Source organism: Erpetoichthys calabaricus, chromosome 18 (genome assembly GCF_900747795.2).
Source record: "Erpetoichthys calabaricus chromosome 18, fErpCal1.3, whole genome shotgun sequence".
Taxonomy (NCBI): Eukaryota; Metazoa; Chordata; class Cladistia; order Polypteriformes; family Polypteridae; genus Erpetoichthys; species Erpetoichthys calabaricus.
Genome location: NC_041411.2, coordinates 12729080 through 12841941, shown reverse-complemented (window position 1 = coordinate 12841941; position 112862 = coordinate 12729080). Strand labels below are relative to the sequence as shown.

The window sequence follows — 112862 nt, the reverse complement described above, 5'->3', positions numbered from 1 at the left end:
ATTTCAGTCAGATTTTCAAACCAATCATGCACTGGTTAAAATAGAGAATGTTTTGTGGGTTAATGCGGAGTGAGGCCATATATCTGTTCTTGTGCATCTTAAATTGGTTTCAATCTTACTGTACATGTAGAAAATTCTTTAGTTCGTTTTGGGAATTGTACTTTAGAGATTCATGGTCTTGTATATGGTGTACCACAATGATCTATTCTGGGTTCCTTGCCTTATTCAGTCCATATATTTCCATTAGGTCAGATTATCTCAAAACACAAGGTGAGTTACACCACAGCTATGCAGGTGACACACAGCTTTATTTATCTATCGCTCTTGATGACCTTGGTACTCTTGGCTCTTTGATCAAATGTCTTAGCAGTATTTCCAACTGAATGAGTAGTAACGTTCTCAACCTAAATAAGGAAACAAAACAAAAAACATAAATCTTAGTGATTGGCAGACATGGGCATTCCCTGGGTTTAAAATTCAAATGGAGATAAAGAATTTAGGGGATATCTTTGACTCTGACCTAAACTTTAAATTGCACAGTAACTATATTACTAGGACTGCATTTTTTTTCAATTAAGGAATCTAGCAAAAGTTACACCTCTTATAACTTTATAATTGTACAGGATACTGAAAAAATAGTTAATGCTTTTGTTTTTAGTCAAGTTTTAGGTTTTAGTCTACTAGATTAATGTAATGCACTCCTAACTTGACTACCTATGAAAGACAATCGGCTGTAATCAGTGCAGAATGCAGCTGCCTGAATCTGAACTAGAAAAAGAAAATCTAAGCATGTCACCAGTTTTAGTGTCGTTACATTGGTTACCTATGCAATTCAGAATGATTTATAAAGCCTTAAATATTGTTGTTCCATCCTATATTTTGGAAAGCCCGTCTCTGTACACTCCCAAGTCGTAACCTTAGATGTTTGACAGGAGGTCTGCTTATAATTCCAAGAGGTAAACTTAAAAGAAGTGGTGAGGAGGCCTTTTACTGTTGTACACCTAAAATCTGGAATAGCTTACCGATAGAAATTTGTAAGGCTAATACTGTGGATCATTTTAAATAACTGATATAAAACCCATTATTTTAATTGGGATTTCCCATGGCTACATTTTAGTTGTACTGCTTGTAATAGACTATAATAGGTATAGAATTTTCATATTGGTGAGGTATTTACAAACTTTAATAATTTCTACTTTACTTTGCTGTCTTTTCCGGTTCTTCTGTCACCCAAACCTGATCAAGGAACCATGCAGCCACCTGAGATGATGGAAAGAAGTGGGGTGTCTCAGCTGTGTACAAGACCAACTTCATCAAATTCTACCAGATGAAGCCAGAAAACCAAGAGGACCGGTTTAAGAAAATTTTCTTAGTTAGAATGCCTAGTGGGAGCTGGCCATGAACCTCCCGGCCATCTGACTTTATCACCGGACTCATCTTCAGAGATATATGTTGTGTTATTGTATATAAGGATGCTCCTGTTCTACTGTATATTTGTTTGTTTTTTTTTGTTACTTATTCTTGAATATTATTGCCTAAATGTATTTGTTTTACTTTATCTTTGACATCTTGTAAAGCAGTTTGAGCTACATTGTTTGTATGAAAATGTGCCATGTAAATGTTATTGTTACCTTACTATGCTCCTATTCTTTGTCCCTCTCTACACTACTCCTCTTATTTTCTATCTCTCCCGTTCCTCTTCCCCTTTCCCTGTCTATCTCTCTCCCTTCCTCTCTATCTCCCCTCTTCTCTATCTCCCCTCTATATCTATCTTACCTTTACCTATCTCCCATTTCTCCTCCTCTCCCTATCTATCTATTCCTCCGTCACGTCTCTACCCCTCCTCCTCCTCCTCCTCCTATCTATCCCTCCTCTTCCCCTCTCCCTACCTGTCTCTATCCCTCCCTCCCTCTCTCTATCTCCCTACCTGTCTATCTCCTACCTCTCTCTCTCTATCCCTCCCTCCTTCCTCCATCTCCCTCCCTGTCTATCCCTATCTCCCTCCCTCTATCTCTCCCTCCTCTCCCCATCTCCCTCCCTGTCTATCTCTATCTATCCCTCCTCCCTCTATCTCCTCTCTATCTATCCCTCCTCCCTCTCCCCATCTGTCTATCTCTATCTATCCTACCTCCCTCTATCTCCCCTCCCGTCTCTCTATCCCTCCTCCCTCCCTATCTCCTTACCTGTCTATCCCTCCTCCATCTCCCTACCTGTCTATCTCCCTCTATCTCCTACCTCCCTCCCTATCCCTCCTCCCTCCCTCTCTCTCTCTCTCTATCTCCTTACCTGTCTCCCTCCTCCTCCTCTCCCTCCCTCCTCCTCCTCCTCCCTCCATCTCCCTACCTGTCTATCTCCTACCTCTCTCTCTATCCCTCCCTCCTCCCCCTACCTGTCTATCCCTATCTCCCCCCCTCTATCTCTCCCTCCTCTCCCCATCTCCCTACCTGTCTATCTCTATCTATCCCTCCTCCCTCTATCTCCCTACCTGTCTATCCCTATATCTCCCTACCTGTCTATCTCTATCCCTCCATCTCCCTACCTGTCTATCTCTATCCCTCCTCCCCCTCTCTCCCTCCCCCTATCTCTACCTATCCCTCCTCTCCCTACCTATCCCTCCTCCATCTCCCTACCAGTCTATCTCCTACCTCTCTCCCAACCTATCTCTCCCTTCTCCATCTCCCTACCTGTCTATCTATCCCCCCTCCTCCTCTGTCTATCTCTATCCCTCCTCCTCTCTATATCTCCCTACCTGTCTATCTCTATCTATCCCTGTCTGTCTATCTCTATCTATCCCTCCTCTTCTCCCTATCTCTATCTATCCTACCTCTCTCTCCCTCCCTCCTCCCTGTCTATCTATCTCTATCCCTCCTCCTCTCTTCCCTCTCTCCCTCCCTGTCTGTCTGTCTATCTCTATCCCTCCTCCTCTCTATCCTACCTCTCTCTCCCTACCTGTCTATCTCTATCCTACCTCTCTCTCCCCATCTGTCTATCTCTATCCTACCTCTCTCTCCCTACCTGTCTATCTCTATCCATCCCTCCTCCTCCCTATCTATCTCCCTACCTGTCTATCTCTCTCTCCCTCCTCCCTATCTCCCTGTATCCCTCCTCCTATCTGTCTCTATCTATCCCTCCTCCTACCTCCCTACCTGTCTATCCCTCCTCCTACCTGTCTATCTCTATCTATCTGTCTCTATCTATCCCTCCTCTCTATCCTACGTCTATCTCCTTACCTGTCTATCTCTATCCTTCCTCCTCCTCCCTATCCTACGTCTATCTCCTTACCTGTCTATCTCTATCCTTCCTCCTCCTCCCTATCCTACGTCTATCTCCTTACCTGTCTATCTCTATCCCTCCTCCTCCCTATCCTACGTCTATCTCCTTACCTGTCTATCTCTATCCTTCCTCCTCCTCCTCCCTCTCTCTATCTATCTCCCTACCTGTCTATCCCTCCTCCTACCTGTCTATCCCTCCTCCTACCTCTATCTCCCTACCTGTCTGTCTCTCTCCCTCCTCCTCCCTCCCTATCTATCTCTATCTATCCCTCCTCTCTGTCCTACGTCTATCTCCCTACCTGTCTATCTCTCTCCCTCCTCCCTCTCTCTATCTATCCCTATCTATCCCTCCTCCCTACCTGTCTGTCTCTATCTATCCCTCCTCACCTGTCTATCTCTATCCTTCCTCCCTCTCTCTATCTCCCTCCTTCCCCCTCTCTCTATCTATCTCCCTCCTTCCCCCTCTCTCTATCTATCTCCCTCCTTCCTCCTCCTCCCTCTCTCTATCTATCTCCCTATCTGTCTATCCCTCCTCCCTATCTGTCTAGATCTATCTATCCCTTCTCCCTATCTCTACCTATCCCTCCTCCCTACCTGTCTATCTCTATCCTTCCTCCTCCTCCCTATCCTACGTCTATCTCCTTACCTGTCTATCTCTATCCTTCCTCCTCCTCCCTCTCCCTCTATCCCTCCTCCTACCTCTCCCTCTATCTCCCTCCCTGTCTGTCTCTCTCCCTCCTCCTCCTCTATATCTCCCTACCTGTCTCTCTCTCCTCCCTCCCTATCTATCTATCTCTATCTATCCCTCCTCTCTGTCCTACGTCTATCTCCCTACCTGTCTATCTCTCTCCCTCCTCCCTCTCTCTATCTATCCCTCCTCCCTATCTCCCTACCTGTCTATCTCCCTCCTTCCTCCCTCTCTCTATCTATCTATCTCCCTCCTTCTCCTCCTCTCTCTATCTATCTTCCTCCTCCCTCTCTATCTATCTATCTCCCTATCTGTCTATCTCCCTCCTCCTCCTATCTGTCTCTATCTATCCCTTCTCCCTACCTGTCTGTCTCTATCTATCCCTCCTCCGTACCTGTCTATCCCTCCTCCCTGTCTATCTATCCCTCCTCCCTACCTGTCTGTCTCTATCTATCCCTTCTCCCTACCTGTCTATCTCTATCTATCCCTTCTCCCTATCTCTACCTATCCCTCCTCCCTACCTGTCTAGATCTATCTATCCCTCCTCCCTATCTGTCTATCTCTCTATCTATCCCTCCTCCCTACCTGTCTATCTCTACCTATCCCTCCTCCCTACCTGTCTATCTCTACCTATCCCTTCTCCCTATCTCTACCTATCCCTCCTCCCTACCTGTCTATCTCTATCTATCCCTTCTCCCTACCTGTCTATCTCTATCTATCCCTTCTCCCTATCTCTACCTATCCCTTCTCCCTACCTGTCTATCTCTATCTATCCCTTCTCCCTATCTCTACCTATCCCTCCTCCCTACCTGTCTGTCTCTATCTATCCCTTCTCCCTACCTGTCTATCTCTATCTATCCCTTCTCCCTATCTCTACCTATCCCTCCTCCCTACCTCTACCTATCCCTCCTCCCTACCTGTCTATCTCTATCTATCCCTCCTCCCTACCTGTCTATCCCTCCTCCCTACCTGTCTAGATCTATCTATCCCTCCTCCCTATCTGTCTATCTATCCCTCCTCCCTATCTGTCTAGATCTATCTATCCCTCCTCCCTATCTGTCTATCTCTCCCTCCTCCCTATCTGTCTAGATCTATCTATCCCTCCTCCCTACCTGTCTATCCCTTCTCCCTATCTCTACCTATCCCTCCTCCCTACCTGTCTGTCTCTATCTATCCCTTCTCCCTATCTCTACCTATCCCTCCTCCCTACCTGTCTAGATCTATCTATCCCTCCTCCCTATCTGTCTATCTCTCTATCTATCCCTCCTCCCTACCTGTCTATCTCTACCTATCCCTCCTCCCTACCTGTCTATCTCTACCTATCCCTTCTCCCTATCTCTACCTATCCCTCCTCCTACCTGTCTATCTCTATCTATCCCTTCTCCCTACCTGTCTATCTCTATCTATCCCTTCTCCCTATCTCTACCTATCCCTCCTCCCTACCTGTCTGTCTCTATCTATCCCTTCTCCCTACCTGTCTGTCTCTACCTATCCCTCCTCCCTACCTCTACCTATCCCTCCTCCCTACCTGTCTAGATCTATCTATCCCTCCTCCCTATCTGTCTATCTCTCCCTCCTCCCTATCTGTCTAGATCTATCTATCCCTCCTCCCTATCTGTCTAGATCTATCTATCCCTCCTCCCTACCTGTCTATCCCTTCTCCCTATCTCTACCTATCCCTCCTCCCTACCTGTCTGTCTCTATCTATCCCTTCTCCCTATCTCTACCTATCCCTCCTCCCTACCTGTCTAGATCTATCTATCCCTCCTCCCTATCTGTCTAGATCTCTATCTATCCCTCCTCCCTACCTGTCTATCTCTACCTATCCCTCCTCCCTACCTGTCTGTCTCTATCTATCCCTTCTCCCTACCTGTCTATCTCTATCTATCCCTTCTCCCTACCTGTCTATCTCTATCTATCCCTTCTCCCTACCTGTCTGTCTCTATCTATCCCTTCTCCCTATCTCTACCTATCTATCTCCCTACCTGTCTATCTCTATCTATCCCTCCTCCCTGTCTATCTATCCCTCCTCCCTGTCTATCTCTATCTATCCCTCCTCCTACCTCTCTATCTCCCTACCTGTCTATCTCTATCTATCTATCCCTACTCTCTATCCTACGTCTATCTCCTTACCTGTCTATCTCTATCCTTCCTCCTCCTCCCTATCCTACGTCTATCTCCTTACCTGTCTATCTCTATCCTTCCTCCTCCTCCTCCCTCTCTCTATCTATCTCCCTACCTGTCTATCTCTATCTATCCCTCCTCCTACCTGTCTATCCCTCCTCCTACCTCTATCTCCCTACCTGTCTGTCTCTCTCCCTCCTCCTCCCTCCCTATCTATCTCTATCTATCCCTCCTCTCTGTCCTACGTCTATCTCCCTACCTGTCTATCTCTCTCCCTCCTCCCTCTCTCTATCTATCCCTATCTATCCCTCCTCCCTATCTCCCTACCTGTCTGTCTCTATCTATCCCTCCTCCCTACCTGTCTATCTCTACCTATCCCTCTCCTACCTACCCTCCTCCCTACCTGTCTGTCTCTATCTATCCCTTCTCCCTACCTGTCTATCTCTATCTATCCCTTCTCCCTACCTGTCTATCTCTATCTATCCCTTCTCCCTACCTGTCTGTCTCTATCTATCCCTTCTCCCTATCCTACGTCTATCTCCTTACCTGTCTATCTCTATCTATCCCTCCTCCCTGTCTATCTATCCCTCCTCCCTGTCTATCTCTATCTATCCCTCCTCCTACCTCTCTATCTCCCTACCTGTCTATCTCTATCTATCTATCCCTACTCTCTATCCTACGTCTATCTCCTTACCTGTCTATCTCTATCCTTCCTCCTCCTCCCTATCCTACGTCTATCTCCTTACCTGTCTATCTCTATCCTTCCTCCTCCTCCTCCCTCTCTCTATCTATCTCCCTACCTGTCTATCTCTATCTATCCCTCCTCCTACCTGTCTATCCCTCCTCCTACCTCTATCTCCCTACCTGTCTGTCTCTCTCCCTCCTCCTCCCTCCCTATCTATCTCTATCTATCCCTCCTCTCTGTCCTACGTCTATCTCCCTACCTGTCTATCTCTCTCCCTCCTCCCTCTCTCTATCTATCCCTATCTATCCCTCCTCCCTATCTCCCTACCTGTCTGTCTCTATCTATCCCTCCTCACCTGTCTATCTCTATCCTTCCTCCCTCTCTCTATCTCCCTCCTTCCCCCTCTCTCTATCTATCTCCCTCCTTCCTCCTCCTCCCTCTCTCTATCTATCTCCCTATCTGTCTATCCCTCCTCCCTATCTGTCTAGATCTATCTATCCCTTCTCCCTATCTCTACCTATCCCTCCTCCCTACCTGTCTATCTCTATCCTTCCTCCTCCTCCCTATCCTACGTCTATCTCCTTACCTGTCTATCTCTATCCTTCCTCCTCCTCCCTCTCCCTCTATCCCTCCTCCTACCTCTCCCTCTATCTCCCTACCTGTCTGTCTCTCTCCCTCCTCCTCCTCTATATCTCCCTACCTGTCTCTCTCTCCTCCCTCCCTATCTATCTATCTCTATCTATCCCTCCTCTCTGTCCTACGTCTATCTCCCTACCTGTCTATCTCTCTCCCTCCTCCTACCTCTCTCTATCTATCCCTCCTCCCTATCTCCCTACCTGTCTATCTCTATCTATCCCTCCTCCCTACCTATCTATCTCCCTATCTGTCTATCTCCCTCCTCCTCCTATCTGTCTCTATCTATCCCTTCTCCCTACCTGTCTGTCTCTATCTATCCCTCCTCCGTACCTGTCTATCCCTCCTCCCTGTCTATCTATCCCTTCTCCCTACCTGTCTGTCTCTATCTATCCCTGTCTATCCCTCCTCCCTGTCTATCTATCCCTCCTCCCTACCTGTCTGTCTCTATCTATCCCTTCTCCCTACCTGTCTGTCTCTATCTATCCCTTCTCCCTATCTCTACCTATCCCTCTCCCTACCTGTCTGTCTCTACCTATCCCTCCTCCCTACCTCTACCTATCCCTCCTCCCTACCTCTACCTATCCCTCCTCCCTACCTGTCTAGATCTATCTATCCCTCCTCCCTATCTGTCTAGATCTATCTATCCCTCCTCCCTACCTGTCTATCCCTTCTCCCTATCTCTACCTATCCCTCCTCCCTACCTGTCCCTCCTCCCTACCTGTCTGTCTCTATCTATCCCTTCTCCCTATCTCTACCTATCCCTCCTCCCTACCTGTCTAGATCTATCTATCCCTCCTCCCTATCTACCTATCCCTCCTCCCTACCTGTCTATCTCTACCTATCCCTCCTCCCTACCTGTCTATCTCTACCTATCCCTTCTCCCTACCTGTCTATCTCTATCTATCCCTTCTCCCTATCTCTACCTATCCCTCCTCCCTACCTGTCTGTCTCTATCTATCCCTTCTCCTACCTGTCTATCTCTATCTATCCCTTCTCCCTACCTGTCTGTCTCTATCTATCCCTTCTCCCTACCTGTCTGTCTCTATCTATCCCTTCTCCCTACCTGTCTGTCTCTATCTATCCCTTCTCCCTACCTGTCTATCTCTATCTATCCCTTCTCCCTATCACTACCTATCCCTCCTCCCTACCTGTCTGTCTCTACCTATCCCTCCTCCCTACCTCTACCTATCCTCCTCCCTACCTGTCTAGATCTATCTATCCCTCCTCCATCTGTCTATCTCTCCCTCCTCCCTATCTGTCTAGATCTATCTATCCCTCCTCCCTATCTGTCTAGATCTATCTATCCCTCCTCCCTATCTGTCTAGATCTATCTATCCCTCCTCCCTACCTGTCTATCCCTTCTCCCTATCTCTACCTATCCCTCCTCCCTACCTGTCTGTCTCTATCTATCCCTTCTCCCTATCTCTACCTATCCCTCCTCCCTACCTGTCTAGATCTATCTATCCCTCCTCCCTATCTACCTATCCCTCCTCCCTACCTGTCTATCTCTACCTATCCCTCCTCCCTACCTGTCTATCTCTACCTATCCCTTCTCCCTACCTGTCTATCTCTATCTATCCCTCCTCCTCCTCTATCCTACCTCTCTCTCTCCCCCCCTATCTCTATCTATCCCTCCTCCATCCTACCTCTCTCTCTCTATCCCTTCCCCTATCTCTATCTATCCCTCCTCCCTACCTGTCTCTCTCTATCTATCCCTTCTCCCTATCTCTATCTCTCTATCTATCCCTCCTCCTCCTCCATCCTACCTCTCTCTCTCCCTCCCCCTATCTCTATCTATCCCTTCTCTCTCCCCCTATCTCTATCTATCCCTCCTCCCTCCCCCTATCTCTATCTATCCCTCCTCCTCCTCTCCCTCTCTCTCCCTCCCCCTATCTCTATCTATCCCTCCTCCTCCTCCTCTATCCTACCTCTCTCTCTCCCTCCCCCTATCTCTATCTATCCCTCCTCCTCCTCCTCCTCTATCCTACCTCTCTCTCTCTCCTCTCTATCTCTATCTATCCCTCCTCCTCCTCCTCTATCTCCCTACCTCTCTCTCTCCCTCCTCCTCTCTATCTCTATCTATCCTTCTCCCTATCTCTACCTATCCCTCCTCCCTACCTGTCTGTCTCTATCTATCCCTCCTCCCTACCTGTCTGTCTCTATCTATCCCTTCTCCCTATCTCTATCTCTCTATCTATCCCTCCTCCCTATCTGTCTAGATCGATCTATCCCTCCTCCCTATCTGTCTAGATCTATCTATCCCTTCTCCCTATCTCTACCTATCCCTCCTCCCTATCTATCTCTTCTCCCTATCTCTATCTCTCTATCTATCCCTCCTCCCTATCTGTCTATCTCTATCTATCCCTCCTCCTACCTGTCTATCTCCCTACCTGTCTATCTATCCCTCCTCCTACCTCCCTACCTGTCTGTCCCTCCTCCCTACCTGTCTGTCTCTATCTATCCCTTCTCCCTATCTCTACCTATCCCTCCTCCCTACCTGTCTGTCTCTATCTATCCCTTCTCCCTATCTCTACCTATCCCTCCTCCGTACCTGTCTATCCCTCCTCCCTACCTGTCTGTCTCTATCTATCCCTCCTCCCTATCTGTCTAGATCTATCTATCCCTCCTCCCTATCTGTCTAGATCTATCTATCCCTCCTCCCTATCTGTCTAGATCTCTATCTATCCCTCCTCCCTACCTGTCTAGATCTCTATCTATCCCTCCTCCCTACCTGTCTATCTCTATCTATCCCTTCTCCCTGTCTCTACCTATCCCTCCTCCCTACCTGTCTGTCTCTATCCCTTCTCCCTATCTCTACCTATCCCTTCTCCCTACCTGTCTATCTCTATCTATCCCTTCTCCCTATCTCTACCTATCCCTCCTCCCTACCTGTCTGTCTCTATCCCTTCTCCCTATCTCTACCTATCCCTCCTCCCTACCTGTCTAGATCTATCTATCCCTCCTCCCTATCTGTCTATCTCTCTATCTATCCCTCCTCCCTACCTGTCTATCTCTATCTATCCCTCCTCCCTGTCTATCTATCCCTCCTCCCTGTCTATCTCTATCTATCCCTCCTCCTACCTGTCTATCTCCCTCCTCCTGTCTATCTCTATCTATCCCTTCTCCCTATCTCTACCTATCCCTCCTCCCTACCTGTCTGTCTCTATCTATCCCTTCTCCCTATCTCTATCTCTCTATCTATCCCTCCTCCCTATCTGTCTAGATCGATCTATCCCTCCTCCCTATCTGTCTAGATCTATCTATCCCTTCTCCCTATCTATCCCTCCTCCCTATCTGTCTAGATCTATCTATCCCTTCTCCCTATCTATCCCTCCTCCCTATCTGTCTAGATCTATCTATCCCTTCTCCCTATCTCTACCTATCCCTCCTCCCTACCTGTCTATCTCTATCTATCCCTCCTCCCTGTCTATCTATCCCTCCTCCCTGTCTATCTCTATCTATCCCTCCTCCTACCTCTCTATCTCCCTACCTGTCTATCTCCCTCCTCCTGTCTATCTCTATCTATCCCTTCTCCCTATCTCTATCTATCCCTCCTCCCTATCTGTCTAGATCTATCTATCCCTCCTCCTATCTGTCTAGATCTATCTATCCCTTCTCCCTATCTATCCCTCCTCCCTATCTGTCTAGATCTATCTATCCCTCTCTCCCACCTCCCTATCTATCTCCCTCTCCCTTCTCCCTATCTATCCCTCCTCCCTATCTGTCTAGATCTATCTATCCCTTCTCCCTATCTATCCCTCCTCCCTATCTGTCTAGATCTATCTATCCCTTCTCCCTATCTATCCCTCCTCCCTATCTGTCTAGATCTATCTATCCCTCTCCTATCCCTCTATCTCCTACCCCTATCCCTCCTCCCTATCTGTCTATCTCTATCTATCCCTCCTCCTACCTCTCTATCTCCCTACCTGTCTATCTCCCCTCCCGTCTCTCTATCCCTCCTCCTACCTCTCTATCTCCCTACCTGTCTATCTCCCTCCTCCTATCTGTCTCTATCTATCCCTCCTCCTACCTCCTACCTGTCTGTCTGTCTATCTATCCCTTCTCCCTATCTCTATCTATCCCTCCTCTCCCCATCTCCCTACCTGTCTATCTCTATCTCTACCTCCCTCCCCCTATCTCTATCTATCCCTATCTATCCCTCCCTCTCCCTATCTATCCCTCATCCCTCCTCCCTACCTGTCTATCTCTCTCTATCCCCCCTCCCTATCTCTATCTATCCCTCCTCCTCCTCTCCCTACCTGTCTATCCTCCTCTCTATCTATCCCTCCTCCTCCTCCTCCCTACCTGTCTGTCTCTATCTATCTATCTCTATCTATCCTACCTCTCTCTCTCTCTCCCTACCTGTCTATCTCTATCTATCCCTCCTCTCCCCATCTGTCTATCTCTATCTATCCCTCCTCTCCCCATCTCCCTACCTGTCTATCCCTCCTCCTCCTCTCTATCCTACCTCTCTCTCCCTCCCTGTCTATCTATCCCTCCTCCTCCTCTCTATCTCTATCTATCCCTCCTCCTCCTCCTCCTCCTCTATCCCTCCTCCTGTCTATCTATCCCTCCTCCCTCTCTCCCTACCTGTCTATCTCTATCTATCCCTCCTCTCCCCATCTGTCTATCTCTGTCTGTCTATCTCTATATCTCCCTACCTGTCTATCTCTCTCTACCTGTCTATCTCTATCTATCCCTCCTCCTCCTCTATATCTCCCTACCTGTCTATCCCTCCTCCTCCTCCTCTCTATCTATCCCTCCTCCTCCTCCCTACCTGTCTGTCTCTCCTCCTCCTCTCCCCATCTATCCCTTCTCCCTATCTCTATCTATCCCTCCTCCCTATCTGTCTGTCTCTATCCCTCCTCCCTCTCCCCATCTGTCTGTCTCTATCTCCCCTCCCGTCTCTCTATCCCTCCTCATCTCCTTACCTGTCTATCTCTATCCCTCCCTCTACCTGTCTATCTCCTCTCTATCTATCCCTCCTCCCTATCCTCTCTACCTGTCTATCTCTATCCCTCCTCCTCCTCTCTATCCTACCTGTCTATCTCTATCCCTCCTCCTCCTCTCTATCTATCCTACCTCTCTCTGTCCTACCTGTCTATCTCTCTCTATCCCTCCTTCTCTCTATCCTACATCTCCCTACCTGTTTCTATCTATCCCTACCTGTCTATCTCTATCTATCCCTCCTCTCCCCATCTGTCTATCTCTATCTATCCCTCCTCCTCCTCTATCCTACCTGTCTATCTTTCTCCCTATCTATTCCTCCACCTGTCTATCTATCCCTTCTCCTCTCTATATCTTCTTACCCCCTCTATATTTTTTTTACTGCCCTGAGTGGGTTTTGAACCCACGGCCTCCGAGTTACAGAGAAGCCAGTTTAACTAGTAGAGCCACTGGGGCTCCACTTGCTGCTCAGCCTTAGCAAGCTGATAAGTTGGCCCTTTGTGGGCGGAGCCAGAGGCGGGCCCTCACCACTTATAGACCCAATTGGCCTCACCTGTCAAAGGGGATCCTCTGGTGGCTCCACTGGTTAAGCATGGTGCCTGCTAGCTCCAAGGTCCCTGGTTCAAATCCCACAGCAGGCCATTGGTTAAGGGAGGACCAAGCTGCCCTCAGCAAAGAAGTGGAGCAGGAATCTGACCAAGAGATATCCGTGTGTTTTATAATTCTGCTTCAGCACTGTAGCTGAGAAGTCATGTTCCTCTCCTCTTGTTCTGGGTTTGACTTATTGCCCCTTTTCTTTGTTATGAATTTCATATCTTCACCATTTGTTTTTAAGCCCCCTCTCTGACCACCCACACCCCAGGCACTTTCCTTGTTATAAAATTATTCCATTTCTTTTACTGTTGTCCTTCTCCCTTCTCTATAGGCACTGTGCTCTAGTGTACTTCATTACTCCCCTTTACCATGAGGATTGTGTAGCTCCATGTTCCACCATCATCTGCCAGACTTTGCTCTAGGTCAGCTTTAATGTTTATCAATATGTGATGTGAAGGAAACCAACATCTCGAACTGGATATCTTGTCATAGAGGAGCTGTGGCTTTTCACTACAATTAACTCTGCTTTAGCTAGCAACTTGGACTTGAACTTGTGCCTAACTCCACTCTTTTGGAATAAAGGTTACTAAATCAAAATAAATAATTCCCACTTGTTACAACTTAAGAGTTAACTGAAACAAAACTAAGCCAAGTGCAATCAAGTTACACACAGAAAACAGAGATGGGCTGAACATGGAAGGTGAGCTAAACAACAGGACATGGAGAGCAGTGTTTGTGACACTGGATCATAAAGCCAGTCCATACCTCTTCAGTGGTCTCCTTGCTCCTGTCCCAGGAATGAGGTGATGACAACATTTATTGCTGTAGCACATTTTAATACACAGTACGTTGCTCAAAGTCATTAATAAGATGCTAAGACTAATTGCAATCATTTGTTTTTTCAACCAACAAAGACGACACCATTGCGCCCCACTTCCCTCTTTGCTTCTTGTTTCTCACGCCAAAGGCAGAACATTAGAACATTAAAAGAGCAGATAGGGAAAGTTGTGTGGAAAAGTTACAACAAAGGAAAATCCCCAATGACCGACTCCTATAAGGCCCTGGCCGATCTCGTTGGTGGAGGACATGTTTGTCTGCTGCGGCTCCTGGCTCATCAAGTCCCTTGTGTTGATCAAAGTCAAGCCATTAACTGTCCCATTTGAACCGTACCTGAAAAGAATCACAACTGAATCTGACAAATACGCACTCCACTATTCTCCCTCCGCTTCATTCCTTGAGAATGGATAGATGTGGACGTTGCCATCTCCAGTACTGAGCCACTTCGGAAAGGACATGGTGTCAACTCCAGACTTCACAATGGCTCCAGGTTGTGTTTCTAACAAAATTAAACTTGTAACACTACTTTCAGCCTATGACCCATCTTTCTTTTTAAATGTCTTAACTTCATCCCCCCCCAAAGGCAAAACCAAAAGGTTTGTGCATCTCGCTGTAGTAACAGAGCCCTTTACCTCCTCGTCCCGGACAGACTCCACTCGTGTCGTCCACTGCGAAGTGCGGGTAGAAAAGTTAGCCAAAATAACATAAAATAAAGCAGCACAGCATTAGAGGGCTAGCACAACGAGAGTTTTATATTAACTGACAGTTGGAATTTTAAGTAAACGACATTGACCTCAGCGTTTACATTTGCAATGCATGTAATAAGAAGGTGCACTGCATCCGTCATTCCAACAGATGGCCTCTCATACATTTGTAATAATAAAATGATTGTGATGCCGCTTCTGTCGGAAGGACAACAGAGCAAGCTGATGGACACCCCGACACTTGTTGTTATTTAATTACTGCGGAGGGCTGTGGAGTTAACACACACTTCAGCTTCTTACTACCAGCACCCTATGAAAAACACGGGGAGCCGTGGGTTGCAGAGCAGCCAAGCACAGTGCGAGAAGTAAGAGGACGTCGCTGACGTCTGCACCGCTGTGCTGGATCAAGAGGAGCATGAGGAGCAGCGCCACTCCGCTTTATTAAACTTTATTTCTTCTACAGGTCAGAGGCAATTTCAGCAGTCCACTCCCACCTTCATTTTGGCAGACAGTTCATTGCAATACAAAGTTACAAGAAATGTTACGGGATTTTAAAGAAAGAAAAAAAAAACAACATTCTTAGTGTTTGACAGACCTTAATTCTAGTGTGACTAAACAAAATGGAGGAACGTCGTCACCTCTGCCGCCACTCCGCTCACCGACGAGCCCTTGTGCTTGCTAAGTGACACCAGTGGTGACTTCACCAGGAGCTCAGCGTTCAAAAGAGGCCACACTGTGTGAAGAGTGGAGTGCGTTTCAAAAGAGGACAACATCCAATAGTTAAACACTTTATAAGAAGAAAATGGAGAGAAAAGGAAGCAGTTGAGAAAATCATCCAGCCCTCCGATTGCCAGTCACACATGAGAGCACCATAACGCCCGTCTAATTAAAAAAACGCCAGCAGTACGGAAACAGAAGCACGTCACCCAAAAGTCAAAAAAAAAAAAAACCAAAAGGCGACACCTGAAAAGTTGTGCGTCCATCAAAAGGTTTGGTCCTTCCTCAAGATGGTCGCTCTAAACGACCCTCCTACGAGATAAGGCAGCAGCCGCCCTCTGTCACCTTCCTGAGACTACGCAGCCCATAAAGAGCCGGCGGAGACATCAAGCGAGGGCCCAGAAGGTGACGACGTGTGAAGTAAAAGCTGGCCTAGCGCGGCGTCCAGTCACCTCAGCACAGCAGGGTCCCAACTCCCATCAAGGCACTGGAGTGACAACGGTGGGCTACTCCGACACACGGCTGCCACTTGACACTCACGACGACATAAAAATAGTTTCTATATAAAAAGATGTGCCACATGATCTTACTAGAAGGCTGGGTCCATGGTGTAAGAGTTCAAACCTGGCCGGTGCTCCGCTGGTTGTCGCTGCTGCGTTTAAAGTTTTCTTTTTTTATTCCTAGTGACAATTGTGGAATTATAAAAAAAATTTACAAAATTACAAACCTGCCACAAAATTCACCCAAAACAAAGCGGACACGTTGGTAACAGGAGAGTGGGGTCTTTGGTCGCAGGTCTCACCTCATTCAGCCCCCCAGTGGCCGGGCTTCTTCCCGTCACGTCCCGCACCTTTTGTCAGGTTGGGTCTCCCTTGCCTGGTAAATCGCTAAGTAAATTGATAGAGCGGCTCATGGACACGCACGGTACTAGAGAAGGGGGGGGGGTATGGGGGGGCACATCAGTTCACTTGCCAAATTTCTTCTTCTCCCTAACAGACCAACAGGATAATGAAGTTACAAATAAAAAATAACTAATAGAACTCTCATCATACCTAATCCTATTTCTCCCCTTTTCCTCAATAATTTCTTGGCAATGATGCATCCCCCCCCCCCCCCAAAAAAGCCCAACAAATCGGCCTTAACGTCACCAAGTCTGCCCCCGCCAGTCTCCTGTCACTGTATGATGAAGCCAGGCTGTGACGGAAGGCGAGCGGGTCTCTGAGGTAAAGCTGGCGGGTACTGGGGCACAAATGGAGTGGGGTAACCCTGGGCCACGGCGTGACTGGGAAACACGTGTCCTGTTCGTGGTGGGATTGGGGGATAGGGTGGGCTGGGGTACGACATGTTGGGTGGACCTGCCACTGCTGCAGAACCAGCGGCCGCGATGAAGGGCGTGGGCTGACCACCACTGACCGCTGGAGGCGGAGGAGGTGCCCTCCTAGGCATAGGAACGGGTGGGGTGCTGCTGTCCACTTGCACAGCCGGGAGCCCAGGGGTCACAAAAGTCTTTTCTGGCACTTTAAGAACAGGCAGCTGTGGCAGACGAGGACCCTTCAAGACCACCTCCTGCAGCTTCTCGATTTTCACCCTCCGCAAGTGTGCCAGCTTTCTCTTGCTCTGGTACTCATCGATGAATGCGTCCAAAACGGTTTCGCCTTCCAGAAAGCATTCTGCCATGTTCTGTGGGAGAAAGAAAAAAAAAAAACGATTAACACTCAGCCTGGCACGTGGAACTCGATGTGCCCACAGAAGCCCTCGTTTCTTTTCAACATCGGTGCGAAGTTTTGCATTTGTGGGAGGAAAGCAGAGGAGCAGCCGAAGTGTGAAGAGTGCAGTCTGTGCGGCGCTGCTGGAGTTCATCAAGCAGACATCTCGACACACTTCATCTGCTCTGACGAGCCGAAGTGCCCACTCGTGCCAGGCTACATTTGTAGGAGAGGTTAAAGAAAAAGCACCAAGGTTTATGTGTGTGTGTGTGTGTGTTTTTAAATGGTGACCCTGCTGTTGTCGCTTGCCTGCCCCGTTGCCATCCACACTGCCTCTTTGTCCAACGCTCTGATCTCTCAAGGCAAGAAGTTGTTCTTTTTGGGTTCCTAGAATTGCGGAAGCTCCTCACTGGGCTCCAACCCTTAATGGCGTCACGTCTGACTTGTCCTTGTAGCTCATGGCGGGCAGTTCTGAGTGCTTCAACAACCAGCCTGTGATTCTCTGCACTTCCAATCTTGACCAAACCCCCCCCCCCCATTACAGTAGTCGGGGGACGCTCTGCTCATTCTCTCCGCTGGCTTGGCGTCAGTCTGTTCACTTGCTCTGAGCCAGCAGGTGGCACTGGTGCTCAAAACTGTCGCACCCCACAACAGAACTAACACCCCACCGAGACCCCGAGGGTCACAATTTTGGATTCCAAAGTGTACCTCGTATGTGTGGTCTTAGAGAGCAGCCACTTGGTCCAAATTAGCCAAAGGGTGAAGGACGGCTTAGGAAACGCACAGACAGCCAATGCGTATTTATTATTAATATAATTTACGTTTATCATTAATGATTACTCCTGATTCAAAGAAACAGATCAGTAATCAACAAGCTTCCCCTGGGGACATGCAGCTCTATGACGAGCCCCCCTTCTGAATTCAAGCAGAAGGCATGGGGGGCACACTGTTAGTCACACTTCACTAGACTCGTGCCAGTCTCTGAAGTCTGCCAAGCGACTGTGTTTGTCTAAGAAGCAGCTCAGAACACGCGAGATGCCAGTCAGCCAGTGGTCTCTGTGCCAGTGCAGAGGGAGGTTTCCATCACCAGCCAGCTTTGCACGTGTGCCCATCTTTAATAAGATGGCGTCCTTCTAGTGTGTTAGCCTGATTTGATTGATGCTGGACAGCAAAGTAAAGATGGCCGTGCAGAAAGAGGAGGCCGCACAAACCGAATGCTCGTGTCAGGCTGCCCAAAATGATGCCCACTTTAAACTAAAGACCTGTGGCTCCCACAAAAAGGGCCCGAATGCAAAAACCTGAAAGAACAGACATAACAGCATGAGGGATGCCCCCCACCCCCCAGGGCACTCACCTCCGTCTCCTCTTCAATTTTTGCTCCTTCCGTCTGCAGCAGTGCCAGGAGTGTGTCGATAGAAGTGGCGCAGGTCTGATTATCTGTAAAAGCAGAACAGAACATTTAGAAAGCCACTTGACCCGATTCTGAGCCTGCTGGGACGCCAGGCCATCGTATGACCCCCCTGACATACAGAAACCAACAGCAGGGATTGGACCCTGGACACGAGCTCAGGGAGGGGGCCACGCTAACCGCTGTGTCGCCATCCTGTAAAAAAACACGTGGAGTGATCTGGTGGCACAGCTGGCCTGTTAAAGGGCCGCTCGAGTCCTCCTCCTCCTCTGCCCATGGCACCCGAGTGACCCGTCTGAGCAGGAGTGGCAGGACTAATTACCACTAAATGGGGTCCTCGCAGCAAAGCCAACGGGTGCCAAGTATTCAAGCAGAGACTTGGCTGCGACAAGTGCAAAAAGTGCATGGTGCCCGCCAGAGACCCTCCTCGCTCACCTCAGTTAGTCATCACCTGCAGTCTGACCCTGCACTTTATTAAAAAGCCCCTCCATTAGTCAGTGTGATTAAGTCAAGTGAGACCACCACACTGGAGAGTACAATCCGAGTGGAGGTCCGCGCCCCGCATGTCTTCTCCAGGTCATTTGGATCTCTCTGTGCCAATGTGTGCGTTAGGCTGGCCTTCAACTCTGAACTGGCCCACCGTGAGAGCAAATGCACTTCAAGTGGGCTTCGAGATGGACTGGTGGTGTTCACTTCACCGTCTGTCTGGACCAGAAAATGGAGGATGGCAGGAGACGGAGAAAACCACAGCAGGAAGAGGCGCGAATCTCAGTGTGGTCTTTAAAGAGACCGTGAAGACCACCTGACGGCAGCATCTGAAGATGAACATTTAACGTACAGTGAGAGCAAAGACCCCCACTGCTGAAAACATAAGGGAGAATGAGAAATAAGAACAAAGTGACTCGGTGGGCACAAAACAGCGACCTCCACCAAAAGCCTCAGGCTGCATCACTGCAGACGTGACCCTGGGGACACAAAACGGCACTGTGCTGAGCCACGACAAGGCCTGGCGCGTCAAAACGGTTTTAAACTGCGGGTCGGTTACCATGGGCACCCGGCAGCCCACTCCTCGAGGAATCCAAGCAGACAAAGGTCACCCTTCAGGCTAAAACGAACGCCCACCCAGGTCACCACAAGTGGCCCGCACCCACACAGCTGTGCCTCACATAATGCATCATGGGAATCAGCAGGGCTCTAGTGTGTGCATGGGGGGCTGCATCTCTACAAACCTGAGCACAATGGACGATACGAGACACCCAAACGTGGAGGAAAATATGTGGTGGGGGACCTACAGATAAGGCCACCGATTAGTAGCTCGAGAAAGACAGCAAGTTAGTTAGACAGTCAGCAGTTGGCATCCATGAGCCTGCGTAACACGCCGTGAGGTGCGGCCTACCCAGCTAGTTGGCCAGGAGACACGACAACATGGCCGCAGCGTAAGAGACCTCGACCACTGGGTCACACTGCTGTCGCTCGCATCAGTAGGGGGCTGCTGCTCTAACAATCGCACTCCATTCACCTACCCTAACTCCCCCCAAAATAAACTTGGAACACTCTTGCTCATTTCACCAAGGGGGACCACAACATGACAATGGCGCTTGATTTGCCGGGGTGGGTCACAAAGACATTTAAAAGGGATACAGTGGGTGACAACGCCAAAAACAGTTGAGAAACACCTCAGTAGTGGACAGAGCTGGTCACCAAATGGCAACGGCCGCACCCAGGGAGGCCTGTAGGAGGGGGGACTGCTGGTGGTCCTCTCCCTGAAACCAAACTTTGGCTTTGCACAAACACACAGTGCGAGTGGGACATATGGAGACACATGCACACCACAGTCTACTAAATAATCCGCACGGCTCTGGCGCCAGTCCGACATATTGGTGTACACCGAGCTATTCAGGGGTCAGCTGTACACGTCCCCCCATCACAGGACTTGTTAACGCTCTGCTAGCGGGTACTGCACTGACAAAAAGACTAGCAGCATCCTCACGCACACCGCCAACAAGACTCGACTTTCTCCTGTCCCGTCGCCCCCTTTCAGACCAGCAGCTTTGAACACACGTACACCGTGTTACTGGCGAGTTGTGGTGGGCCGAGGCAGCAGTGACTCTCCAATCAGGCTTTTTGAGGGTAGTCTCACCTGTTTCTGCACACGTCCACACACAAAGACGTCACCCTGAGGACACACATACTTCAGCTGATAAATGTTTCCCACGGCGTGCCCAGTGTCAGCCATATTGCGACAGGACTCGTTATTCGTTAAAACGTTCACAAACTTCGATATCAATTTTAAAAAATCTCATCTGGCATGTGGGGAGCACTCAGGACGAGGATCAGTCGTAGGGAGCGTGACTTACAGTGCAGCATTTGAGACTGTTAACCACGAAATCCTCCTGTCACGTCTCTGCTGTAGGCATCTCTGGCTTAGCCCTTCTATGGCTCACATCTTATCTTTCTAATATGCAAACAGTTTGTGACACTCGGCCGACAGAAATCCTCCACCTCACCTGTGTGTCGCGTGGTGTCCATTACTTTTTCTACTTTATATCCTTCCTTTGGGTCCGATTATTCGCAGACATGGCCTTAACATCCACTGTTATGCAGACGATATCCAGTTATATCTTAGTACAGACTCTCCTCCCAGCACACTCACTGACTGACTGCATCACTGATCTTAAGCTATGGATGGAATATCACTTTCTCAAAGTTAATGCCAATAAAACTGAAGTGTCACTGGTAGGTCCAAAATCCCAGCTTTCTAAGGCATCCAATTTCTCGGTTTCTGTTGAAGGTCCAATCATCAAACCTGCTCCTGTTGTCAGAGATCTTGGTGTTTTGTTTGAGTTACACATCAGGTCTCTTTACAAAATTTCATTCTATCATCTCCATCACATTGCCCGCCTCCGTCCATTTCTGTCCTTGTCTGATGCTCTGCTTCATTGTTTCATAACGTCTCGTATTGATGACTGTCATCCCTCTTCACTGGCCTCCCTGCACAATCTACACAGAAGCTACAAGACATTCAGAACTCCACAGCCAGAGTCCTCACCCACACAAAGTGTTTTGCTCACATCTCCCCTGTTCTCTCCCAGCTTCACTGCTTACCGGTTCCATCAAGGATTAAATTCAAGATTCTGCTTCTCATCTTCAAAGCCCTCCATAACCTTTGCCCCCCCCCCTCTACGTCACTCAGCTCCTTACACTCCTTGTCGCTCTCTCAGGTCCTCGCGCAGTCATCTCCTGACTGTCCCACACACCAGACTCTCCACCTTGGGAGGACAGGCAGGTCCTTCAGTGCCATAGCCCCTCAACTCTGCAACTTTCTTCCTAAGTCTCCGAGTTTGCTCCTCTTTCTGCACTTCTGCACTGAAAACTTTCCTCTTTTACAAACTTTTGTCATCTGTGTAATTGTTTTTTGTTTTTTTTTTTTTTTACTCTGTATGTAAAGCGACCTTGGGTTTGTGAAAGGCGCTCAATAAATGTAACATTATTATTTTTATTATTATCATCAATTTTAAAAAATCTCATCTGGCATGTGGGGAGCACTCAGGACGACAATCAGTCGGAGGGAGCGTTAGACTGGAACTAAAACTCAGACTACCACCGTTTGGGCCCTCAATACCGCAACCAAAGCAAATGGCCGATAAACTCAGAAAACCCCCTCATTACTGATGGCCTGCACCCCTCATGAAGCCTCTGACATTTACTTATTTGGCCGACTCCTTTAGCCAAGGCGACTTACGACATTTAAATTTTGGTCCAACTGGTTTTCCAATTGGAGCACTAGGCCGGTCATGTGACTTGCTGAGAGTCACAGTGTCAGTAGCAGGACTTGAACCCAAAACCTCAGGCTGTGAAGTCCAAAGCCTAAACCCAACTGCACCCCACTGCATTTTAAGTCCTGGTCACGTCGAAGCAACAATACCCCAAGTAAAGTCTCACTCTCATCTTTGGGTGGGGGGGCTCCAACTTCCCTCACCTCCACAATGACCCAAATGCATCCCAGTTTTGGGAACTCTATGAAATGGCCGTTTTTACACCACTGCAATAGCGAGAGTCAAAAGAAGGGGTTGGGGGATTTGAGAGAAGAGCGGAGGTTTACTTCCGATACCAAAAACCTGGAAATGCTGGCACCACACCGTTTTTCAAGTTGGCTTCATTGATACTTTTCACACGTGCCACATAATCTTAGTCTGAGGTCGGGGTTCTCAGCTGGAAAAAAGTGGAGTGCCCTCTACACGGTGCTACCTCAGGAAATTACGGCGTCTCGGGAACTGCAGGTCTGACATTGTGGTCAGCAACACAGGAGCGCCGCAAGGGACTGTACTTTCTCCGGTCCTGTTCAGCCTATATACATCGGACTTCCAATACAACTCGGAGTCCTGCCACATGCAAAATTTGGTTGACGACACTGCTATCGTGGGCTGCATCAGGAGTGGGCAGGAGGAGGAGTATAGGAACCTCATCAAGGACTTTGTTAAATGGTGCGACTCAAACCACCTACACCTGAACACCAGCAAAACCAAGGAGCTGGTGGTGGATTTTAGGAGGCCCAGACCCCTCATGGACCCCGTGATCATCAGAGGTGACTGTGTGCAGATGGTGCAGACCTATAAATACCTGGGAGTGCAGCTGGATGATAAATTAGACTGGACTGCCAATACTGATGCGCTGTGTAAGAAAGGACAGAGCCGGTTATACTTCCTTAGAAGCCTGGCGTCCTTCAACATCTGCAATAAGATGCTGCAGATGTTCTATCAGACAGTTGTGGTGAGCGCCCTCTTCTACGCGGTGGTGTGCTGGGGAGGCAGCATAAAGAAGAAAGACGCCTCACGCCTGGACAAACTGGTGAGGAAGGCAGGCTCTATTGTAGGCACAGAGCTGGACAGTTTAACATCTGTGGCAGAGCGAAGGGCGCTCAGCAGGCTCCTATCAATTATGGAGAATCCACTGCATCCACTAAATAGTATCATCTCCAGACAGAAGAGCAGCTTCAGCGACAGACTGCTGTCACCGTCCTGCTCCACTGACAGACTGAGGAGATCGTTCCTCCCCCAAACTATGCGACTCTTCAATTCCACCCTTTTAAACGTTAACATTATTCAAAGTTATTGTCTGTTTTTACCTACATTTTTATTACTCTTTAATTTAATATTGTTTTTTTTGTATCAGTATGCTGCTGCTGGAGTATGTGAATTTCCCCTTGGGATTAATAAAGTATCTATCTATCTATCTATCTATCTGTCTACCTCAAGTGTAGGAGTGTTTAGTGAGGGGTAAATGGGACCACGAGATTGACAGGTGGATCGGACGTGCGTCAGTTGTGGTGAAGACAACGGAGCTGAAAGGCAAAACTCTCGATTTCCTGGTTGATGCACTTTGTGACCCTCACCTTTGGTCACGACTGAAAGGACTAGACCACGAGAACGAGCCTCCTTGGCAAAGGGTCCAGGCTCATGATGATTAGTGATGTCGGTGAGGAGCTCAGAGGGGGGCCGCTGCTTCTCTGCACTAAAAAGAGTCAGCTGAGGTGGTTTAACCAACTGGGAGGAGACCACCAGGCAGACCCAGGACACAATGGACAGATTATATTTCCCAGCTGGCCTGGAAATGCCTCTGTATCCCCCGCCCCCCTGAAGGAGATGCTGGAGCTGGTGAGGAAAAGGGACGCTTGGGGAACTTTGTGTAGACCGCTGCCTCTGCGACCTGGAGAAGCGATAGACGATGGATGGATATATCAACCACTTCAACATCCACTCCCACTGCACTGGTTTCCTCACTTGTAAAGATGGACACCTGGTTTGAGGAAACAGTGGCACGCTGGTCCTCTCCTACAACCCTGTGCTGCCCACCTCTGAAATGGAGCTCTAAAACAAGTGGGCTTCACCCAAAAAAATGAAATGAATAAAAGAGATCACCTCAGTTGGCCCGTCCCAGCACACAGATGGAGTAACAAATCTTAAAGTGTCAGCATCGGGACAAACAGCAGGAACAGACCTGGACATGCGGCCACCTCATCAAAGATTTAGAGTAATCATCATTAATAATCTTCACAGATCACAGACATCATCATCCAAGGGACTCCACAAATTTTGTTTCCAAGTTCCAGCGCAATGGCTACTCAAACCTCCTGCCCAACAAGAAAAACCAACAACAAAAAATGTGTGGAGAGGAATTCACGGCAGCCCAGGTGGGTAGGTGGAGTAGAGCCGAGCAAAGCACAGAAATACAAACAAAGTGCCTGGGCCTGAGAAAGGGGGCCGCGGACTGTGAAGCTGGAGGATACTCCTTCAAGCTCGACTGGGTGGGCTCTGCTAAGGTCACTGAGGGGGTCAGTACACGTAGAGCAGACTGAAGTGGACTTTGGTATTCATCGTCCCACCCACCAGACCTATAAATTATCTCAGGGTTTACCCCAACCCCCCCTGCAAGGTTTCAGGTAAAGGAAGTCGAGACAGGTGATCGGACTTGTGTGGTCTCTTAAATTCTTATCATGGGGGCACACCGCATGTTGGTCAGACCTGTGAGGAGTTCACGGTTCTCTGTACACAGCACGAGATGCGCAGTAGAAAACCGTCACCTTAATGCAAAGAACTAAGCGTGTACTAGAAAATGAAGACATCATCGGGGGGGGGGGATGAGACGGAGGGGGGGAGATTCGGGGGGGGAGAACTTCAGGTCTTGGTGCAGAAAGAAGGAAGGGACAACAACTGAACATCAGCAGAACCGAGGAAGTGCTCATCGACTTCAGTCGCACCAGTGTCTCCACAGCCGGCCGCTATTCAGAGAGTGGAGGTGTTGCTCTACTGCAAGTACTTGGGGGTCCACATCAGCGACAGGTTAGGGTGGTCTCAGAACACAGAGGAACTAGAGGAGAAAGGGCAGAGCCCTTAGGAGACTGTGCTCCTTTAATGTGGGTAGTGACATCCTTCACATCTTCTACAACTCTGTGCTGGTCTGGTACCATCACTTTAATGGAGGACCACTAAATCAACAAGTTAATTAAAAGGGCAGGCTCAGTTACGGGACACACTCTCTGGACCCCCAGGAGGTCATAGCATAGGAGGGAATGAAAACAAAACTGAGTGCCATGATGACCAACGTTGCTCATCCTCTCTGTGACCACCAACACTGAGGACTTCCAGCCAACCAATCACTCAGCAGAAGTGGGTCAAGAAACACAAGGGGGGCGTCTAGAAGGCCGACAGCAGGGCGTCTGTATAGCGCCTGACTGCGACTGCCAGGTCAGAAGTTTTCTTTCATCTTAGTCTTAGTTTCATACTGGTGTGTGTTCACAATCAGATAGATAGATAGATAGATAGATAGATAGATAGATAGATAGATAGATAGATAGATAGATAGATAGATAGAATGTGTGTGTGTGTGTATACATTTATTTATTTAAAGAGCTGCTGGCAAACAAAGCTCTATTGATCAATCAAATTCAAACCATTTCTGCCCTAAATGGCAAAGTAAACCTGGCACAAGCCCTCCTAGATTATCCCAAAGGCCAAAGTCCCTGGAAACATCAAGTCATAAATTGATTTGAACTCTGCACCGATACTCGCCTATTAATAACTAATGGCTGGCTGGTTAATGTTAACCCAGACCTCCACACCTCTTTTTTTGGGTGGGCTCACGTCATGTTTGTTCCGCAGAGTGCTTGCCTAGTGAGGCCTGTGCAGAGGGAGTTGTTTTAGTCTGTTCAAGCTGTGGCACCAACTGGCACTGCCCTCCTTAGCTCTGGCACAGCAAGTGAGAGGGGACACAAAACTAACTGTCCAGCGGCGTCGCAGCAAGAGCTACAGAAGCGCTGCACACAGGCACAAAGGTACCATCAGAAATATTACAACGTCAGATTTTTAGGAAAAAAACAAACTCGTCATGTGGCGTCACCAGTTTCTGCCATTCAAATGGGTCAAATTCTCTCGGGTTCACAGTCAGCCATTTGTCACCAGGTTTCTTCCCCACTCGCTCTGCTTGCCATCTCTCTATGCCACCCCAGCCAGCTTCGATGACACCGAGGACAGGGCTCTGTAGAGGACACGTGTTCTTTTGACTGAACGTGGCTCTTTAGGAGCTTGGCATCACCGTCCTGCTGCAGAATATGAGGTCAGGCCTGATCAGCCACCTCCCTGATGCGTGACGGATGAAAATCTGCTTGTACTTCTCAGCTGTGAGGTCTCCATTAATCCTCCAGACCTGTAAGGAGCCCCCGCTGTGCGTCACCCTTGGCTGCAGACCCTCATCCATGTCACTCTCGCCGCTCTTTTATGGGCAAACTGCCTACTGCCAGAGTTAAGAGAGTGGGACGTGCGCTTATTACTGCACACTTTTAATGCCTGCCACCTCCTGCTGACTCCCAGTCCAATCACATTAACAGTCATGCTGGTCAGGGCCCAGCTTCACAGTGCTGCACGTCCTTACCCATCATGCTTTGTGTCACTTACACGTCCTCATCCACATCTTGCTGCCTTTCAGCTCCCCATAGAGATTTGACTTCAACGTTCCATTCAGGGTTCACTGCTGGGCCTGAATGTGTAGCTCAGTTTAACATGTCCTCCAAAACGGCGTCACCATCTGGGCAACCTGCACCATCTGGTGGGCCATTCAGGCTCTCATGCACACTTTCTATACACTGCACTCATAATAATAATTCCATTACATTTCTATAGCGCTTTTCTTACTACTCAAAGGACCCGGGATGTGAATCTCCTTACTGTGAGGGGGAGGCGCTACCACTGCGCCACTAGGAGACACCCAGGGCATTTCAGGACCCTTCACTTGGCCATGACTTTTGTATTCACCATGGGACCCCCTTCCATCTTTGTATCTCCTCCCTCAATTTCTTCCTCCATTAGGACAAGACTAGCTGATATTTAGGCCAAGTCGCTCCTCGTGGTCCCCTCTCCGTATATCAGCCCGTCGTCACCCAGATGCTTCACATGGAGACACCCAAGCCATAAAAGTTTTTTTAAAAAGTGGTCAGACATCATTCTTCCCTTCAATGAACGTATGGAAGGGAAGGACACCACTAGAGACAGAGAGAGATCTCTGAACAACTGTGACCAGTAAGTCAAAATGGAGGTTTCTTCAAAACGTATCACTTTGATTCAAACCAAAGTATACAAACTCTGTACCACAAAGAGTATAGAAAGTAACTCAATATTGCAATTCTGTACGCATTAACATTTTTACATTAAAGAAAACAAAAGAAATTTTATCCATTAAAGTGCAGAATTAAACACCGCAGCAGTCACCTCGTGTTAGCCTTACAGCGCACTACGGCCCACCCCAAAAAACTACGCTTCCCATCCAACTGCACTCAGGATCTTGTGCTGCGGTCCGTTTACCTCACCAGCAGCTACAACAATAATAAGGCAAGACTGGAGTGGTTTACTGAGCATTGTTCAGATGAATATACTCTCAGATCGACCATTTATGGAAGGTAAGCACTACATGTGTGATATTTACCATCACGTTAAACTAAATCTCTCCATTATATAAAACAATCCCATGACGCGACGAGACTTTTTGGAAGATTTTTTCAAGTCCCGCGACTCGAGACTTTGGCCATGAGATTTTTTTAAATCACGACCTCCTCTCAAACATATTCAACCACACACACGGCCCTCTCACCTCTCATTCGTGTGAATGCTTTTGACAGACACAGTTCCTGCTCTCTTAGCTCTTATAAATTTTAACGTTTTCCTCACTTTAAGTTCACAATTAAAGAAAACGTATTATGTTCAAATCTTACTGAAGAATTTCATCACCAAGTGTTAACAACATAAAAAACGAGTACACGGGCAACCCTAGCACCAAGAACAAAGTCAAACGAATTAACGTGAAAATTGTTGATCGGTTACACGCCAAATTGGTTAAATGCGTATCAACAGACTCTGCTGAAACAGTTGGTGGTGATGGTGCGGAAGGTGAAAACATCAACTTACAATATCCCAAAGAATATCTACAACTGTTAACACCATCCGGTCTTCCTCCGCATGGAAGAAGGATGTATCCAAGAAAGGTAATGTGGTCCATCTTCAGGGGGATAACATGAGACACCAAAGGAGATCTTGAGATGCCATTCGTATTAAAACGTCTACAGCTTCCTATTAGAATAGCTTTTGCAAAGACAATTAACAAATCAGAGACACAAACATTTGAAAAAGTCGGTTTATTTATTAGAGAGAAAACAACGATATTCACTCACGCAATATGTTGCATTGTCACGAATCAAAATTCAAAGCGATATTGATGAAAAGTTAATTAAAAAAATTGTTTTTACTGAAGTTTTACAGTTAAAGTGAAAGTTTAAAAAGTATTTGTGTGTTAAATTTAAAAGCCAAACAGAACGAAATCGTATTACGCAACATGAAACAATGTACTTTCAATTATGTTTTACTATTTTTTAATATAGTTAATCACTCGCCGTAATGTAAAATACTTACTTCTATTATGCACATGTAACAATTCCCATGAAAATAATTTGTTTAAATTGTACATCCGCATCCACATACGTGAGCGGCAGAACCCCAAAGAGGCTAGTGTGTAGTGCCCGTCCAGGGGTTGGCGAGTGAAGCGCATGGGGCAAAGACCGCTAGTTATCGATGTAATTATCCAATCACTGGCATACACATCAAAACGTCAAATTCTTACTGGCTGGAGGTTGAGGTGGTGGTCACACAACATGAAGAAAATAAAGTAATCCATCGGATATCTCACGCTAGCACACCACCATTAAAATACGATCAACACGGCCTGCGAGAAACCAGAAAGAAGTCCTAGTTATGCAGCCAGCAAATGACCACACACTGACACAAAGTGAAATGTAAAAGTAAATAAATGAGAAGGGTCCCAACACTGCAGCACCACGATTCAGTACCGCCACTGGACAGCCAATCGAATGGCAGGTTTTTGTCACCTGGCTTGCTTAACTTGAGTCAGATGCTCCTCCCCAAACCCTAAACATAACCATAGAGTAACCAGATGTTATCACGAACATACAACGTAAAGCAACAACTTCCTCAAAGGGGAAGCCAGTGGAGGTCTGCCGCTGGACACTCTTGTAATTCACTGCTATTACTTTTTTAAGTGTGGTAGTTTCCTGCTGGCAGCACCCAGTATGTCATTCTGCCAGTCATATGCCAGACAGAAGCAGCCGAGACGAACGCACAGGCCTGGTGGGCCAAGTCAAGCCCTTACCTAGTGTCGCCTTCCTCATTTGGTAGGACTCGAAGAGCGTCTGCAGTTCCTGGTACCTCTTGACGAGTTGGATCTTCAGACAGTCCAGCTTGGGCTGGTGCTGGAGGTTTTCTTCTGCTAATCTGCGGTTTCCCACCAGGGTCATCTCTTTTGTCAGCTGTACATTTTGTACCTGAAAAAACAAAAACACCAAAGTCACCATTATGTCAGAAATAGCAGGCGCCATTTGGAAGCAGACATTTATTTATATGTGGTTTACTATTGATGCATGAAGGGTCGGGAAAAGTGAGCTTTGGCAGGCTTCTTATTGTTGAAGAGCTCTCTGAATGAAGATCTAATGTGTATAGAGCCGTCACATGACTTGCCTTTCTGTGAAAGCAAAGAGTGGAGGAGACACAAACAATGGGACAAAACTTGTGAGCTAAACTCCAAAAAACAGTACTCGCTGCAAACAGACACCAAAGAAATGGAATATTGGTTTTGTGGCTTCACAGCCAACGATCATGTTGACATCTTGAAGCCTTATGGGGGCTCCTCCACATCCGCACCACAGTCTGAATTCCATTTCCACTCTAAGTTGTTATTCTTTTAGAAATCCAGGAGGAGGAGGAGGAGGAGGAGGAGGAAGTGGGTGATGACCGGGGTAACGTTCTTAAGAGAATTCTGGCCAAGCAGAGCAGGATTATTTTGGAGAGACACACAGGGCATGTTTTCTATTGCACCACACCACCGATGAGAAGGCACTCAGGGTCCTAACCCTCTCCAGTTCACGGCCTCACATGGAGTACAGCTGCAATCAGAAAGGATTTACAAATACATGTTTTTTCCAAAGAGCTGGATTTTTCTTGGGATGACTTCTTTCTCAGTTGAATTCTATATATTTATAAAAAACAAATACCATTGACTCGCTCATCACAAAATCTCCCGGACCATGAGGACTTGACATTTGGAGTGTAGGTTGCCCTTTGCCCATAGGTGCTCGCTAAGTAACGGTTTTAAAAATTTCGTGGTCCAAGCACGTTCTTTCTGTATGTCTGTCCACTTTTCACGAGACAATTACTTAACGGATTTAGATCGGGTTGTTTTCTATAATTTGCTTGAACTTTCCGGTTGATTTTGCGACTTCTCTCATTGCGCTAAGTACCAGAGTTCGCTTGCGGTACCGACGTATTTATACAAATCCAACAGCGTGGCTGTGGGTCGAGAGCAGGGGGGCGGGGCCTTCCTCATTCACTCGCCAGCATCTGTTCGAGTTAGTCTACGTCTCGCCATGTGCTGGAGTGCACCTTGCCTCCGCTTAGCTAGCGATACTTGTTTGTTCAACAGACATTATCATCTACAGATTGTTAAGGGGTAACGTTTGACGTTTTTGAGAAAGAGATCAGAGCTTCATGTGTTTTAGAGGGTAGCTGCCGATTGCCACAGATATCACGGCCATGTGCTTTTCTCCCCACGCGGGGAACACTTCCCCGTCAGAGCTGAACACAATCAGATACAGTGCCAATGTCTATTGATTTTTTAAGTTTGTCCTGTTTCATTACTATGTGGGCAAAGCAATAGGGTACAGCTAGTTATACTGTACATAAAATAAAAAAAATATATGAAGTAGTAATTGCGAGTATCTGGATATTTTATTAATACAGCCAAGTCACAACTATTCATCTCCTATATAACGGGACCCAACAGAGCATGCCTGGTATGCCTTGTGGACACCCATGCGGTTGGCAGCCATCTAGTGTCCTGGGGGTAAGAGGTCTTCCCCTATCCTTTAAGGTTGAGAACATCATGGCCAGGTCAGACTCCATTCTCTCCCTCATACAAATAGGGGGGGGCTCAGGGTGCTTGGATGGGGGGGTGGATGGGCATTTCAGGAGTGGTCTCCCCTAAATGTTCTCGTATACTCAGATATGGGGATGGATATTTGAGGAGTGTTTTGTCTTGGTAGAGTAATATATTGCTCTCCTTTCCCCTTTGTATTATTAATAAGTAGCCTGTGTCAGAATGCCTAATCTCCCAGACTTACCACTGTTTATAAGGTATTATAGTATACAACTTATCCCCACCTTCCCTTCTATATCTGTAGGCAATTAGGTGTAGTAAAAAGGCAAGCAGGAATTAAGTTACACATAAAACAATGTATTATTGTTAATATTCATAAATAATAACAATATGCAAAGTACATTTGAATACTGGCAACCATACAACCTGATAAATGTTGATGTGTAGTTTCAGGCGGCACACAGACTTGTAGTTATTTAAAATGTCTCAGTTAAGGCATCATTGGTGCTCAGCTTTCTTCAGAACAGGCCGCATGCCTGTCTCAATATGGCTGCCGAGCTGTTGTCTCCATTGTGTTGTCCTTTCAGTTCATGGTGTGATGGTCTTCATCAGTTTGGTAAGAGAGATGCTTCTTTCAGATGTTAGTAAGAGAGAGAGAATGTGGTTGAACAAGCAGATTTATAGATTCTCTGTCCAACCCCTAGAGCCAATAGGACATCATGGTACTTAAAAGCTTCTGATCCAAGCCAATTCCAAACAGCCATACTTCAGACCAATGGGGGAATACAGCATCTTAAAACCTGCCACCCCCAAGACCATATGTTAAAGTAACCTGGCTTCCTTGCAGGGGGTTGAAAGACTTTAGCAGAGAAACACTCGCCAAACTGGTTTAAAGCACCCCCCCACCAACTCTGTCATAAAATTCAAAGAAACTCAGTCATTAAGGGGGGGGCAAACACGAATGCCTCTCACCAAAGTAACACTAAATTACATTGTTTTGCCTAAATTACAAATAAAGACATACAGAATATTTATCAAGCTATATGCAAAATCTCACATCACAACAAGGAGTAAACCAAGAGAATGATATTTATATTATATACATTAGAGAACCATCAACAACAACTGAAATCAAATTATTAATATATTGAACAATTATTATAAAAGTTGAATAAATCGGACTCTGCAGCTGCATGAATAAAAAAAGTACCACTTCCAGTTAACGAAAATCGCCCAAAAGTTGGTAGAAATCTACGTTTTGTACCAAATACTTGCACAAAAAACTTGGTTGACCCAAGTGAAAGCGCACTCAGGTTATCGTGTTTACATACACAGACGGATGCACAGACATAATTCCAAAAATTGGAGGTCTAAAACGTCAAGATTCATCAAAATCTCGAGGACAGATTTTTGGACGACTTTCCCTATACTTCATATACGAGAAAATAAAGTAAACAAGCAATGGAAAACGAACACAAAACGTAATCTCTATGAGGCAAAACTGCAGATTGGTATCGGAGTTTGGTATTTGTGATCAGAACTCCGTCAAGCAGGATCGTTACATCCTCAGTCTCACTCACCATGCTTCGGTGTTTTCACCAGCGAGCACAGATTCAGGCCGCCATCGGCCCGGAGCCGTCTAATTTTTCATGGTGGTTTCACAGGGTTATACAGACACGTCAAATCCTAAGTGGCAGGAGGCGGCTGTTGAAGAGTACAAGAACACATACGTGAATTATTAATATCAGGTTGAGGTTCACCTGAAGGCGCGGAACACATCACGTTAACTTAATGTCAGACTTCTTAACCATTAAGGTTTCTATCTGTAGTGGCGTCCTTAGCAGATAAACCTTGTGCTATGGGGTACAAAATCTGTACATTTTAGTTTATATTTCCACTAGCCATGTGCGCACAACTACGTTGCGCATGTTAAAGTTGTCTGTGAAGGGCTCCCTGTTTAAACGCGGCTGCCAGTCGTGAACTGGGCCCTTCGTCGCACAGCATTATGATTTTTTATAAGGGAAACAAAATTACAAAACAAAACCCTTGGACATTGATTCGATAGGAACGGCCTACTCGGAATCACTGTCCGAATAGTAATTATGTGGTGGTGGAGGAGCATTTCTGCTTCTCTCCGTTCACAGTCCGTCTCGTTTTCACGACCCTGTCGTTTCCTCTCACAATCTCTCCTCAACCTTTCTCCAATCTCGCAGGTTGCTTTGTGGCAATCCAAAGAGTAAGGAAGAACCAATGTTTCTTTCTTGAACTCCAAACGCCAACTGATGGAAAATCACAGAAGTGTGTCCGACTTATATACTCTGACTGCCGACTCCAAGAAGCGGGTGAACATTCGATTTGGACGAAGTGCTGCCAATGACGGTGAATAGAAACAGAAAAAACCACAGTCTCGACAACGAAGCAGGTGTCGACGGCAGATCTAAACACAAAGCACGGTGTCGACGCCAGATCTAAACACAGAGTGGTATCGACAGTGTTTGTGAAGAAAAGTAACAACCAAGGCAGTGTCAAGGGAACATGAATTCGTGGACAAACAAAGATCAAGATCCAAATAAAGATTATATTTTGTTCAAGACAAGACAACAGATGAACTACATTCAGGACAAATCAAAGTATTTCCTCTTCCCAGTTGTAGCTCACTTTTAAAACAGCTGTTCCAACAAAGAAAGGAAGACATGCTGGTGGCTCAATTATTTTATAACCTGAGAAAGGATGGACATAGTGACACCTCAGAGAACAAAGTTTTATTCTTTCGGAAAACGGGCAGTGAATTAATTCTTCACAGTGACAGCCACCCAATCAGAATATCTAACAATCACATCTTGCAAACCCCCCCCCCCAGTAGAATTTTAGAATAAATATGCCTCGTCTGAGGAGCGATATAGTGAGTAAGGAAGGAGGGAGGAAGAAGGGATGAAGACAGAGGAGAACAGAGCGACATCAACATGAAGTTGTTTCCATCTGGTCATCAGAAAAGCATCATGAACAACTACGAATGCCAGATCACAAGCCGCCTGTGACATTTATCCTTTACTTTAGCTTTTCCTAAAGATTATATATATCCAGACTTTTCTATCAGTCCTATTTTCTATTATTCTTTGTTCCAGTGGTATTATTATTATTCCTGTAATAAATACCACGCTGCTTTTAACTTTCTATGCTTTGTCTTAATGTCTATAGAGTGATGGAAGTAATAAGTTAGATTTCTTTGAGCACCTGGTGCGGCCGGAGGTTTGCCATACGCTCTGTGCTGCAAGGTTTATTAAGGCTGAGGGTGTGAGTTCCACCCAACAGTAGGGAACACGACGTAAAGTAAGGTATTCTTGGCTGATAAATGGCCTACAGTCAAGGGTGCTGAGTCTTTGTATGTTTAAATGTATTCTTGTAGACCAAAAGTAACATTTAAGTCTGAGATATCATTAAAACATAGTATGTTGTTCGTGCCGATAATAAGTAAGTCTCTTGAAGTGCTGAGAGAGTGACAGGCTGTGTTATTCCTAAAGCACTTGTGTGGTTTAAAGTGCTAGAAGTTAACCAGCTGTGTGTGTGTCATTCATGAGGCTCTGTTGAGGTTTTGCATGTGTTATGGTGTATAAAATCTGTACATTTTGGTTTCCATTATATTTTGTTCGAGACAAGACAACAGATGAACTAAGACAGATCAAAGCAGGTTTTGTCACACCTCACTTTCAAACAGCTGTTTCCTACATTGAAAGGAAGACATTCTGGGGCTCAATTATTTTACAACCTGGGAAAGGATGCTCTGCTGACACCCCAGGCTATTGATTACTTTATGGATGGACATCTGGGATTTATGGCCTGGGAAAGGGAAACAGGCAATATCAAAGAACTTTATTATCTGGGAAAGAGTTTGAGCAAAATTCATCAATCACATTGACAGCCAGCCAATCAGGTTCATGTGTTGTGTAACCAAGGCATGATATTTCATAATAAATATGCCTTGGTTTGGAAGAGGAGCAGGGGGAGAAGGAGGAGAAAGAGAACAGAAGGAGGAGAAGAAGAGGGACAGACAAAGACGACATTGGTCTGAGATATCATTAAAACATCGTATGTTGTTCGTGCCGATAATAAGTAAGTCTCTTGAAGTGCTGAGTGACAGGCTGATGTGTGGTATAAAGTGCAAAGGGTTAATCAGCGTGTGTGTGTCATTCATAGGGCACTGTTGTAGTTAGGGTCTGTGTGTGTGTTTATCTATGTGTGTGTGTGTTCATTTTAAAGTGCAACAGTAGACCAACCCGATAACGAACCTGACGAGTACACTTACCCTTGAAGAAAACAGGTAAAGGGCAAGTAGAGGGAAATACTATGATAATACACGTTGAAGGAGAGAATTCTGGACTCGCCAGGTCTGACTTCAATGCCACAATCATCTATGATGCAGGACACCGAGGCTCCCATCTCGACATACTTCTAATGAACCGAGACGGCCATCAGACTAGCGCAGCATCTCAAATCTGAGACAAACCACACAGATTTGCTCAAGAACCACAGGCCTAGGGAGTCTTTACAAGGGGCACAGCTCGGAAGATGACAGTGCACGGTCCAGACAGAAATATGTACAGATAAGACCCATTTTTCGAACGGAACACTGAGGCTTTAACACATGACTAGCAACTGCGGTTTTAAAATACATCACATTATTTTAGACAAGGAGGCAACAAAGCCAGAGGGAAAGAAACAAAATGCGTCAAATCCACCGCGCTATAATTAGCACGAAACTGAACCTGTTATCTGAACGCGTACAATGTCCCCATTGTGAAGACGGCAATGTCAGCTTTAAATTTTCATATGAATTTAATTAGAGATGTGCGACATGTGGTACCACACTTGACTTCTCTTACGCATGCAGCGTGAATGCCAGTTGATCAAAAGCTTCAATCTGCCGCGACTACATGGCTTTAGAACGCTGCTTACCGGCAAGAAATGTTTCAAGAAAAGCGCTGGACACGAAGGGCGATAAAAATAAAATGCCATCAATAAAATGTCGCATTATCACCTCCACGCAGCAGAGGAAATTGGCGGAGGACAGATGTCAGGCTGAATGCTGCATCGTGGCCACAAACCAACAGTTACACAAACGGATCTAATATGCAGCACAGCAAAACACACACATAATTCACTCTGAAGATTCCAGCCCAACCACTTCCATCTGCTTGGCTTTTCTCTCTGTGCTCGGTTACTCTCCAGCACCCCAAAGAGGTGCATCACAGACAATGGAGACCACAACTTGCATAACAGAATGGTGGACAGTCCTTTCAAGGATCCTCCTGCCATGCCCCAGATACTGCAACGGGAAGCGTTGGCTGCCAGAGTGTCCACATTTAAATAAACCAGGGGGTCCGCATCAATGACAGGCTGGCCTGATCTGAGCACAAAGGAACTAGAGAAGAAAGGGCAGAGCAGGCAGGCTAAAGCGGGTAGTGACATCCTTCATGTCTCCTCTACCTCTGTGATGGACTGTGTGGTGGGCTGGGCTGGTGACATCACTTCAATAGAGGACCACCAAATCAACAAGCTAGTAATTACTTCCCTTCGGGATTAATAAAGTTTATCTAATCAATAGGCCAAGCTCAGTTACAGGACACACTCTGGACCCCCTGAAAGTGGCAGCAAAGCACAGAATTCAAATAAAATGGAGTGCCATTATGACCAACGCCGCACATCCTCTCTGCGCCACAAGTGACATGTGACATCTTCAATAATCACCTCACGGAGGGCCAGGCGAACCACGTTTACAAAGCTTTTAGCAAAACTGGAAAATAACACAAATGTCAATGCCATCATGTCAAAATGGACCTGGCAAGTTCATAAAGGAAAAGGATGCCACAATCTGTGAAGACCAACAGACTGACCAAAGGATTGGGAAGGCTGGACAAAAAACAAACACTTGTTTGTAGAGATTTACACTAAATAAACAAGGGGGTGAACTAGGAGCTCAGAGATAAAAATCGGTCACAATAATCAAACATTGTGGTTGGCTCAGCAGATGGACTTCACGTGGCATTTCTTCCAGTTGCCAGGCGAAGGTCTTTGGCTAACAATTAAGAACGTTCCACCCCAAAACAGAAGATTATTGCAAACTTCAAATGTCAGATTCAGCGAACGCCAGCGATTTCTAACTCTCTCTGTTTTCACCCAAACTCCTATGCATAAAGACCTCTGGGACGCAAAAAAAAAGCCTTTAAAACGCAGTCAAGGATTCCGTTTACCTCGTAAACAAACTCTTCATGGATGGAGAGACGCCAACACCTTACCAAGTCCACGCCGGCCCTTTTACTTTTTGGCCAGTGTGTGTCATGCATGCCAGGGAACCCAAACACACACACACACTTTGAATACCCTTTAACACTGGGGACTTTTTAAATTTGAATTCTTTTTTTCATTATTTTGTGGATGGGCAGCACGGTGGCGCAGTGGTAGAAAGGAGACCTGGGTTCGCTTCCTGGGTCCTCCCTGCGTGGAGTTTGCATGTTGTCTCTGTGTCTGCGTGGTCCAAAGACATGCAGGTTAGGTGCAATGGCGACCCGTAATTGTCCCTTGTGTGTGTGTGCCCTGCGGTGGGCTGGCGCCCTGCCCGAGGTTTGTTCCTGCCTTGCGCCCTGTGTTGGCTGGGATTGGCTCCAGCAGACCCCATGACCCTGTGTTAGGATATAGCGGGTTGGACAATGACTGACTGACTGACTGACTAATTTGTGGACACTCAAGTATGCTGCCTTGATTTTCTACATTCACAATGCACAGAATATTGCACACATAAACCTGTTTAATTTGCTATGAATATTAAGAGCTCCACATACACACCATGTCACCAGTAAAATGTGCACTTGAGCACACCCCGTCACCAGCCACAAACACATCCAAATGTCATGGCCGGCAAAACAGAAACACAATACGGCCCATGCTTTGCAGAAGTAACAAAACGAGTTTCAAATTTGAATATTTAAATGTGTATGCAAATCAAGAAGAAAGTCAACATGCATGTGCCACCCTAGAGAGAGACACACACACTTCATAAAAGGGACAACCCCAATTCAAACACCCCAGAGAGTCACTTTTACAGGACAACTGTGACAATTTACAAAAAAGGCAGTGCAGCGAGGGGAAGAAAGGCACAGGGGGGATACCCTTCAAGTAGGCCCCCTGAAGGGCCGAGTCCACCGGGAGGGACACACTACAAGGACATCAAGTGAGAAAGAAGGAAAAGCCTCAGAATAAGTCCTTGCCTACAAAATAACGCAACGCTTACCCTGAATGCAGATGATTTGGGGCCGGAGACGAGCAACAGCTCAACTCACAGAAGTTTTAAAATTTTTTTTTTTGTTTTGGGGGGGGTTTGTATGATTCCTACTCTCAGTCTGTAATATTATACATGTTGAAGGGTCTACTTGTACTTTCCCAACAGATCCACCCATCGCTCAAGACCCCAGCGGCCCCTGCCACAGACACAAGGCGCTCCAGCAATCAAACAAAACGTCCAAATCACCAAAGTTTGACAACGTGTTTAAAAGTATCAAAGATGAGACACAGCTACAGGAAGGAGCTTGAGGGGTCACCTCTCGATGGTCAGGTTCCATACATCACTCTATCTGTGCGCGTGGATACGCCGACTGGACAGAAATCGCTGAATCGTTTAGCACAGTTAACAGAACTGCAGCATCTATTAAAAAATCAGTGTAAGTGTCAGGTCATGAACTCTAGTCAGAAAGTCATTTTGCTTTTACACACATTTCTGGTCCAAATGCACTTTAATATAATATCGCCCTCCACTGTTTTTTACTACTAAAAATCAAAGCCTCTTCTTTCCTGGTCCAGTTCAAAGCCGCAGTTTTTCATTTGATTTCAAATCTGAGTGAGTTAACATCGACTTCAGCCTCCTCGTGTAACTCTCAAATACAGTCAGGTCCCGAAGTATTTTTGGGCGCCCTGCCTGGGGTTTGTTTCCTGCCTTGCGCCCTGTGTTGGCTGGGATTGGCTCCAGCAGACCCCCCCGTGACCCTGTAGTTGGGATATAGCGGGTTGGATAATGGGTGGATGGATGGATGGATGGACACCATTTTCATAATTTCGGCTCTGTATGCCACCACAACGGACATGAAATGAAGAAATCGTTACGAGATTCAAGTGTAGACTTTCAGCTTTAATTCAAGGGGTTTACCAAAAATATCATATGAGCTGTTTAAAAAAAGACGGCCATTTTTACACATGGACCCCCCCACCCCCCCGTATTTTCAGGGACATTTGAGAAGCCGTTCCATAGCCAGGTGGGAGCAGGCCCCTCATTATTTCGATAACTATTAAGCAGGTCTGGAGTTGATTCCAAGTGTGGAATTTGCACTTGGAGGCCGTCACTGTGAATTCTCAACATGAGGTCCAAAGAGCCCATGCAAGTTAAAACAGGAGGACAAACGATACGAGAACAGGCCATTCAGCCCAACACACCTCACCACTCCTATCCTAAAAACAACATCAAGTCGCGTTTTGAAGGTCCCTAAAGTCCTACTGCCTACCACACTACTTGGTCACTTACTCCATTTGTCTGTGGTTCTCTATGCAAATAACAACTTCCTCATGTTTATAGTCCACCATTAGGCAGAAAAAAACAAAACAAACTCTTTAGAGAGATCACCGAAACACCAGGAGTGGTCAAATCAACCATCTGGTAGAATCGTAAAGAGAAAGAACACACCGGTGAGCTCAGCAACACCAGAAGGTCTAGAAAGCCACAGGAGACAACTGTGCTGGATGATTGCAGAATTCTGTCTTTGGTGACACAACATTTAGGTCTACCTCCTGGAGAGTATTCTTGGTTTGGCTATCATTGCCATAGCATACAGTCAAGAGGAGACTTCATGAAAGTAAAGACAGAGGGTTTACCACAAGGTGCAAACCACTGGTCAACCTGAAACATAGGAAGGTCAGATTAGACTTTGCCAGAAAACCTTTTCAGAGATCAAGATCAATATATACCAGAATGCTGGATTGAGAAGAGTATGGAGAAGAGAAGAAACGACTCATGACCCAATGAATACCACATCATCTGTGAAACATGGTGGAGGCAATGCATGGTTGTGAATGGTAGTCAGTCACTGATGTTTATTGATAATATGACTGCTAGCAGAAGAAGCAGGATGAATTCTGAAGTTTATAGGCTATACTGTTTGCTCAAATTCAGCCAAATGCTGCAAAACTGATAGGACAATGCTTAACAGTGCAGCCAGAACTTACCGTTTTTCAGCACAAAACAGTGGAATATTCTTCAATGGCCAACTCAGTCAACTGACCTCAACCCAGCTGGACATGCAGTTCACTTGCTGAAGACAAAACTGATGACAAAAAGTCCAATGAACAAGATGCACGTGAACACAGCTGCACTAAAGGCCTGGCAAAGCATCACTAAGCTGAAAACGCAGCCATTGGAGATGGCCATGGGTTCAGACATCAGGCAGTCATTGACTGGAAATGATTCTCAACCTAATTTTAAAAAGGATCATTATATTTATGGTTACGTTAGTTTGTCCAAATACTTCTGAGCCCCTGAAAATAGGGGCACCACATATAAAAATGTCTTTTCTGAAAAGCCCATTCAATATTTTTCGTTAAACCCCTCGAATCAAAGCTGAAAGTCTACACTTGAATCTCGTAACGATTTCTTCATTTCAAGTCCACTGTGGTGGCATACAGAGCCAAAATTATGAAAAATGGTGTCAATGTCCAAATACTTCTAGACCTGATTATATAGCCAAGGTGGTGTGAACACCCGCCCGGGTGCAAATGTCACCAGACTGTTGCTTTATTTGCATCAGTGCCAGCTCACTGCCAACTGGGTACGGGTGTAACACATCAAGGAAGCGCTGCTAATCTTACTCAGCAGTGAGCTAAAAAAGAATAAAAGACTTGTACTTGATAAACGCTGCGACTGCAAAGAGCAGAACTTGTTCAAAGGAGTAAAACGCGTACTGTGGGAGACTGAAGATCAACAGGCGGGACACGCTACGTAATTAACAGCATGGATGGACTTCTAATTAAGAAATCGTTTGGGAAGAAAACCACCAGAAAGAATGAGGCTGAAAACCACTGCCATAAATAACCATGCTGTGCATAAAGAAGTCCCCGGCAGTCACCAGTTTAGGCCCACGCCTTCGGTGGTGACCACAATGCCTCACCCGCAGACCCCTTGTCACAGCAGCATCCGGGGCACTGCCACAACTGGGATGAGCTCCCTCTAAGACACAAGGAAAGACGGACTGAAATTTGTAGCATTCGCCTGCCTACCTGGCCTCTGTTCTCCTTTAAAATCTAAAAACGCAGCCAAGGGTGAAGTCGACCCCTGGGGGGTACATGTAAATAAATAAAAAGAACCAAAAAAAGACAAAGAAATAAGCCTTGTGTATCCAGCAGGGGGCGCACCCTCCCTAGGAATATGTGTATTAGAGACTGCAGCTTTTACTCAACCAAAAGTCTCTGCTCAACTCTCTCTCTCTATTTTAATATAAAATCCAACGTCTGTCTGTATGTCTGTCCGCTTTCACGAGAGAACCACTTCACGGATTTTTTTCTGTAATTTGCTTGAACATTCCGTTGATCTTGCGACTTCTCTCATCGTGCTAAGAATCCTAGTTTGCTTGCAGGAGCGACATATTCACGCTAATCCGAGAGACAGAGGCTGCGGGCCGAGGGAAGCGTGACATCAGGAGTGGTGGGCCGGGCAGGGCTCTCCTCTCTGTCCTGTTTCACTGCTATATGGGCGGAGCCACGGGGAATGATTAGCACATTATAAAATAGTGCAGGGGGTGTCCAACTCCGGTCCTGGTGGGCCGCAGTGGCTGCAGGTTTTTATTCTAATTAGTGAGCCATTTTTGCTGTTAACTTGTTTTGCCTTCATTTTACTTGACGTGACTCAGACCCCTTAGTTGTTTCTTGAGACACCAAAACAAGCTGCCACATGACCAGCTAACCTGAAAAGAAAGAAAGGTGAAGGTCTCGGTCATGTTGGTCTGCTCAGGTCACCACAACATCTTGACGATGGTCTTAGCAAAAAACAGAAAATCAACAGTCTGCTGTGGCAAAATGTGAGCAGCAGCAAGTCCTGATATTCAATAACGGCTTTAATTAACAGCAGGAAGAGCTGTTCACTAAGAAACTGGCCAGAGTTTGACATTCCAGTTTAGATGGTCATCGGTCGGCTCGTTTCACGTCTCATTTCTGATTGGCTGCCATTTAATGAAGAAACAAATCATTTCAGAGGACAGAGTCCTTAAAAACAGGGCTATTAAAATGAAGGGAAAAGGAGTTAATTAGCAATGAAAACTGGTCACCGATTAGGAAAAGGGTTAGAATGAAAACCTGCAGCCACATCGGCCCACCAGGACGGGAGCTGGACACCTGTACTCTAGTGGTATGGCGGGGATTCCAAGATGAAGAAAGAAAAATACAACACTAAAGAAAGAACAGGCCTCATTTACTATCGACTGGACACTCACAATAATACAACATTCGAAGGAGAACTACGGGCGAAAAGCGTGATGCAGTCGGCTCTGGTCCACTTCGAGGGAGAGTGCAGGACGCAGGTTTCCAAGTTACAGGCTGCAGTGATGAATTACATCCGCCCTGTTGGTGTTCAAGGCAATTGCCAGAAGCTTTATACTTTTTAGGGCTGGGATATACTTGACGCTCTGCGAGGTGTACATTTGAGGACACCACTACTACACAAGCAATGTACGGACTACACTTGTAAATCTGGAGGATTCCACCAGGTGGCAGTGTGAGACGCTGTTACGAAAGTACAGCAGCGACACAGAAGATGGCGAGACCTTTAAACGTATCACGTCATTATGACGGGGAATATGCGACGCTTGTATTGCCTTTGTGAGAAATTGATGAAGAAAGGCACCACAAATACACTCGCATGTCAGCATTTAAGTTGGAGAACTTGCTTCACCGCATCAAACAGTTCATCAGACATCAGAACACGCACGTCAATCCTGTTGGAGCTGCAATGCGACTTGTCGTCACAACAGCTGAATCCTCACTTCTTTTCTCAGACACTTTCACGATTCACATGGACGTGTTTCTCGCAAATTTGTTTTACACGTTACCACATCCACCTTCAAAGAGGAGGCAATTTGATGCCAGCTGTCCTGACAGGCGTGTCCGTCACTGTAGAGATGCTTGAACACACGTGCCACCCAAATGCTTGCTGCCACTGCAACTTGCATTCATTTCCAATGACATGTCAAACAGGAAGGCGTGGCAGCCACGCTGCAGAAGTGTTCGGAGCGTCGAGTATAAACAGTCCAAGGCTCCCAAAATAAGAGCATGCAATTTCCAAACATGGCATTCATTCTCAACAGCAGAGAGTGGCCCCAGGCCATCGCCAAACATCAGCACTTTATTAGGCTCCACTGGGCTCTCCCCATTTCCCCGTCAGGCGGTAGTGTAATAGTATTTATTATGGCCTCAATTACCCGTTTTAAATCAAATAATGTGTATGGAATGAACATCACAGATCACAGTGGCACACTTCAAACCTTTGGCAACGCCTGGTTAGTCAAAATGAAACAAAGAGACAAGAAGGGGAAACACCATCTATAAAAAAATACTGGCCATGTGCTACATTTGGTCCTTCAGGCCCCGCTGATGAAGAGCGAGGAGGACGTGTGTGTTAAATATGCAGGTTTGTTTATCAGAAAAATAAAGAAAATCGCGCAATTCAACACATGCTCTGTGATGCTTTTGGAATGCATGACAAGTAAAACTCACAAATGAAGAAATCTGCCGTTACTTCTGTCAAGAGTTCTGCGGGTTGTTAACAACTAACCAGTTTCCTGAAACAACGCAGTTTAGGGGACGCCAGAAGGTGAAAGTGAAGTGCGCTCATCGCAGTTCCGTAAAAACAGCAGGCCCAGACCCCCTGGCACCAGTTTAACTGTGTGGTTGCAGGCAGAGGTGTGGCACCAAACCAACCAATGGCTTCTACCGCCCACAACATTTGTTTTGCACTAATTATGAAGTTGTCCGGCACCATGCCTGTAATTCACTAAGCCACGAGCACTGGCACCACATGCCCGAGTACAGTCAAAAGAGCAAGGATGACAAAGTGGCATCAGTGCAGCAAGGCCTAACAAAACAGACGAGCCCGATCTCTCTCTCTGTCTCTCCCACGTCAGAGAAGGGAGCAACTCAGCACGGAGGAGGTCACAGGCGAGGACCTGCATGACACCATAGTGAATCCAGTTCACGTGTGGGGATGTCACAAACTCCCTTAGAGGAAGGCATCAAGGCCAAGAGCCGAGATTTAGCTCAACTTGCTTGACTGCCAGCTCCATGCAGCACACTTCCTTCTACATATCACGTACTGTGATGGACAACAAGCGCCACGGTTATGTTCTTTGTAAACTCTGCTATATTAGGTTTCATTTGTGCAGGCAGCATGTGATGCACTGTGCTGGAGCAGAAACGGTGGAGTGAATGGTGTAAGTGATGGCACCGGGCGAGGGGCTTCTGTTCTCTAAGAGGCGGACAGGAGAAGTTAGGAGAAAATGGAAGGAAAGTTTGAGTAGGGAGTCAGGAGACAACGAGCAGGAGTGTTTGTGGTATGGAGAAAGGCAGAATAGGAGTGGCAGGAGATGAAAAGCTTTCTTATATTGTCTTAGAGGTGTGCTCCGTAACCCAGATAACACGGCGCACAAGACAGCACCCTCTGTTATGGAACACCAACTGCAAGTAAAACATGGAAAACTCCAGTACCTCTGTGTTGTATTTACTTATTGCGCTGGTTGTTACAATATTATATGAATCGATTTTGTTAATATGGCTTTGTTTTGTAAATAAATGACTATTCATTAAACGAATCTACTGCATATCAATTTTAAAGTATCTGTTCCGTTATCCATCTTTTCTCTTATCCATCATGGCCTCTGTCCCGACCCCTAACGGATAATTGATGTTTTACCGTATATTCAAGTTACTGTCTCCCCCCATACACTACCAGGCAGCGTCCCAGGACTATGTTATCCGCGGCCCGGACACTCGCTCAGTGAAGGGCTACAGCAAAATGGCTGCCCCCTTCAAAAAGGACACTTTTCAGAATGCTAGGTGGGCAGGTGGGGCTTTGCAGCTGCACAGAGAAAGGAGACCAAGCTGAGAGATATGAGCTGAGGAAAAAGAGACCAAGTTGAGAGACCGAGTTGAGAGAGATCGAGCCAAGGGAGACACGAGCTGAGGAGAGATATGAGCACATACTACAGGTATTTGCACTACAGGCATACAGGCACTATTGGGCACACTACCTTTACCCACTCTGCAGACTCAGTATACAGCCAGGCTGGAGGGGTGCTGGAGGAGCCTGAGGAGGAAAATCTGAGGCGGCAATGGAGCAGCAGCACACGAGGCACAAGATACCCGTTGTTCAAGTTGGTAGATAAAGTGGCTGCATTCAAAGCCAATTTAATTTATGGGGCCGACAAGTGAACATTAGGATTTTTGATATGTTTCAAACGTTAGCAGAGGTTGTTAAAGATACCAAACCAGGGCCTTCTTTCTCCCAGCTGGTGTATGATCACCTATCTCAGCTTTCAATAGAGTTTGAGCATTATTCCCAACCACAACAGACCCCCAAATGGGAAGGAATGGATCTGTGACCCATTTGTGAATGAGCCAGGTGAATCAACTTTGTCTGTGCTTGAAGAGGATCAACTGCTTGAGGTTGCAAATGATGGTGGCCTTAAAAGTATGTTTGAGACAACTTCAAATCTCCGTACGTTTTGAATTACAGTCAAGGCGGAATATCCTGAGGTTGCCACAAAGGCACTGAAAAGTCTGCTTCCATTTCCAACATCTTATCTTTGTCTGCAGTCACAGCTACCAAAACGAGATTACGGAGTAGACTGAACATAAGCAACACACTTCACATGTCACTGTCTTCCATCATCCCCAGATGGGATCGTCTCGTTGCAGGAAAACAAGCTCAGGGCTCCCACTGATTCTGCATTATGGTCAGATGTATAAATTTCTAATACGATATTATAACTTAACCAGTAACAGCACACTGCACGAATACACTCAACTTGAGCATTCATAGTTTTCGTCCTCTTTTTCTGTACGTTTACCATTCGTTTGCTCAGAGGTTGATGTGCTTGCTACTTCCTGAGCAGCTCTTCTTTACTCCACCCTAGCGGCCTGCTGCTTCTCTTTCATCGACATCTTTCTGCGTTAAAACTGATTAAGTTAGTTTTTGTGTTGTAATTACTTAGTACGTTTTCTTTAACCTTTCACTTAATCTGGCACTTAGGTCTTCACTCTGCCTCAAGAATGATTAGCGAAGGTGGTAGGGAATGAGAACGGCGCCCGTACACATGCGCCGCACGGTTGCCCTGCTGCACGCTGCTCAGAGTCGATTCTACAATAAAATAAAATAAAAATAAAAAGAGTAATAAAATCAACACCCCTAAAGCGGATAGTAGGTGTCACGTAGTATATGTGTACCAAATTTCAGGTCAATAGTTCAAACAGTTTGCGAGCTACAGGTGATTTAAAATCCTGGACAGACAAACGAACAGCCACGGTAGCGTATTATAGCAGAAGATAATAATAGAAATGTAAAGTATATTGTGTATAAAACTGCCCTATGAACCTTCCCCGTATCCCCCTCCCCACCAGTCCCTGGAAAAATTTGCTTGTATAAAAGCGGTCCTTGGTGTCAAAAAGGTTGGGAACCACTGCCATAGGGGGTGTTGAAGGGACTAGACAGCCCTACTTCAAACGTACCCAGAAGTGCTCCCAACTAAGGCTCAGTTTCAGGATACCAGAAGTGGTTCAGGGTCTGCCATAAAAGGGGTCGCATTGCCTTGTCCAGGAGAGAAGAGGGGCAAAACTCGCCTTGGAGAAGTAGCAGTGCAGTGCAGAGAAGAGTGGAGACAAACAGGTATACTGTATATATAACAGATTAGATACATAGATAGATATAGATAGATACTTTATTATACTAAGGGAGTACTTTGAAATGCATCTCTTTGTTTTGAACCCGGGAGTTAGGGTGGCACCCCCCTGTAAATCACAATACAAAATAAATGAAAATATTTTCAAAAGTGACTCTTGTCATGGCGACACGGTGGCACAGTGGTAGCGCTGCTGCCTCACAGGAGACCTGGGTTCACTTCCCGGGTCCTCCCTGCGATGAGTTTGCATGTTCTCACCGTGTCTGCGTGGGTTTCCTCCCACAGTCCAAAGACATGCAGGTCAGGTGCATTGGCGATCCTACATTGTCCCGTGTGTGTGTGTGCCCTGTGATGGGCTGGCACCCTGCCCGGGGTTTGTTTCCTGCCTTGCGCCCTGTGCTGGCTGGGACTGGCTCCAGCAGACCCCTGTGACCCTGTGTTAGGATAAAGCAGGTTAGATAATGGATGGATGGACTATTTTGTCATGCTTATACATTACTAATTTAAATGAGCAAGTTTGAATATAACAAGGTAAGGGCAGCTACTACCGAATTCCATTTTTCCACAGTTTATAAACTCGGTAACCAAACACAATCCCTCAGCTCAGCATTAACAGGCCAAACGCACGAGGAGTCAGATTTGAAACCAGACAGTTGGTCAAATGGGAATTGTGTAACTCCACAGTCTGGCCTCCCACGGTGCACAGGCAGACCCAATACGTCCCAATTTGACTTTTAACACACGCTCACGAAATACTGCGACAAAACAGCAACCCTCCTAAAAACGCCCGACTTGTCGAAAGATAAAAAGAATGGCCCCAGCCCCAGGCGCATTGCTAGAAGTATGAAGTAGGCCAAGTAGCATTTCTTGAAATTCTTTTTTTCTGAATAATTAACATAACATGTCGGCTTTTGTCTAGGAGTAACTGTTGGTGTAACCGACCTAATGGCGAGACTGTCACGCAGAGTGAGGTGCATTACAGGTCCTCTGGCTTTACTCTTAAGTATCCGCACCATCTCTAGTGAGCCGACCTCGATCCTGCTACTCATATTCAGGGCAGAGTGGTGGCTCTGAGGCTGGGGATCTGCACTGGCAATCAGAAGGTTGCCGGTTCGAATCCCGTAAATGCCAATAGGGACTCTGCTCTGTTGGGCCCTTGAGCAAGGAAGGCCCTTAACCTGCAATTGCTGAGCGCTTTGAGTAGTGAGAAAAGTGCTATATAAATGTAAATAATAATTATTATTATTCTAGAAAATGCCAGCCTTTGCTACTCATCTTCAAGTCACTTTTACACAGCACTCTTCAGCGAGTACAGGCACAAAGCGCTTACATAAATTAACAAATTTAATAGCCAAGCAGTAAATTATTACTGTGTACGGCGTTGACACCTAAATGAAGGCAAGCACATGGTGAAACTCAAAGACTCTCCAGAGAAGGAAAACGTGTTCAAAAAGCTAACAGTTCCAACCACTAGAGGGCACCGATCAGTCGCTGTGTCCTTATTGTCGTGGTGCTAATCAGAGAGCCACGTGCGGTCACTCTACTGCGCCATGATTAGGGAGTACTTTGTCTTTTCACATCACCTTTGGAGGTCTAAGTGCAGGGTCACTGTGCAGCACTCCTGGAGAAATTTTCAGGTTAAAGGGCCAAACGGAGCAGGAGAACAACCTTACCTTGAAACTTCTGTACTCCATACCTGCAAAATTCTCATAACAGTTTAAACAAACAATTATATCAAGTACAACAGTTTAGATTATTACTCCCCACCAACTGTACCCGTATTACGCAGGAGCTACAAAACAAGACATTAGTATGTTCTGCACTGCAGTCAGAGTGGTTGTCTTTTCACAGCATGGTGACCACAAGAGCTGCTCACTCAAAGCCTCCTCCTCCTCCTCCTCCTCCAGGTGCCCTGTTGTATAAAGAGCGCACAGGTGGTACAAAGGAAGGGCTGAAGGAGGAAGTGAGCACAGAAAACACCAACAGCAAACAGTAACCTCCGTCACTGAGCTTCGAGGACGGAACCTCATCAAGGTCAGTGCCCACCAGCGCCTACTGGCGTCAAATCACAGCAGGGCTGCCACACTGCTACGGTGCTGCCCGTCACATCAGTGGCACCAACAGTTTAAAGACAGCAGAAAGTGAGAGCAGGCTGGGCACGATTCCATTTCTTCAAGTACCTACTGAACTTATTCATCTGGTCATTCTCGACGTGTACCCAAGGCACGAGTCACAATCAGGGTGACCTGCTGACTCGCAATTACACAATCTTCATTTGTTTAAGAAAAAGAAAAGAAAAATGGCTACTACACATCAAACAAAGAACATCAATCCAAAACTTAGTACTTGTTCAAAAGGTTCCTACATCCACAAGAAGACTGACTGTTGTGGGGTACAAAATCTGTAAATTTTGAACTATATTTTCATTATAAGACAAAACAGATGAACTTAATACTAAATCACAGTACCATTTGTTTGAAAATGACCAGCAATTCAAGAGATGCCTCAGGCTATTGAGGACTTTAAAACCTGAGATCTGGGAAAGGAAGACATGCCAGTAGTACTACGCAACATCAGAAGTTTTATTGCTTGGGAAAACGGACAAGTGAATTCATTCATCACACTGACAGCCAGCCAATTGGAATATCTAATAATCACATCTTGCAAAACCCAGTAGAATTTTATAATAAATGTGCTTCGGCTGAAGAATGACATCAGCAGAAGCAGACAAAGACGTCGGGAGAAGAGAACAGAGCAACGTCAGAACAGAGCGCCAGCAAAGTGTGGCCATTTCCATCTGATTGTCAGAAAAGCATCCCATGAACAACGACGACTGAGACATCACAAACCATCCTTGTCATCGTTTAACTTTTCGTAAGCTTCTTCTTCTTTCGGCTGCTCCCGTTTGCAGTTGCCACAGCGGATCATCTTCTTCCATATCTTTTTGTCCTCATCATCTTGTTCTGTTACACCCATCACCTGCATGTCCTCTTTCAGCACATCCATAAACCTTCTCTTAGGCCTTCCTCTTCTCCTCTTGCCTGGCAGCTCTATCCTTAGCATCCTTCTCCCAATATACCCAGCATCTCTCCTCTGCACATGTCCAAACCAATGCAATCTCGCCTCTCTGACTTTGTCTCCCAACCGTCCAACTTGAGTTGACCCTCTAATGTCCTCATTTCTAATCCTCGTCACACCCAGTGCGAATCTTAGAGCTGGAGGTAGCAGAATTAAAGATGCTGTCTCCTGCTTTCTGGTCAGTGTCACCGTCTCCATCCCATATAACATAGCTGGTCTCACTACTGTCCTGTAGACCTTCCCTTTCACTCTTGCTGATACCCGTGTGTGTCAAATCACTCCTGACACTCTTCTCCACCCTGCCTGCACTCTCTTCTTCACCTCTCCTCCACAATCCCCATTATTCTGTACTGATGATCCTAAGTATTTAAACTCCTCCACCTTCACCAACTCTACTCCCTGCATCTTCACCATTCCACTGATCTTCCTCTCATTCACACACATGTAAAGATTAGATACATCCAGACTTTGCTATCCACATTTTCTTTTATGCTTTTCTCTTCTGGTACCATCGTTCTTTAATAAATACCTCGTTGCTTGTAACCTTCTATAATTTTGTCTTCATATTTAGAGTGATTGAAGTCAGTCAGTCAGTCATTCTCCAACCTGCTATATCCTAACACAGGGTCACGGGGGTCTGCTGGAACCGTAATAAGTTACATTTCTTAGAGCACCTGGAGCAGTAGGAAGTGCCAGATGATCTGAACTGCGAGGTTTATCAATCTGCGGACGAACAGCTCTGTCTATTAATGAACAGTGCGTTAAAGTAAGATATTCACTGGCTGATGGCCTCTACCCAAGGATGTTGAGTCTTTGTATGTTTGTATATATTCTTGTAGACCAAAAGTAATATTTAAGTCTGAGATACAATAAGACATTGAACGTTACTCGCGTCTATGAGAAGTACGTCTCTTGGAGTACTATGGTGAGCGGACACTGCACGTGTTATTCATGATGTATTTGTGTGAATAACATGCTGTGTATACGTCTTTCATACGGCACCTTTGTAGTTAGGGTCTGCGTGACTGCGTATATTTATGTATGTGTGTGTTAACCCTAAAGTACAACAGTAGACCAATCTGATAATGAACTTGACGAGTACACTCAACCCTAAAGAAAAGAGGTAAATGGAAATACCACGATAACACACGGACACTTTGAGCTCTGCAATAAAGCCAAAATTCTCCATTTCTTAAACAACAAATAAGTCAAATACATAATTTATAAAGAAAACATTTTTGGAAAAAATGCACTACCAGTGCCGACACATTTACTTAGGCCTAATTTTTAAACGTTTATGGCTAAGAGTGCATCTACAAAGCAGAGTTAACAGAAACCGAGCTCCACTATAAAGTATGATCTCATTTGGGTAATTCACCTCAAAACAAATAACAAAAAAAAAGAACAAAGACCATCGTTCTAAAGCAGAGTTCAATTTCTTGTGTGTGCCCCCCCCCGCCCTGCCCTGCTCACACAGTAGGCCAGCTATTGCAATTATTTCTAGCAACCAAAAGCTTAAAGGATTTTCCTGTCCCTACTGCGCAGGCCACAACAATCCCCTTAGCCAGACCCTTCCCAAATCTGGCTTTCATTAGCGTCTGTACCTTGACGCCAAATTGAAAACAGTTCAGAAACCGCAGGGTGCCTCCCCCTTTATAAAACGGAGAGACTCGCCAAGCAGAACGCGGGTTAATAATGCGTTTTACAGGGGCTTTATTTTACACACATCTGGAAGAAACTCCCTAAAACGCCCACACAGGTCAACAAAATCCCACTGTCTATTAGAGGAGCACATGGCCTGCTGGGTAAACCACAAAGAACTCCTTAAAGAACTGAATGATAAGAAATAAACAGCATGCCATATTATCTAGGATGTAGTCTGCAAGGGGGGAAAAAAAAAAGAGGGGTTTCCTAAAAGCAAGAGAATTTGTGCCGAGAGTGACCATCTGCCACTGAACATTGACGGCTCAACTGTGGAGGTCGTCAACAGCACCAAATTCCTGGGTGTCCACCTTGTAGAGAACCTCACCTGGTCCCACAACACCAGCTCTTTAGCCAAGTAAGCCCAGCAGCGGCTATACTTCCTGCGTAGGCTGAGGAAAGCCCATCTTCCACCAGCTACTCTAACAACATTCTATAGAGGAACCATAGAGAGCATCCTGAGCAACTGCATCACTGTCTGGTTTGGAAATTGCATGGTCTAGCCCTACAACAGATAGTGAAGACAGCTGAGAAGACCATCGGTGTCTCTCTTCCCTCCATCTTGGACATTCACACCACACGCTGCATCCGCAAAGCCACCAGCATTGTGAATGATCCAACACACCCCTCACATTCATACACTCCTGCCATTGGGAAAAAGGTAGCGAAGCATTCGGGCCCTCACCTCCAGAATGTGTCACAGTTTCTTCCCCCAAGCAGTCAGACTCCTGAACACTCATGGACCGGACTGATATCTGACATATGTGTTCAGTTCTGCAGTGTTGCACATTTGGCTCACATGCACCTTGTTATGTATTGTGTGTCGTGGATTCTTCATTGTCTTGTGTTTTATGTTGCATCATGGTCCTGGAGGAACGTTGTTTCGTTTCACTGTATGCTGTACTGCTGTATATGGATGAAATGACAATAAATACTCTTGACTTGAAATAACCGCCGTCATTTGAGATGCGATTCCGCGAGGGAACGAGCAAGCGAAAAGGTCGGGGAGGCTGTGTTCTGCTGCGAGCATTGACGTTTGTGCCTGAAGCATCGCCGAGGAAGGAAGAACAGGCTTAGGTAGATAAACGTGAATGAACAAGCGTGAGGAAGCAGTAAACGGGCCGATGTTGTCGTCTAGTTTATGTTGCTGGAATAGCCAATATCGGTGAAGCGGAAACATTTATGGATAGAACGCTTGTGTTTGAGTGGCTTTGGAGGAAGAACTCCGAGCTCTGGACTTGCAGTAAGGAGATCATGGGTTTGCATCCCGGGTCCTCCTGGAGGTGAGGAAAGTGCTACATTAATGTGAAGAATTATTATAAGGAATCACAAACAAAGGGGAAGGGTCACTGAAAGGTTATCCCCACATAGGGTAAAGTTGGAAGAAAACGTTTTCACAGAAAAAAAAGAAAAGGACGTCTTTATAGACGAGTTACAAGGGCGAGGAGGTGGAAGGAATGGGGAGCGGACTTCGGAAATCCAGAGGTGACGTCATGCATCGCTGGGCCACGACGGTCCACACCTGCAGACGGAAGGACAGGAGAGGCGTTAGGAGGCAGCGCCATCCCCTGACTCAGGGTGGCAGTGCAGGTGGTCAACCCTGAAGCAGGCGGGTGTGACAACGGTTTTTTTTTTTTGTTTTAATCTTTTAAGAATGACCTCACAACACTAATTATGGTTTTAATGACGGTATTTAAGAACATTTCTATAAACTGCACATTGTGTTTCAGAATTGATGCACTTTGTCTTAACAGCCAGAAACTGTTGTTAGTCCTCATTTGCTGCTCGTCCCGTCTCGGTCATGGACTACTAGGGGGTCTAGTCTACATCGGAGTGCTGGCTACGAGATGTGGCTTATTCATTTAATATTGAGAGAGAATGGCAGGTTAACGCTCCACACATACTTTACAGCAACAAATGCGCAGCCACAGACCATTCCAGTGCACGTGTGAATATATAGGAAACATTCAGATGTTTCACTTTAAAACAAACCGTGTCACTACGCAGACTTGTCTCAAGGTCTCCATGATGGCAAAGGTCACATTATGTACCAGTGTGTGTGTGTGTGTGTTCTTTCCCAGTCAATTCCCAGTCTTGCTGTGGAAATTGCCGAGTTAAACCAAAGAAAAGGACACTCCTATAACCAAACAGATTAAGCCACGGATTTCTCCAGTCAGGTGTAACACGTGGACAGCTTTGCCTACGGAGAATGGATTTTCAACTTTAGCCAGATGACACAAATGAGCAAACTGCCACTTATCACGGATCATTAATAACTGCGTACAACGTCAGAATTGAACTCCTCTACTGCAAGAATCATAACAATATTGCAATGTGGCGTCCCTAACACAAGAACAGGCAGGATTTTCCTGTTGGACGCCAAGCACCATGAGACCGGCAGTTCCCACCCCAGTGACAGACCTACAGTACGTACATGCGGAGTGTGCAGCCCTGGCACTGCCCACCACCACTTCTCCCCAGCATGCAGGCATGTGAATTTTCCTAAACACGGACTGTTCATCTGTATAAATTGGCCACATTTTCCATACGCCTTTAAGCTGTGTGGGTTTTGAGACTAGTTCTGTGCCGACTCTCCTTTTCTTGCGCTTTATTAAGCCTAACAGAACTTTAGTATTGTTGTCAAAACTAACATTCAACACGTCATGTCCTGGTGCCATGATAAACATGACTGCATTAAAACATCCGTCCATCCATTATCCAACCCGCTATATCCCAACACAGGGTCACAGGGGTCTGCTGGAGCCAATCCCAGCCAACACAGGGCGCAAGGCAGGAAACAAACCCTGGGCAGGGTGCCAGCCCACCGCAGGGCACACACACCCACACCAAGCACACACTAGGGACAATTTAGGATTGCCAATGCACCCAACCTGCATGGCACTGTGGGAGGAAAAGCAGATAGACACGGGGAGAACATGCAAACTCCACGCAGGGAGGACCCGGGAAGCTTATTGTGAGGCAGCAGCGTTACCCACTGCGCCACAGCGCTGCCCGCATTAAAACACGTACATTTATTTTTTAACAGAAAAAGCAAACTAATTTAAGTTGAGGATCTTCTATAAGTGGTTGGCACCATGCCTGGGATTGGTTCCTGCCTTGTGCCCTGTGTTGGCTGGGATTGGCTCCAGCAGACCCCCGTGACCCTGTGTTCGGATTCAGCGGGTTGGAAAATGGATGGAAGGATCTTCTATAAGTTACAAACCTGGACGGTCACAATACAAGAACGTCAGTTCTTCCCATTTACACGGCCATATTATGCTACCCGTGTGCCTGTAAGATAAACACAATTCTTTCAGGTCTTCTGTATTTATTTATTTATTTATTTATCTATCAGTGACTCATTGACGGCCCAAGTGTTTCATATTCCAAAAGCAAACATCTCTTCAATATGTAACCAAACGTGTTTTAACTACAGCTCTAGCAATTCCTTTTCAAATTTAAATCTCGTGTTAAGGACGTGCACCGGCTTTGGTGCCCTGGCTTGAGAATCGCGACTTCCACTTCTATGACAAAGCTCGTTTTTCTCCCCCCCACCCCACCTTATCTATTTTGCAGCAGCTCTGTTGAGTCATGCCAACTGGGGGGGTGGAGGGGAATAAATGAAAAGGCTGCACCTACAGTATGTCGACACTCGCCATTTGTCTGGAGGCAAAGAAACTCCACAGCTGGTGTTGACAAAATAAACACGGGTGGGAGCTCAGAGGCCGTGAGGACGCTCAAGTGCAGTCCCGCTGATCTGTAAGTCACAACGGACCTAAAAACTCTGAGTGTCACCCGCCTCGGGATCAAGGGGGACCAGTCGTTCAATTACAAACTAAAGCTTGAGAGAGGAACAGAAAACGGCAAAGCAGTGTAACTTACTATAAAACCAAATGACAGCTGAAGGAGGAGAGAAAAAACATGGAGTGGACAACGTCTGAGGTGTTCAGCACACAACCCACACAAGTTTAACAAGGAAAAACTGTAGGCCGATATCTGCATCTAATGGCATGTTTTTACTAAAATAAAATAAAATTGCCAAATTCTGATAATTTGATTTGAACTGACGGATTTGTTTTTGCGTTCTCACGATTAATATCCAAACCTTAAATTACGTCCCACTGCTGCTCCATTCGGTTTTTGTTCTGCCATATGCCAGCCTTATACTCTGAATATTGACCTTTAAAGAACAGCCTGGGAGGCCTTCTCCAAACTTCACGAAGAGATAAAGCGTTAATTACATTTGTAGCAGTTACCAGTTGCTGTGAAAGCAGCCTCGACAAAGTCAAAAGTAGACCACAAAAGTATCACCATGGCAATTCCACTAATGGAGAACAAAAACAGAAGTGCCGTCTTAATAAGGATTGAGGAAATAAGACCAGAGATCTCAAAATCTGGCGTGTTCAGGGAGCTCTCCTTACAAGTGTGTTTTATTTATTTTTGTTTTAAACTATGATATACGCAGTCCACACTTTTTTGAAATGCAAACATTAACAAATTTATAGTCTAAAAAACCCCCAGAACAAGTTCAAGATGAAATCGGAATCTCTTTTGAGATGGAATTAATTAAGGTTATCATCACAGTTGTCCAAAAATCCAAGACACAACACCAGAGCAAGACAACACGAGGAAATGTGTTTGTGTATTGCAAGTGCACTTACACCCACACACACAGTACATTTATTCATATTGTGACACGCGAGTCACCGTCCTGCACCTGAGAGAAGAGGCAAACGCTTCCAGAAAACACACTTTATTGTTAATCAAAACAAGAACAATCGGGGTAATTACTGAACTACCGCAATACACACAGACACAGCACACAAGCAGTGAGGGGGCCAGGTCAGCGACGGGTTAAAACGCTCCTCACATCAACCATCGGGTGACAGATGTGTTACGCGGGCAGGCTGCAAACTTGCGAAGGCCTCAGCAGTGCTGCGAACCTGTGGTCACCTCGGCGACAGACAAGCAACCCTTGAGAGACGCGTCCACCGTGTTTTGGTGTGCAGCACTGGTGGGGAGGGTCTGAGAAAATGTATGAGAAAATACAGTATGCATACACACATACACATATATAAACACACTAGGGGGCTTCAATCGCCCACCCCCATAACCCCCGGCCTGCGCTACGCCCCAGCCATTTCACATCTCTGTCACTCTTGTTGTGAAGAGGGGGGCTGAACGCACCTCTAGAAGACGTGGTCACTCCTCCAAAACCCCCTCTTAAAAACGGTGATACAATGGGAAACAAAGACCGTTTTTATTGACCTCCTCTTTGCTCGATCAGCTGCTGGCGCACTTCTGTCCTATCACCTGTGTCCATATATTTGATCTCTTTTCGCTTGTACCTTTTCGTCAATATCGCATTGAATTTTGATTCCGTGCTATGAATTACATCGTGACAAACAACGTATAACTGCCTGTGAGTGAATATCGTTTCTTTCTCTCTACACGAACTGTGTCAGACAATAGCATTCACACAAATGAGAGGTGACTGAACCGTGTGCGTGCTTGAAATTTCCTCTCGTGGGATTTCACTTTCACCAAACAACAAATCTTTTAATTCTCGTGGATATGCCTCTTCATTGGGAAGAAACACGACATTTCCCATCGGGATTAATAAAGTATCTATCTATCTATCTTCTCCCTGATGGCAACACAAATTAGACGATCTACAAGTCTCCGACTTAAACTTTAAATCCAAACAATATATTCAATCTCTTTTCGTCGTTATTTCACCAAGTAATAATTTCCGATTGTTTGCACTAATGCGATCTCTACTATCATTTTTTTTGAGGCTTTCGAATTTTCGTACTTTCATTATCTCTAACCTGCTCTGCATGTGTATCGCGCCAACGTTTGTGAATTCTTTACAACGTTCGACTTTGTCATCTACTCTTTGTCTTTTATTTCCGGTCCTGGTTGTGGTTAAATCTCTTGGCACAAAGTCTCGTCTCACAGCACGTGAAAGTGTCTTTCTAAGAAAGTCACGTCTCATCTCCTTCCAAAATTTTCTTTTATAATAGATTCCAGTTATGACCATTACGCGTAGAATTTCGAAATGAAACCTGCCTAACTTTTGTAAGTAAGCTGTAAGGAATGAGCCTGCCAAATTTCAGCCTTCCACCTACACGGGAAGTTGGAGAATTAGTGATGAGTCAGTCAGTCAGTCAGTGAGTGAGTGAATCAGTCAGTGAGGGCTTTGCCTTTTATTAGTATAGATATATACATACATATATACACACACACAAGTTTACAGCTGTTCATCTGGAAAAAGACATGGAAATTATGATTGGTATAATAAGCCAACAACAAATAAGACAAAGAATACAACCTTCTTCTATAATACGCTACCGTGGCTGTTCGTTTGTCTGTCAATGATTTTAAATCACCTGTAGCTCGCAAACCGTTTTACCTATTGACTTGAAATTTGGTACACATATACTATGTGACATCTACTATCGGCTTTTATTGTAGAATCAACTCTTGGCAGCGCGCAGCAGTGCGGTGCATGCGTACAGGCGCCGTTCTCACTCCCTACCACCTTCACTAATCATTCTTGAGGCAGATTGAAGACTTAAGTGCCAGATTAAGTGAAAGATTAAAGAAAACGTACTAAGTAACTGAAACACAAAAACAATCAGTTTTAATGCGAAAATATGCAGACGAAAGAGAAGCAGCGGGCCACTAGGGTGGAGTAAAGAAGAGCTGCTCAGGAAACAGCAAGCGCATCAACCTCTGAGCAAACGAATGGTAAACGTACAGAGAAAGAGGACGAATACTATGAATGCTCAAGTCAAGTGTATTCACTGTACGTTATCGTGCAGTGCGCCATTACTGGTAATTAATAAATACTAATACATTACTTATTAACTGTAAACCTACTTTTGTCCCCCCCTGTATATACACTCACATATAATGAGAAGGTGATACCATCGCCTAAGTGTCGCTTGCCACTCTGAACTTGGGACCTTTTGGTTTTCCTTTTTTGACGCTGAGCCCCTTGGCCAGAGTTGGTCTTAAGTAAGTGCGGGGGGCTTATGTGATACAATAACAAAGTTCAGCCCATACAACCCCTGGGGGGGTCACTCAAGCAGCCTGCACCAACATGCCCCACCTCACAGCTCCACGGCCAACTCATCCCTGCTGTGGGGTTTACGTGGTCCCCTTGTTTTTTGGGTTTCCTCCCCTAGCCCAGACATAGTGGGGTCTCACTCTCTACCTGAACATCAGCGGGTCCTCATTTGCTCTGCTGTGGACACTTAATGCAGTTCACCTGGACGAGGCACAGTTTGTTACAAAAGTACACGGATAACGATTATGTTTAATTCCATATTATAATTTTTCCCCACACTAAAGATCCAACTAAAAAGGTCCTACATAAAATAAAAATGCAAAAGGAACAAATAAATGTGTGTTTGTTGTGCCCTACACACTGTAATCAGCAATAAACAAAAAATCTACAACCTCGTTACACAAGCGGTTTGTAACGGCCTGACGCACAAAAGGCACTAAATAAACTGATCAACTCCACAAGGTTCAATATGCAGTCCATTACGTACGGCTGCTCTTCATACACATTTGATACAAAGCCACTGAACGAACACTCCTCGTCGCGTTTCCATGGCTACAGGAGTGAGGTGTCGGTGGTCTCGCAGCACACTTTCGTCAAATCACAGCATGACGGGTCCCAGCAAATTACTGAAGGCAGAGTCTTCCAACGCCGCCGCCAATTCAGATTTTGACACATCCGGGTGCGCGGCCCCGTTTTGGGAAGGCCAATGCGCCCCCCTCCCTCATTTTTAACCCTGGCCTCCAGTGCCCCCTGTCAACACTAAACTAGTAATGAATTGCAGCCGACTACAGGAATGTGTGTACAGGCCGAGAATCCAAACTCACAGACTTCCACACTTCCTTGCAATTCAGTCCAAGTTTAACGTTTCACCTTTCTTGGTCTTTGCAAGCAAAATTACAAACCGAGCACATTCTCAGTTACGTAAAGACCCTGGCAGACGAGGACCTTTAGAACTCGTGTGCCCATTTTAAGTTAAGACCAGCAAATGACAATATGGGTAAGCCCTGTTCAGCGCCCAGAGCTGCTAGGATATGCTCCAGTCCTCCACAAAGCAAATTTCGGCACGTTACGTTATCTTCCACATCTTCGATTCACCTGATGTTTTCTTCCAAACAAATGCCTCCATGGTGACAACACATTACGTGCAAATGCGTAACACATCATGCAGAACATCTGCTAAACAACCCTAAGGGAAAGCATGTGAGCCTGCCCTGCTGCTTGGACCAAACACATTGAAGACGACTTCACAACACCCCACCACAGGCACCCAGAGGATTACAAAACACAAATCAGAACTCTGGCAGAAGCCGTCCAGCTATCTGGTTTTTAACGTGGCCAGACTTAAACTCGACAACGGTCTCCGAATTGGATTTTCTGGCACTTTCCCTGCTCCCACCATAGCACAGGTGCGGCATTTAGAAGACCCAAGTGCATTTTAGGACTCTCCTGAAGAACACAACTTTGTGAGGAAACGTAAATGTGCGCTACCGAAATGGAGGTCGGAGCGAGCAGGGCTCAACAGGCAGCTTGGGCAGGGGCTCATGGAGAAGCTGTTCTCTCGCTCAGTGGCTAGGACCACCTTCAGAAAGGGGACAAAGTGACAAGCCCAGTTCACAACTGGCGTCAGCCTCTCATTCACACAGCATTCCCCAGTGCTGGAAAGTGAGGAACTCTGCACCTTAAAATTACTGACCAAGGTTACAGTAGGCCGCTGAACATGTATGGCCGAAGCAGAGCCAGTCATGACATTTGTTTTTGTGCCACTGCACAGTTTCGCTTCGGACTGACGCTTTTCAATTAGAAAACTGCAAATTGATGAAAAGCCCTTCTTGTTATTAAAGTCAAGTCTATTCAAAGACAACATAGGAGGCCTGACACACGCAAACACAAACGAGACAAAACCTACAGTTCGGGACGGGAGAAAACAAACAGATGGTTCTACACCAGGGGTGAGCTGCGTCGGTCCTGGAGGGCCGCAGTGGCTGCAGGTTTTTGTTCCAACCCAGTTCCTTAATTACAAGTCAATTATTGCTGATGAAGAAGCTCTTATTACTCAAGTGACATTTGATGCTTCATTTTAGTGGTCTCACCTGGTAAGGTTCCCCACCCTTAACTGCTTATTTAAGTCTGTACTCACTGTTATTAGCAATACGATACAAACGACAAAAGAGCCAGCAGTTCTCCAACTATTGTGTGGATTCATCATGCTCTATTTGGTTAATAAAACACTTGAGAGAAAAGTGTGACAGACTGAAAATTATTCATTTTAGGCCTCAAATCATTTGGATAATATCCTTGGAAAGGAACAAAATCTACAATAGAAGAACCTAACAAGCCATAAAATTACATAGGGTCCGAGACTGGAAAGGATTGGTTACTAATTAAGCAACTGGGTTGGAATGAAAACCTGCAGCCTGTGCGGCCCTCCAGGACCCTCGCTGCCCACCCCTGTTCTAACTCGTCTGCTGATGAATTCTTACCCTCGTTCAGCAAATGTCAGAATGCAAGAGCGACGAGCGAATGAACAGCAAGATTCTTGTAAAACTGAAGAAATCCACGATGCCAACTCTTCAATGACTGACTGAGGCTTACGGTGAAGAGTGCGTCACTCACGTGTGCGTCTTTGAATGCCAAGTCGCTGATCGAAGGAACCCATTTTTAATTTTTTTTTAAAAATCGGTAGAAGATGCGAAAGGAAAAGCGGGGGAGATCGTCGCCAGCTTTTCAGAAAACGACCTGTGGATTTGCTCAGATCTCAGTCTTCGAAGCCGACAGACGGATTGGGGATATCGTCATCCGGTCCCGAGAATCCTTCTATCGCAGCGACAGAAATTGGCAGACTGTATACATCAAGAGCCCACCTTGATAAACGTATTGCCATTTGGCTTCCTCCGTTTGTAATGCCGTGTAAATCGTCATTAAAGAAAGAGAAGTTATTTTCTCTTATGTGATTTCTTACCGCCGTATCACTATGGGAGGTGTTATCGCCTTTTAATAATATATCTATTTAGGTTCAGGTTACTTAATACGCCACAATTAAAAAGAACTTATTGCAACTAGGGAGCTAGCGCCCCCTATCGGAAAACAGTCACCCACTACTCTTTCATGGCCGTTGTAAATAAAACAGCACGACCTCTAAAGATGGCGGCTATGGCCCACAATGCAATGCGGTGTCGACTTTTTCACTCCTTCCCTATCCCACCAGGAGGTGCCCCTCGAAACAAAATCCCATAACCAGCAACAGGCCTGTAATGGAAACGGCAGCACAGAATAACCTGAAAACATGAAGCGTGTTTTATTATCCGCAGAGTGAAATACTGAATATGCGATTTTCTGGAAATGTTTTTGATGGGTAAAAAAAAATCTGAGGCCTCCCTTGATGCTTTCTTTCAACTGCTGGCTGGAATTTGAAAGCTCATCTCAAAGTCTTTGCTTCCCGGGTCCTCCCTGCGTGGAGTTGGCATGTTCTCCCCGTGTCTGCGTGGGTTTCCTCCCACAGTCCAAAGACATGCAGGTTAGGTGGATTGGCGATTCTAAATTGGCCCTAATGTGTGCTTGGTGTGTGGGTGTGAGTCCTGCGGTGGGTTGGCACCCTGCCCGGGATTGGTGCCCTGTGTTGGCTAGGATTGGCTCCAGCAGACCCCCATGACCCTGTGTTCGGATTCAGTGGGTTGGAAAATGGATGGATGGATGAGAATAAATGGAGTGACTTTGGAAAAAGGTCAACAGACTTTTAAACAAACGCAGTCTGCAGCCCATGTGGAAGAAGTGACATGTCCTGCCATCCAACGGACCAGTCACACTCCTGTATACGCCACAGCTCTGGTATTAATACTGCAGGCGGTTTTCACTCTTTGACATTTACCCATAATCCTACATTAAAAAACATTAACTGCACATTGCTGTAAACTTTAAAGAAAGATGTGGCTAACAGGGAGAGGATAACTAACTAACTAACCCTCCCATTATGACCAAGGCTCTTATAATCACAAACACCGCTGACATTCTCTGCCATCAGTAATAGAATTACGCCCAGCAGCCCCTCTCCATGTCGACACTACGGTATATTGATAAGCCCACAGCCCTGCAGAAAAATCATAAGAGAAATAAGAAAACTGCAGGAGTGACAGCCTTTAATTCTGCGTCCCCAAACTCCAGCACAAGCCAGATGCCACATGGGCTGGACGGGCATCTTGGACGGGAGACTCCCAGTAGGCCGGCAAGCATCCCAGCTGGGGAGGAGAAGGGGATCAGAACCCACTGAAAACGCAAAATGTCGCTGGGTTTTACTCCCCCAACACCGTAGATGGCAGCGACCCCAGATAATTGCTGCCCAGTGAGAAGCCAGCAGGGCATGCTGGGAGACGTAGTCCAGCAGAGCGGCCCCACTGGGTGCCACAAGAGGGCGCTCCCTGGTGTAATGGACTTTCACAGGACCCGGAAGTGCTTCTATCGGGCAGCGGGCCTGGCACCGGAAGTACTCCCTGGTCGTTAATTAAAGGGACCGCACTCGCTTACCCAGGCGAGTCGGAGCTGGGAGGACGTTGGGCAACAAGAAGAGAGGGACTGGGGGGAGAAAAACCTGTAAAGTGTGTGCTTGTGTTACTGGGTGGGGTTGAATTTAATAAACCTTCCATTATCTGAACCCAGGACTCTTGGTCTGATCGTGTTTAGGGGTTCACTGACACCCCGGTTTCCATCACACACTATAAACGATTCCAGCCAAGTTTCTGCCTTAAAATCAAGCCTTGATATTCTTTATTTCACATAAACTATTCATATTATTTTTTCAATAATGTTAACAATTCATCCAATAAGTTGAAGCACCCATACCAATACGGCGCTTTTTTATGATGACAACAAGAACCAGTGTGGCCTAAAGACATGCACCTGATAGGCTGCTGGCTCAAGTGCCACCACTGACGCACTTTGTGACCTTTAACCTCCCACAGCTCCATGGGTAGAGGGAAGTAAACAGGTGAAGAAGGATGGGCCACTTGGCACACCCCTGACTAACTGATGGCTGCCACCCCCCCCCCCATTAAATAAGGGCATTAGGCCAACACCCGTCTGCCAAGGTTTTCCTGTTTTACCTGAATGGCTCAGGGTCCAGTAAAGTCCACCTCACTGAGTGCATGGCAGGAACAGAAGCAGCACTGGCAGCACGTGCTTTAAAGCTCGAGGCATCGCCCACCACAGCAGGCTGCTCACTATATGCGTCTTGTAGGGGAGTCTGACGATTTTAGGGTTTTAGCCATTTTAGTTCTTTAACTACAATTATTTTAGCACCTTGCCTCTCTGTGCAGTTTGCCCAGACAGTGCCGTATTGTCCTCATGCCAATATGCAGGGTGAGTGAGCAGTCATGAGTTCTAACAGAAAAAATATCAAACCCTGGCAGTGTCACCGACGGGGTTAAGCGAGTGATTTAGGCAGCTTATAACCCTGTCGTATGTCCTCATCCTGTTAGATCTCTCCTTGGTCTTCGACACATTCAACCACCAGATCCTCCTTGCCACCCTCTGTAGCCTTGGCATCGCTGGGTCTGTCCTACAGTGGTTAGAATCCTACCCATTGGGCAGATGTTACCGTGTGTCCCAGTGAGGACAAGTGTCCTGCCCAAAGATGATGTTGGGCCCTCTCCTCCTCCTCCCTAGAATCAATCATCTAGTCACAGGGGATCTTACATCAAGTGACACCTAGCACCTCCAGAGAACAACATGGCATCAGGTAAGAATCTCTGCCTGTCTCAGTGATATTGCAACCTGAATGATGGAGCGCCCTCTCCACCTCAAGCAGGCAAAGACGGACCTACTCGTCACCCCATCAACTGTGCACCCCACGTCAGTTTGGAGTTGGCTCATCGTCACTCACACACACCAACTCTGGACGCAGTCTTGGGGTGCTGATCGATGGATGACCCGCCGTCCTTTGCCGATCATATTGCAGTGGTCTTGCGGACTCACATCGAGTTCTGACAGGAACAACTCCAGGTGATACCTTCCTCTGTAACACACACAGTTTTTACAGAAATATGGAAGTCTCTTTTTGTGCCTGCTTCTTTGTTCTATTCACAATATGCTACACAATTGAAATCGAGGACGGGGGGGGGGGGGTTTGACGTCCCTCCTTAGGAGTTTTAAGCAGGATGACAAACTTAAAAATACCAAAGAGCAGTGGGGGTAGGGTGGCATAATGAGTGTGACAAACCCCAAAGGGGGGCACGACCCATGGACCGAGAAACCCCACTCTATATAACAATCAGACCAAAGCTGACGGAGTGGTCACCCCTGGACTGCTGTAATGTTCTGCTGGCAGGAGTACTGGAATGCGTCGCTGCAGAGGATTCAAAATGACCTGTTTGGTGTTCGCCAGCACAGGCCTCTTTTCAGATCGGTGCATATGAAGTCCAAATCCTTGTCGTTGGGTCACCCCCTATAAAGAAGGACACCCCAGCGACGTTCTGTGCTCCTTCTCGGCTGCAGCGGCCTGCTGATCTCAATCCAGTCTCCTTTCACTTGAGGAGCTCCTAGCTGGAAATTCTGACTACCTTAAGGTGTTTAAAAAACGTTTGAAGACTCCTGTTCTGTGAATTTCTGTCTAACGGATTTGACCTTTTAAGGTTTTGTAACCTACAAAAAAGTTACGATCTTGTATTTTCTTCTAAGCTCTTCTTAGAAAGGGGGGGGGGGGGGGTCACTTTTGTCACCGTGCCCTGTAGTCCCCAAAACCAACGCGTACTTGATTAAGCTGATCTTATTTGTAAGTCGATCTGGATAAAAACGGCTATTGAGCAAATGCTATATTGATACCCCATTCCTTTACGTTTTTATTTTTTTTAAGAGTTCCGCTTTCTTTCCTATTGTCTGCTCTTCTGCCCGGCGGCTCGGTCTCTGAAGGTCGCGGAGGGTTCTTTGTTTTGCTGGTGACGTCAGCGAGCACGTGCTCAGAGGCGCAGGTGGGCAGACGCATGCGCGTCCATCCCTCGCAGCTTCTCCCCCCCCCCGTTAATGGTGTCACGCCTCGCAGGTAAGCTCCAGTGATCCTTGCCGGGTGTTTCTAGTTTCAGCAGCTGTTGGTCGTTCGGTTACTTAAATGGGTCATTTCCGCGCAAAAAGGGCCTCCTTTAAAGGCCGAAAGAATTGGGCTTGTCTGAAAGTAGCAAGACTTAAAATGACAGTACCCACACGGGTGACAATGATAGAAACCAACACCGGAGCGTGCCAGGTGAACATTGGAATATTTGAATACATATTATATATACACACACACACTTTTTTAAACGGAAAACATCCTCAAAAACTTAACACTGGCAACTTCACAAACAGCCCGCAACACGCAGTGCGTCTCATTAGTAGGGGAGCTTAGAGTACTGGCGTAGAACTCGAATTCACTTTTTAAAGAACCAAAAAGTTGTCGTTCGTGCGCTTCCTGTCCTGGAGCCCAACAAGAGCAGTGAAACAAGAGAACGACGAGCACCCCCCCCCGCGGCAGGCCTCCCCCGATCTCCCTGTGCCAAAAACAAAAAAAAAATCTAATTCCGATCCCAGCAGTTCGTTCTTCTTAAATTTCGATCTTAACGGTTTGACTCTTTCCTACCTCGTCTGTTTCCTGGACCATTTGGTTGAGTTTCTCGTCGTCCTCCAGCAGCTCATTTAACTGCATGATAGACAAAGCGTTTATTTTACTCCCGTTCACCGACATCTCGGTTGTATTCTTGATAATCCAACTGGCTGCTCCTCACAACTCCGCTCTCGAATTGACTGCTCCGAAACCGGAAGCACCGCCGCGTTCTCTTGCGACTTCCACGAATCAGCGCCCCGTGACGTCACATGGTGGCCTAAGGAGAATGACCGCATTCTTCGTGAACTGATGTCATGGGCATGTGCGGAGCGGCGTATTGCAAATGCGGGCACATCGGTAATAGGAGAGGGGCATTTTCGAACAGGATTCATTTATTGCAGGACAAGAATTTGAAATGGCTGATCCAATGACAGCGATTCTTCCGGTAGTGTATTGTTTAAAGGCAACCTCTCCCTTGCCCGAGCTGAAGTTTGGAAGTGTCGATCCTATAAAATCTATCGAAATCAGTCGTAGACGGAGCAGCACTCGCTAAATCGGGGTAACGGACATTGTCCAGCAGTAAAAAATGATATTACGAAAAGCAGCCTAGTATTCATTAACATGTAAGAAACGGAGGCAATTACATTACTTAATTAGTTTTAGACAATTTATATAAAATTAGGTTATTTCAAAAGTAAATCACCACTATCCAGTTCATGGAACGTTACAAGTATCACATCACACAGTTGCTGACGTAACCAGAACGCACAGGACATTTCAGGGGGCTTGCTCAGGTGTGTAAATTCAACATGATTAGGCTTTGCTAATACTTTGATCGATAAGAAACAATTTTGTACATTTAAAAGCGCTTACTCCATGATTCCGGTTTACCAAATGTAGTATTCTAAAGCGCTGCCAAATATTTATTTTAAGGGTGGAAGACTGGCTTTTAAGTTTGTGGATTTTCCTTTTGTTTTTGCGGCGAACCTAAACAGAAATGCATGAAGTTACACAACGCTAAGCAAACATGCGGAGTACTGCAGCCGTCAAGTAAACGGGCAGTGCCCTCTAGTGGACAGCTATGAATGCTAAAATTCACGGCTGTGTTTGCCCAGGTTATTGCGAAGTAATGAAGTGCACACACTTAACAAGATCCGTTAATTCCTTTTAGTAACCACTTCAGCACACTTGTGCACCTGTCATAGCCGATCAGTTTGGAGCAGCCGATTAACGCAATCTGTGTGCCTTCTGCGACACGAGAGCTTTGAGAAAAACGGTACGGGCACAGAAAAGGCATCCATCTTTCATATAAATATTGGCTAGGCTGAGAATCTATCACTTTAACTATTTTGCACTGCCATTGCGTATTCAGATTCTTAAGATACTTTACTTTTTATGTTATTCTTGCATTGATTAACAGTATCGACATTTGCATTAACTGATCAGTCTTTTTACCATTGTTATGCAAACCACCATTATGCCCAACAATGCTAACAGCAAAATATGGAACAGGCTTTGTAGGATAAATAGTTTTCTAATTTGTTGTTGTCATATATATTTAATAGTAATTTAAATGAAAGTTTAATGAGGTAAACAGCTTCCTCATTTGAATTTAGTCATAGTTTCTAACCATATTTCTATTTGATAGATATAAACTTACCACATAATGCTTATTTCCTCAATATTGGGCCTGCTCTTCCAAGGTCCATTACGTCAGGAGAAGCAGACGATGACCACTAACACATATTTTTGTTTAAAATTGATCCTCCTGAAATAAAAGACTTGTGCTGATATTTAAATGACTCTCACTACTAGAAGTGCCCCCATTGTTTTATTCAGTATGTGTTATATAAAATGGAACTTTTTTTGTTCTTCTAACGAGATTACTTGTAAAAAAGCCCGCCTGTGTATAATCTGTCTAGGATACTCTCGCCAGACATTCTCAAACGCACAGATCACGTTCACTGAACGGCTTAGCACTTGAGATGACATCCACATCTAGTTTTACACACGTGACCGGGCTCATGCTATGCTTTGTAACATCACACTGAAAACACTTGGACAGGATAAGGCAAAACACATTGTTTAAAAACAGCTTACAATATTTTGTCCTGCAATAAAAGAGAAAAGGTTTCTCTTTTTAACTTTTAAAACAGATAAATTAAAATACACCCCCATGTCAGTCTCTGCAGAAAGTTGAAGAGCTCCTTAACCAAACTCTATTTCAGTGTTCCCATCCATGATGCTACGGCAGTTGAACTGTCATTTTACCTGTAAATTACTGTCTGGACTCATTTGGAACAGTTTGACATTTTTGATGATAATCGTACTCTTCCTCAGTCCCTTACCCCTTGTTTATTTACTGTGACAATTATCTTCTACTACACATTTTAAAGGCAGCTTTTGTTTGGATACCGAGGTGCTTTTCAGAAGTAAAAGTCTTCGTCTGAGTCATCGTAATTAGTTCTTCTACTAGAGTTTCTTTTTATAAGGGACACTTTTTGGGATGTTGATCTGTCCATGTCTGTGCTGTCGTCTACTGGAGGGTCCACACCAAGCATTTGTCTCTGCACCATCTTGAAGTAGAGGCCTCCTTTTGCCATCAGTTCTTTATGGTTGCCCTGTTCAGACACCTTTCCTTTGTCTAAAACAATGATGTTGTGTGCCTTTTCAATAGTGCTGAGGCGATGGGCGATGACCAAAATTGTCCTGTTATGCATGGCGCCTTCCAGTGCCTGGTGAACCTGTTGGCAGATAAAACACTTCATTCAACTGCGGTGGTAAGAATCATAGAGAAAAAAAAAAATTGTTGGGTAACAAGTGGTAAAATTAGGATTTTATTTTAAATAGTAGTGTTTTATTACTTGTTTTATACTGAGACAAATGTTTGCATTGGGTGGCACTGCTGCCTTGCAGTTAGGAGACCTGGGTTCGCTCCCTGGGTCCTCCCTGTGTGGAGTTTGCATGTTCTCCCCGTGTCTGCGTGAGTTTCCTTCCCACTGTTCTATTCAATAAGGGCGACCTCAATTGGGCGCGGCAAATAAAGGCAAACGCAACAAAATTATTACAGAATATTTCTTAGATAAAGGCAATGATTGAACATATAAAAAGGCGAAAGCAAGATTATTAAAACATCCAATTAATTAATGCATGAACTTCTAACGAACTATTTCTAAAGCTCTCTATATTTCGTTGTTTTCTGCTCTTACTCATTGTTGTGTTACACTTGAAGCTGTAGATTATGTGCAGTGCCACATAGATATTTTATTATTATCTAAATTATCTATGAACGCATTTATTCGCCGCACTCAATTGAGGTCGCCCTTTTTGTGCGCGCCCTTATTGAAGGATACCTCCTCCCACAGTCCAAAGACATGCAGGTGAGGTGCATTGATGATCCTACATTGTGCTTGGTGTGTGTGCCCTGTGGTGGGCTGGCGCCCTGCCCGGGGTTTGTTTCTGTGTTGGCTGGGATTGGCTCCAGCAGACCCCCGTGACAGGATATAGCGGGTTGGAGAATGACTGACTGACTGACTGACTGACTGACTGACTGACTGACAAATGTCTGCATTATAAACTATTGTGTTTATTTTTATCAGCATTACTTAACATCAGTTACAGCTTGCTTGGAAGGAACTCCCCACCATCTTCCCTAAGTGATGACCAATCTCAGGAGGAATTCTAAACAGCCTAACTAGTTCTAATAACCGGGAAAGGAAAACAAAGAGAAGAGATGCAGTTGTGAAAGTACTGGTTAAGAGTTGACGTGACAGACGGGGACTCACTGTATGTTCACTTTCTGTATCCAACGCACTGGTGGCCTCGTCCATTAAGAGTAGGTGTGGGTTCCTGACGAGTGCCCGAGCGATTGCAACACGTTGTTTCTGACCCCCCGAGAGCTGGGCTCCTCTCTCTCCTGCATCTGTAAAATGTAACAAATAAGAAATGTATAGATTTAGAATTCAACAGTTAAAGGCTATGAATCATTTTTCTTTTCCTAAGATATCGTGGGTCACACAGGAGCAGCTTATACTTAAATAAAAACACGTCCATATCTAAAGCATTCGCACTTGCATACGTTTATTGCTAGCACTCAGGATCACTAAAAGTGAACACGTTGGTAATGCAGGATCTCTCTCTTGAAACAGGATTTTACCTTCACACATATAACAGTAATTTGTGACACGCAATTAACTAAAAGGTTGTTTTTCGTGTAACCGCCAACAAAAAATCATGCAAACTCCTCATAATAAAAGAACATCATGAATGTTAACAGCTGCAACAAAATACATCTCTACATATCTTAACAATTATATTAAAAATAACAAACTTCCCGCAAAATAATAAGCAACCTGCAGCTACTCCGTGAAATCTACAAGACAACATGGAAAGCAATACCTGTATTATAACCGCTTTGTAGCTCAGTGATGAACCCGTGAGCATTTGCTGCCTTTGCCGCCTGAACGACCGAGTCCATCGTGACTTCATGCACACCATAGGCGATGTTCTCTTGGATTGAACGAGCAAACAGAACTGGTTCTTGACCCACCAGTGCAACCTGTCATGAAAAAGGAAAACAAGCAGTCAGGTTCAGGATGACGCAGCAGTACAGTAAAGCCTGCTGTAACAAAGCAGTCCTGGTTGCAAGAGTTCAGCACAGTAAGGCGTCATTTACCACACTGTAGTTGTCTTGCACGTGTAAAGTCCCAGCAATCCTGTGATTTAATTTTTTGTGTATCTTAGCATGTAAAAATTAGAACTAAAGTTATTATACCTCATGGAAATTTTCAAGTTCAGCACAACAAAATCCTACAATTGATATAAAGCTGAATTTTGAAAGTCTATTCAACTTAACATTTTCAATGAATTTAAACGTACTGTTCAAATACTCCAGTGACTAAATAGCGAGAGGACTGCAAGACCACATAACCAAGACAAAGTACCCCTCATCCTGCCTTCAGGGAAGATGGCTGTTTGCACTAAGTAAAGGCTCCAGTCCACACCAGGCTGATGCCATATTGTAGAGAAGCAGCTCCATTTCCAAGTCTTTGCTTCATGGCGTACTTACCTTGGAATGCAGATAGTTGTGATCGTACTGTTCAATGGGGATCCCATCCAGCAGGAGCTCGCCAGACTGAGCTGCGTAAAAGTGTTCCATCAAATACACACAAGAGCTCTTCCCGCTGCCTGAGGGGCCCACCAGTGCTGTCACTTCACCAGGTCGTAGTGCAAATGTCACATTCTGCCACGGCAAAAAAAACGTGAATGAAGTGTGAGAACACAACACAAAGTATTCCTAATCTAGCAAGATTGATTTTTTTCTATATGGACATCTTATTTTTAAGTAAGTCTACAACTGTATCTACTCAAAACAGCCATGCTTGCTAAAAAGTACCAAGATGAAAATTTGCAGTTGTACTTAGTACTAGGGTGTTGTACTGTGTTAGCCGTTATGGATATAGTGAGAAGTCAAGCAAAATGACACCTCTTATGGGCTAACTAGATAGATTACAATAAGTAGGACTGTCGAGGCAACTCAGGGCCCTTTTTCAGGAGAGATGTCATACAGAAACTGAACTTCACTGTGTTTATATACACACTAGGACAAGTACAGCATCGGAAAACCTGTACACTCATCTGAAAAAGTTTGGGAACCCCTCTCAGCCTGCATAATCATTTACTCTTTCAACAAAAAAGATAACAGTGGTATTTTTTCATTTCCTAGGAACATCTGAGTACTGTGGTGTTCTACGAACAAAGATTTTTAGTGAAGCAGTATCTAGTTGTATGAAATTAAATCAAATGTGAAAAACTGGCTGTGCACAAATGTGGGTCCCCTTGTCATTTTGCTGATTTGAATGCCTGTCACTGCTCAATGCTGATTACTTGGTTGATGAGCTCATTACGCCTTGAACTTCATAAACAGGTGTGTCCAATCAGGAGATATAAAGGGATTTAAGGTGGTCAATTACAAGTTGTGCTTCCTTCACTTTGACTCTCCTCTGAAGAGTGACTCTCCAAAGATCTGAAAACAAAGATTGTTCAGTCTCATGGTTTAAGGGAAGGCTACAAAAAGACATCTCAGAGGGTTAAACTGTCAGTTTCAACTGTAAGGAATGGAATCAGGAAATGGAAGGCCACAGGCACAGTTGCTGTTAAACCCAGCAGGTCTGGCAGGCCAAGAAAAATACAGGAGCGGCATATGAGCAGGATGGTAAGAATGGTGACAAACAACCCACAGATCACCTCCAAAGACCTGCAAGAACATCTTGCTGCAGATGGTGTATCTGTACATCATTCTACAATTCAGCGCAATTTGCACAAAGAACATCTGTATGGCAGGGTGATGAGAAAGAAGCCCTTTCTGCACTCACGCCACAAACAGAGTCGCTTGTTGTATGCAAATGCTCATTTAGACAAGCCAGATTCATTCTGGAACAAAGTGCTTTGGACTGATGAGACAAAAATCGAGTTATTTGGTCATAACAAAAAGCGCTTTGCATGGCAGAAGAAGAACACTGCATTCCAGGAAAAGCACCTGCTACCTACTGTCAAATTTGGTGGAGGTTCCATCATGCTTATCATGGGGCTGTGTGGCTAGTTCAGGGACCCTTGTTAAAGTTGAGGGTCTGGTGAATTCAACCCAATACCAACAAATTCTTCAGGATAATATTCAAGCATCAGACACAGAGTTAAGTTATGCAGGGGTTGGATATTCCAACAAGACAATGACCCAAAACACAGTTTGAAATCTACAAAGGCATTCATGCAGAGGGAGAAGTGCAATGTTCTGGAATGGCCGGCACAGTCCCCTGACTTGAATATCATCGGAAATCTATGGGATGATTTGAAGCAGGCTGTCCATCAAATTGAACTGAGATTTTGTATGGAAAAATAGTCAAAAATACCTCCATCCAGAATCCAGACACTCATTCAAAGGCTATAGGAGGCGTCTGGTGGCTGTTAGATTTGCAGAAGGAGGCTCAACTAAGTATTGATGTCATATCTCTGTTGGGTGCCCACATTTATGCACCTGTCTAATTTTGTTATGATGCATATTGCATATTTTCTGTTAATCCAATAAACTTAATGTCACTGCTGAAATGCTACTGTTTCCATAAGTCATGTCAGATATTAAAAGGAAGTTGCTACTTTGTAACCTCAGCCAATGAGAAACAAAAATCCAAAGAATTAAGAGGGGTTCCCAAATTTTTTCATAGGACTGTATGTGAGACATCTTAGAAGGGGACCCAAGTTGCCTCATCAGCTAGCATATTTTAATCTTTCTAGTTAGCCAATACAGTAAAAGGGTCATTTTGCTCGGCTTCTCACTACATTTGTATTTAGATAACATCATACTTCTCCTTAGTTGTTTATTATGTTTGGGTTTACCATTTTATACTTTGCCTAATATAAGAATGAAGTGCATTAATTTTCCAAGAGTGGCCCTATGTAATTAAATTGATGAAATATCAAGACTTGCAACACCACCACTCTCTGCATTGAGAACACTAAAAAAATAATAATGTTTGCACTGGCGTTCTTTTTACGTGATCTGAAAAGCTCAAACACATTTAGCACTTAAGGCTGAGGACTACACAACATTTGAGATGAACTATATAATCCTTTTTGTTGTGGAACAAGAACTAGCATAGAAGCTGCTGTAAAATAAACAGTTATTATAAAAAGGATTTTACTTGTATTTACTATTTGAATTTTGCTTACATCACCTTTAAGACCTGAGAGTTAGGACGGGTTGGAAAGGCAAATGACACATTCTTGAATTCGACGTGCCCTTTGAAAGTGTCAGGGGCCATGGTTCCTTCTCTTGTCATTAGGGGTTTGCGATTGATGAATTCAAACACCTTTTCTGCTGCTCCAACCCCTTGCATGAGCCCCGTGTAGACTGAACCAATGTTCTGGAAGAAGCAGCATGTCACAACATCAGAGTGAGTGGCAAACTTGGAAAGTGAACAACAGCTTACATTATTGATTTATACAATGTTTTACCAGCAAGAGTGAAACATTCTGATTGATACATAACATTTTTGCCGTTTCTCTTCTACACTGTTAACCCACAAATCACTGCGTATTTACCGCATTTTACTTTTCTAGCTGTTAATCGCATTACCCCAATCAAATTTCTACTTTTTAGTCTTTCTTGGCTGTAATTTTCTCTCTTCCTGAATGCATAACTTTACTGCCTGTCTATACACTGATGATCCGTGTCCAATATCCACTGTATCCCGGGAGTTTGGCTTCTCCTATACACAAGCGTAGATCCCAGGCTGGAACACACAGTGGATGGAAGAGCAGCCAAGTTTTGAATCTCTTTGCAACAGGGCATTCTTGTCTTCTTTATTCTTACTCTCGTCACTTTATTCCAGTAAACATCCTATTTGTCTCCCGTCGCCAGACTGATCTGATCACTTTGAGAATATTTTTATCGTATTTCTCTAAACCAGTGGTTCTCAAACTCAGTCCTGGGGACCCCCTGTGGTAGCAGGTTTTCATTCCAACCAGATTCACAATCAGTGATAATAATCGATGACAACTGATCTCATTTGATTAGCTGGTCTTTCTAACTCTTCTCTTATTCACAAAAACACAACAGTATGGTTTTTACATTTATAAGATTTTTTTAGAAATGTTTCATATACTTTTCTAAAGCTATAACTACTTAACTCTCTTTTGTTGTTTTCCTATTATGTTCCCCTTTTCCTGTGTAGTTTGATTCCTTAATTTTCACTATCGAGGTTAAATGAATACCCAGCATAGCAGACACCAGGGATGAAGAAAGCAGCAACGACTCCAGTGTCAGACCCACTAATTAGTAAATCATCAATTAAATAACCAGAACACCTGGAAAAGCAGAATGAAAATTAGCTTGAAAATACTGTTAACGACTTGAAAAAATATATATTCCCCATAGAACTGCTTATTACATTTAAATAAAAATTTACCAATTTTAGTTTGTACTTTCTACATTGACTCCAAAACACAGAAACTGGGAAGTAATAATTCACTTAATTAGGCTAAGAGTCCAATGAAAAACAGAAGTTGGTTGGAACAAAAACCTGCAGGGGCGGCATGGTGGCGTAGTGGGTAGCGCTGCTGCCTCGCGGTTGGGGGACCTGAGGTTCGCTTCCCGGGTCCTCCCTGTGTGGAGTTTGCATGTTCTCCCCGTGTCTGCATGGGTTTCCTCCGGGCGCTCCGGTTTCCTCCCACAGTCCAAAGACATGCAGGTTAGGTGGATTGGCGATTCTAAATTGTCCCTAGTGTGTGCTTGGTGTGTGCGTGTGTTTGTGTGTGTCCTGCGGTGGGTTGGCACCCTGCCCGGGATTGGTTCCTGCCTTGTGCCCTGTGTTGGCTGGGATTGGCTCCAGCAGACCCCCGTGACCCTGTGTTCGGATTCAGCGGGTTGGAAAATGGATGGATGGAAAAACCTGCAGCCACAGGGCGTCCCCAGGACCGAGTTTGGGATCCACTGCTCTACACCATCTCATACATTGTATTCCTTGCTGGCCTTATATTCTCCAAACATTTTTTGGCAACTTTCATCTGTTCTTGAATCTACCATATCCTCCTTCTTCTTTATGTAATTAAATATCCTGTCTCTCGTCACCATCAGTAATATGTTAGTGTGAATGTCAAAGTGTTCATAAAAGAATGCCACAGCATCATTCCCACACATGCCGGGTATCCAGCCATACCTCCATACAGTCTCCTAACTCCAGTTCATAGATAATGAAGGAAATAAGGTTTCCACTGGTCATTTGATCACTTATTACAAGATGGCCACCATAAAACAGGACACTGACTTGCAAAGCAACCTCAGCAAGCTGTGGGAAAAGAAAAGAAAACACATCATGGAGGCCTCTGTTCTGCGTTAGTGCTGCTACCTGACAGCTCCAGAGGCTTGGGTTCAGCTGGGTATGTGGAGTCTACTTAATCTCTTTATGGGTTTTCACCATTTGCTTCCACTTCCCAAAAGACATGCCGGTTAGGCTACTTGTTTACTGGCATTAACTGCGTTTTGGTTTTATTTATGCCCGATACTGCCAGGATAGGTTCCTGCCCCCCCCCCCAACCCCCAACCCACTATGTGGGATAATGAAGGTTCAGAAAATGGAATGATAGATGAAGGGTCGAATGCACAGCTTTTACAATAAACAGGAAAGAAACCTACAAGAGAAACTGTAGCACGTGCAATGGCTCAGTCCTTTTACAAATGCATCCGAAGTTACACGCTGCTGTGAAATGACAACAAGCAAAATCGAGTATTTCATACTTACACTAATGGACCACATGTAACACGCATAGGCCAAAGCCTGCTTCTTGTTCAGCTTGTACATGTGCTGCAGCTTCTCCCAGTAAACCTCCACTTCATTGTCTTCATTGGCAAAGCTTCTCACGGTCTTCATCGCTGATATGGTCTCTTCAGCAATATTATTGGCTTTGGCAAGTGCATCCTGGACCTCCCTAGCAAGGCGCTGTATGCAGGTAAAACCAAATTATTTTTATTTCGGCCTAGTCTCAAGGACACAGAGATTGAAGCTGCACATTTTATTTTTTTAAGCAATATATACAGTGCATGCACTTTAATACAAAGATAAACACAACAAAAGGGTTGAAGCTCATGGGTGTGATTAAATGAATATCCCAAAAATAAACGCGCTTTCTTTGTGCAGTTGCCAGTATCCTTTCAATAAATATATCCACGTTTTACATTTCGATTTTTAATATTAGTACTAGGGTGTTGTACTGTGTTGGCCATTATGAATGTAGAGAAAAGCCAAGCAAAATGACCCCTTTTATTGGCTAACTAAAAAGATTACAATATGCAAACTTTCAAGGCAGCTCAGGCCCCTTCTTCAGGCAAGATGTAATCAGATGTAATATTTTTAATATTGAAATAGAGTAACTTGGAAAGACTAACATTTAAATGAACTCCGATATCTGCATTCTAAATCACTTATTGAAAAAGAAAAAAAAAAAAAAAAACAGCTAACTCATAAAGATGTCATTGATATTTGAGAAATTCAAAAGCAAAATTCATCAAAGGAGTAGGTCAGCATTTGAGTGCCTTGACTTGAACTGAACAGCTTCTGCATATATAAACCTACTCCTTTTCTGCCGAATTTAATCCCAAATTCTTCATTATCTGCTGAATTTACTAGACCTCAAAAATAAAACTGTGCTTGTGACACTTGCAAAAGTGTTGGCACCCTTTTGGGTGATTAATGGAATCTTTTTAAGGGCTTGAACAATGAGTGATTGATTAGGCAAGATTCAAAAGTTAAAAAATATCTCTAATGGCACAGCTTGTAAATTAGACAGATATGTCAAGCAAATCGTACGCATTACTACAAAGGATGGACAAAAAGGTTTAGGCGGATACCACATTAGTATTCCACTGTTTGGCATTACTCACATAAGATTGATCTGCGTTTGGGAAAAGAGGTCAGAATGAAAGCCATCATACAACGTCACCTCAAAGTTAACCTCGGACTAGCCTGCAATTCAGAGCACCCAGGTGCTGAGTAAGGGCTGAACACCTTACACATTGTAGATTTGGGACTCTGGAGCTTCTGTGTTCTCTAGTTGTGTAGCACCTACTAGCAAAGACTTTATTACGTGAATAGAAATAAAGAGCCACTTTTTGTTCAGTGCTCTGTCATGAGGACATGCGTGGTCAGGGGGGTCAACCTACAATTTCTGTAACCAAGATGCAACACATCAGGCAGAAATTAGGGATATCCCATATCCTTGTGAATATTGGTAACACACATTGGACTGACCTTATACACACAGTTTAGACACACTACACACAAGTGGGCTTTCACTTCCTAGTAGCACCCAAGTGATGTCAGCTATGGGACACCATAATCTTCATTGACACAATTTTTATCCCTTAAATTTGTTAAACCTTTTTAAAGCACTACAAGCCACCCTCTGAGATCTGATTGTGTATTCTGGGGATGGATGGATAGATAGATATGAAAGGCACTACAGTATATAATAGATAGATATGAAAGGCACTATATAATAGAGGTAGATATGAAAGGCACTACAGTATATAATAGATAGATAGATATGAAAGGCACTATATAATAGATAGATAAATATGAAAGGCACTATATAATAGATAGATAGATATGAAAGGCACTACAGTATATAATAGATAGATAGATATGAAAGGCACTACAGTATATAATAGATAGATAGATATGAAAGGCACTATATAATAGATAAATATGAAAGGCACTATATAATAGATGTGAAAGGCACTATATAACAGATAGATAGATAGATAGATAGATAGATAGATAAAATGGTTCTTGTACCTGCCTTATAGTATTTTCCGTAGAGCTCTGAAACGATCATGACGAGTGGAAATCCCATAAAAGTAACAAGTGACAATTTCCAGGAGAGGCTGAACATAAAGATGCAGACACCGACTCCCTTCACCAAGCAGCGTAGACAAATGTTGACATTCTGAGAGACCAGGTCACTCACAAGTGTGGTGTCAGACGTCAGACGGGAGGTGATATCGCCTGTGGTAGGTAACTACAGTTAAATCAACTCTACATGTACTGACAAAAAAAAAAAAAAACCAGAAACATGAGCTAATGTAAAAGTTAAAACAGAGAGCAAAAGAAATAAAATATAACACAAGACTAACAAGATTTCTGTGGGAAACAATTTAGTTTTAATATTTTATGAAGCAAAATAAAGTTGAAGAGTGAGATTTCCATAAAGAGTAGCAGCTATTTACACAGTTCACATTTCACAAAAATTGCTGTATGATGCTGGCAGGCACATCATGAGGAAAGAGGAGAATTTATTGGTGGGTGGCACTGGTTGCTTTGGTTAGGATCCTTTGAGATGTGACTGTGAAAATTAAATAATAGTCTCCATAAAATAGTTAAATGATGTGAAGAACGTCTTTTCACAATAAAAAAAAAAAAGAACACAATGATGCTGACTGATTTAAAGACGACAAGAGTTGTGGGTGTCATGTTATCACCAAAAGGCCACATCAGATTTAAGTTTCTGAACAGTTTGCCATTTGTTGTGGACGGAAGGCGTGTTACATATAAGGGCCAGAGCAGGGGTCCTCAGTCACAGTCCTGGAGGGCCGCAGTGGCTGCAGGCTTTTGCTCCAACTGAATTGTTTAATAAGAAGACACTTACTGCTCAAGTGACACTTCTGCTTCATTTTTGTTGTCTCGCTCGTGAAGTTTTGGACCCTTATCGCTTATTTTAGTCTTAACCAGCTGTATTCTTGGTTTTTAACTGCACTTAATTACCCACAACATGCAAATGACAAAAGAGACCAGCATTTCTCCATTTAGTTTGTTTCCATTTACACCTATAAGGTTTAATTAAATACTTGAAAGGAAAGTGAAGAGGAAAACAAAAGTGAAGGACTGAGAATTACACATCTGCTTTAGACTTTAAATCATTTGGATGATATCCTTAGACAGAAAAAAAAAAAATGTAGGATATGACAATGAGCTGACATGGCAGAGTTAAAGCACCAACAAGCACCTGGGTTGGAACAAAAACCTGCAGTCACAGCGGCTCTCCAGGACTGACTTTGCACACCCCTGGGGCTACAGTGTCTAAAATCTTGCCACTTCTTGGTCAATGGAGTTGTCACAATAAGTGAATTGCAGTGCATGACTTATGACAAGATTGCTTCATGTTTCCAAGCCACAATGGCAACCAATCGACATAAAGGATGCTGAAATAAGAACAGGAGCACCATGCAAAAACAAACAGTATAGTTAGGTTATAGCGTAGCCCTTTCAAAACTTCACTTAATTTAATAAACTAATTCCATTTACTTCAAGACGACACCCCAATGCCTTTACCTCTTTCTTCCACCTTAGAGTCGTTGTAAAAAGTAAAGCAAGTGGTTTCCTTGCCAATTTGGGTGGCATTACAAGACATTCATTTATAAAAGTTTACTGTCTTCACTGTTAAGAGGCAAAACTGTAAATAAATGATTTTCCGTCTCAAATTAATGTTCATGGTGTGGAGATTGACTGATTTGCCACACAGAAAAATTGCATTTATCGTGTCCACAGCAGAGACATGATTAAGGTGTTCAACCATTTTTACTTTGTGTTATTTTTTCCCCTTTTTATAAAGTAATTTAAACATTTTAAATGTGTTTCTGTTTTCAAGGTTAACATTGATTTAGCTACATTCCACTTTAAAAAATAAATAAATAAAATCACAAAGCACACCCTACAGCAGACAGGAACTTGACCCTTTTACCCTACCTGTGTGGTTTGAGTCGAAGAAGCCAATTTCTTGCTGAACCAGAGATCTAAAAAGCAGATTACGAATCCTGACATTCAGTCGGGCAAATGTGAGGTTAAACATCCCGCCACGAATCCCAGCGGCAAAGGAACTAAATGCAAAAAGAGAAGGAAATATGTAAAGTGTGCAGGCGCTGAACAAGAATCTCCTCCTTATACAGTAAGCAGTTGTATTATTCTTAAGGCAGTACGTGATCAAAAATAAAATATGAATGCTGTATTTATGATTCACAGAGTAATCAATTTCCTGTTGGAAAATGGAACTGTACTGGTTTTGTTAAGTTCATTAAAGGGAAAGGACATTGAGGTCTGAAAAACAAAATATAAATTTGTTGATTATGTAAGGCCTTGCGCCCTGTGTTGGCTGGGATTGGCTCCAGCAGACCCCCTGTGACCCTGTAGTTAGTTAGGATATAGCGGGTTGGATAATGGATGGATGGATGATTATATAGAGAATGATTTCCTGTCCTACATATTTATTTTCTTATTGATGTGTGTCATTCACATTCGCTATTTAGACAGTTTCCATATCAAGTATTTGTTGATACATATTGCTGTATTTATTTCACATATTTTACTACTACATGGCAGGTTTCTTTTGTTGTCGTGTTTGCTTACTACCGGTATATAAAGTTCTGTACATTGCAGCACAGAGGTCACAGGCAGTTGTCCTCTTGAGATGTGTGTGTGATTTGCTTTCTTTACTTTTTTTAAAGGAATTTGTTCATTTGTTAGCACTAGATAGCAAGAACTCTTTCCCTGCACAACTCTTACACTTTGTTTTGCGGTACGTAAGGCAACAGCAGTTAAAATGTGCCAAACACCGAGGCTGAAGACGGTCCGTCACTTTGAAGTGGTGCACGCTTTTCAAGAACAGTTTCAAATACCGTAAAGCGTCATTTTTCATTTCTTACATAAACATATTTCAAACGCTTTGTGATGAGGACAACGTAGTAGCAGCTGCAAGTTCAAAAGCCACCTGAAACTACACATCTAGCAAAAAAAGATTGATTGATTTTAACCCAAAATTGCATTTGTACTTTTATTTTCGACATATTATATACTAGCCGTGCCCCGCGGTTCTGCCCAACAGGGTGCAATTGCAGACCGCAGTACCTGTGAGGTCAGTTATGTAATGCTCCAACATCACAAAACGCCCTCAACGTCAGTCACGTAACACCCGTCTCATTAGACTATGGTTAACATTAGGGCCCCGGTACACTGTGGTTAAGATTAGGTCTGTAGGAGGGTTATCTCAGTCAAAGGGAGTTTCGTGACTGACGTTGTAGGATTACCTGACCTGTGTCATAGCTACTGCAACCTGCAGCTAGACCCTTCTCACAGGACGGCAAGGAAGGCCCTGCCTGACTCCCCACTCCTGATGTCACGCTTCCCTCTCCTCTCGGATTAGCGCGACTATATCGCTTCTGCAAGCAAACTAGGATTCTTACCGTAATGAGAGAAGTCGCAAAATCAACTGGAATGCTCAAGCAAATTCGAGAAAAAAAACCTGATCTAGTTCTCTCGTTTGCTAGCTAAGCGGATGTATGATACGCCCCGAGGCTGGCGTGTGAGTGAGGAGGGGCCTGCTCCCCTCCCCTTGGCCCACAACCGCTCTCTCAGATTACCGCAAATAAATCGGTACCACAAACAAACTATGATACTTAGCGCAATGAGAGAAATCAACCGGAATTTTCAAGTAAATTATTGAAAAAACTCGAAGTAAATCTGTTAAGTAGTTCTCTTGTCAAAAGCGGACAGACATACAGACAGACAGATGTTGGAGTTTATATAGAGAGATAATGCATAATTAGAAGTCTAACATCTGCCTATTCTGTTACTGTAATTGCCCAGTGCCATCTATATATCATATATACAGTATATATATCTATAAAGGGGGGTGTGCTGAACTACTGTAAATGAAAGTGTTTTAAGAGTATGGAATTTGAGATATAATAAGTCGTATAAAGGGGGATAGGGTCAGCTTACATGTATTTACGTGACAGCTAGCAATCTATATAAAGGAAATCAGAAGCCGTTTGGATGTCTGCCTGTTCGCTAATCACAAAAAAAACGGCTAAAGCGATTTTCACAAAATTTTGCATGTGACTTGCCGTTGGTGTGACTTAGAATATAGTGTATACTTCAAATTAGGGAGGGGGTTATAATGGGAGGAGGGAAACCCAAAACTACAGGTCCCATCAGGCAGCAGAGGTATGCTACAGGTGATGGAGGACAGGAGCGTGGTGAGCAGTTCTTTTAAGGGTAGCGAACCACTTAAAGAGCCATGTAAAGATCAAAGGATGCATTTTTTGGGGTCTCTCTACGTCTTCTTCATCTTCTTCGAGTATTTCATTAAAGCATACATTTTATGGTTAAATCAGAGGTGCACATGGAATTACTGTAATGGCTCAACTAACTGCCACCTTGTTACTGAACTGCCCTTTCTACCGTATCTATAATCTCAGAAGAAGCCAGCAATGAAGTTGTAGCCAGTAAGCAAGTTAAAACCTACCTTGAAATGGCAAGCAGCAACATTAGAAGCAAAGCTTTTGTGAACACCACCATACTCTTTTGAATGACAATCCCGTCGACAGCCAGTCCAGTGTAGTAAGGTATGAAGCATTCACCTTATAAGACATAAAAACAGACACTTTGGTATGTTACTTTGCCTAACCTGTTTGGTTCATGATACAGATTTTAATTTTTTTTTAACTACTGGTAGTTTACTTAATTATTCAGAAACAAAACACCAGTTGAAGTCCATTGTCTTTCAAGGGTTTGGCCCTAAACGGCTAACAAAATTCGTCTCATCTTACGGATCGTTTTTTTATCATCCTCCAAAAGGTATCTGATCTGACTGAACTATGACCTCTGTAGAGTCCTCTTTCCTGAACGATTATTCTTATGGCGGATTCCTAGATGCAACCGGAGACAAATGATCTTATTTGCTCCTTTTTTTCCCCCCATTCTAGCATTTTGTGTTATACTGTATATGTTTTTTATTTGTGTGTGCCGTTTCTTATTCTGATCTATCATTCAGGGTTTAATGTTCAATATTACTGTGTATCCAGCATCACTAATGTCATCTTTTACTGTGCTATTATGCCTTTTGTAGCCGTTCAGATATTGGCGAAGTGCTATGAGCACGGGACCAGCCTTATAGAAATCAAATGCATTAATAAATTATTATACAGTAAAAGTGTTGACCACGTCACTTTGAGCAGACCTGCAGACTCACAAATTAATGTTTCGGTATGATACAGATTTTCCTTAAATTACTATAATACCCAGTTCTGCGGCTCAGCATATAAACAAACAGAAACTGGGATAAGAGTGGGCAGGCAATGTGGCCCACTGGCTAAGGTCTTACAGATAGTTCAATAATCCACCTGTTGCTTTAGTTCTGTCATTTTGGTTACTTCTTGGTGCCCTACAATACAAACCGATGATAAATTAATACTTCTGGCCATGGATAGCATGAAACATCAGTGTGTTTGGGAACAGTTACTGACACGGCTCCACTCCGCTCCACTCCATTCTACCACAATCATGGACTTGTGTGTGGTCTGCCTTATTACTGAAGGTCCAGAAGGGTGAGAGAGACTGGCCGGACTGGTTAGCCCAACTCTGCCTTTCCTTGTTCTACAGGACTGTGGACCCCACCAGAGATTTAACTTCTCCACCACTGACTGGAGTTTGTTTTTTCTCTCTTCTCCACATTTGGCCATATCCTTTGTTAGCAAGTCTTTAAATAAATTGTAATCATTCTACTCTTAAAAATATAACCGTAGTTTCTAGAAAACCAAAATATGAACAATCTTTGTATCAAACTGTTCACAGACTTTCATCATTTCCTGTAAACACTATCTCATAAGCCTTTCCTCTGACTACTTCTGTCCTTTATGTATCATAAAAGTTAGAGAAACATTTGTTTTACATGTTTGGAAAAGTTCACCAGTTTTCCGATTTCTGCACATTCATAGCTTCTCCTTTGTCTACTTTTAAAGCTTTTGACATTCAGCTACTGCTCACATCTTTCTTCTTGTAGATTTGTCCTGTCTTCCCTCGTATCCAGCACACTGTATTCTCATTAAATAACAATTACAGCAAAGTGAATCCTGGCCACTGAATCTATCAAAATTATACTTCTTTAAACTTACTCTTTGCAAGTATTCTGCAAAGAAAATCAACTGCACATCTTCTTCAAATATCAAAGCTTGGCAAACTATTACTAACAACACTGGGTTAGTACAAGAATGCTAACACCCTCTCCTAAAACAGTATATGGCGTCTTTTCATTACTTTCCATCTCTGTTTTAACAGTTGGAGGAGACACACGGCAGGAAGTCTGCAAGATTCTGTACCCAGACGGGAGGCCCTGAGAATACAGAAAAGCATCCTGGCCAAGAGAGGGAAGGAGGTTGCATCTATACATGGCTCCCCTAAGAGATGGATAGATGGATGGACATTCCCTGACTGGAGAAGACGACAGGGAAGGACCATCACCGAGGGATATTTATTCCCCCCAGGCGATAGATGGCAGCAACCCTCCATATTGGCGTCCATTCAGGAACCAGTAGGGGATGCTGGGAGTTGTAGTCAGGCAGCACAGCCCTGCTGGGGTCCGGGGGTGCTCCAGGGAGAACAACTCCTTGCTGCACTGCACTTCCGTATAACCCAGAAATACTTCCAACAGGCAGCAGCCCTGGCACCAGAAATACTCCCGGGTCCTCAGTAAAAGAGGCCGCACTCCCTTCTCTAATCATCAACATTAAAAGAAATAAACATTTGAAATACATCAGTCTGTGTGTAATGCATGAATCTAATATACAAGTTTTACTGTTTGAATGGAATTACTGAAATAAATCAACTTTGTCATGATATTCTAATTTTATGACCAGCACCTGTATATATAGGACTCCTCTGTTGGTCATTCAAAAAAAAGAAAACATTGGACCCCACTGAAATGCTACATGTTCTTCTTCAAACCAGACATTCCTCTCTGCATGTTACCAAATTACAATTAGGTGAAGGCTCCTTCCCTCAAAAAAAAAAACCAAAAATAGATCTGAAGAGGTTGGCAGTATTATCAGCGATTGTAGACACTCACCCAGGGCAGCCAGAATAAGGAAAACAAAAGCAACTCCCAGAACACCAGCGTCTTCTTTTGTGTAAGACAAAAGTCGGCTTATCGTGGCTTTTGAGCTTCCTCTGTTCTCTTTTTTGTTGCTTTCTTCAATGGAAGCACCCGAGGCCTCTGATTCATCGTCTCCTTCTTCTTCTTTGGTTTTCTCTTCATTAATTACTAATAACTCCCTCTTGGTCTTTACCAAACAGAGCAATTTCCAAAATCCTAATGTGGCAAGTGACGAAATACAAGACCACGCAAACAGACTGAGGAACCACGGTGCACCCAGCAAGACGGCTACTTCTGAAAACAGCAGCAACTTGGCTACGGCATAGACCACCATTACCATGCACAGGACAGAGACTGCCGTGTTCAGTTTCTTGACCCTTCTGGGGCCATCCGTGCTGTTTCTGGCCACACCGGTTGACGCTCCAAGTAAGACACAAGCTCGGATCAGACAGATCAACCACACATCAATCGTGGAGGTGAAGATATCAAAGTTGTTCAGCTCTTGCAAGAAGCGTCTGACTTGCGTGCCGTCAATGTACAGGATGGTGGTGAGAGTAACGTCCAATAGGACAAACAAAAAGTTACAGCTCACCGAGACCACTGCTCTCATTCTGGACCTTCAGCCCCAGCACAGCACAGCAGGAACCTGCAATGACATTAAGGGCCATTATGAGGGACTGGAACAGAGCATACACTATACACGATACAAATCCTAAAGTTAAGGCACACAGAGTCCTACAAATGGTCACACAGCAGGTGGTCTGGCAGTGTGGCATAGTGAAACCACAAGGATGAGAGTTCATTCCCACATTTGGCGCATTGTGCGACTCTAAGCAAGTTACTTAACCTACCTGTGTAAGAAGTGAAATATCAACTGTGAGCAAACAGCCGTACAATGGTGTTGTACCTTGGGATGGTGTTCTTCATTAAAAGGTGCTGTATAAAAATAAAACAAAGTTATTTCAGAGTGGATCAGGTATTGTAGAACAAATGGTTAAATTCGTCAGCACATTAGAAAAAGTAAAGTCTTAATTAACGGGACAAAGAAAACGTCTTTCCCCAGTGCTGGCTCATTCCAACAAGAATATGTGCTTACACACGCTCTTCTGATGAGGCCTCTGTTAATAAATGGTGTTGTAATGTCGCAATAGTAACAATATTCATCATCTTAACTGACGCCCAACACTACAGTAAGATGAGGACTTCCTGAACAGGCACAGCCACTGCTAAGACGACAGAACAATAAAAGACAGAGATACCACTGTTTGAACATTTACTCGAGTTTACACAAACACCTTGTGTTTATTGACATTTTCGGTGTATTTCTGCCCCCAGGGTTAGTTCTTATCTGGTTCCCAGCACAGACAAGGACAGGCCTGAACTCCCTAGGCCACAGTCATTAATGGAAACAGCCAACGTGCCAAGTGGAAGGAGATACCCTGTGTGTAACAATGCCTCGCATTTCATGACAGGCGTCTTAGCTCTTAATATTTAACATTCCATCACTAATGAAGCAGCCGCTTTAGTGACTTTCAACTGAACATCACTTACCATGATATGCACTGTAATTTTTCCAAACTTTGTATGTGTAAAAAATGAAGAACATTAAAATATCAAATAAAATAAACATGTCATATTTTACACTACCAGTCAAACGTTCTACAACACCTTCATTTTTCCTGTTTTGAAAGTCAAGCAAAATGACCCCTTTTATTGGCAAACTAGAAAGATTACAATATGCTGCAAGCTGTCGAGGCAACTCAGGCCCCTTCTAAGATGTCTCACTTACAGGTTTTCAAACGCTGTACCTGTCCTGGTGTCTGCATTACATCTCGCCTGACGAAGGGGCCTGAAGTGCACCTGAACTGCTTAAATTTCAAACCAAACAGGAGTAGTACTAGGGTGTTATGCCGTGTTAGCCATTACGGATGTAGTGAGAAGGCATAACACCCTAGTACTCCGGAAAAACCTGATATGGTACAAAGCTAATTAGCAAATTGCCAGGGGTTTAAAAAAAAAAAACAGTTTAGGATACCCCAAAAGCTGTAAAATTGTATAAATTACACTCAAGATTAAGTGAAAAAGCCTTTTTCAGGGTACAAGTAACAGGTAAACAACTTTTCTGAAGCCTTGGAAATTGATGCAAACAATTCCTGCTAGTGTGCCAACTTTTGTTGATTACTCACAAACCCGCTGTCTCTATAAAAGCAGGGTTGGAACCAACTGGGCTACTGCACCCTCTGAAGCATTATTTGGACAATACTGCACAGTATGCTGCTGTCATAACTGTGAGAAAAAGGAAATTAACAAAAGAAGACAGTCAGACCATTATAACCCTTAAACGTGTGGGTCTTTCTTTTACAGAAATTGCCACGAAATCCAATGTGTCCATGAATAGTTTTCTACACCTTCAAAAGAAACTTGCATACTGAAACTCTGACAGGAACAGGTCTTAGTGAAGCCACAGCCAAAACAAAATCAGTTTGAGAGTCAACAGCTGGCATGACGGTCCTATCCACGGACACACTGAGCACAATCCAGGATGGGACGCCAGTCCATCAAGGGCCCACTTTTGCACACACATCTTTGGGATGTCCGAAGTAAATCCACCAAAACATTTTATGTACATGTAAACTCCACATAGACGACGACTGGGTGATGGGTCTACAGTAAGACAGCACCACATTAACCTCTGCACTGGGCACCTTTTATGCAAATACAAATATTTTATGACATATATTTGAATGTGACAGTGAGCTCTGTACATATTATTAGAATAAAACATAACAATACTATATAAGCCTGACTAAAGCAACAAACTGCACCATGTTAGTCGGTGCACTCCACTGGACTGACCGCAGTCTCTCTCTTAAATTCATACACCACACTGCATGATCTGAGGAAGTCTTTTAAACTTGCTTGTAGTATCACTAGGCATCTTCTCCAATTTTACCTGGAAGGTTGACAGTCTGGATACCTTATAAAATACTGATCACGCCAACGGAATATTCTTTAAGGCGATATTTCTAGTGAAAGGCACCTTATAAAAAGTTAATCGATCAAGTGACCAGAGGACACCCGGGCATGATGGCGAAGGCACACTGTGGTCATTGTCATGGCATCGCCACAATGATTCCTATGACCCTGAGCAAGCATCCTCATCTGTCTAAGCGGCAGCTGTAATGAAGCTGTACTTATAAGGGACCTCTTCATTCGAGATGGGTACTACAGTAAATAAAAGCAGTTTGTTAGTTTACTGGGTGGCATTTTAACGATCTAATGCCAGCATTAGTTTGCTTTTCTTTAAAACTGACCAAGTTGTCCCAAAGGACTTTTGTAGCGCATTTCAAAGTACTGTACTCAAGCAGTCTTCAGAATAAGATATAAAACGTTCTAATGACAAACGTACGCATTCAAGTCCGGTTAGCCTGTACGTGCGGACTGCCCTCAATACTCTTCACCGCCGGCCGGCGTTTGATGCCCAGCTCCATGCCTGGGTGCCCTCTGCATGGAGTCTGCATGCATGAAAAGACGGCGTTTGACATTCGGCCCAAGGGTGTCCCCACCGTCCCGTCCAGGATTGGTTCCTGCCTTGCACCAGTTGCTTCCTGCTCTTCGCTACCTTCCACCTTATGTCAGCTAACATAAATTGCTCGAATTGCCCTCTGTTCGTTATACATTCGGTGAAGCGTTTCGGCTGCCTACCTGTGGTTTCACTTCAGTGGAGATACACCGATGAGACAGACGAAGCCCGGAAGCGTGCGCAGTGAGTCGCCACGGGAAGGCAGGCTGAGCGGCTGCACGCTGATGCGCAGCAGAGCGCTGACAGCTGGTCGACACGCGCGCATGCGCAACATCCTGGCGCGAGGTGAAGCGCGCACAGGTTTATAGCGGCAGCGGCGACAGAGCTCCGCCCCCAGGCAGCAGGACTGCGGAGCCGAGAGAAACCCTGGAGGTGATGAACCTGCGGTAAAGCAGCTGCGGCAGACATCAAAATCGTTGAGTGACTGACGAAAGGCAGCGTCAGAGTTACGCTTACCAATAAGCCAGAAGCAATACGGCGCTATCAGTGCCAAATGTGGTTTTCCGGTAAGTGCTTCGGTTACCCGTTACTACCACAAAGCGCTTTACAAAGGTTACAAAAATCCAAGACAAAGCTGTCGTAAGATACCCTTCAACAGCGCGATATGATCTCCCATGGTCACGCGTAAACACAATTCAGTAAAGTGTGCCAAAATATTTCCTTAACGCATCGTCTTGTCCTAAATCTGTGATTGCTGTTAGGCGAGCCCCGTGCTAGAAAGCCCCCTCTGCTCATCTTGCGAGCCTGTGATGACCAAAGCGGGTCCATTTGATGGGCCTGGATGTGGTCGGGCACAGCTCACACGGGTGCTCCTGTTCTTCAGCCCTGTCATGCTCCAGAGCACAAGGAGATGCCAACACATGCCACCTTAAACAGCATGATGTAATAAGGTTATTAGGGCCATGGCATATCACACCTACAGTGCCATGAAATGATCTGTAGACAAAAAAGAAAACAAGTTGCTTTTTTTATGTGACAGGGTCTAACTATATCTGGTGTAAACCATCAGACTAGCAGTTATACACAGTGCCATGGTGTATGTACTTTGCTTCCTTCAGGATCTCGATGACTTGCCATAATTAAAGGAGCTGTGACATCTGCTGTGTATCACACAACTCTTAAGGAGAATGTTGAGTGAGGTGAAGCCCAGATGGGTTATGGAGCATGACAAAGATCCACAACTCAAGAACAAGTCCACTTTGGAGCGGCCTAGTCAAGTGAACTCAAAAGACATATGGTGATAGGAGCTTTTCATGCTCCAAAGCCCTCCTGTGTTTTCAGAATTAAAGCAGCTCCTCCATAGCTATGGGAAAGACTGACAATGAATTAGAGGAAGAGTTTGTCTGCAGTCGCTGCAAGTAAAGGTGGCTCAGCTAGTTATTACGTACAAGAGGAAAATTACTTTTTTTCGCAGATTGCCAATTGTTCATTCAATAAATGACAATGTATCTACATTACTAAACGAAGGTTGTATATATGCACGGATGCCGGACGCCAGGAGCAAGCCGTGCCGAAAGCGCACGCGCACAGCGTCTCAGTGCCCCAGAGTCAAACCCATTGAAATCCCTCACGCCTTCATTTGCGACGACTTGGTAACAGGGGCTTTTGGTAAAGCAATATCATTGGACCAGATACCACTTTTGACGCACCGGGCTATATTATGTCCAAAGAATATTGACGTTGACCGGATAAATAACCAAGTGATTGTATCGCTTCCTGGAGAAAGCCGCGTCTTTCTAAGTACTGACAGCGTTGATTCTGAAGACAAAAGTGAGCATCTTAATTTCCCATTAGAATATTTAAACACTTTTAACCACAACACAATCTTAAAGTACGGACAATAGTCATGCTATTAAGAAACCTTAATACTAAACAAGGTTTATGTAACGGTACACGGTTGGTCGTGAACAGCGTGAGACAAACTGTTATTGAGGCACAAGTGCTTACGGGATCCCATACTGGCAGCGTTCGTATGACGTTAAAGTGAAGGTTTTAACTACTCCATACCAGGGACAGCCGATTCAAGGACAGGAAACCATCTTTACCAAAAATATTGTTTATAAGGAAATTTTTGATTAACTATTTTGAATTTACCATTTTATGATTTTTTTTTGTTTCCAATTTAATTCATTTAAACCTTTGCACTCCGATATTTTTTTTTCTAATGAGTGCAGCAACTCAAAGACATCCATCCATCCATTTTCCAACCCGCTGAATCCGAACACAGGGTCACGGGGGTCTGCTGGAGCCAATCCCAGCTAACACAGGGCACAAGGCAGGAACCAATCCTGGGCAGGGTGCCAACCCACCGCAGGACACACACAAACACACCAAGCACACACTAGGGCCAATTTAGAATCGCCAATCCACCTAACCTGCATGTCTTTGGACTGCAGGAGGAAACCGGAGCACCCGGAGAAAACCCACGCAGACACGGGGAGAACATGCAAACTCATTTTGGACATAAATGATATAACAATCAAATTTCAATTTTAGTTTTAATAAATTGGTTAAAGTTAGTACAAATATATTTATTTAATTAAATGAAAACTTTATGATTTTTCATCCCTCCAAAGATCGGAGGGAACAGAAAGCGATTGCCATTCTTGGATTTGCAATTCTTTAGAGAATCGGGGGTTTACTGGTATAAAAATAAAGACACCTCAGGTCTAAAGTTGAACAACTGACAACTTTTAGTATCAAATCTGGAACGGGGGGGTGAGTACTTTTTCACTGCACCACATATTTAGGAGTTCATGTGGTGTTCTACTTTCCAAAAGCAAAGTTAAATGAACTAAAGCCACGCTAATGTCTCCAGGGGGCAGTAAGCAAAATTTCCTGTGACTTATTTTGCCGTTCATTTGAAATTTTGCACACATATTAATTGCTATTTATCTTTTCGTTTCTGCTGCTATTTTAGGTACCTTTCTTAACTGATTAAGACTAATTAATACAATCAATCAGTTTTTATTAGATAGCACAGTGACCCTCACAAATCACTTTACAGAAAAATAAAAGATGACTGTAGAGCAACAAGCTCATGGTGGCAATGGAAATTAACAAACTGTGTAAGAAGAAACAGACAAATCCTGAAACCCTCATGCAGGCTGGAGTGCTGTTTGGACACTCAGACGTAAGATTTAAGACAGCAGGCCTAGAGACGATGTGAGATTAATGCAGTAAAGACCCCACAAGTAGGGCCGGCACCACCATTAAGGTGGATTAGACATTTGCCTAGGGGAGCAGATCATAAAGGGGATGGGGGGGGGATCCAGCCGCACACACAGTCGGATGGCACACAATAACATAGCACGGGCACTGCCCACATGGTAGGTCTTGAGTGTCAATTTAAATGTTACAATATATGGAACCTGGGAGAGACCCCTAAACTAAAACAACACAATAAAAGACTTGGCCAGTACAACAATAGGGCCTGGCTGGTTGGTTCACTGACCAGTTATCTCATAAAGCACCTGTCTACAGTGTATAACACTGTATAAAAGAAGTAATATGTAATTTTTTCCCCCTATTTACTGCACAGAAAACGCAGTTGATTGACTAGGAAAGTCACAGAGTCTGGTGCCAATCAGACCAGTAAACTGTAGTTGAACATCCACTGCCTCAACCACTTGGTCCACCAACACACAATTAAAGATTTCCAGTTTCCGACAAGCTGCAGTTATTAATTATGAAGAATGCGCCATCAAAACAGCTTTGCATTCTCAACCCTGCGTATGCCAATTCAGGGTCAGCATAGCCCGCAAGAGCCCCACCGGTCTGACACGAGCAGATTTGGAATCTCCAGTTCACCTGATGTGCACTTCTTTGGGGATGTGGGAGAGAAAAAACAAACTGAAAGACCCAGAGAGGACGACACGTGAACACGGGGAGAACATGCAGACTCCACCTGGACAAAAAGCACTTGCAGAATTTTAACTCGGGAATGTGGACCTGTGACGTGGCAGCACGGACCCCTACACTATACTCATGCAATGTGCGCTTTTATTATGTCTTGTTAGAAATCTAGCAGCAGCAGCAGGTTTAGACAGATTCTAATCCATTTATCTTTCCGCTTCTCCACAGTTACCACATATGGGAAGTCAACACGGATTATAAGAGACATGCAAAGGTCAGAAGTGTACTGCGTTACTCAAACTTGTTGCATTCAGTACATAACTATTATTAATATTGCAAAGCTTCTTCCTTTACAATATTTTTTCTTCTGGTGCACAGAACCTCAAATTGCAAGAAATAAGTTTGGGACAATATGGCCCCACAAGGGGTAGGCTTGGGGTCATGACAGACGTAGTGAGGGAAAGAAAACGATGAATGTAATGGGCAGGAATCAAGCTGGGACGTCTCGGTTGAAAGGCACAGCCGTGTACCTCTCCTGATAGATCACATTATACAGTCTCTTGGCACTCACCCTTACCCTGGGCCTTCATGACAGAAGCTGTGTGTCAAACATCAAGTCTGGTCTGTGGCTTCAAAGACAAAGCTGTGCAAAAAGAGAGAACACTTCACACATACAGAGAGTTTAAAACAACATCGTGCTTCAGCTACCTGGGGATGGTGTGTTTCATGCCCACCAGAGGAAGTGTGCTCAACTAGACGTTCATGTCTGCATTGCATCAAAATCTCACGCAATAGTGTCCGCCAACTGCCAACGCTCTTCAGACTTCTCTGCCAAACGATCTCATTTCCTTTTCAGAGGACACCACTTCTCCTTGCTGCTCCAATTTCATGTGCTGTCCACAGGACCCTGACTCATTCGAAATCTGAAAGCAGAGATTGCACATGCCCTAATTTGGAAACATAACCAGTTAAGATCCTTATTTCTAATTGAACTCAATGTACCTTGATGCCCATTTAAGACTTTGTGGTTTTTCAGCAACTAAGGCACCCCAGGCCAAAATTGACAACTAGTTCCCGAGGGTAGCAGTATCATGCAGGCTCATCTTTCCAAAAGTCTAGAAGATCACCAGTTCAGTTCAACAAAGGGATTATTATTTGTACAACATGGATAAGGCAGCAAAGCAGGAGAACATGTCCCTTATAGGTCCACAATAATAAGGTCTGGCGGGGGGAAAAAACAACAAATATAACTGACCAGTTATCTCATATAGCACCTTTCTGCAGTGTAGAACTCTCAAGGTGCTTTATTTGCTCATTTCTGTCCCTTAATTACTGCACAGAAAACTTAGGTGATTGACTAGGGAAGTCACAGAGTCTGGTGCCAGTCAGACCAGTAAACTGTAGTTGAACATCCACTGCCTCAGCCAGTTGGTCCACCAACACACTGGAAGAAGAATTGTGCAGGAGGACCCCCTTACCCCTCAAACTGCATGCAGCCATTATAGCGAGGAATGGAAGACATCACTTGAAAGACACTTCCAAATCCTGCACCATAATAAAAGGACCCATGTCTGTCTGGTCAACAAGATCAAAAATGATAATAAAAATAGCAAATGTGGGTCTAAAAAAGAAGAACCTTCTATATGGTGGCCACAGCAGCATGGTAACTGTGTTCTTGCACCCACTCAGGACACGTAAATGAAGTTTATAGCTGTAATGCTAATGACTGAAAACTCTGCGTGGTGTGCAACGGACGAGTGAAAAGAACGATAAATCGATGGGCACCACGGGAAACCAAAGCCTCAACACCAGTTGGCTAGAGTGGCTAAACCTGCCACGTTTTCCACACTGTGAGTGTATGAGCGGCCAGTCTGACAAGTGACACCGGGGAGAAATGAAGAAAAGAGGCAGCTCTACGCGAAAAGGGAAAGGCTGACAGGAGGGGATGGGATCAGCTACATAGTATTATAGCAGACCAAATGGACCACCTCTGTATCAAATACAAAATGGGAGGTCTACGTTGGTTACTTCAGTTTCAAAAGGTCTTAGACAGGTAACACTGCTTGCCCATTAATAAAGTTTTGAAGCACTAAATCCAAATGGAGGGTTACACAGAGCCGGCAGTTCAAAACACAAGGGCCTGAAGCCGCACTGGAGAGGACAGGGGTTCTGTAGACTCAATAATTTAATAATAATACATTTATATAGCGCCTTTCCCATGCTCAAGGCGCTTCACAGAGTCTTAGAAAAAACAGCAGGGTATATGTAACATTAAATACAAATGTTTTCCTGAATAGAACAATGAAATGGATAACAAAGCATTAAATAGAATAAATGACAATAAACCAGAGTAAAATACTAAATTCAATACGAAAAGAAAAACCTAACAAATAACCTAATTTGTGATGTAACAGACACACAAATTATCCTGAGCACCTGCACAGAGAGGTAAACTAAAAGAAAGGGCAGAATGTTCAGTTAAGTTAAAAGCCTTCCTAAATAGATGAGTTTTAAGTTTTTTTAAAGAATGAATGGAGTCAGCTGATCTTATTAATTTCGGGATGTCATTCCAAAGTATGGGTGCTATGGAGCTGAAGGCCCCGTCACCCATAGAGTGCAGGTTAGTGTGAGGCACAACAAGATTACCAGAATCAGAGGACCTTAGTAGGTGAACAGGAGCCTAGTAATTTAGAAGGTCGCTGATGTAGTCCGGTGCGAGGCCATTTAAAGCTTTGTAGGTTATTAGAAGAATTTTATATTCAATCCTGTAAGACACGGAGCCAGTGAAGGCGAAGCAGGATGGGTGTGATGTGCTCGCTGTTGTAGGTTCGAGTAAGGACCATTGCAGCAGAGTTTTGAATCAACTGGTGCAATCATATAAGATTAGAAGGGGCACCTGCCAGCAGCGAGTTACAATAATCGATGCCGGATGTGATAAAAGCATGGACAAGTTTCTCAGCATTAGAGAAGGAGAGGAAGGAACCAACACGGGATATGTTACGGAGGTGAAAGTAAGAAAGTTTCTTAATGTGGTTTATGTGGGCAGAATAAGAAAGGGAGGAATCAAAAATGACACCAAGATTCCTTGCATCAGAAGAAGGTCTGATGAGATCACCGTCAAGACTGACTGACAAGGAGCTCATTTTACTAAGTAGCGCTTTAGTGCCAATTTGCAGGAGTTCAGTTTTGTTGCAATTTAATTTTAAACAGTTCTGCTCCATCCAGGTTTTATTTTCACTGAGGCAGGTTGTGAGCTGAGAAAACTCTGAAGTTCCACTTTTGACACTGAAATAGAGTTGAGCGTCATCTGCATAAAAATGACAACCCAGTCCATAGCTACGAATAATATGGCCAAGGGGAAGAGAGGGCCGAGGGCAGCCTCATCCATTGGAACAAACCACAAAAAACAAGCATCACACAGATAGTAAACAGGGAGAGAGGATCAAATCAGTGGTCCCGTAAGGTGACACTGCTGCCCATTCTGCCAATATGCTACCCACTTTAGTATGTACAGTCTGGGGGGAGGGACAGTTCAGCACAGAAACAGTAGTTCAATTTGTGCACAGATTGGCCCGTCGATCATAGTGGACATTAGTGTTAACATTTGCAGTGCCCATGTAATGCGTATGTCTCTGTTCTATGTCATTGGGTATGGGGGTCATAAATGCAGTGTTATCTATTAGAATGGCAAATGCATTTTATTACTACATATGTTTGTAATGCACCATCTTTTTGAACAACAAGAGACTTACCAAGCGGACTGACGCACAGGCGGTAATCGTTTTATTAAGGTGGATTGTCATGGGACCTCTGCATCGTAAACACAGCCCAGCTACTTTACAAACACAAACCTACAGTACGAGTGTCTATGCAATATGCAATTGTAGGAGAGGGCAGGCTCCGAATCACAAGTCGTATGCTGGGTGTGAATCAGCAAATCTTGGGTTTTAAAGTCCAATGTCATAACTACTATGCCACAAAAAAGTGCAAACACCCGACCAAATGAGATCATGATGACCCCGAGACACTTAAACACACATCCCAGCACACCAAGAAGGCTTTACTGATGTGCGTTGTCAGTTGTACAAAATATTAACGTAATTTGATAGTGACCAGGCTGAAGATGGGCATAGGAAGACTGAAAATATTCACTGTGCAGAGAAATATTACTATAGGCAGAGCAGAAATTTGTACAAGAGACCCTCTCAACACCTTCATCAGCATCATCTGCTACCCTCAAATACCTCACACCATTGCTCGGTCAAACAGGACTCCAGTGACAGCATCTACTGTTACATAGGCCACCGACCACTCACCACCAGCAACAACTGTATCTGGACTGGAGCAGCCTGGACCGTCACAAACTTGTGTCGTGTCATCTTCACCACGGAGTTCCGTTTCTGTGTTGAAGTCAACAACCACCTCCTGCATTTGGAGATCGTGCAGACCATGAGCAGGCCCGGCCTTAGGCATAAGCGAAGTAGGCGACCGCCTAGGGCCCCGGCTCGACTCCTTGGTCTAATTTTCACACATTTCACAGAGCTTCCAGGGGGCCCCTGGACCCCCCTTTCGCCTAGGGCCCCATAATACCTAAGACCGGGCCTGCCATGAGGAACACCGCCATGACTTGGGGAGTCTCAGCGAGGGGTGCTGTTGTAGAACTTCAGTTTGACCCACAATAATACATCAGGGAGATCCACCAATTCGTTTCGTTCATTTCTTGCCTGCCTGCTGCCAGTGGTCTCCAGACGTCCTTGTGAGCTGCGTACGCGTGTCGGTCCCTGCTACGAGGCGGTGTACACCATTAACCGTTGTTCACACCACACACTGCCAACAAGGAAGAACAGCTGCATAAGACCACTGGATACCATCTGTATGCCCAGACCTCCACGCCACACCATGACCCCCAGGTATTCCAATCCTGGTTCAATCAATAATTCATGTCCTGATCCTGGTTTTATAGCCTAATTTCCTGTTGCGTATGTCAATTTGTTATTTATTTTTTTTACTCTGTCAGTTCACAACTTAGTCTCCAAAAATACATACTAATCAAAGTAATATCAATACGAATCTGGAGTTTAGAAAATATATTTTTAATCAACATTAATAAGAACACATGTGCAACTCATCATATAGCAGACATGGTTTTCAGTCAGAGCTCCCAATAAAATCAGTATCCTGCTCATTTTCACGACACTATCCTGTACAGCTAAAATAGATGACCGCACACATCAGCGTCTCTGCTCAGGACGACGGCCCCTTCCTCAGCCACGTCTCCTCCTTCACGTGACGGCAGTGGTGGGAGAGCTCCGTCAGCCCAACACGTGTCTAACAGTGGAGCCGAGGCCTGCATGGTCCTGAGTTTTCAATCCCACTCCTGACTGCTCACAACAAAGTCCCATCCCGTTTCTGCAAAAAAAAATCTCTCTCCCAGTCCCGCAAAGTTTCCATCCCTGTCAACTGCATTTGAATTTTTTTCTCTAAGAGACACGTGAATTAGACACGCAGCCCAAGTGGATTCTTAAAACGGCAGAATCTACAAGGAGAAAAACAAAACCCAGCACTCCAACCACTAATCACGATCAAGCAGCTGCCATTATGACCTGCTATGTATGTACAACACACTGCCTGTAATAACAGCGCAGTAATTAAATGAATAAAACAAACGCCAACACCACCACATCGCAAACTCACACACATGCTACCCTTCTCCTACTTTTACAACTGCATGCACTCTTATGATGAGACAATATCGATTAGAACGTGGATGAGAGTGTAATGCAAGAAACAGTGTTGTGAGAAGTTCACTGGCGCTGTGGCCGCTCACTCCTGACCACGTGGCTGACAGTCCACATCCGCTCACAGCTCTCATAGTTAGTTGTACGCTGCGCCTCTCTCACTTCGCTGGCCCCCATTCCCCTTTTACCTGCTGATCCTCCCTGAGATGGCAGCAGCTGGGCTGGAACTCAAGCTACAGGGTTACACGGCCAGCGTCTCTGCATCTGTGCTAGAGGAGAACCCCCCTGGTTGCAGTGGTACAGAAGTCTGTGGTGTAATCTAAAGATCCCAAGTTCACAGCATGGGGTTTGACGAGACAGAAATGAGATTGGCAAACACACAGAGAGCGTGCCACCCAATGAGAGGCTCCTCCATCGCCAGTGCCTTCATTTAAGGGAGGATGGGTAGCTGGTTGGGGCCTTCATGAGCAGAGAAAATTAGACTGACCCTCAGTGTTGACTACAATTATTATTATTTTGACCAGCAACCTTTAGAAGCAGTATGAGAACTCTGGGAGTCAGCGCATACTACAACCGATTACTCCGGTCACACGTAAACTGTACATGCTACTTAAATGTTAAGTATTTAGGACTGACGTTAAAAAACAGCAAGAGAACTTCATCCAAGCTGCTCGAACGGTTGATACCCCGTCTATCCGAATTTTAAGACCATTTCTTCACAAGTCCATAGGGCGGTTCCTGTGCATTTCATACTTGTTATCATCATCGGATATCGAGGTTTATTTTCTAGTACTTTCTCAGCAATTGATCAGTTTTCTCCCAGGAAACTGATAAACTAGACACGAGAGCGACTTCATCGTCCTGGGATCCGTCCCCACCGGCAAGTGCAGTATTTCCCTGCAGCCATTCTACAGCACAGACGTCTCTTTGAAAACACAAAACTAACAATCTCAGCAGGGGCGTAAGAACACTTCGGCCGGCCATCTGTAATGCTCTTCTCTTCAAATGAGACTTTCCTTGCCCCTTTTCCACCTCGTAACTCCAGTGAAGTTTGAGGGCTATCAACGGGACGAGGCTCTGCTGTAAATGTTAATGACTGACTGGGTGCTCTTCTTCGCTTTGGCTTTCTCCTTTAAACTCTTATTTGAATCGACTTGCAAAGAACAAAAGAATTCACTGGCTGCTGCCAGGTTACTGTGCTGTGAATGCCCTCCAGTTTGCAGCGGGGCGAGGCACAACTGAGCCCCCTGTGCTCCACAATCTAAAGCTAGAAGAACACCAAAACCTGACAGTTCTTCATTTTCCACCTGTGCCACACTGGTCAGGTGCCAAGACGGTTTCCGCTGGAAATGAAATGTAGTGATTCTTCTTTAGTCTTTTGAGCTGTGCAGAGTCACTCACTCCCAGCAAGGAGTGATCCACTTTAAACGTTAAAGACGGCAGACTTCTGGCTCTTCTTTTGCTGCTCTTCTTTTCCTCCTTGTATGCTGCGTTCATGTTGGCAATGACCTACAAAGCAAGTAAAAAAAATAAAATAAAAATAGAAATAAAATTGAATTGTTTTTTTTTTCTTTTTCAATCAGACCAAAGCAGAAACCCCTGCACTGTGCATGAGGGTACCATTTGCTTCACCGCATTCTGCTGTTCTTGTATAGCAGCGGCAAACTCAATGGCGATGTCTTGCTTGACGGAGCACACTGGCATATCTTGGACTTGCTCTTCCTTTCCAGAGTCAAATTCAATCTAAAAAGGTGACAAAAGAGAAATATTGTTCAATCTAACTTTTACTAAATATTTTGTTAACAGTGAAACCTGACCCAATATGTGAGAGTGGCACGAGAGTTCCAGAGGGTATTATTGTCGATTTAATGGGGAAAAACTGTTTTTTTGGAGGTACCAAGCAAATCCTGGTGTGAAGTTTACACTGTGGGCAAGTCTAACTATTTACCAAAAAAATATTTCCAGGGGCAGACGGACCTCCCCCAAAACACTAGAACCACACTGGCAGTCACAGCGTGGCTGAGCATGCCACTATGGACAGGTGAGAGCCTCCATGGGGCAGAATGCCCTGATAGTGTCACCGATGCTCTGGAAGGGCAACAGAAAGAATACAGCTAGGGGTAGTGCCACTGCTCCACCGTGACCAAACCTTTTTAACAGAGCCTTTGGGGTCTTGCCCTTTAAACGATAGCCAGGTACCTCTTCAAGGGCTGAATATTTTTCCAGTTTTCTGAAAAGCACACAAAGCAACTGTTTCACACAGAAATCAATATAAAACGTCCTTTGCTGCGTGCTTTGGCTGCTGTCGTCGCCCATTTGGCAACTCTGGGAGCAGCATGACTACGTGATGGGCCGGCTTGCCTGGCTGTCTTCGCACAGCAGTGGTGGTCGCAGTGTACCTCTTGTCATCGTAAGAGGCAGTCCTCCCGGGTGAACGTTAGCGTAGGCCCATTAGCTACACAGACATGTGCAGTACCACGATCAGCCGACGCTGCTCCCTTCACTTTCGTTTCCGATCTCCACATTACTTACATCAAAATCCGACAAGTCAGAGTCCGACTCGGTGATATGACACGCAAAACGTCGCCCACAGAGTATTTTGTTTTGCGCATTCGCTTTGCTCTTTCGCCAGATGTCGGTGCCGTTTGCTCTTTGTTACTCACGCACGTGCAGGAAATCTCGGTCAAATGAACAAAGCAAACATTAAAGAGAGTCAGATTAAAACATAACAGCGAGTTCTGTCACGGTTTACAGCCGATTACCGTCCTCCATCCCTGAATTTCACCAAAAGTCAACATCCGCACTGAAAGAGTTAAATGGCGACCCCCCCCTAGTCTTGTAGGATTGACCCTGATATAGGAATGGATGCCACGACTTCACATGGGGTTTAACAGCTGCCTCTTCCCAAGGCTAAACCAGGCCGCAATCTGAGATACTGGGCAAAGACTCGTTGGCATAGTGAGGCAAGTTCAAAGGTGTGAGGTTGGTGGAGAGGGGGGTGATCGGGGATAGTGGGAAAGAGGCCAAGGAACCCACCAGCTGAGCAGGGCAGGGCGAGATAAGAGTTTACTGACATATGGACAGTAGAGTCAGTCGTACTGTACTATGAAAACCTTACTCTGCATGCTCATCTAGCCATCAGTATACACACATTAAATACAAAACAATACGGGTCTTATAGTTAATAGATAATAAATAACAAACACATTTCCAAAATAATTGCAGCACTGCAATGTAAACATATACAGTGCAAGTGCTATGAGTATCCCATCCACCCATCCATCCATCTATATCCTAACTACAGGGTCACAGGGGTCTGCTGGAGCCAATCCCGGCCAACACAGGGCACAGGGCAGGAAACAAACCCCGGGCAGGGTGCCAGCCCACACACACTAGAGACAATTTAAAATCGCCAGTGCACACCTAACCTGAATGTCTTTGGGAGGACCCCGGAGAATATTACATAAACGTACAAATCAGATTGTGAAATTGAAAATTAAAGTGAAAAAAAAACACGTGTACTGCAGATATCTTAATTCAGAGCAGGTAATTCACTAGCTAGCTACACCAACTGTCCCAACAAACTCATGAGTGAAGAGTTAAATCAAACACAAGTCTAATTACCTCCAGATAAAAACTGTTCCCTAATCCCAGAACGCCTGATTTCACACACAGGGTTATGGGTGGGCACTGTCCTTTACAAGGCTGCAAGCCCTCCTGATGACTACTCCAGCATGGTAAAGGTCATCCAGAGCTGTTCCTGAAATGGCTTGGGCCGTCCTGCCCACCTGCTGTAGGGCTTTGTGGTGCTGTGCAGAGCAGCTACCAAACCAGACTGTGATGGCATCGGTAAGACTGCTCTCAGTGGTGCCCCTTTAAGACGTCACCCGGGAGGACGGCAGCTTGGCTTTCATTTGGAATTTCTTTTTGTTTTCTCTGTGATTATCTCTGGCTCGTGTTTTTTTGAATATGCACACTTATCTGGACTTTGGTGACATATTTTTGAGATTTTATAAGGGGTAGATTTTTTTCCTAGAAGAATCCTCTGATAAATGATCTCAGTATACGAGGGGGGACCCAAAAATAACCGGAATTTTGTTGTTGTTAGGTTGGTACTTGTAGTACGTGGTTGGGCCGCTAAGGCGATCTAGTTACTCTCCTCACAAGTCAGTCTGCCAAGTACCATCAGTCTGGAAGGTTGTGCTTGTGTTCAGTGAGTGTTTTTGTAAAAGTAGTTTTGTGCAAGCGTCGTTTTTTTTACGATGGCCGATTATTGTGAGCAACGCGCGGCAGTGAAATTTTGTTTTCTTCTTGAAAAAAGTGTTGCAGAAACTATTGTTTTTGAAACGGTATGACAACCCTGAACCACCCACCCTACTCACCGGATTGAGCTCCGTGTGATTTCTTTTTGTTCCCTCGGATGAAAAAAAGACTTGAAAGGAAGGCGTTTTGCTGACGTCAAAGAGGTAAAACAAGAAACGACCAGAGAATTAATGGACATTACTTCAGACCAATTTAAACAATGTTTCGATCAATGGAACAAACGGTTAGATAAGTATTTCCGCCAATGGAGAGTACTTTGAAGGAGACTAATTGTAGTTTGTACAGAAAATTAAACACATTTTAAAAATATTTCCGGTTATTTTTGGGTCCCCCCTTGTATAAGAAATACCAGCAAGCAACAGACTCAGAATATAGCATTAGTTTCAGATTTTCAGAGTATAAATCACCTAAACAGAATTAAAATGCCACTCACTTCTTAAGCAGGGCCTGCAGCCAAAACAGGTGAATAGTATTAAACTCTATACATATAGGACAACGACATTTATTTAAATAACACAATGTAGCTCCAAGTGCCTGTATATAGACTAACAGGACCTTTACCTCGGCCGGATAGCTTGCTTCTCTGTTGAACATCAGGAAGAAAGGCGTAAATTTGGTGGTGGCATTCACCGAAGTCCGAAACACAAAGAGTACGGGGTCTAGATGGTCATCCCAGTCGGCCTGCTTCTCAGTCATGACTTGACGGAGAGCTTCCTTTAACATATCGGTGCTCCGGTCGTACAAAGAGGTCTGCTGCGGCTGCTCGATAGGAGAGATCTTGAGGATGAAATTCCACCTCTCGATCAGGTGCTTAGTTACCTGCGGTTGGAAACGGGACACAAGGTGAGGGAATGAAATCCACGACTATTAGAGAGATCAGCCTCAATGTTTGCAATAACATTTCAGCTGACTACAAGTATAATGAAAATATTGGTTTGGAAAGAAAAATGCTTTTGGATGAAGTATGTTGTTGGCCAAACAAAGTGACTTCACGGGGAACAACTGACATGACTGTTATGTGACTAAATCCAAAATATACTTTAGTTAATAGTGTAAGACCAACTAAATACATGCTTGATTTTTGTGTACACTTGATAAAAAAAACCCACTTCCAAAGATAAATGTAACAGATTTCTACATTCTCCACAGATAGAAAGTAAAGTGGGCTCAATAAATTACTCGGTCACTGCAATCTATCAAGGCCCGCATCCCACAAAGACGGACAAGGCGGCTCTGTCGTCAGCAGCTGGTGCTCTTCCCAACTTCATCTACTCTCATTAATGAAATAAAAACAACCTGGTTGACTTGAACTTTTATTTTAACTTGAGAATTGTGAAAATGAACGGCTTGTAAAACAATTTAAACTGACGGAATTGCTACAAGCCTCTCCGTGGAGGGGAGAAAGTGCCTTCCTGTAATCCAGCAACGTTTTTGAGCAACGTCCACCAAATTACTCAACTCACTGTCACTGAAGTGAGCACAACACATCTTGGTTAAGACGTTTCCCAAACAGCCAATACCCACAATCGCCTTTCTTAACCTTACAAAACAACGGCTCAATAATTAAAACCACTCTAGAAATAATCTGCTGTGTCACAAATTATACTGTCAACTAACTGAAATGCAAATTAACTTTCTAGTAGATAATATGCACATGCAATCTCAACGCCTCATTGCATTTTCAAATAATAAAAATCAAATAAATAAAAAACGTTACTGAAGAGTCTCAACACATTCAGTGGTCACATTTCTGGTCAGCCTGCTTGTTAATGCAAACCACCAGGCAGCCATATGGCTTACGCTCCACACATACAGCAAGCAGACATGGTCAAGAGGCTAAGGTGCTGTTCAGCCAAACATTCAAATGGACAAGACCCATGAACCAGGCAGCGGCGGCATGACTGTTGGCGCCAGACGTGGTGGTTCCAGCATCTGAGAAACACCTGCCCTCCTGGGATTCTCACACATTACAATCTCTTGAGGTTTCAAAGTATGTTCTGCTGAACACACAAAAGAAAAAGACCTCGTCAATGAGAAGGGTGAGCTAAGGATGGCCAGAGTCATTCCGGCTAACAGGCAGACCACCAATACCAGCTCTTTACAATGATGGTGCGGACAAGAGCATCTGTAAATGCAGATGAATTTGAACATGTGAATTTACCCTTGGGATTAATAAAGTATCTATCTATCTACAAAGGGGCCAGAGTGGCACAAGACCACGCCAGACTGCACTGCTGTCAGCAAAGCTACATTGAGAAAGAGATCATCAGAACTAGACAACTGAACAGTTGCCTTGGCCTGCTAAATCTCAATTTCTGCTGACGTGCAGATGGCATGATTAGATTTTAGTACAAACAACATGAATTCATGGAGCCACACTATCAATCCACAAAGCTGTTGGTGGAAATTGTGATAGACGGCCTGGAACCCTGCCTCGCTGGGACGCCTGGAGGAAGAAGGGACCGGGAGAGCGGCACTTCTCTTCCCTGGGCACCGGGACGGTCCTTGATCCCTGGAGGACAGCGCTTCCACTACACCAGGGATGGTGTACACCAAGACTGCTTCCGGGTGCAAGGGCAGCACTTCTGCCACACTGGAGAGTGCTGCCAGAAGTTCGTCATCAGGCACCTGGAGTACATCTGGAACATTTTAAACGGGGCCGCCTCACTCCATTCGGAGAGCTGGAGTCGGGTGGAAGTGGACAGAGCTTGCAAGAGAGGAGTGGAGGCGGCCGAAGGAACCAAGAACCAATATTGTAAATAGTTTGTACATAGTATAAATAAACATGTGTGTGTTTGGACATTGCGCTGTCATGTCTGTCTGTGGCCAGGCTAGCTCTTACAAAGTGTAATTTTGTGGGGAATGCTTTCCTGGCACACATTAGGTCTCCTAATGCCAACTCAATGGAATGTGAACGGCACAGCATTACGTCTGACCATGTGCAGTCATTCACAGCCCCGGATTCTCTCAGCAGGACAGGGATTTCATTTTACTTGAAAGGCCTGCACGAGCAGCAGAACTCAATCCCATCAAAAACCTTCGGGTGATAAGCTAGGAAGCTCAGAAACCACACAACATGGCCCCAGATCCTTAGGTTTCTACCAGCTTGTGGATCCTTCTCCTCAAAGAATTCCGGCTGTTCTGGAGGAAAAAGTGCATCCTACCTGCTACTAGATTTGGAGCGCCTAATAAAGTGGACACTGAGTGAATGATCAAAGGGCATTTCAGAGTCTGTTTAAACACATCTGTGACGTGTAACAGTGGACTACACTGGATCACAGAGTGTACACTTACAGCAACTCTTACTTTGTAAGTCAACATTATCATTAAAATAACAAAATTAAACTCTAAAACCAGCCGAGGGCAGGTGAACACATTGAAATACAGACCACTGCATGGATCACACGGCTCCTTTCTTAATTGGCTTGTCATCGTGTTTCTGGTATTCACATTTTATTTCAATAAATTGTAGTACACTAGGGTGTTGTACCGTGTTAGCTATTATGAAAATAGTGAGAAGTCAGGCAAAATGACAGCTTGTATTGGCTAACTAAAAAGATTACAATAATTTTCAATACAATAACAATTTAAAAAAAGAATATTCAAGAGTGTGGAATCTGCTTTACCGCCACTTTACAATTCTCAGATTTTATCAAAACATTAAAATGCACTAAGATTCATCCCCACATTGACTTGCTGCTTGACGGTCACAAGATAACGCTAAGATCAGTAGACCCTTATATACAATTGTGATCATTTTCATCAAAGAGACAAGAGATATATTTAAGTAGCAGTTCTTACTTTAATATGTGGACTGTGAACAACACAAGACAAAACAATCCTCATCCATCCATCATCCAACCCGCTATATCCTAACACAGGGTCACAGGGGTCTGCTGGCGCCTATCCCGGGCAACACAGGGTGCAAAGCAGGAAACAAACCCTGGGCAGGGTGCCAGCCACACATACACACACCAAACACACACACTAAGGGACAATCTGCAATCGCCAATGCACCAAACCTGCATGTCTTTGGACTGTGGGAGGAAACCCACGCAGACACGGGGAGAACATGCAAACTCCACGCAGGGAGGACCCGGGAAGCGAACCCAAGGATCTCCTTACTGCGAGGCAGCAGTGCTACCACTGCACCACCGTGCCACCCAACAATCCTGATATTAGAGAGAATAAAAACCTCAAGGGTACCAAGATTCACAGTTGGCACAGTAGCCAGTCACATGTGAGCAGAGGTTTGTGGGTACCAGCAGTACTCTCAAGAGATATCAAGATTGTGATGCAGACTCCCAAAAAAAACCAAAACCGAATGGAAACGACTGTCTGCCAAAGTGCACCTGTGGCATTTGGGAAAACAACTAAAGGCAACGGGAAACACAACTTGGGTCTTCAATATGATCCAAGGGTGAACGAACAGTGCAATGTCTGAAAAGATGACATGCAGGTTGAGGTTATTCAAAATGTGCGACACCAAAAGAGAGAAGAAGGGCGGCAGGTAGGTAGGTGTTTGGTTGGATTTGTGACGTGACGGCTACTGCTTACCTCTTCACAAAACTCCCTGCTTTGGCAACAGAAGACAGTTTTGGCTGCCCCAAACCTAAATTTAAAAAAAGAAACAAACAAACAAAAAAAAAAAAAAAAAAAAGAACACAACTGCTGTATTTATTCCATTCTTTTCTCAAGTACAAAAAGTTGCCTACACCTTAGCTTTTCTTCATGATAATTCCAATTCTGCGTCTTAACACCCATGGCTGACCTGAACCATCCTTCCAGGTGTGTGTAATGCGGCGATTCACACTTCGCTGGCTCTACGCAAGACCACCCCTTGTTAACGAAGAACAGCCATAGCACTCCAGGGAGTTCTCCGTTGTAAACGTGGGCTTTCATTCTTACACGTTTGTTTTCATCTTTCTTCTAAGCTTTATCAGAAATTAGTGTTCTAAGTGGAGTAATTCTTTCAGTCGGGAAACGGTTTTCATTTTATAACTGACATTCTTAATGACTATTATAGATGTGGAAAATAGTGTTGCATTTTTAATAAACAAAAGAAGGAAACTCAGTCCAACCAAAAATACAATGAAGCCTGTAAATCCCGGACTGCAGTAAGACGTATTAATTTTAAACACAAAAAAACTCAACCTCTCCCTACGCACAGCTAACTTGCCCATTATATTAGACAGGGCTGCTGAAGGGAACTTTGGCAGGAGCCCAGCAGATTTATTTACAGTACCAGTCAGCCCTAATATCGTGTTATTTCTAGCTTAAATTAATACTTTAAAATAATTAAATTTAATATTAATAATTTCTCACACTGAGCTATGCAGCTGGCATTATTATCCTTAAATTTGAGAAAAAAAAACAAAACTGGCTGACATGCTCACAAAGCAGTGTGGGAATTCACAACAAGTATTGCATTAGATATTCTACTCACAGTGGACTATCCAAACATTCATTCAGCTGGATTTGGGACGATTGTAAATCTGAAAGGTCAATCTCTCTTCCTGAAAAGGTCTTAACCTTAGGATATTCCCAAACCACATGACCGAACAAGGCTGGAACTACACGGCGTCCTTCATAATTACCGTACAATACCTGTCATAGAAGTGTGTCTGATGTATAATTTTAAGATGATCTCACTGTCTAAGGCATGTTGAAATCTAAGTAACCAACGTAGACCTCAGCGTTAATGTTTGCAGTGCACAATGCAATGCATACATCAGTGCTATATGTCATTTGGTATGGGGTTCATAAAAGCTTTGTGATGCATCATCTGTTAGAATGACAGAGACATAGCAACTGGTCAGACAGAGACACCTTATCCTTTTATTAAGGTGGCTTACAGTGTGTTTTCAAAAGATTACGGAACAGTGTTTCCAAGTAAAAAATGCAGCGTGAAGTGCTCGCTGTGGTTTGCTGTGCACAGCCATTGCTTGAGTGACGCAAAACAGCTCAAATAAATAAATAAATAAATACAACAGGAACTTGTCTTGATTGCAATTTTCCTTCCCTAGCAATCAGACACTCTTCAGGCTGCATTTAAAAAGTAAGACTTTTAAGCAAATGACATTTTGTGTTTACTTGCACAATAAAAATCACCAAAGCGTGTACATCTTGTGCTGTTAAAGCTGACTGCCCTCCCGTATCTCAGCTAACATGTTTGTTACTTAACCCGACACTTGAACTCTTTGGCTTTCAAAGCATCTTACCTATAAAATGCAGATGAGAGGCACCTTGCAACAGACAAAGGCTCCTTCTTTGGCAGTGGGATTGCTTCCACCCATTTGCTAAAGTAATCAGTTAATAAAAGCAAAAAGGTGTTCTCTTTGCTCGTTTCTGGAAAAGGTCCTGTGTAAGAAAAAAAAGAGACGATGGCAGTAAATAGCATTTGTAATGTGGGTAACTTATTTAGGCCTTCCTTAGATTTCTTACGCACAGATCACAGGTAACTTACAGAGAGGCAAATTAATCCGTCTGAACTTTCAAACCATTTAAAAAGGTGACCACGATCACAGCGCAGGACAGCACCCTGGGTTCAAATCCCAGGCCCAGTCAGTACCTTTCTGGAGAGTGTGTCTCTGTGTCTCCTTGGGTTTTATTACCACCTCCTGTCCTGTGTTAGGTGGACTTGGGACACTGAAGTGGCCTTACTGGGTGGATCCTGCAATAAACTGGTGCCCTTTTCTAGGGTGGGCTTGTGCCTGATGCTTCTGGTGTCTTTCAGCTTCCTGCAACAGGTTTATGAATGGGGCATTAAGACTGAGGCACATGGCTGACAACATCACTACAAATATAAACTGTCTTAAATCTTAATGTGCAAGATTGGAATTTATTTCTTGATTTAGAAAGAGAGGCTGAAAAAAATTCAAAAATGACAGGTATCCACAGATCGCATATGTTACAACTGAACTTACTACTCTATTGGTGGTCCTAAACGAAGATTTCGCTCAACTCTCACCAAAAAAATCACTGTGAAGTCAAAGGAGCATACAAAGTAAATCAGGGGTGTCCAGCTCCGGTCCTGGAGGGCCACAGTGGCTGCAGGTTTTCATTCTAACCCTTTTCCTAATCGGTGACAAGTTTTCACTGCTAATTAGCTCCTTCTCCCTTCATTTTATTTAAGGACTCTGTCCTCTGAACTGATTAGTTTCTTCATTAAATGGCAGCCAAACAGAAATGAGACATGAAACGAGCCAACAGATGATCAACTAAACTGGGATTTCAAACTCCAACCAATGTGATAGTTGCCCGGACACCACCAGTCTGAGACCACATCTTTATCAAAAGACTTCTTTTATTTGTCTTCTCCACACAACAACACTACTCAATTCACAGTCCCACACCACTCACAGTGCCTTTAGCCCCAGTCACCTCTCTCCTCGTCCCTGGGCCACCTGTCCTCTCTCTCCAGGAGCTTCGCCCTGCTCCTGCTCCCGACTCCAGCTCAATGACAGGAGGGAGGCGGCCCCATTTATCCTCACCCGGATGAGCTCCAGGTGCTCTACCTGACGTCACGTCCTCCGGGTGACCCTGGAAGGAACGTCCTCCATCTGTGTGGCGGAAGTACATAAGTCCTGGACTCCATGAGGCTCGGGGCGCCCCCTGGAGGTGAACAGAGGCCCCAATGGTCCTGAGCCTTCCTGCTCCAGGGCGGTTGCCCCCTCCTGGCCCGGAGGACAAATGTGCCCCATCTTGGTCCTTCCAGGCGTCCCGGCCGGGTCTGACCCCTAGCCATGTACGACACCAGTTTCTTAATGAGAAGCCGATTCTTGCTGTTAATTAAAGCCATCATTGAATATCAGGACTGGTTGCTGCTCTCATTTTGCCACAGCAGACTGTTGATTTTCTGTTTTTTTCTAAGACCACCGTCAAGATGTTTCGGAAGCCTGACATAACCGAGACCTTCACCTTTCTTTATTTTCAGGTGAGCTGTGTTTCATTATTGTTTGGCTGCTCATTAAAGAAAAACATACAACTAAGGGGTCCGAGTCACGTCAATTAAAACGAAGGCAAAACAAGTTAATCAGCAGCAAAAACGGCTCACTAATTAAGAAAAGGGTTAGAATGACAACCTGCAGCCACTGTGGCCCACCAGGACTGGAGTTGGACACCCCTGAAGTAAATCACAAGAGACAAAAAGCCCAAATGGATCCCATGTAGAATTGGACATCCCATGGCACTTTATAATGAGCCAAGGCCAAAGGCAACCGTACCGGAAAGACAGCTATGCCATGGCAAGGTGGAAGAACTGGACAATAGGACTTCAGGGACCTTCAAATGTTGACACAACGCTGGTGAATCGACTGGAGAGCTTGTTGGGCTGAATGGCCTGTCCTCATCAAAATGGTCCTAATGTTCTAAAATAAATCTTATAAATGGATGTCAAAAATGACAAAGAAAATGCACATTGCCTGCATTTTGCCACAAGGCAAGTGGTGGATTTTGTTACCAAAAAAATGACACTGTGGTGTGATGGAACCATGAAATATCCTTTCACCCTCAAGGCCAAAGACGTTAAAGTGCTGGAAAGGCTTTTGAAGACAAGCGTAAAATGGAGGCTGCAAAAACAACAACAACAATGAAATCCTAGAGGTAAACCCGCAAACAACTTAAGACAAGGGAGCTCTCAAAATGCAAAGTCAAAATGAATGTCGATGGTCAGTTCAATATGTCAAGGTGGGAAAACGGCCGCATCACAAAGGGTCCCTGGCAAAAATGATGGTGGCTGTGCATGCAAACAAGGCCAAGATGTGTCTTGTGATCTAAAGGTGCGACTATTAAGAACGGACTCGAGGGTCTGTACACTCATGAAATCTCTCTTTATGATCATCATTAATGCATTTACACAGATATATCAAGTGGGCCTTTACCTTAACATGACAACTTTTTGTGTTGATCAGTTACAAAATATCTCAATGAAGGGCATAATGAGTTCATACTGTAACACAACTGAGACACACAAAATGTCCAGCAGGAACGTAACACCTTCTACGCTTGAAACAACATAAAGATGACCTGAAATTAAGAAAAGGAACCTTCTGTATTTGAAGTGTGCTCTTTTCATGGTCTTGGGGCTTCCTCTCGCACGATACATTTTGGATTTAACATCCTCACACAGTCGGCGACATATCGGGCGTCCCAAAAGTCAGAGCTGCTCTTACCCATCAGGTCAATGATCAGGATT

At 44.7% G+C, this 112862-nt stretch overlaps 3 protein-coding genes and 1 long non-coding RNA gene across 5 annotated transcripts in view; 1 reads left to right on the top strand and 3 right to left on the bottom strand.

The window, feature by feature from the left end:
* Positions 1 to 15048: 15048 nt before the first annotated feature.
* On the bottom strand, positions 15049 to 66918 carry vps37ba (VPS37B subunit of ESCRT-I a). Its single transcript, XM_051921109.1, has 4 exons — positions 66731 to 66918; positions 29527 to 29698; positions 18265 to 18347; positions 15049 to 16884 (listed from the first exon to the last, which is right to left on the bottom strand). The coding sequence occupies exons 1-4, from the start codon at positions 66833 to 66835 to the stop codon at positions 16378 to 16380; spliced, it is 867 nt and encodes a 288-aa protein (XP_051777069.1). The 5' UTR covers positions 66836 to 66918; the 3' UTR covers positions 15049 to 16377.
* An 877-nt stretch (positions 66919 to 67795) lies between these two features.
* On the bottom strand, positions 67796 to 90159 carry abcb9 (ATP-binding cassette, sub-family B (MDR/TAP), member 9). Its single transcript, XM_028824415.2, has 13 exons — positions 89873 to 90159; positions 87019 to 87103; positions 86141 to 86813; positions 83543 to 83657; positions 80989 to 81119; positions 79046 to 79251; positions 76990 to 77187; positions 76408 to 76536; positions 74425 to 74613; positions 71763 to 71936; positions 71093 to 71252; positions 70480 to 70616; positions 67796 to 69438 (listed from the first exon to the last, which is right to left on the bottom strand). Exons 3-13 carry the CDS (start codon positions 86775 to 86777, stop codon positions 69121 to 69123), a joined length of 2394 nt encoding a protein of 797 aa, XP_028680248.2. The 5' UTR covers positions 86778 to 86813; positions 87019 to 87103; positions 89873 to 90159; the 3' UTR covers positions 67796 to 69120.
* LOC127526226 (uncharacterized) lies at positions 69370 to 85660 on the top strand. Its single transcript, XR_007933863.1, has 2 exons — positions 69370 to 69474; positions 85354 to 85660. It is a non-coding gene; the product is annotated as an uncharacterized LOC127526226 (long non-coding RNA).
* Positions 90160 to 98677: 8518 nt separating the features above from the next.
* The window catches only part of zgc:113436 (uncharacterized protein LOC503528 homolog), an 18509-nt gene continuing 4324 nt past the window's right edge, over positions 98678 to 112862 (bottom strand). Inside the window, exons 3-8 of one of the 2 annotated variants that reach the window (XM_051921106.1) lie at positions 112840 to 112862; positions 109888 to 110026; positions 108224 to 108278; positions 104228 to 104485; positions 100976 to 101086; positions 98678 to 100852 (exon numbers count right to left, since the gene is read on the bottom strand). The exon at positions 112840 to 112862 is cut by the window's right edge and continues 89 nt beyond it. In XM_051921106.1, the coding sequence (XP_051777066.1) occupies positions 100640 to 100852; positions 100976 to 101086; positions 104228 to 104485; positions 108224 to 108278; positions 109888 to 110026; positions 112840 to 112862 (799 nt within the window). In that variant the 3' untranslated portion in view covers positions 98678 to 100639. Of the gene's footprint in view, positions 100853 to 100963; positions 101087 to 104227; positions 104486 to 108223; positions 108279 to 109887; positions 110027 to 112839 lie in introns of both variants that reach the window. The other variant, XM_051921105.1, reaches the window with a different exon arrangement.

Bases quoted from the DNA above. Each gene is read 5' to 3' on its own strand.
- vps37ba (XM_051921109.1), bottom strand. From the start codon at position 66,835: ATGTCGGTGAACGGGAGTAAAATAAACGCTTTGTCTATCATGCAGTTA. The intron at 18,348-29,526 runs GTAAGGGCTTGA...CTGCTTTTACAG, and splicing joins AATGAGGAAGGCGACACTAG to ATAATCAGACCTGCGCCACT. The intron at 16,885-18,264 runs GTGAGTGCCCTG...TTTCTCCCACAG, and splicing joins AAATTGAAGAGGAGACGGAG to AACATGGCAGAATGCTTTCT.
- abcb9 (XM_028824415.2), bottom strand. From the start codon at position 86,777: ATGAGAGCAGTGGTCTCGGTGAGCTGTAACTTTTTGTTTGTCCTATTG. The intron at 83,658-86,140 runs GTGAGTGTCTAC...ATGTCTTATAAG, and splicing joins CCTTATTCTGGCTGCCCTGG to GTGAATGCTTCATACCTTAC. The intron at 79,252-80,988 runs GTAGGGTAAAAG...TACCTACCACAG, and splicing joins CTTCGACTCAAACCACACAG to GCGATATCACCTCCCGTCTG.